This window comes from Vicugna pacos, chromosome 15, assembly GCF_048564905.1.
Source record: "Vicugna pacos chromosome 15, VicPac4, whole genome shotgun sequence".
NCBI classification, from domain to species: domain Eukaryota; kingdom Metazoa; phylum Chordata; class Mammalia; order Artiodactyla; family Camelidae; genus Vicugna; species Vicugna pacos.
This window is the reverse complement of record NC_133001.1, coordinates 25842339-25986517: the sequence shown is the minus strand read 5'-3', so window position 1 is coordinate 25986517 and position 144179 is coordinate 25842339. Positions and strand designations below refer to the sequence as shown.

General features: G+C 39.1%; 2 protein-coding genes across 3 annotated transcripts; one reads left to right on the top strand and one right to left on the bottom strand.

Moving 5' to 3' along the window:
- Positions 1 to 5856: 5856 nt before the first annotated feature.
- Positions 5857 to 51875, top strand: GTF2A1L (general transcription factor IIA subunit 1 like). Of its 2 annotated transcripts, none has more exons than XM_072937762.1 (9): positions 5857 to 6063; positions 13021 to 13122; positions 13318 to 13441; positions 20939 to 20994; positions 23028 to 23112; positions 24130 to 24719; positions 42694 to 42954; positions 43633 to 43722; positions 51643 to 51875. In XM_072937762.1, the coding sequence occupies exons 1-9, from the start codon at positions 6040 to 6042 to the stop codon at positions 51748 to 51750; spliced, it is 1440 nt and encodes a 479-aa protein (XP_072793863.1). In that variant the 5' UTR covers positions 5857 to 6039; the 3' UTR covers positions 51751 to 51875. The 2 variants fall into 2 exon arrangements, with proteins under 2 accessions (XP_072793863.1, XP_072793864.1); XM_072937763.1 differs by lacking the exon at positions 5857 to 6063 and adding an exon at positions 10591 to 10667.
- Positions 51876 to 60386: 8511 nt separating this feature from the next.
- Positions 60387 to 113413, bottom strand: LHCGR (luteinizing hormone/choriogonadotropin receptor). Its single transcript, XM_072938328.1, has 11 exons — positions 113232 to 113413; positions 95999 to 96070; positions 93978 to 94052; positions 90892 to 90966; positions 88821 to 88895; positions 88655 to 88732; positions 78156 to 78224; positions 73175 to 73249; positions 69389 to 69574; positions 66306 to 66386; positions 60387 to 61645 (listed from the first exon to the last, which is right to left on the bottom strand). Exons 1-11 carry the CDS (start codon positions 113411 to 113413, stop codon positions 60493 to 60495), a joined length of 2121 nt encoding a protein of 706 aa, XP_072794429.1. The 3' UTR covers positions 60387 to 60492.
- Positions 113414 to 144179: the final 30766 nt, after the last annotated feature.

Genomic DNA, 144179 nt, shown 5'->3' with positions numbered 1-144179 from the left:
TGCACGATGAAAAATACACCACTATTTACTTAATAGTTTTTATATTTACCTAACAGTTTGTACTTTGATTTTTTTTGTTACAGTCTGTTATAATAATAGTCTATGTAAACAGTTGTCCAGTGACTAATCAGTGAATTTTAATAAAATTAAAATATTTTCAAAAAGTACAATTTAAGCAACTCCTAATGTAATGTTTTATTTTCTTGATTTCTTCTTTAGTTTTGAAACAACTGGTGATTAAAATAGAACAATAAACATCAATTTTAAAGACACTGTTATTTAAATGCAATAAGTATTTAATGTGTAAAGTAACCAAACAAAACTTACCAAACAAAACTATTACATCTTGCCATTTGGACTCTATTTCACTCTTTTAAATTTAAAGTCACACGTAGCAATTCCAAATAGCGGGACAGAATCGAAAGAACTCAAGTTCTATTTCTTCTTCTTTACCCTCATTGTTTATTCTGAATCTATGCTTCCAATTCAGGAATACATAGTTCCAAATAGGATGGAGACAAGAATTCTGCCTGAAGCAAGTCTGAACGATTCTGGCCCATCATGAATTCCCAAAACAAACGTGCGTATTGAGTCCAGATATGTCCTGGGTCCAACAGTATCACTGGGAGTTTTCCAAATTAACTTCTATGTAGAATACAATGCTTATTATATGTTAAGGAATTAAAATGTGCCGATTTGAAGCTAACGTGTACATTACGAAAACTCAACAGTAATTGTAGCAATTCTTTAGAATGCTATGCCAATAAAAAAGTTGAAGAGGGAGGCATTTTCTCTCAGACATTGCTTAGAACAACCAGCACATGGTGATAATAGAGAGCAGACTTTTAGTCAATTTCCTTAACGTATTTAAGTTCTTTATAGAAGAACTGCCTACACGCAGGAATGACTGCCCTCTCTCCCATCCTTAGAATATCTCAGAGGGTCGATACCTCTGCATGCTGGCAGTGACCTAGTAGTGAAAGAAGAAGTGATGATGCAGAAGACAGAGAGGGAGAAAACTGCTAGGACCATATCTCTGAGTAGAGGCAAGGGGCTGGGATCTGAGGCGCCAGCAGAGGGCTGATTTAGATAAGGGTGTGAACAGTTCACCCACTGCAACAGGAGGCAAGGCAGAGTTTATGGGTACAGAGGCAGGCAGGCCTATATATCCAAGGTATTATTTCTTAGTTTCTTTTACAGAAATGGAATTGGATTCAGAGACCTTCCACCCTCCCACAGAGGGTGGGTGTCTATGAACTCCCTTTAAGCGTCCTTTATGACCGACTTTATTTTCTCAAGTACTTTGGTCATGTCCTTCAGTTTATGTACTCCTTACTGGTATTAACACTTGAACATCAACTATACTGACCCAAATGGGGACATTGTTATGATTTTGCACTGAGATTATGAATCTCCTCCAACAGAAGAGATATGTTCTGATTTGGGAAACCCAATTGTGAACACTGTAGAATTTAGTTTCTTCCTGCTTCTCGTCTCTGAGAGAGAGGCTGCAGATCCATGAGTGGCTGCGTGGGGCTGGGAGATGGCACCCCTTGTTCTTTTCTGTTGAGTTTTATTTTGATATTTTCACACGGCTCAAAGAGAATTCCACCCAAAGGTCCTCGAGTGCCATGAAAAGGACAAGGAAAGATCATCTTTGAACAGTGGCATTGTTAAATGCCAAGAGCCTGCCTCTCCAGTGGATTATTTTGAGACATTTGGAAACACTTTTCAAAGGCTTTGCTAAGTACTCATTGTGGAAAAGGACACATTCTATATTAAACTCACACTGGAACCAGAAGTGGCCTTGGATAAAATTCTGAACTAGATGATGTTTGTCGTCTTTTTACTGCCTTTTCCCCCTTCAGTGGATGCTCTGTCCCCTTCCCCCTAAAGTCTCTTGGGGTCTTTCCCCCTCTTCCTCTTTGCCTTGTACCACTGAGTGCCAGGCAAGGCCATACGTCAGTAACTTAGATCTCGTTCTTCCCCAAGGACATCACTTCTGCTGCAGCCTTTTCAAACAGAGCTGCTCATTCTTCCTTGCCCCACAGACCCCTAGCTGCTTCTCTGCTTCCGGTGTGGTCACCCTCCAATCTACTTCCATGCTGCAGTCAGTGGAGAAGGCTGGTCTGGTCCTTCCCTCCCCACCAGCCTCAGCTTTGCCACGGCTCTCCCTGTTCTTTATCCTCCGGCCAAATCGAACTCCCCTCATTTCCTCAAACCCACCATGTTCCCTCTCACACCAAGCTTGGCTTGTACAGTGCCCTCTCCCTGGAACACGCTTCCTTGCCACCTTTCTTTGTCCTTGACTCATTCCACAGATCTAAATTTAAGAGTCCTGCTCCAGGAAGCCCCCCCTGCCTCCTGGTATTCAGGTTAGTTGCTCCTTATAAATAATTTTTCGTACTAATTCCATTATATTGTAAATGCTTGTGTATTTTCTCCTTCTGGCTCTGCCTACAACGATTTCCTATTTTGAGGGAAGAGGCCCAAATACAGGGGTGGTGGTAGTTGATGTTAATATCAATGTCAATGCTATAGTGCTGATCCCTTAGTCAGAACTTATGATTTGTATGTTGGCTTAAAAATATTGAATGAATGAATGATAGGATGAATTTAGATCAATGCATTACTTCCCCTGAAGAGAGTTACATTTTAGTGACAAATTTTCCCCCACAAATAAGCTAGAAATTCCACTTTACAGTAGTTTAACAATAAATTCAAATCAATAGCATTAAATGAATGCTTTCCATATTGAAGGTACTATGCTATGAACTCAGGGGTCATACAAGGATGAATAATACACAGCCTTAGTTCTCAAGAAATTGAAAATCTATCACACTTATAATTACAAATATATTTTTTTCTTAATAAACACACCCATATGTCTTCAAGGGGTTGGAAAGCTTAAAATGTTTATTTTTAAAATTTGATTTAAATTTGTTAGTGAAAGCTGCTGAGAGTAAAGAGGAAGCACCTTTAGACCTTTTGCTCCTACTGTGTCCTCGGGAGCAGGTAATCTCATATAATACTCAGTAGCCGATAACGTGGGTGTTATTTCTGGTTATGAAATGAGAGTATCTGTCTTTTGTTAAAAGTATTTTGGAACCATTCTGTAGCTGCAGGAGTCTTTTCTTCCTGCACTTGAAACAATACCAGATGCTTAATTTCCTTGACCTGTCCACATAAGAATCAAACGCAACCTAAAATTAAAACGGGGAGTTGTTGTTTTCTGCATATAGAGTTTCACTTTAGCAAGATGAAAAGAATTCTGGAGATGGATGGTGGTGATGGTTGCACAACAATGTAAATGTACTTAATGTCAGTGAACTGGACACTTCAAAATGTTAAGATGACAAATTTTATGTTATGTGTATTTTACCACAATAAAAAAAAAATTAGATCCAACCTAAAGAAGAGAGCCTCCCCTGATACTTTTTAATACTCATTAAGGATTAATTTACATATCACAAAATTCACCTGTTTTAAGTGTTAAATTCAGTGGTTTTGGTATATTCACAGAATTATACCATTATCACCACAGTCAATTTTAGAACATTTCCATCTCCCCCAAAAGATCCCTCAAGCTCATTTTCAATCACTCCCTGTTCTCATCCCAGCCCCAGAAAACCGCTAACCTAATTTCTGTCTCCGTATATTTGCCTTTTCTGGATATTTCATATAAATAAGATTTTACAATACAGGCATTTTTGTCTCTGACTTCTTTCACTTAGTATAATGTTTTTGAGGTTCATCCACATTGTCCATTCAGGTTCATGCATGTATCAATACTTCATTCCTTTTTATTGTCAAATAGTATTCCATTGCATGGCTATGCCACATTTTATTCACACATTCATCCCTTGATGGACATTTGGGTTTTCTCCACTTTTTCACTATTATCAACAGCTCTGCTATGAACATTCGTGTATAAGTATTTGTGTCATTTCTCTTGGGTATGAGTGGAATTGTTGGGTCATATGGTAAATTTATATTTAACTTTTCAAGAAACTGCCAAACTGTTTTCTAAAGTAGCCGCACTATTTCATACTTTCTTCATATCCTTGCCAACACTGGTTTGTGCCTTTTGGTTTTCTATTTGTTCCCTCTGTTCTTTATTGCTCTTCTCTTTTTCCTGCCTTCCTGTTGGTTACATATACATTTTTTAAAATTTCATTTTGATTTATCTATAGTATTTTTGTGTATATTTATTTGTGTAGCTTTTTTTAGTGGTTGCTCTAGGTATTACATCATACATGTATAACCTACCATAGTCAACATTTTAACCAATTCCAGTGAAATGAAGAAATCTTATTTTCCTTAATCCTCCCCCATTGATAACAGAATTTGAGAACCACATGAGGCAATAGTACAATTTTTGTTTCAATGGTCAAACCCACTAGCAAACTCAAAAGGAGGAAAGTCTACTATATTTACCCATATTTTAATTTTCATTCTTTTTCTTTCCTTCCTAATATTCCTCCTTTTATGATTTCCTTTCTATTTCAAGAACTGCCTTGAGCTATTCTTTTAGGGTAGTTTTGCTGGTGATAAACAATCTTAGTTTTCTTTCTTCTGAGAATGTTTTGATTGTCCCTTTTTTTCCCTGAAGAATATCATCACTGACCATGGGATTCTGGGCTGGCAGTTCTTTTCTTTCAGCACTTTTTTTTTTTCCAGGCCACTTCTTTCTGGCCTCCATGGTTTCTGATAAGAAATCCACTTACATTTGAATTGACTATTTTCTCTTTGTTGTTCACATTGGGTATTTCTATTGTTCTGTCTTCAAGTTCACACTGATTCTGTCCTCTGTCATCTCCACTCTACTGTTGAGCCCTGTATTAGCATTGTAGGGCTGCCAAAACAAACTATCATGAACTGGGTAACTTCACAGAAGTTTATTATTCTTGGTTTGACGTTTGGCTCAAAGTTTGAAATCAAGGTGTTGATAGAGTCATACTACCTCTGACACTTGCAGGGGAGAATTTCTTCCTTGTCTCTTCTAGCTGCTGGTGTTTGCCAGGAATCCTTGGTGTCCCCAGGCTTGTGGATGTGTCATGCCAGTCTCTGCCTCTCTTGTCACACGGCTGTCTTCTTTCTGTGTATATTTGTCCTTTTCTTATAAGGGCAGCCATCATATTGGATTGGGGCCCATCCCATTCCAGTATGATCTCATCTTAACTAATTATATCTGCAATGACTCTATTTCCAAATAAGGTCACATTCTGAGGGACTTGGAGTTAGGACTTCGATACATCTTTTTTGGGGTGACATAATTCAACCCATAACAAGTCTATCCATTGAATGTTTTATTTTGGTTATTGTATTTTTCAGTTAAAATATATCCATTTGGTTCTTTATAGCTCTATTTCTTTGCTGAACCTTTCTATTTTTCCCTTTGTTTGAGGTGCTCATTAAGTTACTTGCTTAATTGCTCATCAAAGCATTTTTATAAAGGCTGCTTTTGGATCCTTGTCAGATAATTCCTACATCTTAGTCACTTCTGTGTTGGTGTCAATTGATTGTCTTTCTCATTCAAGTAGAGATTTTCCTGGTTCTTGGTATGACAAGTGATTTTCAATTATAACCTGGACATTTTGGTTATTATAAAACTCAGGATCTTGTTTAAGTCTTCAGTTTTAGCAGGTGTCCTCTGATTTGGGGCCAGTGGAGGAAGGTGGAAGTGCCATCTTGCTTTTGCAAGTGAAGGGGAAGGGCCAGGTTACCCGCTCAGCCTCTGCTGACAGCCCCAGGGGGAGGGGCTCCTCGTTACTGTTGGGGAGGGTGGGAGTTCCGTTCCCCCCGCCAGGCTTTCACTGACATCACACTGGCTGACACAGAGAAGGGAACCGTAGCTCCATCTCACAGGGCCTCGTCTGACACTGCAGGGGGAGGTCTCACTATCACCCAGCAGGGGTGGAAGTCTCGGTCTTCTCTGACACCACCCCAGTGGGTGCTGGGGATGACTCATTACACATCTGGGTGAGGCCGAGTCCAGTATCTGATGTTACCCCAGGTGGTCTCCAGTATGTCGTGGGGATGGTGGCACCTCATTACAGCTGGGTGAGAGTAGAATTCTAAACTCCCTCCTCTGCCTTTGCTCATGGGGTAGGGTGGGGCCAGGTTTTTTCTGTGGTATTTGGACTAAAGCAGTTACTGTCTTAAAGTTTTCTGTCTTGCTGCCCCTTTTCTGGTCCTTTGGCTAGAGAAAAAAAGGCTTTTCTTCTTTTTTGTCTGTGACTGTTGATGTTTCCCAGTTGCCAGCTCCACCTAGTTCAGGATACATGAGGAGAAAGAAAGAAAGAAAGAAAGAAAGAAAGAAAGAAAGAAAGAAAGAAAGAAAGAAAGAAAGAAAGAAAGGAAGGAAGGAAGGAAGGAAGGAATTTACTGTTAAGTCATTCTTTGGGTTGTGAGGTCCCTAACTGGTCTGTGCACTTCTCTCCACCTTTCAGAGTTTCCTTATATTTGTTTTATACATAATATCCAGAGTTTTTAAGCTGTACTTAGCAGAAGGAAAAGATTATCCTTGTCCTTGCCTCTCCTGATAGTGGAAGCACCTAAGATAATATAGAATATTCCAGATGCTTTCATTTACCTCTTATAAAATGAGACCAATAGACCAATTAGGAAAAGAGATCAATTAGGAAAGAAGAAAAGTAAAGTTATTGTAGAAACAAAGCTGGTCGGTTCTTTCCAGGTCATATAACCTTAAGTTCAATTTGTTGGTCTTTACCTCCATCTTCTCTAGGCAGAAATTTAGACTGGAAAATTGACTGGAGACAACAGACATTATTCTTGCTAATATTTCATGTTCATGTTTGATTATACACACTATGATTAAAGACATGAAAATGGAATCATCAGTTAGCTAGAAAATTACTGAATTCTTATCAAGACCCTGATGAGAATGTTGAAAAGTACCCATAGGGAAAATTGTGTTTGAAGTCATCCTTCATACTTTCTGAGTTAATTATATTTGTTAATTTTCATATGTACATAATGTATACATCTCTTTAATATTAAAACATTTAAAAATAGGTAGTAATGTGATCGGTAACGGTGTTTCACTGTGTGCTAAGGTCACCAGTTGGCTATAGGGTTGTGTCACATGGTCATTTTAACTGAAATCCTGTTGGGGTGGGGGGAGGTGGAGGGGTTCATCTAGGTGGAACTGTATCTGATGTTCAAATAATGTAATTTGATTTTAGTGTTGTATTAGAAAATGGAAAATGTTACAGAAGTGCAGAGTATAAATAAATCAGAACTACTAATGTTGCAACCATTTCAAAGTTACAGGGTGAGCCAGAGATTATATGGATCTTCATTTCCTGAAGGATGTGAACGATGAAACTGAGGCAGAAAAACACAATACTGCTGGGCTTACTGCATTGGTTGAAAAATGTTCAGAAACTAATTGTGAATATTTGCTGCCTTGAGCCATATGCTCATAGACCAACTTGTATTTTTCATTACTGATAAATATATTATTTAGAGTCTAGAGTTACTGAAATGCCCTGCATTTGACTGTAAAATTTAATATGTAAAAGATAATGAATGGTCTGTCTCTAAAGTACATTTTAAAAAACATTCTTATTCAAAGAGAGGACTTCATAGATATGGCCTTTTCTCACAATAAGCAAAGATAAATAGTTTCTTTACTTTTGTAATAGTGTTGCTGAAACCTCCAGGCAAAAATAATATGAACATACAGAATGCAGAGAAATTAATCTGGTTATTAAGATTTGCTTAAACATTGCAAAACTGGTGTTGATTACAAATGATACATTAAATATATATTATGGCCTCTAAACAAATCAGGAGAAAATGAAAATCTGGTGCTCTGAACTATGATGGGCAATTGGGGAAGAGCTTTATGCTTTGCCACAGGTGTAATTTCAAAGAACTGCATATTCAAAGAAGGACCAAAGCTCAGCATTCCTTTTTTATTCTCTATTTACTAACATAAAAAAAAAAGTCCCTTTAAAATTGCTTCACTGAGGCTTTGGAATCTTGAAATTTCAATTTTAGCATCAAAAGTTTTTAGTGTATGCCACACACTTCCCCTCTGAGTTTGAAAAATTGACAAAAGAAATGTGATCATTACATGACTACAACAATCTGCTTGTCTGATGATAACCTGGGGTCAACCCTATCAAATATCAGTCTATAAAGACTCTCTTACATACTTTTCAAATGCTTTTGTGTCTGATGAGGGTATTCAAGAAACTTTAAATGCTGAGATCACAATGACGAAAGAACAAGGTTCATTAGTCACAGTCCAGAGAATGCATCCTGTATTAGTTATCTCATTTTGTGTAACAAATTACCCCCAAACTTTACTGCCTAAAAGGACAAATATTTATTATCTCACATGGTTTCTGAGGATTGGGAATCTGGGAGATGCTTAGATGGTGGTTCAAGTTCTCTCAAATGGATACACACAAGCTATCAGTCAGGGCTGCCATCATCTGACAGCTCAGAAGGGGAGAGGATCAATTTCAAACCTTACTCATGTGACTATCTACAGGCTTCTGATCCTTTCTGGGTATGGGCTGGAGTCTTGGTTGCTTGCCACATGGGCCTCTCCATAGGCTACCTGTGTTTGTCTTCACAACATGACAGCTGTTTTCTCCTGAGTGAGTGATCCAAAGGAACCCCAGGGAAGAAAGCCACAGTTATTTATAACCTAATCTTGGAAGTGACACATCATTACTTCTGCTTTATTCTTTTGGTCGCTGGACAAACCACGGCATGATGTAGGAGGGGAGAACACAAGGTTATGAATACCTAGAGGTAAGGTAAGGCCATCTTGGAAGCCGGTTATCACAGGTCCAGAGCAGATTTGTACTTGTCTACTATTAGGAAGAAACTAATCTGGGCCTAATAGTGACTATCCAGACAGACCATAACGGGCAAATGGAAACTTACAGAAATTTCTCTGCCAAAGTCACATCATCTCTCTATGACCTGAGTCTACTATGTGTACTAAGAGATAATAATTCAACTTAGTCACACTTTTTATGGGTAACAAGGTCCAAATTTAATTTCAGAAGTATGTATGATCTAAGGTACAGCCCTGAGAAAGGTAAAATACATAATGAAGTAATATAAAACAGTATACTATCAGAAAAATTTAGGTGATTAACAATCCCATGCATTTAGGAATAAAGTTTTAAAACTTGGCTATGAGAAATATGGAAAACAAGAGACCTTTCAGCTTTCTTATTTCCCAGATTGAATAATTTAATTGGATTTTATGGTATCAGTAGGAATCAATGACTGCTTTTAGCTTTTCTATTTTGGGTGAAAGATAAGTCACTTTGAATACTTCTGGTAGTAAATTGCGAGGTAGAGATACAATCATTAAAAATTATTATATGAAATTCTTGCCTTTTTAGTAAAATAAATTCCAGATAGTTTTTTCAATTTAGGAGAGTCTTCCAAAGATCTTCATATAAATTAGCTTCTTGAAACTCACAAACTATAAGGTACCTGACCCAGGCAAAGCAAATACAAAGAGGGTGGGCATAAATAGCCCTAATGAACTTACATGCACAAATAAACAGCCAGCCAGCCAATCTTAAATCTGATAGGATTTTTAATCATTAAATAACTTTGCTGTCTGGTTAGGTCGGGACCTCTCTGCAGGCTAGAAAGGCTGTTTTAAAAGGCAGAGTAGTGACAGTAAATGACTTCTTTCCTTATCTAACCCTCCAGGTTATTAGTGCTTACATCTGCCCTCAGCCCTAGGCAAGGTATGCCCCTAGACGCTCTTCACCTCCGGGGAAGGAGGGGCTTATTACAGGTCAACAGACTGATTTCTGCCTGAGGAGGAAAAGGAGCCTGGGTGGTATTGGGCTGCTGACTTTACTTTAGCAGTGCTTCTCCACCTTGGCTGCACAACAGAATCAGATTATCTGTGTGAGACTCAGGTGCCAAATGCTTATTAAGCTCTCCAGATGATTTCAGTGTGCAGCCAAAGCTGAAAATCTTTGTCTTGGGACAGCGAGTCTCATGTAAGTGTCCATTAGCATTACCTGGAGAGCATGTTATAGCTACAGAAAGCTAGCCGCACCCCTGATTCAGTTAGGTCTGGATGGGACCCAATAATTTGCATTTTTATCAGGTTCTCAGAAGATGCTGATGTAGCTGTCCCACAATCTGAGAACCAATCTTAGAGGAGTTTGACTCTTGCTATATACTCAATTTCATCTGCGGGCGTGGTGTAAAGGGAGAAATGAAAATTGGTAGGAGAGGACAGATACCACTAACTCTCCTCTTCTCAAAGGTAAAGTGAAATGGGATCTATCACTGCACCGCTCATCCCCCATTTTCTTAGCCTTCATTTCACAGGTTGAGAAAATAAGGCCTCTTCAATGGTCATGTGAATTGCCCAAAGCTGGTGAGAATGGACTTAAGCATTCCGTTTCAGCTGGCCTCTTCGCTCTTAGAAGCTAACTCCTCCCCTGCCGCTGTTAACACTGATCGACTTATTAACGTTCCCCGCCTCCCCTGCCCCGCCCCCTGCGTCCTGACGTAGTCGCGCTGGGCAACGTGCATTGGCGTTCAAAGCGCGCCTGGAGCTGTCCTCCGTCACGCACCGCGTGCTGCGCAGGCGCGACGGGCGAGGCGCCGGAGCCGCCGGCATGGACTGCGTGAACCCGGTGGTAAGGACTTCCCGCCTGGCTTCTCGGCTTGCTCTCTGAGGAGAGGGAGTGCGGGTCCCAGGCTCCTGGCAGCAGAGCTCTGCGCACCCTTTTTACCCTCCCCTGGCGCCTCACAGACTTTCAGAAGCCCTCTCCCTTCAGGGTTCCAGGAGAAAGCCGACTGAGGCCAGTAGCTCAGCCGGAAGTTGGGCCTGGCCCCCACCGGGATAACAGATGTCCCTCCTCGTCTCCTCACTCCTCATCCAAACTGAGTTGTTTAGAGTGAGGAATGGAAAACATGCTTAGAGACGGAACTTACCTTAACCCTCCCAGTTTCTCATGTGTTTAGAAAATGACTGAGTTCAGTTGTCCTCTAATTTAGGATGGCCAGTGTTGATTCTAAGCTGTAGCATTTACCTGAGGTAACAGGTAATGTGATACTTCATGTTGCCCTCACCACATGTTTTTGGAGTTCTCCCCTATCCCTCCGTTTCCCCATTCTTAAGCATCTTAACGTTTAAGTGTACACTTGGTGTTGATAAACACAAACATTGTTCTCCTACCGTTAAGGGGTACCTAAGCCTTACGTGAGACTTGATAAGCTACACGGCACTTGTGAGACCCTCTATCAATCTTAAAAAGTTGAATTAGGGAAAAAAAATCAAGAGGTCACATTTATTTTCATTTCAACAGACTTCACATTTGGTGAACGGTAGTGTGTGCTTGTCCAGATCTGTTATTTTATAGGTTCCACCTATACATACACAGCATAAAAGGGTTAATTTCCAGAGACATTGTTGTTTTAATGTGTATCCATGTTATAATGTTAATGTGTTTTAAGATATGTGAAATACTTAATGCTTGAATATAAGCTTACCATGCATACCGTTTTATTTGATGGTGAACTCCAAAGTGGAGTGTGTGTGTGTGTTTCTTTTTGTAAATAGAGAAGAGATTAAGATGGACTTCCTGGACTATGCATAGTTCTAATAAAGATAACAGGGAAAGGATATAAAGTCTAACTGTAGTCCTAGAAGAGAAACTATGTTCACTACCGACTTTGCTGTAGAAAAATTGTGTTCTAATGGGTTATTTTTGATGGCTGCTCTTACACTCTGAGGGTAGATCTTAAAAGATGTTTTTAGCCCTAGGAGTTTTTTCCTCTAGCTTTAAATGTGATCACACTAGCTGGGACTAACACTGAAGCATCAATTTAATATGCCTCTATCAGGGTAAACTGTTTTAGAAGAAGCAGCTAATATGGGGCACTTAAAATCTTATTGGATATGCTTGTGAATAAAATATTATTTAAATATTACTGATTGGCTTGCTCATAGGCTTACCCTGGGTCTTTAGAAGGATTAGTTTAAAACCTAACTACTATTGACATGAACAGGAGTGTTTATAGAGTGTTTACTGGGTAGTATGAAAAAGCAGTCCTAGAATGACAGAATTTTCATTTTGGCCTGATTAAGCAATTTGAAATAAGAGTAATTCAACTAAATTCCTACTTGTTATTTCTTATCAGTGTAACTTCCACTAGGTCAGTATTGTTAGTACACTTAGCATTGCCATTTTGAACTGGGGTGGGAGTGGAGTACAATTTACATAAATTCGAAGGACTGAATTCATTTCACAGGGCTGTTTTTCTGTTGATATTGACCAGTGTTCAGTCTGGTAGAAATATGCTTAATATTATTGTCATGGCATGTTTTTATTTGGAAGCGTTATAGGATGTTGCTTAGTCTCTGTAATATTGTGAAAGGTTAGGGCTCATTTAGGTCCTCCTTAGTTTCTGTTAGGAAATCCTTTTTGGTGCAGTTGTACTTTTACTTGACCATGGTTCAGAATATCTTTTTGGACTACGTGGATTTTGAAAGTGGGACAGACTTTGGTGACTCTATTGTAGGTGCTTACCCCAAACTTATGGCTTGGAATTTATTTACATTTGTGGAAATAATACAGTGAACTCTAAAAAAGCTCTCTTGATCCCTCTGAAAAAAGGTAAATTGAAAACAGAAGGTTAATTTCCACCTGCCTTAAATTAATTTCCTTTCTGAAAAAGAGTGAGGAGGTTAAATACTGACACAAAAGCCAAGCATCATAACAGTAACTATACATCATGATGAGATTATTATATCATATTTTATTGTAGTACTGTGACTCAGTCTTATGGATAGGCTGAGATGATGGGTCGGAAGTAAACACAATTTATGGAAAGCTAAGGCTGTACTGGAAGTAGGATGCACTTAGTAAAAATCCTTATGGTGGTTTTTCTTTAAGTATAAGATTAGAAATTGTACACTGCATGTGTTTTAAGGCTGTATACCTTCAAACTTAAGAATTTAAAACTTTGACAATTGCTTTTATGTAGCCTAAACTCTACAGTTCTGTAATTGAAGATGTAATTGAAGGAGTGCGGGATCTCTTTGCTGAAGAAGGTGTAGAGGAACAAGTCTTAAAAGACTTGAAACAGGTTTGTAGATAATACAAATTTCTCTCTTTTGTTTTTTCAGCTTAAAAATTGATAAATTATAGTTCTAACCCCTCAATTATGGTTTAATGTTTACCCATCTTTTGTGCTATCAGTTGACAATTTAAAAGTAAAAAAAAAAATAGAAATAAATATCCTATTTTTTAAAAGCAATTTTTTTTTTTTCTTCCTCGGCAGCTCTGGGAAACAAAGGTTTTGCAATCTAAAGCCACAGAAGACTTCTTCAGAAATAGCGTCCATTCACCTCTGGTCACCTTTCAGTTGCCACACAGCTTGCACCAAACATTGCAATCATCAACAGGTTCGATATAGTTAGTAAATTAGTACTATTTGGATCTTCAGAACAAATCCTCATTCGGTGGTAGTTTTGAATTAGGGTGATGTTCTTAAGGTGAGAGGGCTTGGACTCAAAAAATCATTGCTGTTAAATGAGCACCAACTGGATAAATCATCACTGCTGTGTAATTATTGATAAGAAAATTAGGTTGTTTAAACGAGTTTTAAAAAATATTACACAAAGGTGGCAAAGTCTAACTTCAAAGAAACAAATTATATAGTTTGTGGACTATTGGAAGTGCCCATTGGTTATTTCAGAGAATTTGATTTGGTCTAGTCAAGGAGTAATCCAACCCTTGTTGCTGAAGAAGCAGAGGGAAAGATGGGTGCTTGCATGCTTGTGCATTCTTTCTTTTTCCTGCTAGCTCTACGTATTATTAATCTGTTGAAGTATTGGAAGCAAAGTGGAGCATTAACAAGAATATGAGGTTATTCAGATTGCTTCACAGTTTTGGATATAAAATGATGGCTAGAAATGGACCATATGCACATAGTCTTTACTCTTGGACTTACTGACTCTAGACCTCTGCTTTTAAGGGAAATATTTGTCCATATTATGTGTATCAATTTAAAGTGGAAAAGACTAACTGCTAAAAGATAAAACAATACTATTATATATTTCTAACCTTTATTCCTTTTTTTCTCCTCTGATTCTCATAATCTTTATACTCTCCTAATGTGTGTGTATATATACATCTACATATAGGTGCACAGAGATGCAGGCAGATACACAGAGACACACTGACAAACACAGAGGCACACAGGAGCAGACACACCCAGACACACGACAGGCGCACACACAAATAGATTTTATTGGATTTAGCTGAAATTCAACAGGTTAATGTCTGCAAGAGGTTAGGGTAGATTTTAGATTACATTGTCAGTAAAAACTAGGTTGTTTATGTTTCATACTTGGGAAAGTTCAGGTAAAATCTCATGGGCCAAGGTGAAGGGAAAATAGTAAATCTAGTACCTCCTCTATTACAAAATGAGAGAACTTAAGTATGGCAGCAATTATAAATTTAAAAAATGAAGTAAATTTACAATGACTTAAGTTACCAAACACAACTTCTGTCTAATGCTGTGCTTGTAGTGTATAACATTGCTCTTTAAGAATTAGCCATGGCAATTTTAATTACTAAGTCGACATATTAAAACAGTTTCCATCAATTCTTAGGTATTTGGCTATCCTTTTATTTTTAACTTTACTGTTTTATTAGGACATCTCTTTTATTTCTCTATTTAAATAACATTCTTTTGAATTTTTTTCTTCGTAAAGAACTTTAAAGATTTTCTTCCTTAGGATTGGCTTAGAGGGTGGTGAATGTGGAGGAGTTAAATACTTGTCTCTTATCAGAAGCATTGTTCCTGAAAAAAGAATGATTCTCAATTTTTTTTTTTTGGTCATTCAAAATTGCAATACTTGATTTTGCCGCAAGATGGTAATATTACCAGTGATTTAAATCACAAAATAGTCTTGCAACTAATATATCTAGCTGACTTTCACTCAGCACTTCATTCTAATTCTGTCTTAGAAGTTAGAATAATAGAAATAATTACATTTAAACAGGACAGTTTTTCTCCTTATTCTCTTCTACATCATTCATAATGAAGTGGTTTAAGAGGAAGCACAGGCATCCTGTAAAACTGCATTCTAGGCCTTGTTCCTATCCCTCTTCATTTCTAGGCCTGCTACAATAAGATTCTTGAAGTAAACAGCCTCATAAAATTGAAGTACTTTTCAATTATATCTTCTCATTGTATGCTTTTAAAAGCCTGATTAAAATAACTTAAACTGACTGACTTCTTCAATCTTCTATCTCTTGATAACAAGTTCAAATTAAATCTACAATGGAATAAGTCATTGGCTTTTGTCTGTTCCACCTTTAAAACTTGTTTGCCCTGTTGTATTTTCTTTGACTGTATTATTCATTTGTTTAATAATTGGTTGTATCTTCAGTTGTCAACTTTTTTTTGGGTCTCAGGACCCTTTTACACTTAAAAATTGAGAACCTCAGAGAGCTCCCTTTTATGTGGGTTGTAAGTATCTGTTTCCCATATTAGAAATTAAAGCTGAGATTTTAAATGCTGATTTATTAATTTAAAAAATTGATTGTATGTTAACATAATAATATATATTTGTTAAAAGAAACAGTTTTTAAGAACAAAAAATACTCAGTGAGAAGACTGGTGTTTTATTTTTCTGCAAATCTCGTTTATGTATGGCTTAATATAAGACAGCTGGATTCTCATATCCATTTCTAAATTTAAACTGTTGTGATTTGTAGTTTTGGCTAAAGTATATGAAGAAAATCTAGCTTTACAAAGATAATTGGAAAAGGAGGAGTATTTTAATAGCTTTTTCAGGTAATTTGATGAAATTCAACTAGTGGTAGTTTCTGAAGTTAGCTGCAAAGTGGAATCTGAAATCCTATCAGTGGACTTTTTGTGATACTAATGTTCACTGGTCTACCTAGCACTTTGAAAGACTCTGTAACCCATGTGTAATTTTGTAACATATGTTGGTTACTTAGAAAATACTGGTTCCCTGAGTTATGCAGTTGACACATTGTTCATTATACAGGATTAAAAAAATCATTAATATCACCACACATCTCATCAGAAAAGTGTTTAAGTATTGGGAAGGTGAAGCTCACTGTAGTGGATGTACAGTTTCCAAAATTCTAATTTTTGCTTGAAAGCTTGAATTTTATCATTGCCAAACAAATACTGTTAGCATGTTTTTTTTTTTTTTGAAGTGGTGGGAAAAAAAAAAAAAAACCTGCCAAATACCCACGTCTGAAGAACCATAGTTTCTGTCAGTTACTCTATCCAGTAAAATGAGTGTTTCTTGAAAAAATAAACTAGCTAGGTCAGCTCCCAACTTAAACAATAGCACCAGTGCATTGCCTTACACTTCCTGTACTTCTGTATGCTGCAGAGATGCTTTATGTGTTCTTTCCATTTCTTCATGCAGAATATTAAAAGGAAGTATACTTGAGGGGAGGGTTGAAATTTAGTAAAAACAGTTTTTTATAGTTATGTTAAGGAACTTCTTACATGAGACAGTTTTGTTTTTAAACTGTGAGTAAACAGCAGTGGAGAATAAATTTGATGAGCACTAGTAAGGTTTGGTACTACTGGCTTAATTTATGTGAAGATGCCTTCAGTTTTATTCATCATGGCTTTGTGCCTTCAGTGCAGATGTCAACAAAAAAAAACCCCAAAAGATAATTATTGAGAAATGAAAAAGGCATATATTATCTTGATATTATAAAAATAGTTTTGACCTTGTGAACACCCTGAAAGTGTCTTAGGGACCCACAGGGGTTTGTACGCTACACTTTGAGAACTGCTGTTCTATTTTTATACTTCTTCTGTTATATATAATCTATCATCCACTTTTTTAAAAAGACTTTTTTTTTTTAGAACATCTTTAAGTTCACAACAAATTTGAGATAGCATACAGAGATTTCCCATGTACTCCTTGCCCCACCTCAGACATAGCCTCTCCAGTTATCAACATCCCTCACCAGAGTGGTACATTTGTTACAATTGATGAACCTGCACTGACATATCATAAACACCTAAAGTCCATAGTTTACATTATCACACTTCGTGGTATACCTTCTGTAGGGCTGAGCACATTTGTAATGACTTGAATCGATCATTATAGTTTCATACAGAGTATTTTCACTGCCCCAATCTTTTGTGCTCCTCCTCTTCATCCCTTCACCTCAGCCCCTGGCAACCAGTGATCTTTTTACTATCTCCATGCTTTTGCCTTCTCCAGAATGTCATACAGTTGGAATCCTATAGTATATAACCTTTTCAGATTGATTCTTTCACTTAGTAATATGATTTTAAGGTTCTTCCATGTCTTTTCATGGCTTGATAGTGCCTTTATTTTCAGCAGTAAATAATATTCCATTGTCTGGATATTCCACAGTTTATTTATCCATTCACTTACTGAGGGATGTCTTGGTTGCTGCCAAGTTCTGGCAGTTACGAATGAAACTGCTGTAAACATCTGTGTGTAGGTTTTTGTGTGGAAATAAGTTTTTACCTCCTTTGGGTAAATACCAAGGAGTGTGATTGCTGGATTGTATGGTAGGAGTATGTTTGGTTTTGTAAACGGTCTTCCAAAGTGGCTGTTCCATTTTACATTCCCACCAGCAATGAATGAAAGTTCCTGTTGCTCCGCATCCTTGCCAGCATTTGGTTTTATCAGTGTTCTGAATTTTGTTCATTCTAGTAGCATGGTAGTGGTACTCCACTGTTGTTTTAATTTACATTTCCCTGATGACGTATGATGTGGAGCATCTTTTCATATGCTTATATGCCATATATATATCTTCTTTGGTGAAGAGTCTGTATAGGTTTGACCTATTTTTTAATGGGGTTATTTTCTTATTGTTGAGTTTTGAGAGTTCTTTGTGTATTTTGGATAACAGTCCCTTATCAGATGTGTCTTTTGCAAACATTTTCTCCCAAGCTGTGGTTTGTCTTCTCATTCTCCAGACATTGTCTTTAACAAAGCAGTGTTTAATTTTAATGAAGTCCAGCTTATCAGTTATTTCTTTCATGGATTGTGCCTTTGGTGTTGTATCTAAAAAGTCATTGCTATACTCATTATCTAGATTTTCTCCTGTGTTATTTTTTAGGAGTTTTACAGTTTTGCATTTTACATTTAAGTCTCTGATCCATTTTGAGTTAATTTTTGTGAAGGGTGGAAAGTCTGTGTCTAGGTTCTTTTTTTTTTTTTTTTTTTGCATTGTATGTTCAGTTGTTTCAGTACTATTTGTTGAAGAGGCTGTCTTCGCTCCACTGTATAGCCTATGCTCCTTTGTCAAAGATCAGTTGATTATATTTATGGGGGTCTATTTCTAGGCTCTCTTTTCTGTTCCATTGATCTATTTGTCTTTTCTTTTGCTATACTACACTTGATTACTTGATTACTGTAGCTTTATAGTTAGTCTTGAAGTTGAGCAGTGTCAGTAGTTCAGTTTTTTTCTCCTTGAATGTCATATTGGCTGTTCTGGGTCTTTTGCTTATAATCCACTTTTGAGAGAGAAATGGGATTCTATTAATAATAAACTCAGAATAACAGATGTAAACTAGGACTGTCCTGAACACAATGGGACATGTAGTCACTTTGTCTAAGAATGCCTTATTTTTAGGACAGTTCAAATCACCTTCTGGTATTTGGGCTTCATGTCACATAATTTTTTTTGATGAAGTCATCCAGTCATTGTAGGGGGTGGGGAACAGGGGACAACCCAGTAACATTGAGAGGTTTGTTGGGTTTCATCTTTGAGCATTAAAACTCCTAAAGTTTAGGTACAAACTATATGTTCACTTGTTCTTGAACCTAGATTTGTTGAAAATTTCAGCAATGCTGTTGTTTCTGCAGGTGATTTGAGTTAGAATATTCAGCTTGGTCATCAGGAGATGCCTATATGCTAAAGAGTAGTAACAGAAAAGAAGTTTATCAGTTTTTGCACCTCCTGCATAGTATGATGTGAATATTAAGATTTGAAATGGTTCAAAGTGGGACCAAGAACTGTTAACTTATTAACTGCCTTATGTATCAAAGACTTTGATGTGTAGGGAAAAATACACTTATAAATGTGAATGCGGTGCCATATTATCTTTTTACAAAATTTCTTAATATTTGTGGGATTGAATTCTTTCAATATTCTAAAGCCCATTGTTAGTGAAATTGACTACTTCTAAAATATATACCTGAAGACCAAAATTCTGACATTTTTGGTTTAAGTAAAAACATGTATTCAGTTAAAACTTAATTCATTATTGAAACTGTCTTGAATATTTTAAAAAGTATGTTTCAGGCACATGTAATGGTGTATATAATTTGTGAATGTATATGAGTGATACATATAACTTGTGAATTTAGTATCAGAATTAAGTTGGCACTGCATAAAACTTTACTATAAAATTCAGTTAATTCAGTTCTTTTATTTTGGTAGCTATAAAGAAACTCTTAAAACTCTCTTATAGCTCTGTTTGATTTATATGAGTATAGAGATTTATCCTTTGGGATTTATTGCAAGGTATTTAAAAGGGGAGAATTGTTGCTATTTTTCCTCAAGAAATTCATTTAATTGCTTTAGACAGTATGTTAACAGATTTTTTGTTTCCTCTCAGGCTATAGCTTAAGATGTACCAGCATAAGCTTTGCTCACTTCAGCTAATTAAGACTAATACCATTGTATTCCTGCCACTCCATTTCTTTCTAATTTAGCCTTTCCAAAAGAATGCCTGTTAATAAGCAAAGCCATAGACGACAGAGGATAAAAATAATTTCGTACTTCATTAAACATCAATCTCTGTAACCTCATTTCTGTTGTCTTAACATGGGAAGAATGGTTAGTTAAAAAAAATTTGCTCTTCTGAACTGTTTGTTGTATATGATGGAGCCATTCTAGCGTCAGAAATGGATTCTTGGGGGGCAGTTTTCCTTAATACAGTATGTGAAAAAAGGACTTGAAACATTACATTTAATACAAAAATGCTGCATAAATGCTAAAATTTTTTGTTTTGTAAAGAAAAGGCAAAGTGGTCTTCTAAACAGTCAAATTCGAATAGGTAAAATGAACCTTGAGGTAAGGTTTAAGGTTACATTGATCAACTGAGATCCTTGTATTACTGCTTATATTATTACTTGAGATCCTACATTACTATTTGTTCTTCAGACATTTTTAAATGATTACATTTACAACTACTTGGCCAACCTTTTAGATGTCCAATAAACAAAGGGATAGTTAGCACAGTAAATTGGTGATAATAAAGGAAAGATACATGAGATTGTAGGTTTAATGCAGGTTGAGTTGGTGTTCTACGAATTTATTCACTTGTATTTTTCTTAGCAGTTTACCTGTTTCATGAAACAACTTCAGGAGACATGTTCTCATCATTTATTTCTCAGACTGTGTAGCTGTGCTCTCTTACTTGGTCAAAGTACTGTAAATAACTTTTCATAAAATGAATGAATTGAAATTTCTTTTGAACCTATAAAGTTTAGAATGGTTTATGTTGGGTTACATTTTTCTGCTCAAGTGTAGTCACTTGGAATTGTGCCACTTTAACAAATAATACTTTTTCTTCTTTATGAAAAGTTGTAATGGAGATTTAGTGCTGCATTGATCTACTAAAGACAGCCTAGGTATTTCGTTATGGATTTCTGTAGTATAGTATATTTGATTACAATGAGATTTTCTTCTTGTACTTAAAGTAGGTTAGTTGTAAAGTCTCTATCTAAAATTGTTGGAAAAAGACGTAATTAAATACTTTTACCTCACTTAGAATCAGAAAGTTTAGAATTCATCATGGTTGAACATGTTAGTGATGGAAAACATTTAAAAAATATGCTATACTTAGCAATTTTATTATATTAGTAAATTCTAATAAATGTATAATGTTTATTTTGTTTTCTATGCAGCATCGTTAGTTATTCCTGCTGTTAGAACTCTTCCCAGTTTTACCACAGCAGAACTGGTATGTAGCTTGTTTAAGATATATTTTAAAAGAGATGTGCCCCATTTTTAGTGAATGGTGGCAGAAGGCTGGGCATAGATGTAATTTGTAATCCTCCTGTTGAATGGGAAAAGAGGTGGTGGGGAGACAGAAATAGCTGCTATAAAATAGGTGTTGCAAAAAATTAGGAGTTCCAGAATTGATATTTTCTTACCAACTTTTCCTATCTTCCAGAGCAGTTGTTAGCATCTGCCAAGACTGTACCTATAGGTTAGGAAATGTCTGAAGTTACATTGAATGGAGTTTTAATTCACTGTATAATGTTATATGCTTGGTGGATCCTAAATAGATATTTTGATATGGTATTTTTTCCGATTTTTTTTCCCTTCAGAGTTGAGGCACATCTTGTTTCTTTCTTTTATTTTAGTAGAATATTTTGGTTATTTTTTTACTTTTGTATAGTAGAGATTAGATTTTCCCCCCTAGGATTTGGGAGCAGAAAATAAAATTAAAGCTTATATGTAGAAAACTGAGTAGTTTTCAGGTGGGAGAAAATAGCACTTTTTATTACTTTTCTTTGAAGATAAAAGATGATACATAATCCACTTACTGTTTTTTGTTTTCTTTCAGTCCATGAGCTACCTTTCTAGGGTGAAGGGTTTTAGTGGGCCATTTATTTCCATTTCTTCATTAAAGAAACAAAAACCATATGCCTTACTAGGACTTTTGGGAAGAATGATGCTGCTTTTGATAGGAAGAAATATCTCTGCCTTTGAAATTCTTGGAAATACCTTTTCTCCTCAGTAAAGAAATAACATACTTCTAAAAAGTGAAAATAAATTTATAAAGCAAAAGCAAATTTATAAAGTAAAAAGTGAAAGACGCCTGCAAGATTACATCCTAAAGATTACTATTTTGACTGTATGATGTGTATCCATTTAGACTTCTTTCATGAAAGTTACATTAATTTTCAGGATAAAAGTAGGATCATTCTCTGTACTGTTTCTGTAATTTTTGTTTTTTAAACTTGGTAGTATAGGTGGACTCTTTTCAATACCAGTTAAATATTGATTAGCCTTAGTAGATATATCACAATTTAATTAACCAATCTTTTGTTTATGGACATTTAAATTATTTCTAGTATTTCTCTTAAAAAATTTTTTTAGGGGGTAGGTGATTAGGCTTGCTTGCTTGGTTATTTATTTATTTATTTATTTATTTATTTATTTAAATAGAGGTACCAGGGATTGAACCCTCGTGCATGCTAAGCACTGCACTCTACCACTGAGCTGTACCCTCCCTGTCCTAGTATTTTTCTAATATAGAATTCCATTGATTATACTTGTAGGTATGTCTGTATATTTGTGTGATAATCAGGTAATCAGGATAAATTCTTAGAAGTAGAATTTCTGGGTCAAGGATCATGCATGTTACCAATTTTGGTATATATAGCAAAGTTGTCCTCCAAAAGGATAGTACCATATACACTAATATAAACAATGGTTTGAGAGAACTGATTTTTATCACATCTTTACCAACATTGGATATTACTAATCAATCTTTTAAATGTTTGCAGGTCTAATAGGCAAAAATGTTTCTTTGTCTTTTGATTTAGTATTTAAAATTTTAAAACCTAAGGTTTAATTATTCCCAAATAAAAATTATACACTATTATGTTGTCTACTTTAAAATGCTATTTATGATCAACTTACAGACTAGAGGATTCTAGTAACTGTGGTTCTTATATTTGACATCTTGAGGATCAGTGTACCAGGCAGTGCCATGTAGTGGGCAAGTTTAATGAATCCATGCTCACATTGTTTATGAAGACTTACTGGCTTCATTGCTAATAGCCATAGAACAGAATTCCTTTTATTTTTAATGAGATGATCTAAATCAAATAATAAAAAGCTGTTTTATTCAGAGAACTCACCCTAATGTTGTGTTACCATTATATTGTTGATGTGAATCAAATTTTTTTTTACTCTATGAGATCAGGAAAAAAAGATTCAAGTAAAGCCCTTTTCTAACTAATATAAAATTTTCATGTCTAGGGCACCTCAAACTCCAGTGCACACTTTGCTTTTCCTGGTTATCCTATTCATGTACCAGCAGGTGTGACACTACAGACTGCATCCGGTAAGAGTATAGTCTAAAAATATTTTGTTTTTAGTATTGGTACTGACTTCTGGATGTTACCTTTCGTGATTTTAAATACCTGAATTTATTGAGGTTATAGGAACATTTCATAAAACTTACTTAAAAATAATAATAAATGGGCTATTGTTATGGAGGCAGTCTCCCACAAAAGACAGTAAGCCTGTCTGCTGTCGCAGGTACAAAGCCTGTTCTGTATTTCATTTCCAGTTCTCTTTTCCAACATTGTATAAGATACTTTAATGTAGGTTTTCTCTAGTTCAAGCCAGTTATCTGAATTTTGACGTATGTGTCCCTGCTGGCTGGAATCAAGAAAAACTAAAGATTAGATTAATCAACCATTGCCTTCTTATTGGAGAGTGTATAAAATATTTGAAAAATTTCAATATTAACTAATCTCTGCTTTTCAGAGAACTGTTTCTTGATTTGAAAGAGAGTCATACCTATTCTTTGGATTGTTGCAGAGTTTAAACAAAGCACCCGACTCAATGCTCAAAAAATAAATTTCTTCTTTCTTCCTTTAGTATTATTTTAAAGGAAAGAGGGGGAGAAATTTGGAAACTTTTCAAGTTATTGAACCCTTTTTTGGATAGTCTTGTCTTGTTGTTATATGGTATCTTATATCTTAAGTGTATGAAATACATTCTCCCTGATTAAATTTGTTTAAAATCTCAATTTGGGTTGGTAACACTGTAATTTATCAAACAATGGGAGATATTTATGGAGTAAATATTGGTTGCCTGTTTGTGTCTCAAAATGTGCCATATAAGCAATAGTGGGGAAAGAGCTAGAGTTAAAATAAAGCAAGACATATTTAATTTTTAAAAATAAAAGAACACATATTTATTATAGGAAACAAAACTGAAAAACAAAAGAAACTCCTAGAGATAACCACTGTTAACATATTGCTGTATTTCCTCCCAGCCTGTTGTGCATGAAATTTTTTTTTAAAGGAGATTTGGATTCTCTTATACTTAGTTTTGTTTTCTCCTTTTTAAGGTCACCTTTATAAAGTCAATGTACCAATTATGGTGACACAGACTTCTGGAGGAGCAAATATTCTTCAGCATCCAATTCAGCAAGTATTTCAGCAGCTTGGGCAGCCTTCAGTAATACAGACCAGTATTCCACAGTTGAACCCATGTTCTCTTCAAGCAACTACTGAAAAATCACAGAGAATGGAAACTGTGCTCCAACAGCCTACGGTTCTTCATTCTGGCACAGTGGAGAGGAAACGTGTAGAAAACACTACCAGTGATATACTTTTACATCCTGGAAATGAGCATAAACTCATGTCTGAAGCTTTACCGAGTCAGCTGAAAAACTCTCAGTATATTGGTCTTCCAGGTGTTGTATTTTCTCCACAGGTCTTTCAGGCAGATTCTCATGTGGAGCCAGTGCTCAGTGTTTTTGCTGGTATGACTCAAAATCTGCATGGTGAGCCCCTCTCCACAGGCCCTCAGGGGACTCAGCACCAGCACATGCCTGATGCTCAGCTTCATGTTCTCAAAAATAGGATGTGTGGATGTGATTCTGTAAAGCAGCCAAGAGATGCAGAGGAGCCCAGCAGTCTACCTGTCTCAGAGAAGGTAGTTCTATGTTCAACTTAATGGTATTAGTGAATAAACAGTGGCCAGTGATTAGATGTCCTGAATTGTTTTTTTAAAAAGTTGTAAGATTACTCGGAAGTATATGTTTTGTTTTTTTCTTTAAAAGATTCTTTCTTTGTTTTCTTTAATATAACTATCAGTTTTTAAAAGTATTCATGCTTAGCATTGCTAAACTTTTAGTTTCAAGTAATGAATTAGAGTATGTCTTTAAAGAAAATGCATTTGTTTTAAGGTAATGCAGTTTACCTTTCCCTTACACTGTGAAAATTGTTTTTTGTCTTTAGATTAAATTTAAAATATCCAGAAGTCCATCCTAGTAGTTAAATGAATATTTTGAGGTAATTCATTGTCATACTTAATATACAAAACAGGTCCAAAGTATTTTTTTCTTGCTCTACCTTATTTTCCTAAATTCCCATATGAAAAGTTTTCTCTACATGAGGAATTACCTTACTAGTAGATACTTTGTTTCTCCCTGCTTGCTAAAATACTAGTTAACTTAATTTCTTTTGGAATTCAAACCACTAAAAAATAGTTTCTAATTAACTTTCCATATTGAAAATTGGTTTCAATTATTAATTTCTAAGGAATTCATAGTGATTGCAGAAAGATTCATGGAGAATTTTAGATGGTAAAATTAAAAAATCTTGCATTATCTTTTTACAAATGTAAAATACGCCGTAGCGCTAACTCCATTTATACAATTTAGTGACATATGACAAATAATTAAAGGTTTGTGTCTCTAGCTAATGGCTTAGTGGTCCTTTAGAACTGCTGTACAAATCTGTAACACTATAAGTGGTAAAGTGTCACCTTAACTTCTTTCTAGGTGAAAGGGGAAGATAGAGGGTACAGTGAAGGATAACGAACTAAGAAAATGTCTGTCAGAAACCATTTGACCTGTTTTAGAATGTTTCAGATGTTTGATGAAGCCTGTTCAGAATCTTTTAGCAAGTCTGTCTGTTTTTAGTTCAGCTTTGGTATAATGTATTAAGATTAAAATGTTTTTTGAGTATTTTTCATTATCTTCTTCATATAATATATAAAATTTAAGAAATGTAGGATAAACTCATAATTATGAAACATTTGATTTTGAGGTAAATTAATTGTAAATTTAAAATAAGTGTTTTCATAACTGAAAACTTTTAGAGGCATTTTTCTCCTGGACTCTATATATGAACTTTGAAGATTTTTGGTGTGATGATTCAAGGACTTATTCTACTGTTACTTACTAGACGTCACCTTGTACTTTATTCTGATATGGGGAAGTAGATTAGTTAAGGGAGATTAATCAAGGATTGTTTAGGGGGTAGTGGTTAAAAGTTTAAGCTTTAAAGCCACAATAGGTTCAAATTCCAGATTTACCACTTACAAACAAGCTATGTAGTGTTACTCTTTGAAATTCAGTTATAGTCTGTAAACTGGGCTTAAAACCAACCTCATAATTTTTATAATTATCAGAGATAATGTATCTAGAGTTTTTAATAGCTTCTGTCGCCATAAGAAGCTTTACATTAGTGCAGTTATGCTTTATGGGTTTGTGATATATTGGATAACTTTTCATATAACTTGGTTGGTTTTAAAATAGATCTGTATTTAAAAGCATCCAAACATTCAAAAGTATTTATTTTATAATATTTTTTCAATTAATTTACTGTAGGATACCGTAAAATAGTAATCTGGTAAAATTTATGCTGATAATAATTTTCAAAACATTTTATAAATAGCTTTTTTATAAGTAGTTTATCAGAAATTCTTATTGCTTAAAGCAAATTACAGTTAGCCCTACTCATTTATTTTTCCTGTATAGACTGCCAGGGATCTTATGTTCTAAGAAACAGTAAGAATGTTAAACCTACATGAAAACTTACTCTTTTTTTTGAATTTTATTTTTTATTAAAGTATAGTTGATTTACAATATTAGTTTCAGATACAGCAAAGCAATTCAGTTATACGTATACATACATATATATTTTCTTTTCAGATTCTTTTCCATTATATGTTATTACAAGAAATTGAGTATAGTTCCCTGTGATATACATTAAGTCCTTGTTGCATAAAACATTCTTGACAATTTTTGATGTGCTCCTATTTTAAAATGAATATTACACACTATGTTAAGTTTTTCCTCAGTGTAGGAATTTGGTTTTCTAATCTTACATTGCTATAGAAGACTTGAAATTCAGGCCTTCATTGGAACTCCAAAAAGTAGGAGTAGAAGGAGAGAAATGGGTATGGTAGTGTATCTTCTTTAGCTCCTTTTTATCTCTTGCCTGCCCTCCCCACCATCTTCATTGTCCCACTCCCATATATTATCATTTCTGCTGCCTTTTCTTCTAATTATCTTTCTGACTGCTTTCTCTTTTCTCCTTTACGTGCTCCTCTTTATCTGCCCCTCCTGTTTCCTGAGGTTCTATCCTTAGTACATTTCTCTCCTTACTTCATGTTTTCTGTGGATTATCATGTTTTTAACTCATGCATCATCATGGTTTTAAATACAACTGGTTTGTTTGTTTTTGTAAAGTCCAGGATCAGAGAAAACAAGGTAGTGGCATCTTTAATATAATAATAAACTTGTAAATAATACTGTTAGGACCATAGGAGTGCATATATCTCTTCAAATTAGTGTTTTAATATTCTCTGGATAAATAGCCAAAAGTGGGATGACTGGATCATATGGTAGTTCTATTCTTAATTTTTTGAGGAACCTCCATGCCATTTTTCATAGTGGCTGCACCAATTTACATTGCCTCTAACAGTGCACAAGGATTCCCTTTACCCCACATCCTCACCAGCACTTGTTATTTCTTGCCTTGTTGATAATAGCCATTCCAACAGACATGCAGTGATATCATATTGTAGTTTTGATTTGCATTTCTTGCATAATTAGTGATGTTGAACATCTTGTCATGTCCCCAGTGGTCATTTTTATCTCTTCTTTGGAAAAAGCTCTAGCTAGCTCCTCCCGTTTCTTTTGTTTGTTTGCTTTTTGTTATTGTTGTCAAATGTTTTCTTTATTTTTAGTTTTTTATAACCACTTTTTAAAAATTGAAGTATAGTTAATATACAATGTTGTGTTAATTTCAGGTGTACAGCAGAGTGATTCAGTTATACATATATATCTCTATTCTTTTACAGATTCTTTTCCATTATAGGTTGTTACAAGATATTGAACATAGTTCCCTGTGCTATACAGTAGGTCCTTGTTGCTTATCTGTTTTATATATAGTGGTGTGTATATGTTAATCCCAAATTTCTAATTTTTCTGCCCACCCCCCCCCACTTTCCCCTTTGATAACCATAAGTTTGTTTTCTGTCTGTGAGTCTGTTTCTGTTTTGTAAATAAGTTTATTTGTATCATTTTTTTTAGATTCTATGTATAAATGATATCATATGATAATTGTCTTTCTCTGAGTTCACTTAATATGATAATCTCTAGGTCCATCCATGTTGCTGCAAATGGCATTATTCCATTCCTTTTAATGGCTGAGTAATATTCCACTGTGTATCTGTCTGTCTGTCTATCTATCTACCTACCTACCTACCATATCATTTTTATCCATTCATCTGTCAGTGGACATTTAGGTTGCTTCTGTGTCTTGGCTATTGTAAATAGTGCTGCTCTGAAGATTGGGGTGCATGTATCTTTTAGAATTAGTTTTCTCCAGGTATATGCCCAGGAGTGGGATTGCTGGATCATAGGATAAGTCTGTTTTTAGTTTTTTAAGGAAACTCCATACTGTTCTCTATAGAGGCTGCACCAATTTACATTCCCACCAACAGTGGAGGAGAGTTCTTTTTCCTTCACACTCTTGCCAGCATTTATTATTTGTAGATTTTCTAATGATGGCCATTCTGACCAGTGTGAGGTGATCACTCATTGTAGTTTTGATTTGCATTTCTCTAACAATTAGCAGTATTGAGCATCTTTTCATGTGCTTCTTGGCTACCTGCATGTCTTTTTAGAAAAGTGTCTATTTAGGTCTTCAGCCCATTTTTTGATTTTTTTTTTATATTGAGCTCTCTGAGCTGTTTGGAAATTTCAGAAATTAATCCCTTGTTGGTCTCATCGTTTGCAAATATTCTCTCCCATTTCGTAGGTTATCTTCATTTTGTTTATGATTTCCTTTGCTATGCAAAAGCTTTTAAGTTTAATTAGGTTTCATTTGCTTATTTTTGCCTTTATTTCTATTTCTGTAGGAAATGGATTGAAAAAAATGTTGCTATGATTTATGTCAAAGAGTGTTCTGCCTATGTGTTTCTCTAGGAGTTTTATAGTATCTGGTCTTACATTTATGTCTTTATAATCTGTTTTGAGTTTATTTTTGTATATGGTGTTAGAGAATGTTCTAATTTCATTCTTTTCATGTAGCTGTCCAGTTTTCCTAGCACTACTTACTAAAGAGACTATATCTTTTCTCCATTGTATATTCTTACCTTCTTTGTCATAGACATTTAGTTGGTCATAAGTCCGTGGGTTTATTTCTAGACTTTCTATCCTATTCCATTATTTTTGGACTTTCTATCCTGTTCCATTGATCTGTTTTTGTGCCAGTACCATACTGTTTTGATTGCTTTAGCTTTGTAGTATAGTCTGAAGTCAGGGAATGTGATTCCTCCAGCTCTGTTCTTCTTTCTTAAGATTGTATTGGCTATTCAGGGTCTTCTGTGTTTCCATACAAATTTAAAACTTTTTTGTTCCAGTTCTGTGAAAAATGTCATTGGTAATTTGATAGGGATTGCATTGAATTTGTACATTGCTTTGGGTAGTATGGTCATTTTAACAATATTGTTTCTTCCAATCCAAAAACATGGTATATCTGGTATATCTTTCCATTTTTTTGTGTCATCTTCAGTTTCTTTCATCATTGTCTTATAATTTTCTGACTACTGGTCTTTTGCCTTCTTAGGTAGGTTTATTTCTAGGTAGTTTATTGTTTTTGATGTGATGGTAAATGGAATTGTTTCCTTCATTTCTCTTTCTTATATTATGTTGTTAGTGTACAGAAATGCTACAGATTTTTGTATATTATTTTTGTATCCTGCAACTTTACTGAATTCACTGATGAACTCTGGAAGTTTTCTGGTAGCGTCTTTAGGATTTTCTACGTACAGTATCATGTCATCTGCAGACAGTGACAGTTTTACTTCTTTCTTTCCAATTGGGATTCCTTTTATTTCCTTTTCTTCTCTGATTGCTGTGACTAGGACTTGCAAAACTATGTTGAATTAAAGTGGTGAGAGTGGGCATCCTTGTCTTATTCCTGATCTTAGAGGAAATTCTTTCAGCTTTTCACCATTTAGTATGATTTTAGCTGTGAGTTTGTCATATATGGCTTTTTTTGTGTTGAGGTATGTTCTCTCTATGGCCACTTACTAAAGACTTTTTATCATAAATGGCTATTGAATTATATCAAAACTTTTTCAGCATCTATTGAGATAATCATATGGTTTTTATTCTTCAGTTTGTTAATGTGGTGTTTCACATTGATTGATGTGTGGATATTGAAAAAATCCTTGCATTTCTGGAGTAAATCCAACTTGATCATGGTGTATGATCCTTTTAATGCATTGTTGGAGTTGGTTTCCTAGTATTTTGTTGAGGTTTTTTGCATCTATATTCATAAGTGATACTGGCCTTAATTTTTTGTGTGACATCTTTGTCTGGTTTTGGTATCAGGGTAATGGTGGCCTCATAGAATGAGTTCTGAAGTGTTCCTTCCTCAGCAATTTTTTTGGAATAGTTTCAGAAGGATTGGTGTTAACTCTTCTCTAAATGTCTGGTAGAATTCACCTGTGAAGTCATCTGGTTCTGTAATATAATTATTTCCTAGTTTGTGGGTCACCCACCTAGAGGATATGTGATTTGATTATGAGTCTGTCTCTCCTACCTGTCTCACTGGTTCCTTATATATGTCCCTAGTTGTAGAAGATCTTCTCTGGAGGTTCCAGTCTTTTTCATCAATGGTTGTTCTGCAGTTAGTTGTGATCTTGGTGTGCTCATGAGAGGAGGTGAGTATAGGGTCCTTCCACTCTGCCATCCTGGCTGCTCTCCTCTGACCTATTTGTTGATGACTGGTTCATGAATAGTTCAAACCCTATTATTCCCTTGAGCTTCATTCTCATGTCTGTTTCCCTTGTAGGCAGCTCTCCCTAAATGAAACAATAGGTCATTGTTTACTCATCATAGACACTGCATGGTATCACTGCCCACTTGGTTTCCCAAGCTAAGGACTATAATGACTTTTTGACTCTTTCCCTCCTTGTTCTCCTTATATCATATGTTTTTAAAAAGTTTTTTTTTAAATTGTGGTAAAATATGTACAGTGTATCCCTGAACAGTGCAGGTCTTAGGGACACCAAGCCCCATACAGTCAAAAATCTGTGTATAACTTTAAAGTCAACCCTCCATATCTGTGGGTCTACATCCATGGGGTCAACCAACCACAGATCTTATAGTACATTTTATTGATAAAAATCCACATGTAAGTGGACCTGTGCATTTCAAACCCACATTGTTCAAGTGTCTATTTATAACATAAAATTTACCATTTTAACCATTTTTAGGTGTACACTTCAGTGGCATTAAGTATCTTCATGTTGATGTGCATTCATCACCATTATCCATCTCTAGAATTTTAAAATCATCCCAAACAGAAATTCTGTACCCATTAAACAGTAACTCCCCTTTACCCCTTCCATTCAGCTCCTGGTAACTTCTACTTTCTGTCTCTGTGAATTTGACTACTCCAATTACCTCATAAGTGGTATCGTACAGTATTTGTACTTTTCTGATTCATTTTACTTAGCATATTTTCAAGGATCATCCATGTTGTAGCATGTAAGAATTTCATTCCTTTTAAAGACTGGATCATACTATTTTTGAGAACTTTTATAACTAAGTATTTCTGGAATCTGTTCCATCTTCTCCATCCCTACTGCCATTGCCCTAATTGTCTCTCCTTTGGGATAATATAGTTTCTAACTAATTTTATTGACCTATAGTCTCTGCTGTTTTTCACTCCACTCCTCCCAGTCCATCCACCCTAGAGGTTAAAGGCTTCAGGGATCAGAGATATTTTGAATCCCTTCTCTATTATCCCTGAGTAACTCTGTGACTTGGGCAAATTACTGTTTCCTTATTTGTAAAATTAAGACAATAGTAAGTATCATAGGATCATAGTTGTGAGTTACTGACATAATCAATATGAAGTGCTGAGCAGCACACTGCCTAGCACATGGTAAGAGCTCATTGCACGTTAGTTGTGATCTTTGCTCCTCATGGCTACCACAGATTTACCACACATGTAGCCTGCTTAACATGTCACTGACTGCTGATCACCTGCAGGGTAAAATTTAAGCTCCTTTAAAAAAAAAAAATTAATAAACATAAACTTCAATTAAATAGAGTCAGTAGACCTGAAGAGGGTGCTCTCATTCCCTGTGACAACAGCAGAACCCAATTAGGAGAAGAAAGACCCCCTCTTCTTTCCTGGCAACAACTTAGTTGGTGAAAAGCTATGAACTCTTTGTTTACTGTAGCGCTCCCAACTTCCTTTTCCTCTCTCTATGAGCCTCCTTTCCTTGAGGGGACTTGTACGTGGTTTGCCATGGTTGCACACCCCAAATCTGCTGACCCTGAGTAAATCTATCTTTGCCTGAGAAATGTCTGGCGCTCTGTTTTAGGTCGGAGTTCTTAATGTGGCATGCAAGGATCTCCATGTTCTTTCTCTGCCAGAGTTTATTTACTCTTCCTTCATTTCATACCTGCTACTTCATTGGGAACCACCAACTGTGGGCAATTATCTATGTTAACTTTGTTGTTTCCTGCCTCTCTCTTTGATTGTTATCTCCTTTGCTTTGTGCCTGGATATTCTCCTACCATCCTTTTTTCTGGTTAATTCCTACTTACCCATTTATTACTTCCTTCAGGAATCTTACTTTAATATTTCTGTCTATTCTGTCTATTCCCTCTTCTTTCATTATTAAGTTGGATGTATCTTTACTGTGTTATCATAGCACCTTAAGCATGTGTCTGTCATAATGTAGTTAAAAGATACATTAAAATGTCCTGTATGCATTGAGAGGTACATTTCATTAATCTTTGTATACCCAACATTTAAGACTATATATATATATATACATACACACACAAACACACTAGAATGTAAACTTTTAAAGAACAGGATCTGTGATTAGTTTATTTGGCTCAATAGTTCTCAACTCTGGCTAAATATTAAAATTACTGGGGCAATAAAAAAATGTTCAGGTCTGCTTCAAGGGATTTGGATCTAATTGGTTTGGAGTGGGGTCCATTCATTAGTGTTCAAGAGTTTTCTGAAGTGATTGTAATTAAGATAAAGAACCAATGATCTAGCTCAAAATCAATGTATGAAAGAAAAATGGAGTGAGGGGAAAAGAGAATATATAACTTCAAGTTACAGTTTATATTTTTCAAATCTGTCCTGACATTCCTCTGAAAGATAAAATATATCAGTAGTTACTTGAATTCATGATTTGGTTAATTGAGTGAATATTTTTTGAGTCATTATATGCTACTTCTAAATTAATATCTCTAAATCAGATTTTTAAGCCAGATATATGATATTTTTACTTTTTATAGAAAAAAACAATTTAACAAAATACTTTTTTTTTGTATTTGTCAAAATATGTTGAGATATATTTTGTGCCAAATAACAGTAGAGTAGCATGGGATACTACTGTACATTGTTAGGTAATATATAATCATTATTGCCATTACGTTATGGTAGATACCTAGATTAAATTTCTCTTAAGAATTGAAGAACATGTGCCCTACCATTATGATTATAGGCAACTGAATTTCACATAGTTTGGTTTGACAATGTGAAAAGAAGGTATGTTATAGCTTAGGTTTCTCCTGTTTTTTGTTTATCCTCATGTTTGGGTACAAAGTTCTGTCAGTCCTTACCAGCCATTGGAAAACCTTTCATTAGAGGAAAGCTTAAAATGAAAAGATTGGAAGCTAGATTTGGCAAACAAAGCTTTATCTTGAAGTGTCCTATGCATTTGCTAATTAATTGTACTACTCAGACACAGAAGCCATATGCAATTGAAAAGACCTCGGTGAAGCTGAGAATCTTGGAAATCACGAGCTTTGTTTTAGAGCAGAGAAAGAAAACTGAAGCAGTGCCTCTGTCAGATGACGTCATCTGCACTAGAACTGTTGACATTTCTTTGTATTCAGCCAGCATGGAAGAGTCAGCAATGACTTTTCTTTTAACATTCAGCAGGATAAAAATAGTGCTTCTCAGGGCAGCCAGCATCTGATTTTAATCTTTATTTGCATGTTGGCACAATCAAAAAATTCCTAGGTTGTGACACCCTTTTTGGAAACTGGAAACTGACATCTTCGTAATAATGAATTTTTTTGCTTAACAAAATTTGGTACTCTGTATACTATTGGAGTTCCTGAGATTCTTGGCAACACGTGGTTTTGCTCCTTCAGTAGAGGGAGTATTGCTGTATCTATTTCAGCACCTGGCATACATTAGTGCTAAGACACAGCCAGTAATTCTAAAAGAAGTTTTGTTGGCTGCCATGAAACTCAAATACGTTAGAGTGAAGGTCTTTTCCAAGACTTTTGTTAAAAAGTGTGGAGAAAATGTTAAATTCTTCTTCAGATTTTTTTAATGGCTTTTCAAAGGACAGTACTTGAAGCCCTTGATTGATCCTTGGGAGAGATCTACTATTTTTGAGAAAGAATGAAAACCTCTCCATAACAGTTTAACTTGAAGGAGTTCACTGATAATATGTAGTGGATGTTTGGCCATAGGAAAAGCTTAAATCTTTCTATTCACGGGCCTGCAGTATCAATTATGGATGTTGGGGCAGTACTCCTGGCTATTTTAGTCAAACAACCACCTTAGAAAAGGAGATAGGAGTCAGATAATCATACTAACTTTCTGATGCTTGGTGGAAGTTCTTCTGAAGAAAGAAGCTGAGAATGACAAAACTCTTTTGTAGTTATTGATAGTAAATTTGAATTTGCAATCTTAACTCTGTTCTCAGAATAAAGAGGATCTCATTGATATAAGAAAAATAAGATGGTGCTACGTGAATTCATTTACAAGAGTCCTGGAATCTTTAATGATCCTTAATAAGCTTATACTAATCTGGTAAAGTACCATGGGAGCTCTGATTCATTTTGTAACAAAAAAAGATATTGCTGTTTAAGGCTTTCAGTACTTGTTGCTATTAAAATGAGAAGCCAATTCCAACATGTAATTTAGGCCCAGGACTAAACTGACCATAATTTGCTTTTCACAAAATCAGACTTATTGGGGGTAGAATTTTAATACAAAAAAATTCACTTTTTTTTTTAGGTATACAGTTTTTAGATGTGCAGTAAGAATTTTGACAAGATGCTGACAGTTATGTAACCATTACCACAGTTGAGATACAGAACATTTCCATCACACCAAAGAGGTCCCTCAGGCCTCTTTGTAGTCAATACCCTCCCTTTACCTCTGGTCCCTGGCAGTCACTCACTGATCTGTTTTCTTTTGTTATAGGCTTGCCTTTTTCAGAATGTTGAACAAATGGAATCATGCAATACATAACTTTAGCATGATATATTTGAGGTTGAACCATGTTTTGCACATATTAGTGTATTCCCATTGTACCACAATTTGTTTATGCAGTCACCATTTGGACATTTGGATTCTTCCATTTTGGGCATTTGTGAATAAAGCCCCTAAAAACATTCATGTGTGGGTTTGTGGGTTTTTTTGTTCTCCACTGTGGACTTCTATTTTCTTTTGAGTAAGTACTTAGGAGTGGGATATCTAGGTTATGTGATACCTGTATGTTCATAAGAAACTGCCAAATTCATTTCTAAAGTGGCTGTATTCCCAAGCAATGTTGGTGGAATGCAAACTTCTGCTAGTAGTTGGTAAGATTTGTAGTTTGTTCACATCCTTTGCTGTCTTTTGGAGAGAAGTTTGCCATTTTGATGAAGTCTAATTTACTTGGTTTTGTTTTTGATTTCTGCTTAATGTGTTTTACCTAAACAAAGGTTGTGAAGATCATCTCATGCTTCTAAAATTTTTATGGAATTTACATTTAGGACTGTTATCTATTTTGAGTTAATTTTTGTATGTAGTGCAAGGTTAGGATTTAGGGTTTTTTTTTGCGTATGGGTGTCCAGTTGATTTAACATTACTTGTTGGAAAGACTACCCCATCTCCAGTGAGCACACTGAGTGTCTGAAGCGTGTACACCTTTAATGAAAATCAGTGATCATATGTGTCTGTTTATTCCTGGACTTTTTTTGGGGGGGCCTGTTTTTGTTTGTTTATTTGGAGGGGGAGGTAATTAGGTTTATTTATTTATTATTATTATTTTTATTTAACTAGAGGTACTGGGGACTGAACCTAGGAACTCCTGCATGCTAAACATGCACTCTACCACTAAGCTACACCCTTCCCCACTTTTTTTTCAATGTACCTTATTTTTGTTTGTTTGTTTTGGAGGTGGGTAATTAGGTTTATTTATTTTTTTTAGTGGAGATACTGAGGATTGAACCCAGGACCTCATACATGCTAGGCATGAAATCTACCACTCAAATATACCCTTCCCCTTAAATTTTAAGCTGCTTGAGGAACTTTTTTTTAAAAATTCTTTTTTTTGTTTGTTTTATTTTGGGGAAGTGGGTATTAGGTTTATTTGTTTACTTATTTTTAATAGAGGTGCTGGAGGTTGAACCCAGGACCTCACGCATGCTAAGCACGTACTTTACAACTGAGCTATGCCTCCCCACCTGAGCTTTCACTCTGTTTCATTAATTCATGTGTCCTTTCACTAGCACTACACTGGTATAGTTTTGTAGTAAGTCTGAACATCAGAGAGTATGAGTAACATTCTAGTGTATATATATGCCATATTTTGTTCGTCTGTTCGTCTACCCATGAATCGTTGGGTTACTTATACCTTTTGACGATTGTGACTACTGCTACTATAAACTTGGGTGTATAAATATCTCTTTGAGTCCCTGCTTTCAATTATTTGGGGTATATAGCCAGATGTGGAATTGCTAGATCATATGGCGACTCTATTTTTAATTTTTAAAAAAACTGCCATACTGTTTCATAGCAGCTGCACCATTTTGCATTCCCACCAGGAGTGCAGTTTCTCTAGATTCTCGCCAGCACTTATTTTCTGTTGTTGTTTGTTTTTTCTAATTGCCATTCTAATGGGCACGAGTTGGTATCTTATTGTGGCTTTGATTTGCATTTCCCTAATGATTAGAGATATTGAACATCTTTTCACATGCTTTTTGCCATTTGTATATTTTCTTTGGAGAAATATCTGTTTCAGTCCTTTGTGCATTTTTAAATTAAGTTTTTAGTTTTGTTGTTACTGACTATAGGAGTTCTTTTTATATTCTGGATATTATCTTCTTATTGGGTAGAAGATTTGCGAAAGTTTTCTCCCATTTTGTGGATTGCCTTTTCACTTTGTTGATAGTGTACTTTGATGCACAAAGTTTTTAATTTTAATGAAGTCCATATTATCAGTTTTTTTTTTTGCCTATGTTTTTGGTATTGTATCTAAGAAATAATTCCCAAATTCAGTGTTGTTAAGATTCTCCCCTATGATTTTTTCTGAGTTTTATAGTTTTAGCTCTTATGTTTAAATTTGAATCCATTTTGAGTTAATTTTTATATATGGTATAAGGTAAGGGTCCACCATACCTAGTTTTCCCAGCAGCATTTGTTGAAAAGACTGTCCTTTCCCCATTGAATGGTCCTGTCATTCTTGTTGAAAGTCATTTGACCATATATGTGAGGATTTGTTTCCCTGCTTTCTATTCAATTCCAATGGTCTGTTGTCTGTTTTCATGCAAATACACTGTTTTAACTACTGTAGTTTTGTAGTAAGCTTTGAAATCAGAATGTGTGAGACCTCTAACTTGTATTTTCTTTTTCAAGATTGTTTTGGTTTTTCAGGGTCCCTTGAGATTCCATATGAATTTCAAGATTGGTCATTCTCTTTGCACCAAAAATGTCATTTGGGTTTTGATAGGGATTGTATTGAATCTTAGATGGCTTTGGGTAGTATCAACATCTTAACAGTGTTAACTCTTCTAATCCATCAACATGGAATGTCTTCACATTTGTGTCATTTTTAATTTCTTTCAGCAATGTTTTGTAGTTTTTCGTGAACAAGTCTTTTCCCTCATTGGTTATGCTTACTCCTAAGTATTTTATTCTATTTGATGGTATTGTAAATGGAATTGCTTTTTCAAAAAAATTATTTATTTATTTTGTATACATATATGTTTTTATTGAAGTATAGTCAGTTTGCAATGTTGTGTCAATTTCTGGTGTACAGCACAGTGCTTCAGTCATACAGGAACACACATAGATTCGTTTTCATATTCTTTTTCACTGTAAGTGATTACAAGATACCAAATATATTTCCCTGTGCTATGCAGCATGAACTTGTTTATCTGGAATTGCCTTTTGAACTTCCTTTTCAGGTTGTTAATTGTTAATGTATAGAAATGCAACTGATTTTTCAGCATTGATTTTTGTATTCTGTACCTTTTGCTGAAGTCATTAGTTCTGACATTTTTGTGTATGTGGAATTTTGGGGGGTTTTGTGCGTATAAGATTATGTCATCTGCAAACAGAACTAATTTTATTTCTTCCTTTTCAGTTTGGATGCCTTTTATTTCTTTATCCTGCCTGGTTACCTTAGATAGGATGTGTAGTACTATGTTCAATGGAAGTAGCAAGAGTGGTTATCCTTGCCTTGTCCCTGATTTTAGAGGAAGAGCTTTCAGTTTTCACCATTGAATATGATATTAGTTGTGGACTTTTCATATGTGGTCTTTATTAATGTTGAGGTAATTTTCCTCTATTCTTACTTTGAGTGGGTTTTTTTTTTCCCCGAATCATGAAACAGCATTGAATTTTGTCAAATGCTTTTTCTACATTAACTAAAGTGATTGTGTGTGGTATATTTCCTCTCTTCATCCTGTTAATGCGTTGTATTACATTGATTTTTCATATGTTGAACCACTCTTGCATTTCAGGAATAAATCTCGCTTAGTCATGGTGTATGATCCTTTTAAGGTACTGTTGAATTCTGTTAGTATTTTGTTGAGGATTTTTGAGGGTTGGTGTTAATTCCTCTTTTAATGTTTCACAGAATTCTCTAGTGAAGCCATCTGGTCCTGGTTATTTTTTTGTTGAGACGTTTTTGATGATGAATTCAATCTCCTTACGGGTTATAGGGGTATTAATATTTTCTCTTTCTTCATCATTCAGTCATGGTAGGTTATGTATTTTGGAAAATCAGTTCATTTCATCCAGGTTATCCAATTTGTTGGCATACAGTTATTCACACTATTCTCTTATGATTCTTTTTATTTCTGTAAAATCAGAAGCAAAATGTCTTTATTTCTGATTTTAGTTATTTGAGTCTTCTCTCTTTTTTCCTTCAGCAGTGGGCCAAAGGTTTATCATTTTGTTGATCTTTTAAAAGAACCAACGCTTAGTTTTTGTTGATTTTTCTCTTTTTCTTTTCTCTGCTTTATCTGTGCCCTAATTGTTATTATTTCCTTCCTTCTACTAGGTTTGGGCTTTATTTGTTCTTTTTCTAGTTCCTTTAGGTAAAATTTAGGTTGTTAATTTGAGATCTTTGTTTTTTAGTGTGAGCATTTACAGCTGTAAATTTGCCTCTTAGCACTTCTTTTGCTGCATCCCCTATGTTTTGGTATGTTATGTTTTCATTTTCATTTGTTCCAAGATATTTTTTATCTTTTGTAAAAGATTTTGGTATTTTTGATTTCTTTTTTGACCCATTAATTTTTTAATGAGACTGTTGTTTAACTTCCACATCTTATGGATTTTCCAGTTTTCCTTCTGCTGTTAATTTGTAGATTCATTCCATGGTAATCAGAAAACATGCTTTGTATGATTTCATTTAAAATTAGGATTATTATTGTTTGTTTTGTGGCCTAACTTACGGACTATCCTGAAGAATGTTCTGTGTGTTCTTGGGAAAAATGTGTATCGTACTATTGTTGGGTAGCATATTTTGTATATGTTAGGTACAGTTGGTGTATTGTGTTCAGGTTATTTATTTTCTTACTGGTATTCTGTCTGGTGCTTCTATTCACTATTGAAAGTAGAGTGTTGAAGTTTCTACCATTCTTGTACAGCTGTCTATTTCTCTCTTTTTGTTACATATATTTAGGAGTGTTGATGTTTGTTGCGTATACGTTTGTAATTATTATATCTTCTTGGTGAATTGATTCTTTTATCATTATATAATGTTTTTCTTTGTATCCTGTAACAGTGTTTGAGTTAAAGTCTGTTTTATCTAATAGCAGTATAGCTATTCCAACTCTTTTGGTTACTATTTGCATGGAATATCTTTTTTCCATCGTTTTACTTTCAATCTATTTGTGTCCTTAGATCTAAAGTGAGTCTATTATAGACAACATATAGTTGCATACTGTTTTTATTCATTCTGCCAATCTGTCTCTTTTGATTGGGGAGTTTAATCCATTTATATTTAAAGTAATTACTGATGGGGAGAAGTTACTCTTGCCATTTTGTTATTTTCTGTGTGTCTTTCAGCTTTTTTGTCCCTCATTTCCTCCCTTACTACTTTCTTTTGTGTTTAATTTTTTTGTAATGACATACTTTGATTCCTTTTTTCATTTCCTTTTGTGTGTACCCTCTAGATATTTTCTTTGTGGTTACAATGGAGATTACATATAGCATCTTAAAGTTTTAACAATCTATTTTGAACTGATACCAACTCAACTTTAACTTCATATAAAAACTGTTCCTTTTCAGCTCTGCCTTCCCCCACTTTATATTATTGATGTCCCAAATTACATCTTTATATATTGTGTACTCTTTAATATAGATTTATAACTATAATTTTTTATGCTTTTGACTCTTAAATCTCATAGAGGGATAAAAATTAAAGTTACAAACCAAGTTATGGTAATACTGGTTTTAATATTTGCCATTGTATTTACTTTTACTAGAGAACTTTGTTTTTATGTGGCTTCAGGTTACTGTCTAGCTTCTTTTCATGTCAATTTAAAGGACTCACTTTAGTATATATCACAGGGTAGATCTAGTGGTGATAAATTCCTTCAGCTTTTATTTGGAAATGCCTTACTTGCAGGACAGTTTTCCCAGATACCAAATTCTCAGTTCTGTCTTTTCTGTCAGTATTAAATATATTCATACCACTGCCTTTTGGCCTTCAAAGTTTCTGGTGAGAAATCTGCTTGTTATCTTATTGGGGATCCATTGTATGTGATGAGTTCCTTTTCTCTTGTTGCTTTAAATAGTACTGTTCTTATATTTCAGTTTCCAATTGTTAATTGCTACTATACAGCTATACAATTTTTGTAAATTGACTTTATTAGTATGAATGTTTATGTACCCCCTCAAATTTATGTTTAAATCCTAACCCCCAAAGGTGATAATTAGGAAGTGGGAAGTTTGGGAGGTGATTAGGTCATGAGGGTAGAGTCCTCATTAATGAGATTATTTGCCTTAAAAGGGAACCCAAAGGGCTGTCTAGCCCCTCTGCTATATGAGGACACAGTGAGAAGGCATCATTTATGAACCAGAAAGTGGTCTCTCATCAGATATCAAATCTGCTGGTGTCTTGATTTTGGACTTCCCAGCCTCCAGAACTGTGAAAAATAAATTTCTATTGTTAATAAGCTACCTAGTCTATGGTATTTTGTTATCAGCCCAAATGATCTAAGACAGTTTCCTTATCCTTTTAAAGTCTTTGGAATCTGTGGTGACACCTCTTCCTTAATTATTATTATTTGCTTCCCTTCTCTCTTTGGCAGTCTGGCTCAGTTGTTTTCATTTTTATTGATCTTTTCAAGGGATGAACTTTTGGTCTAATTGACTTTTTTTTTTCCTGTTCTCAGTTTTATGTATTTTTCTTTTTATCTTTTTTATTTCCTTGTTTGCTCTGAGCTTAATTTGGTTTTATCTTTCTAGTTTGTTAAGCTGGGATTTTAGGCCATTGATTTGAGACTTACTTCTTTTCTAGTATTATGAGAGAGTAAAAATTCCCCCTAGGCACTGCTTTAGCTTCATCTCAAGTTTTGAAATGTAATTTTTTTGCTTGCATTCAATTAAAATTATATTTTAATTTCCTTTGTGACTTATTCTTTGACCCATGGGTCAAAGAAATGTGTTGTTTAATTTGTAAATATTTGAGGTTTTTCCAGATATTTCTGGTTTAATTTCTGATTTCTGGTGTAATTCCTTTGTGCTCAGAGAACATACTTTGTGTGTGTTAAATTTGCCAAGTTTGGTTTTATGGCCTGGAATATGCTACACCTTGGTGAGCATTCTTTGTGCTCTTGAGAAGAATCTGCATTTGGCTTTTTCGGGGGAGGATATTCTAAAATGTCAATTAGGTTAAGTGGGTTGACTGTGTTGTTCACATTTTCTCTTTTCTTACTGGATTTCAGTCTTTATTGAGAGAGAAATGCTGTATTCTCCAACTATAACTGTAGATATGTCTGTTTCTCTTTTCAGTTCTATCAGTTTTGATTTATATTTGTCCTTTTGTGTTTGGCTTATTCTAGTTAGTACAGTCCTTTGTATTTTTTATTTATCCGTTAAGCATAATGTCACTTTTCCTTTCTACTGCATAGAATTATTGTTTGAAATATTTCAAACCTCACAGGTATCATACAAATTTAAGGTAGTGTATATAAAAACAGGTAAATATTATGTGAAAGCACTCAACTCATTTGCTTTCAAAATTAGGAAACATCATCTGACATGGAAGAAATATATTTTAAGTGGCCACTTGTGAAGTATTTAAGTAATTTTGTATTTCTGTGATTCAGTGTTTCATACACCTTGTTTGGCTTGAAAAACTGTATTGCATTTTTTTCTCTTAGGTTTCTAATTCTCAGATGGATTTGAGCATTCAAATAGCTGATGATGGTATTAATGAGATAATTCAAGTAGATGGAACTGGAGATACATCTTCCAATGATGAAATAGGAAGTACAAGAGATGTAGATGAGAACGAATTTCTAGGGACTATCGATGCAGGAGACCTGAAAGTACTTGAAGAAGAAGCTGACAGTATATCTAGTGGAGATTCGGCTGCCGACAGTAGTGATAATGAAGACTCTCAAATAGACCTTGTGGAAGAGGTGAGGATCACTTTTGAACTGAAACTTAAAAAAATTTATAACATTTGTACTTTATTATACTTTGGAACCAAGAGGAATAACAAGATTAACCCTGTCTTTTGTCTTTAAAATGAGACTTATTTGTATACTAGTATTTAAACTTTTAATCTTTAACTAATTTAAATCAGCATTAAGTATTTAGGAATCAGCTACTATATTTGTTGGTCTTAACTAAAGATAGTGGGAGATTTAAGGAATAGGAGTGGAGGTAAAGAAGGCAGCCAGAGCAGAAGCATATTGTATTTTCCCTAATCCTAATAAATGCAGTGAAATCTTTGTGGAATGTGATAATTAAGGAGCCTGTAAGTAGTATTAACTACCCTTTATGGCGGCCTTACATATGTGTCAGGTACTATACTAAATCTTACCTGCCTTATGTTATTTAACATTACCACTGCCCTATGAGTCTTATTACTATCTTCATTTTGCAAATGAGAAAACTGAGATGTGAGGAATTTTAGTAACTTGCCAAAAGTCAGTCTTGTGGATATTAAGTGACTAAGCTAAACTCCACCTGTTTGACTTTTAAATGCAATACTGATCTGTCTCTCCAAATTCCTTTATTTCTATATGTCCCTCTATCTTTAAAAAATTCAAAGCATCATGGCATTCCTTAATATGACTATTTTTCATCTTTAGGACCCTTTAAATTCTGGAGATGATGTTAGTGAGCAGGATGTGCCAGACCTGTTTGACACGGATAATGTAATTGTCTGTCAGTATGACAAGGTACTGTATTCACCTTTTGACTTTGGGTTTATTAATTGCATTTATAGTAGAAAGATGAGCAAAATGATGGTGAGTTACTGTTTAGTTGAATTAATCTCAAAATAGCTAATTAATTATGTAAATTTTGGGTATGTATTTTGGGTCTAACACTGTGCTATGTGGGTTCTCAGTGATAGCAGAAAGTGATAGTTCTTGTCTTAAGTAGTGACAATCTTTTATTGAAGCAAAATGTTTTTCTGTATGGAATAATAGAATGGCATACAATAAGATGGTAGGTAAATCAAAAGCTAAAATATGTGACAGGTAAATCAAATTCTAAAATACATGGCATATAAATCAAATGCTAAGATGAGTGGCATGTAGATCAAATGCTGAGATATGTGGCACAGACAGTAAGTCCTAAAATTGGCTAGGAAATGCAAGAAATCATTTGTAGTTGGAGTTCTCCACAAATCCTTCATGGTTGAGGTGGGACTTTGAAATACATCTTGAATGATTTGTAGGATAAAGAGAAGTGTAAAGAGTAGACATTCAGAGTAGAATAGCCTGATAAAAGGCAGGGGAATGAATGCATGTAGAATGTATAAGGGACAGTAAAGAGACAGCCCTGCCTTATGTTTTCCTTTTGAATATATTAGTGAGTGAGGCTGGGTTGGGGACAGAAGTGGGAGCAGATTGGAAAATCCAGAATCCTTGTAGGAGAAATTCAAATGTGATTTGATGGACCTTCTGAGGATGATATTGAGAAAGTTGTAATTGGGTTTAAAAACTGGCTTTATTTGCTAATTTGGCAAATAGAAGAACAGGGATAGTACAGGAAGTAACCAGAGCCCAAACTGAGGATGGCAATGTAGAACATGGAAGAGTTGCAGATGATGATGGAAGAATCACTGGGACTTGGTTCTAGTTGGACATTAGGGAATAATTGACAGGGGGAGTTGAAGGTGTCTCTGAGGTTTCAAGCCTAGAAATTAAGTTAGTACCAACTAAACTTTAGCAACTAAACTTTTAGTAATTACTGTATGGCTTTGCTTTAAAAATATTTTAAACACTATTATTGTGATTTATAGTAGAATGGTCAGTTTTTTGTCAATAACTCCTTCATATTTACATTTTTAGCAGCTTTGAGATATAATTCACATACTATGCAGTTCACCTATTTAAAGTGTACAGTTCAATGGTTGTTAGTATACCTATGGATATGTGCAACCATTAACACATCCAATTTTAAAAGGTTTTCATCACCTCTAAAAGAAAGCCTATACCCTTTAGTTTTCACTCCCATATTGCCCCATTTCCTCCCATGCCCATTCCCAATAGTAAAGAACTACTAATGCATTTCCTGTCATTTTAGATTTTCCTATTCTGAAGTTTCATATGAAAGGAATCATATAATATGTGGTCTTTTATGACTGATTTCTTTTACTTCACACAGTATTTCAAGATTCATCCATATCATAGCTTGTGACAGTTATTCATTCGTTTTATTGATGAATACCAGCCCATTGAATGGATCTCCCACATTTTGTTTATCCAGTCATCTGTTGAGGGATATTTGAGTTGTTTCGACCTTTTGGCTATTATAAAGAATGTTGCTATAAATATTTAAGTATAAGTTTCTTTTATGAGCGTGTGTTTTCATTTTTCTTAGTGTATATCTAGGAGTGGAATTCCTGGGTCTTATGGTAATAATTTGAGGCACTACCAGACTGTTTTCCAAAGTGGCTGTACCATTTTTAATTCGCGTCAGAGTGTATGAGGGCGTAGATTGCTCCACATTCTCACTAACTCTTGTTACCTGAGTTTTTGATTCTAGCCATCCTAGTGGGTGTGAGGTGGTATCATGGTTTTGATTTGCATTTCCCTGATGACTAATGCATATTAACATTTTTCCACATTTTTTCAGTAACAATTTCATTATCGTTGAGGTTGACAGAGGATGGTATTTTGAATTGCTATAAAAATAAATCCTTCTTTCTAAAAATAAGATCATTTTCTCTCCTATAGAAAAATGGCAATTTAGATGCTGGTAAACATAAGCATAAGAAGGAATAGGTAATAGGAAAAGGACTAGTCTTAGTTTAAAACAATTTAGTTTATTATAAACAGTACATTGCTTTCTATTAGCAGTGTATTTGCACTATAAGGCACTAAATAATATATGCATTTCATAGAGTCACATAGAATTTTGTTGACTATTATGAATATAGTATCCTTTGTTGTACTGCATTGTGGGAAATAGCTTGTAATTAATTACATAGTGCTTTAAATTTTTCAAAGTATTTTCTAATACATTGTCTTTTGCTTGTTAAAACAACCTGTAGGGTAGATAGAAGGAGTGATAATAGATGTGTAGTGTTAACAAATCTAGTTGTCTGGGGGCACTCTAATTAGTGAATATTTTAAGAACAATGCTAAAAATTTGAATGGAAACTAAGGCATTGGGGAACCACAAAAAGTTATTGAAAGAAAGTAATGAAGTCAGAAGATAGTTAGCAAAGAGAAAGTGTCTGTAACCAAAGTGGAGTGGGAGGGACAGTGGGAGGGACCACTGTTACAGTAAATCTTTATAAAAGCGTAACTTCCCAGTTCTGGTTACTAGTTGGCTTGTTTCAAAAAATATTGAATATAACCAAACTCAAGTAAATTGAAAGACTTCAGTGGTGTAGTCTTTTAAGTGCTTTGCTACTTAGTGTGTTTTGAAGACCAGTGGCATTAGTTTCCCTGGGAGAGTGTTTAAAAATGAAGATTTTGAATCTTACCTGTACTGGATCAGAATGTGCATTTTAGTAGTACCCCTAGGTGATTTGCTTGCTCATTAAACCTCAAGAAGAGCTATTTTATCTGTTTGGTTTTTGTTTTGGTTTATTTGTTGTTCTTTTAAGTATGTTTTTTTCTGGCTTTGATTACTGTATGGAATTTACCTTTAAAATTTGTAAGTTGACAGTTGGGGAAAAGTTGTGAGAAGATTAAGATATGCATGGAAAAGGGTTAAACCAAGGTCACTGATCAACATGCTGAGTGAGAATTAGTTTAAGTGTATGGACATGTTATTTCAGAGGTGTACAGGATGTCTAAGATTAATATAAAGTTTAAAGTAATAAAGCTATTATACAGAAGGTTAATGGTGAAATGAAACTTTTTACTACAGATGGGAGTGTTCTGTGCTATAAATAGGACACTACTTATAGTAGAATGTAAAACTATTTAAATATGTTGCATTTTCTTTAATAATTTAGCTGGCTTTGTCCGTTAGATGCTAATAATTACTAAGTGTGTAGTACAGTATCTCTTTCTCTCTCTATATGTATGTTTTGTTTTTTGAATAAGTACTGCATACACATTGTTAAAAAATCTAAAAACTCTAAAAGGTATACCATGAAAAAAGTCTGTTGCCCGCTCCTTCACCATTTTGCTTTTCCTCCCAGTGGCTCCCTGTCATTGCCTTTAATGTAAATAAGTAACCAGTTATGTTACTTTCTTAATATTTAGAGTCTCACTCAAGCAAAGCCCTAAAGGGTAGAATAGACAACACTGTATTTTTCACCTTGTCTTTTTAAGAGATTAACAATATATCTTGGAGATCTTGGTGCTAGTATTTTTATAACTATAATATTCCATTGTAGAATTATTAAAATTTATTTAACTGATTCTCTACTGATGAATATTTGAATTATTTTTTAGTTGTTTGCTATTGAATGACCATGTACACAGAACATTTCATATATGGGCAGTTTTATCTAAATAAATCCCCAGAAATGGGATTACTGGGTCAAAGGGCAGATGTATTTGATTAGATATTGTCAGAATGCTCTCCTAGAGGATATTCCAGTATATACGCCTATTACAGTGTTTGAGAGTGCTTCTTTCCTACACACTTGTCAATAGAGTATAATAAAATGTTTGAATCTTTTCTATTATGAAAAGTTAAAAATGGTATCTTGGTGAAATTTTTAACTTTTTGTGTGTTTAAAAGCCACTTCAATTTACTTTTATGTGAACTGCTTGTTGATAACTTTTGTCTGTGTTTTAAAAAGTTGTATTACTGGTCAATTTATTTATTTCTAAGAGCTCTGTATTATTTAAGGGGAAGATTAGCCCTTGGTATGTACGTGCAGAAATACTTTTTCCACAGTTGTTTGCTTTCAATGCTTTTTCTTTCTTTCATGCAGATGTTGAATTTGCCAACCTTTATTTTATGGCTTCTAAATTTTGAGTCATGAATAGAAAGTTCTTTCTTACCTCAGAATTTTAAAGGGATTCACACATGTTTTCTTCTAGTATTTCTTTGTTTTTTTTTTTTTCAATTGTAAGTCTTAATTGATTGGGGTGTTTATTTTGGTACATAATGTGACACATGATTCCACCTTTTTATCCACAGTGGCTACCCAATTTTCTTAACATTGCTTGTTGAAAAGTCTATTTTGTCTCCACTAATAAGAGAATGATTCCTTTATTATCCTCTAAATTTCTATATGTATTTGAGTGTACTTCTTGATTTTCTGTTTTGTTCCATTAGCCTGTGCTACATTGATTTAATTACTGAGGTTTTAAATATCTGGTAGGGTTAGTGCTTCCACCATACTCTTTTCCAATGTTTTCCTGGATATTCTTGTTTATTGCTCTGTATTGACTTTGGAATCGCCTTGTTGGTTCAAAACCAACCCTTTTGGATTTTCATTGAAGTCACATTAAATTAATAGAATTTGGTAATGATGTTAAGGAGTAGGCTGCAATTTTAATGCAATGTCCAAGGGAGACCTTACTGAGACTGTGATAGGATAAAGATTGAAAGGAGGTAAGAGAATGAACCATGAGGATACTTGGATGTAATCATTTTAGACAGTAAATACATACGTCCTGAGGTAGAAGAATACTTGTGTGTTTGGGGAACAGTGAAGAAACCAGAGCACTTAGTGAGGGGAGGAGCAGGATCTTATAGTCCATTCTAAGGACTTTATTTTTGAAAGTCATTGGAGAAGTTTGAGCTTAGAAATGATAATCTAGTCTATGTTTTTAACAGGGCCACTCTGGCTACATGTTTCGAGTAGACTACAGGGGGAAAAGGGTAAAAATAGAGAAACTAGTCATGGGCATATTAATCCAGGCAAGATGAGATGGTGGCTTAGATAAGAGTATTGATAGTGGAGATGATAGAAGTGGTTGGAATATGAATATGCTTTGTAGGTAGAACTAATCTTTGCTAATGGATCTGGATATGAGGTGTGAGTAGGAGGTATAAAGATTGTCTCAAGGTTTTTGGTCTGGATGAGTGACCATTCCCCACTGAGATGGGGAAGACTGTGAAGTTTGGGGGAGAGTATATCAGTGTCTTAGGTTTAAACTTGATTGAGATGTTTATTGGACTTTCAGAAAGAGGTGCTGAAGCAGTGGATGAGAATCTGGAGTCTAAGGATGAGGTGTGAGCTAGAGATGTAAATTTGGGGAGTCATTAGCATATAGATGATTAAAGTCATGAGATCAGATAAGATCACCAAGAGAATGAATATAAACAGAAAGAAGAGTCCTGGTACACTTTAAAGTTGAGAGGTGAAAGAGTAGGAGGAATCAGTAAAGAAAATTAAGGAGTGGCCAGAGTCATGTGGAAAGCCAGGAGTATTAAAGAAGCCCAGTGAGGAAAATGTTTCAAAGAAAAGAGTGTACTGAATGGTGCCAATAGATCAAGTATTTTTAAAATGTATCCTTAGCTATGTTATCTCTTATGTTGTTATGGTAAAGGGCTCTTCCTTTATATCTTCTAACTGTTGCTTGCATATATGAAGGCTATGAACTTCTGTATATTGATTTTTCTATCAATACTGAATTCTTAGTCATTTATAGTTGATTATCTTAGGTTTTTCAGTCATCTAATCGTTGCATCTGCAAATTTATTTCATCTTTTCCAGTTTTTATATCTTGAGGTCTTTCTTCTTGTCTAATTGTGTTGGCTAGTATTTCTAGAGTGAAAAGTTGGATAATAGTGGGTATTCTTGTCTATATCCTGACTTTAGTGGAAATACTTTGAGGATTTTCCCCACTAAGCAATAAGTCATGGCTTTTTGGCTGAGGTAGGGGTATCTGTATGTTTGTGGATATGGTCTTTCTTATTTTGAGTTAAAAAAAAAACTAAAATGCATGAGTTTCCTTAAATGCTTTTTCAGCATCATTGGAGATGATTATATGATTTATCTCCTTGGGTCTAGTAATACAGTTTTTATACTAGTAAATTCCTAGTATTGAACCATCATTGTTACATTTGTAGAATAAATGTAGTTACTTGATAAAGATACTAGGGTGAGTTATTGTTGCTTCTGCTATTAATATTCCTCTAATTCTGGTCAAATTTTATCATCTGTGTTGAGTTAAGGATTCTGTCATCACTGTCGTGTTTCCCAGGCAACATGGATAGACCTGGAAATTGTCATTCTAAGTGAAGTAAGCCAGAAAAGTAAAAGAAAAATACCATATGATATCACTTATATATGGAATCTTAAAAAACGAAAAAAGGCAAACTTATTTACAAAGCAGACAGAGACTCACAGACACAGAAAACAAACATGGTTACAGTGGGGGAAGGGAGTGGGAAGGGATAAATTGGGAGTTCAAGATTTGCAGATGCTAAATATATAAAACAGATGAAAACAAGTTCATACTGTATAGCACAGGGAACTATATTCAATATCTTATAGTAATCTGTGGTGAAAAAGAATATGAAAACAAATATATGTATGTCCACATATGACTGAAGCATTATGCTATGTGTCAGAAATTGACACAACATTGTAAACTGACTATATGTCAATTAAGAAAAAAATATATACACACACACACACAAAAAGGTATGTGCAAGTGAAAATTTGGGAGTCAAACTAACAAATTTTCCATTATTAGGACTTTTTTCCCCCCACAAAAATAGGGGGTTTATCTTTTGTATTTTCTTATGCTTCAGAAATGCATCTGAATACTGGTCACAGGATTTTCGTCCTTGTTGACTATTTGCAGTCAACAATTTTAGGTTTAATTTTTATGTTTGACTTCAAATCATACATTTCTAAGGTTTTTAAATAGTCACTTGTGGGTTACCCAGAAGTAACAATGATTGTGTGATTTCTTACCTTTTAAGGTAGTAGGATTTTCTAGTTTTTATTTTGTCTGTATCAGGCTGATTTATTGACTCCAAAGAATAGCCAATAGAGTCTGATAGATTATAAGGTGTATTTTCTGACCTTGCTCAGTGTATTATGACTTTCTTCTTCACAATGAAAGACCACTCTTTTTTTTTTTTATCCCTGATAATATTAACTACAGCCTCTCTATTTATTCCTTTGCAGACATCCTGAACTCTTTGCTGTTCTTGAGCAATCCAGGCATGCCCTTCGTCAGGACTTCTGTTCCCTTATCTGGAATGCTCTGTAGTCAATGTCTTCTTGGCTTTACCCCTCATATTTTTAAAGTCTTTACTCAAATGTTACCTCAGAAGTCAGGCTCACCCTCACTCTTCTATTTAAAATTGTAAACCTTTGTGTTTGTGATCTTCCTTTTCCTGATCTATTTTCCATAACATTTACTGCCTTTTAATATTTTGTGTAGTTTATATATTTATTAGGTCTGTTTCTCCCATCCTTACTAAAATGTCAACTTTTCAGAGACTGAAATTTTTTCCTTTCTAAAAAAATTACACATATATATATATTTCTCTTTCCTTTTTAAAAAAACTAGTAGATATCCAGTGCCTAAAATAATATCTGACACATAGGAGTGCAAATATTTGCTGAATGAATGAACAGACTATCTTGAGGAGGTCTTATTTTTAAAGAACTCCCATTTAGGATCACAGCAATCCCATGGGATATGCAAAGAAACGTAGATAATCCTTTACCTTCTAAATTTAATTAATTTCAGCTGTTTTTCTACTTACAGATTCATCGAAGCAAGAACAAATGGAAATTCTATTTGAAAGATGGTGTTATTTGTTTTGGAGGGAGAGACTATGTATTTGCAAAAGCCATTGGTGATGCAGAGTGGTAAAACTTATGAGCTCAAACACCATAAATATCAGTGGGACTATATCACATTATTTACTGTATGGAATTTAATAAAATTATAATTCAGATGCAGATACAAATATATAATTTTACATTTCTTCCATTTTACATTTCAGACTATTTTAACAGGTTTTTATTTTTTAATCCTCATTGTCTATTTTAATCCTCATTAACAAAGCGTAGATGTATCGGGTGTGATTTACAATGAAGAAATAATATTTATTTAATTTCGAAGTGAAATTTAAATCAGACCCAATTGCCCTTCATCGTAAAGTCACTATCAGTTATTATTGGGGCTGGTGTTCCTCCCACCTCTCACCAAACCATGTTACAAAAGATCCTGGAGCGTCTTACAAGTGGTAGGATTATTGAAGAAGGCTTCTTTGGATCTTCATTCTACACTCATCACTGGCAGGAGGCTGGTTTTGCAGGCTCTGATGGTTCCTTGGAGGGAGGTGCCTCTGTTGACCCTGTATAATACTTGAACATGAAAATCTTTCCTGAGGCCTGGATCCCTGGAGCTAAGGATCAGCCTCTCTGGGTCTGTCACGTGGCCAGGCCATTCTTCTTTGTATCTTGTTATTTTCCTGGGGGAATTCTGTAGAATAGGTTATGTTCCCATTCTAATTCTTGAAACTTCATACTTCTGTCTTCTTCCCCCTCTCTCTAATCCCCCTGCCCCCTATTTTTCCTACAGTGGAAGATCCCTTTGCAAACTCTTTACCCCTTGAAGATACCATCTTTCTTTTTCCTAACTGAGAATTCCCCCATTGGGTTTAGGTTTCCTAAAACAAAAGCCAAGAAGAGATGTTCTCTTCAGTAATCTTCTGCTTTGGTGAAGCAATCTCATTTGAAAACAGAAGACCTAGATAACGGTCTTTAAAATCATGGAGGGGAAACAAAATGTGAAACACAAATAGCTCCCGTTTTCCTACACCGATAAAAACAAAGCAAATTAATATCTCAGTAAAGGATTCTGTAATATTCTCTTCCTTAATAGATTCAAATTCCTCAAAGGAACATTTTCCTCATTATTCTGCTTCTCTTAGTGGGTGGAGTATACATGGTTTCTAAATCTAGGATTCCTCATTTTGGCCCTGAATGTTCTCCGGGAGAGTAAATCTCTCACAGAAAGCGGTTCTGGGTTTGAGTGGGTTATGGTCTGTGAAAGCCCTTTAAAGATTAGATATCTGGATCCAGCTGGTCACAGGGTGAATTCCCTATTTCTTTTTCAGACGCAACCTCACTTGGAGAGCTTAATTTATTCCAACACTTGTTCTGTTCTACCCTTTTCTACCTAAGGACTATTGGACCTTTCCAAAATCTGGATAAATCTCTTCTGGGCCATGAACAACATGAGTGGGACACTATCTTTGGCCTAAAGTTGGCAGCTGCTTGAGGATCCAGTTAGTAACTAGTGAGTGGGCTGGTCCCCTATCCAGATTCTCCAATTGTGCCTTATTCATCCTCCGAGTGATTGCCCTGTTCACTACCACCACTGCTATTACAGATTCTTCTTTGGCTTTTGAGAGCTCCCAGGAGCTCCCATGGGTTCTCTGCATGGATTTTGCCTACTGTTCATCTTTCTACATGGAAGGCAAAAAGAGGGCACTTATTCTTTGTGCCTGCCCCTTAAATGTACCCCCTCCAGTGTTGAGGACTATACTTTCTAGTTGTCTTCCTGCTTTCTTTTAACCAAGCTCACCCTGTCACTCTGTATTTGCCCTAGGCAAACTTACTGCACACTAATTGCTGAATTTAGTGACAAGGTGCATTCACTTGGAAGTTGGGGTTTAATGTGTTGGTTTAAGTGTTTGGAAGAGACAATAATAGTTGTTTCTAAAATTCCTTTCCTCTTTTCTACTGTGAACTTTAAATTCTCACTTTGCTTCAATGATTTTTTTTAATTTTCCATGTTACAAATACTGTTATTATATTGACACTCTTTATTTATGTGGTACATTTTATCAGAGGAAAAAGTCATTGTTCCATTTGTGTCTCTGAGTGCCTTTTTGCCCCTGGTCTTTTAAAAATGTAAAAGCATCCATTTAAAATAAGTTTACCACAAAATAAAACAAAGCCCAAAATAATTATCTTCGCATGCTAATATAAATGATGATTATTTTGGTGCTGACTGCATGGAGAATTAAGAGATTTCTCAAATTATTTTGGACCTAGTGCCCTTTTATTCATCTCAAATAGTGCTAGAAAAGAATCCTAGTTCTTGAAAAGCTGTCTAAACTAGTGGTTTTCAATTCTTTTGGCCAGGTGCCACACTAAAAAAAAATAGTTTAACAACCAATGTATGTTTGCATAGATACATATAACACAAATTAAACAAAATATCAGAAAAAAATGCTTGGCCTCCTATATTTTCTATTTGATTCTTTTCTGTTGCATTAAAATTTTTTTTGGTGGTGTTGGCCCACTAAATTGATTTTACTACCTATTGTTGGGTCATAACTCATAGTTAAAAAATTATTTTTAACCCATATACTAAAGATAGAGTGAGACAAATCTTAATCCATTTTGAAAGAGAGATTATTCTTTAAGCCCTGGAAGTTGATGAAGTTTATCTGAGACTTGGCTTTAATGTATTACTTTTGCATTCAGGAACCTTTTAATCATTTCCAAGCTAAACATTTCTTGTTGTATATTATAATAAAATATCATAAAGTTAAGTTCTAAGTTCTTATAAATGCAGTAACTTGCAAATGTCATCCTATACCATTTTATTGGTGGAGAATGTGTCTCCATTATAGAGCTTGCAGTTTGTTGTGTTAAATTAAATTTATGTGAGTATCATGTATAGTAATTCTGAATTCAAACTTTTTCTTCATGTATGCATCCTACAGTGTTTTTTTTTTTTTTAACACACTTTCCACTTCTCCCCGTCTGCTAAGAAGGTCTTGCTGAGTTTGCAGTTAGTCTCTTTGGGGCTGGCCAACTGACCTTGCCTGGATTACCTGCTTTACTTACGTGTTCAGTGTGCTATAATATGTATGAAAAGTCGTCTGTACAGCTCAGACTTCGTAGGGCAATGTGACTCCAGTTCTGGCTGAGGTACTCAACTGAAGTCTTTTAAGTTGTGTAGCAAAACTAATAACTTCAGAATGATTAACAGTTAACTGGGGTGGTGAGCAGGGGAATTTAGTGGGGAATTTTCTGTTGACTCATGTTAGTAGGTTAATATTTTTCTGTTTTTCATGTAAGTATACTCACAGCTAGGTGGGAACTTTGTAATTTAAAACTAGAAAGCTAAATTATAAATAGGAAGCCCATGGTAATAACTCTTAGGAAGAAACTTGATATTAATAAAAATATTGCACATTGTGAAGAAAAGATTATTTCCAGTGCTGAACACATTTATTGAAGACCTTGTGACATAAAGATTCTTAATTTACTTATGGACTTAGCACATTTTTGAGGAAACCAAAAGCAGCCCATTTATAGCAAATGTTATAACATTTGAACAAAATACCTTTTAAAAATATTTTGTAAGTTTAGATGAGTTATTCCAAATTGGTTAACCCCTTTTAGTAATTCTGCAATCTACCAGTGATATCATCCAATATGGTAAAAAAAAAAATAACAAAATGGAAATATAAATTTTTTGAGCATTTGATGTTTTTATGGTTTGTGTATAAGAAATTATTTAGACTAGGAACACACACACTTTCTATGAGACCATCTCATAAGGAAAATTCTTAACAAGGATTGTTTTATATTTCAGTTATAAAAGTGCATCAGCTAAAATTATTAATCACTTACATGTGCAACTAGGATAGATACAGTGGGAGAAACAAAGCAGATGAGTGTATCACTAAAGGAATTTATAATGTAGGTGAAATAAATGATGTACATGTACGATAATAATATCCAGTAGTGTAGAACAAAAGACAGATGAGTGATACAGATGCCAAGTGCCTAAAGAAGTCTAAGAGAGAAACCCTTGTGGATTATTTGTTATTTATGCCCTGCCTTATTCCAAGTAGAGGAGGTGTCTTGACTATAGTGGATTAGGGAGGGAGTGGATTAAGAAGAGTTTGAGAAGATAAACTTGTAGCTGGGGTCTTAAAGGATCCCAGAGGAGGACAGGTGCTCCATTTGGTAAGAGTGGCACAGGCACCAGCATGGAGATGCGCAGGGCACAACGAGGGGAAAGTAATTGGAACACTTTGTTTCATGTAGAAAAATAGGATATAAAGTAAGAAAATTTGAGGATAGATTCTGGAGCTCTTTGAATGTTAGGCTAGGAACTAAAACTTAAATTTATAGCTACTGATAAGCTGCTCAGGACTTTTGGCAGGTATGTAACAAGATGAGATGGGAATTTAGGAAGTCAGTGGTGATAGGTATGAGAGTGTGGACATGGGAAAGATTGGATATGAATAAAAATGAGGGAGGCATAGTAGTACTTCAGAGGTAAGGGGAAATGGCCTGAGATGTGGGTGTGGCAGTAGAAATGCAAAATAAAGAACTGATGCAGAAGACAGTTGAGAGGAATAACTAATGAATAAAAGGATCTGAGAATGAGGAAGACAGGACACTATGACTCTGTACATTAAAACTTAAATTATAATGTAGAAAATAAAGACCAGTATTTGTGGAAAAGTCTGTGAAAGTTGTTTTCAGAGTATGTGAACAAATACCTTGGGCTCAAACGATAATTAAGAGTACATAATTTAAAGTTTCTCCAATAGGATGTATTTTAATTTTTCCTTTGTTTTACTTTCTGCTGTTTTGCTTGCTTAGTTGTTTTGGTTCTGTGATTTACTGTGAATCAAAAAGTTAATTATGTATGTATATATAACATGACTAATTAGTATTCTCTCATCACTGAGACAAATTCTAGAATACTTGTTTACAAGAGAGAGGACTGCATCTGAGTGAAGATAAGTAACTAGTTACAGAGGAGAAAAGTCAGAAATATGAAAAAAACATTCCAGAGAAGAGATACTTTATAATAAAGTTTATAATTTTTAATAAACTATTTTGAATTATTTTACAAAATGTTATCAAGACCGAAAGCAGACTAAATGTGTAGAAAATCCAGTTATGACTATACATTTATTTATTATTTTACTTTATTTTTTAATTGAAGTACTGTCAGTTACAATGTGTCAATTTCTGGTATACAGCACAATGTCCCAGTCATGCATATACATACATATATTCATTTTCATATTTTCTATTAAAGGTTATTACAAGATATTGAACATAATTCCCTGTGCTATACAACAGAAACTTTTTTGAAATCTATTTTTATATATAGTGGCCAACATTTATAAATCTCAAACTCCCAAATGTATCCCTTCCCACCCCCTTTCTCTGGTAACCATGAGATTGTTTACTATGTCTGTGAGTCTGTTTCTGTTTTGTAGATGAGTTCATAGTGTCTTTTTTTCTTTTTTTCTCTTTTTGGGGAGGGGTCCACATATGAGTGACATCATATGGTATTTTTCTTTCTCTTTCTGGTTTACTTCACTTAGAATGACCATCTCTAAGTCCATCCATGTTGCTGCAAATGGCATTATTTTATTCTTTTTTAAGGCTGGGTAGTATTCCACTTTATAAATAGACCACAACTTCTTTATCCTGTCATCTGTTAATGGACGTTTGCTTCCATGTCTTGGCTATTGCATATAGTGCTGTATGAACATTAGAGTGCGTGTATCTTTTCAAATTAGAGTTCCCTCTGGATATATACCCAGAAGTGGGATGGCTGGATCATGTGGTAAGTCTATTTTTAGTTTTTTGAGGAATCTCCATACTGTTTTCCATAATGGCTGCACCAAGCTACATTCCCACCAGCATTGTAGGAGGATTCCCTTATCTCCATACCCTCTCCAGCATTTATTGTTCATGGACTTTTGAATGATGGCCATTCTGACTGATGTGAGGTGATACTTCATTGTAGTTTTGATTTGCAGTTCTGATAAATAGTGATGTTGACCATTTTTTCATGTGCGTATTGACCATTTGTATGTCTTCATTGGAGAATTGCTTGTTTAGGTCTTCTGCACATTTTTGGATGGGGTTGTTTGTTTTTTTGATGTTAAGTTGTATAAACTGTTTATATATTTGGGAAATTAAGCCTTTGTCACTTGCATCATTTGCAGATATTTTCTCCCATTCTGTAGCTGGTTGTTTTCTTTTCTTATGGTTTCCTTTGCTGTGCAAAAGCTTATAAGTTTAATTAGGCCCCTTTTGTTTATTATTGCTCTTATTTCTATTGCCTTGATTGACTGCCTAGGAGAACATTGCTCAGATTTATGTCAGACAATGTTTTACCTATGTTTTCTTCTAGGAGATTTATCATGTCTTGTCTTATATTTAAGTCTTCAAGCCATTTTGAGTTTATTTTTGTGTATGGAGTGAGGGAGTGCTCTAACTTCATTGATTTACATGCTGCTACCCAGTTTTCTAAACACCACTTGCTGAAGAGACTGTCTTTTTTCCATTGTATGTTCTTGTCTCCTTCACCAAAGATTAATTGATCATAGGTCTGTGGGTTTATTTCTGGGCTCTCTGTTCTGTTCCATTGATCCATATGTCTGTTTTTATGCCAATACCATGCTGATTTGGTTACTTTAGCTCTGTAGTATTGTCTGAAGTCTGGGAAAGTTATTCCTCCAGCTTCATTCTTTCTCTTAAATGCCAAAGGGGAAGTAAAAACTGGAAATAGCCCAGATACCCATTGATAGGAAAATGGAAAACAGTGCTATAGTCATACAATGGAATACTACTCAGTAATGAAAAGGAATGAACTACTGATTCAAGTAGCAGCATGGATGAATAGCAAAAACATTGTGTTGAGTCAAGAAGCCTTACACAAAAGAATATATATTGTGTGATTCCATTTATATAAAGTTCTAGAACAGCCAACACTAATCTATGGGGAAAAAAATCATAACCATTGTTAGCTCTGTGAGATGGAGGTGAGGGATTAATTAGGAAGGGGCATGAGGAAACTTTCTGAGGATGAGTGTTCTCTATCTTCATGAAGGTTTTGGGTATGTGGGTGTGTATGTTCCTCAAAACACATTAAATGGTATGCTTAGGACTTATCCATTTCATTATACATAAATTTTACCTTTAAAATGTAAACAAATATTAAACTTTCGTTAATGATAAGCATGCTGAAGTGTTTAGGGCTGACAAGTACTGATGTCTGCAACTTACATGAAAATGCATCAGAGATGATAGATGGATAATTATATAGATATATTATAAAACCAATATAGTAAAATGTTGAATCTAAGTATATGGGTGTGCAATTTACCATTACTTCAGCTTTTCTGAATGATTGAAAACATTCACAAAATGTTGGGGGAAATTGAGAGAACTTTGGACACGTACTAAACCTTTGGGTGACTATGATTTACCAGTATGGGAGGCAGAAGAACACAGTGGGTTAAAACGCTGGGGTCCTGAATCAGAACTTTGAGTTTGAATCCTATTAACTGAAAATTTTTATTAGTTCTTTGAGAACTTGGGCAAGTGGTAATAGGTGTTCCTCTACTATAAAATGTGAATATGATCATCATCACAGACTTTTATGAAGGTTAAGTGGGTTAAATTATATAAAATACTTATCAAGATGTTTGGCATAGAATAGGCTTTCAATAAGTTATTTTAGAAAGGCAAAGGAACCTACAAAAAAAACTGCAATTAAAACCATATTGACTTCCTGTAAGAGTCAATTCTGATAAATAAAAATACTTTCTAGCAAATATTGAATATATTTTTCTATACCTTCAAAGATAGAAATAATGAAAGTTAAATATTTAAATATTTTCTTTAAATTTACATAAAAGATAGGGCCTTTGAAAGAAAAAAAATATTTTCTCCTTCTAGATTTTATAACTTCAGCATAATTCAGCACATTTGTTGCATACTATTGCCAAGATCCTGAGCTAGGAGACAGGGAAACAAATTGAGACAGGGTTCCTGCCCACAAGGAGTTAACAATCTACTCTTTGATGTTTCATTGCTCTTTAGAGACTAAGCACCAAGCCAATAGGCTGAAATGTGCTTTTAGATGCTTATTTTACATTAAATTTTAAATAGTAGAACCTAGATGGGGGATAGATAAAAGTCTTTAGAACACCACTATCCAGTGGAACTTTCTGTAGTGATGAAAATGTTCTCTATATATGCAGTCCAGTATGGTAACCACTGGTCATGTGTGGCTATTGAGCATTTGAAATGTGGCTAGTGCAACTGAAAAACTACATTTTTAATTTAGTTTAATTTTAATTTAGCTACATGTGGCTAGTGGCTACCAGATCGTACAATGTGTCTCTGGATTGTGTTTCTCAAACTATCTGAGGAAAAGGACCAGTTATTTTAAATTTCAAATCTGTTATGAATTAATATTTTTGTAGAATGCAATAAAAATTACAGGGGTGAAATGAGAAAAAATATCGAAGACATGTAAAACATTGCCTTATTTTAAAAATGTTAGATTCAACAGACATAAAATTACTGTCAAAGTTTCTGTTAAAGTTTCTAAACAGTCTTAACTTTTGTATTGTATGTTACCATGTGCCAGTGACAAATAGGTTTTAGGCTGACAGTGATCATGGACTACACTTTGAGCTTGGTATAGGTCTCTTTTTGCCCAATGTACCTAACACATAATTTCCTGAAATCAACAGTCTGCTAAAATTACTGGTATGGATAATTTTTTTTAACATATTTAAGTATAGTTATATAACAGTTAACACTCTTTATAGCAAGTCTTGTCCAGCACACCTGAATATTGACATTGTAATGTGGTCAACTTCAGGATGGACTGGGAGGGCTTATTTGATCCAGTGAAGCCATTTTTACAGTTGGAGGTATAAGCTGAAAAATCCTTCCTTCTATAAAGTTCAGCTCGATGTTTACAGCAGCCAAATTTGCTCAGCAACAGAAAGAAATCCCTTCGGAATGCCTTTGTGAAAATTGCATACAGAAACGGATTGGCACAAGAATTGACAGGGTAAAAAAGAACCAGTAACACCTTAGAGTTGGTTACTGTAATAAGGGGCACTTTGAAGGCAGCTGAGATGGCAAAGAAGGAGATTGGTGCCATGCAGGTGAAATCAGTGAAGATGAGGACTGCCATTTTCTTAGCAATCTTTGTATCTTTGTTGGTAGCCATCAGCTCTGGATTTTGAACGGCAAAATAAATTTTGATGTAGCAAGCACAAATGATGATGAAGGCCACCACATTGAGTATCAGGATGGTTAGTATGTAGACTTGTGAGAGAGTGGTTTCCACATCCATCGGGAGGCAAATACTGACCTTCATGTAATTGCTGACACCCACAAGAGGCAACATGGCAATTAGAGTAGAAAACAGCCATCCTCCAAGCATAACTGGAACGGCATGTCTTAGTCGTAGCTTTTGGTCCAGCTGAATAGCGTAGGTGATGGTGTGCCATCTTTCTAGTGTGATGACTGTGAGAGTGTAGACAGAAAGTTCACTTGCAAATACGGTGAAAAAGCCGGCAGCGCTACACCCATTCCCTGTCTGCCAATCTATGGCATGGTTATAATACTGGCCTTTGGTTTGGGCGTCAACTGAGGCAATGAGTAGCAGATAGAGCCCCATGCAGAAGTCTGCAAAGGAGAGATTGCACATGAGGAAGCGGGGCACTGTCAGTTTATAGCGACTGGTCAGGAGAACAAAGAGGACAGTCACATTTCCCATGATGGCTAGAATATTAATCAGCCAAATCAGGACTCTGAGGAAGTCATAGCCCATAATATCTTCACAGGGATTAAAAGCATCTGGTTCAGGAGCACATTGGAGTGTCTTGGGTGAGCAGAAACCATAGTCATAATCCCAGCCACTCAGTTCACTCTCAGCAAAGATGGCAGAATAACTGTAAGAAGAATATTTTAGGCTCATTGTAAACTTAAGAGATTTTCTGTGATTCCAGGTATTTAAAAATTTGAAAATCATCTGTAGTGGTTTTTCTTTTTAAGGCCTAAGAAACGAAAGAAAGCCACAACAGCCTTAGTCTTACATTTATTTGTTATCTGAGAACTCGGAATTGATGTAGGAATTCCTTAAGAAGGGAATGAAAAGTAGATTTTTTTTTATATGTAGATTTTACACAATGATGCAAAGACTGAATGAAGCTGTTTACAGAGGATGATTTTCTTTGGAAAACAAATTTAGAGACATAATCTATGCTTGCTCAATCTAAAAGAATCCTTTCTTGACATTTTCTTAGCTATTTATCTCCTTTAGTTGTGAACCAGACTGCTATTAAGCTGTTTTTCTGTAGTAGAACACAAGTGGAATTGGAAGGCTCACATTGCTGAAGATCATCAGCTCCTGGAGGTCACGCTTGCATGCTTGCATGTAAGCTCATCAAATAGCCCAGGTGGGAAGTGGAAAGCAAGGATAGGTTACTAGATAGAAATTAAGGAGCTGAGGAAGAATATGTCATGAACCACAAGAAGAAATAGTGAAAATAGATACTTCTTAGGGTATGAGTCAAATCCAGAGAGTGGACTGAAGATGGACTCTGTCCCTCATGAAGGAAAGCCCCACCTGTGCCATTCCCTTTCTCCCAACACCACTGCTACTGCTTGAGTTCAGATTTTCATTTTCTCTTATGGGACAATTACATTAGTTTTCTTCCTGACATCCTTCCTCCAATTTTAGCCCTCTCCTAGTTCCATTTGTATATTCCCTCTGTACTGGCCTTTCTTAAGCACAAATGTATTAAGTCAAAGATTTCCTAGATTCTCAGTGCCTATGGGATAAACTTCAGACTCCTTGTGATGACCTCTGAGTCCCTCCTTGTTCTGGATTCTGCCTCCTTCTCCAGTCTCACTCTAAGAAGCAGTAGTGCCGCGCAATTCAGAGCACTGGCTCTAGTACGGGACTGCCTGAGTTCCAGTCTTTATAGGCTGTGTAAACCTAGGAGACATACTTAACATCTCTGCACCTCAGATTCTGCATTCGCCCAATAGGGATTATAATCATACCTCCTTTATTATGGTTGTGCTGAGGATTAAATGCAATAACACATGCAGAATGTTTAGCATAATGCCTGACACCTGTTAAGTGCTCGGTGCATGTTAGAGATTCTTATAATTCTCTTTTGCAAATCCCCTGTGCAACCCAACCCTTTGGTTACATGAAATGAGTTGTGGCTCTCAGAATAAGTTCTGCTGTTTCATCCCTTTGTCTTTGGATATGCTGTTTCTTCTTCCCTTTCTTTTCTCATTTCTCTGGTGAATTCCTCCTTGTCCTTAAAAACAAGCTTCTCTACAAAGCCTTTCTTGATTCTGCACCTCCAAGGAGTTTATCAGCCCTTCTCTCTGCCATGGCTATGCTTATGTACTATTGTAATTCTCAAACCATATTGCCATTATGTGATGATGCATGTCTTCTTTGATAGTCTTCTAGGCTATTCTTTAATAGCCTTGAAGGCAGGGGACTAGGTCTTACTTATTTCTGAAATCTCAGTGCCTCACACAGTTTTGGCTTGGAGTATCCATTCAATAAATGCTTGTGGAATGAATAGACCAGGCTGATTCTGGCTCTGAAAGGAGTGGAGTGGCTATGGGGCAATGAATGTTACAGTATGATGCATGCAGGCTCAGCGCATTTTCTCTTTGCCCACAGTCTGCTAATATAATCTTGGGAGGTGGATAAATGGGCCCCATCTTTCTGTCAGGGCCATTACAAATATGTATTTCACCTTAGGGTTCCTCACGCACTAAAAGGGTATTTTTCTCTGCTCTCAAAACTTAGCTTCTCATGTTCTGTAGAAGGAAGTGTGTACCTAATACAGTGAGTGGGTAAAATGATATATTTGAGCAACACGACTACCTAAGGGAAATAACACAGATTAAAAAAAAAAAAGAAGAGAAAGAAATCTATGACCTGGGACTCAAAAAAAGGTGCTAGAATATCATAGAAACCAAACTGGAAGTAGAGAAGCACTGGTGCCTTGCACAGAGGGCTGAATAGGAACCCCTCCTGCTTTATTATTAAATATAAGTAGCATGTTTGTTTGTCCTCATCTTATGCACATCAGTATAATTACCTAATTTTTAAACTTTTAAAGACATATTGTGGTTATAAGAACAGTGAAAGAAAATAGGTTATTTCTTACCATTGGAAAGGTCCTTAAAGACCAATTCATTGAACCCTTCATTTTATTGGTAAGGAAACCAAGGTTAAAGGAGGGAAGTGACTTGCCTGAAGTCCCTAAGCACTAGATACTGGTGGCAGTGTGAGGTCTCCATAGTCATGGTCCAGGGGCCTTTCTTCTACTTCACTATCTCTCTGTTTTTCTGAGTGTAGCCCTTGGATCACTTTCACCAGAATCATCAGAGTGTTTGTTACAATGCAGATGCCTGGCTTTACTTCAGGCCCTGAATCAAACTCTCCAGGCAGAGCCCAGGAATCTACATTTTAAGCAAGTTCCCTGGATGATTCCTACAAAATAATAGGCTTTAATAAATCAGGTGAACACTTTCCAACTGTTGTTGCCTTAATTTCCCTTACTGCTTTCCCCTTATCAAAGCTACTTCAGCTGCTAGAAGCACTAATACAAAGCGTCCAAAAATTCTGCTGTGATTTCTGAATAAATTTATATCATTAAGAGGTCAAACATGTTCCTTTTCCTTCTCCTCTGGTCCCTTGCTCTTTCTTTTTTTGCCCTACTGAGCATATATCCAGCAGTTTTTCTCCTTGGTGATTTTTCTTTGGACCGAATACCTACCTGCTGCTACTAACATTTGGGTCCTCGGATGGCTCCTGAGGTCAGCAGCATGCTTATTGACAAAATCCAGCACAGAGCTGTCTTTAGCACTGAAGGCTGTGCAGGGAATGTGAATGGACTTGGATGGGCTTAGCAATGTTGAGTTAGAGGAAGGAGAACCAGTAGCTCCATTGCTTCAGTCACAATGAGCACAGGAGAAAAGATGGGCATTTTAGGAGGACAGTGGGGCCAGCCATAGCAGAAAGGACACCATGATATCTTGGGGAAAGCAGATAAGATTTGGTGGCTGGCTCTAGAATTTCTAAACTCTGAGTACTCAGGAATAGCAATCTGGTGGGAAGAAGAGGAAGGAGATTTGTCATTTAAAATGTTTTCACAGGGAGCACACGTTTTACTTAGATTCTGTGTTATTAGGTAGTTTTGGGGATGCTGAAGATTAGGGGCGCCTTTTAAAAAGTGTTAGCATAGCAAACTCAAGATTGTATGCTCATTTTGAAAGGTTTGGGGTGGCAGGGGCTAATGATGATTGAGACTGAGCTAAAGTCTCCCCTCCTCCCAAGCCACCCCTTGATGCTACTATGATTGACTGTATCCAGCAGTTGTCTCCTATTGATGAGAAAAAAGCTGTATGGTTGCAAAAGGGTTCTGCAAAAGGTGGTTGATGGAGAGAGTGTTGAGAGAAGAGTGGGAAAGGTGAGGAAAGGGAACACTGGAAGATAAATGGTGTCAGGCCTGAATGGAAGAAACAAGGAAAAGAGGATACAGACTATCATATAAGGTGCCCTAGATGCTGTCACCATCGTTAACAACTCCCTTCACTCCTGTAGTTCTGAAAGCCAAATGATATTTCTGCTGAACTTTACAGTTGAGAAAAAAGTCTCAAGAAAGTTAACTATTGTCCAAGGATAACTAGTGTTACAGAAACCTTAGTGCCAAGAATTCATATCCAACTCCGAGAAGCCCCAAGGCGCAGGGTCCTTCCATTATACCACCCTGCTGCCTCTATATAACTTGCAGATTGATAGGAAAAAAGAGAAAAGAAATGGTGCAGAAGAAGAAGGGAGATTGGCAAGGTATTTTAGACGGGCATCTGGTTTTGTGGCCTGAAGGACATGAGGGAGGGGCTGGGGGGTAGGGTGGGAAATAGTGAAACTCCTAAATCGCAGTAAATGTGGCATGGGGACAGTGGGATCATCTCTGGAGGCTCTTTTACATTTGAAGGTATGGGAAATGCCAAGGCAGCAGAAAAATGTTAAAAAAAAAATCAGTCAGTAGAATAGAAATGGAGCTCCCATAAATGTATGTTGGTGACAGTATTAAATTTGAATAATTTTAAGCTCCAGAGTATAATGGCCAAGGTGGCCTAAGTCTCTTTGAAGGGAAGTGGCTACTTCTAGGAGCCATAACTGCAATCAGTTACTCTTTGTGGAGTGCTGGCCACGAGACTAGTGAAAAGTCCATACAAATGAAGCTATCATTTGAATAAGCCCTTAGTGACATCAAAATACTTGCAAATAAAGTTTTAATTGCTGAAGAGAATTTAATGTAATTGTAGACTGAACAGGTAGATGTGTTTTTTAAAAAAATTTTTTTTAAACTGGTTGAAAGAGATAACTGATCAACTGGATGCCACTTGCAAAGAAAAAAATCCCCATTTTAAAGCTACTAAAAAATGCTTTGCAAACATCCCCCCAACCAAGACTTTTATCAAAAGAAAATTGTTGGCACTGATAATAATAAGGTGTACGCAGAATGAGATATGCCTTCCCGAGTTTCTTTGCATGCAAATACTTACAGTGTTTCATTATTTGGTCTCCTTGCTGTGCTTTCACATTGTTTGGAAAAGTTTTTAAAAATGGAAAATGAAAAATTCTGCCTGAAAGAGAAGAGGTAAAAAAAAAAAAAAGACCACCACAGTTGAGCTTTTGGTCTTTAAACTAAAACCTGATCATGTCTATTTATGCTTTGTTTGTCCAAATTCTTTACCTATTACACCAGCGTAGTGTTCTGCACCATTGTCCTAACTGAACCGTTTCCTGGGGAGAGAGTAAAGGCTCTGAATTGTCATCAGAATGCTTCCAGCTTAGATAAAATGCTTCTGAATGCTAAGTGTTTTGTGTGGGCTCTAGAGATGAAAAAACTTAAATTGTCACATCGAATCATGGATTTTTCAATGCTCATTAAAAGCAACCTTTATGGTGTATTTAAGGTTTGCTGCTCACCACTCTCCCCACCATGCTGGCCTTGATGAACAAATAACCATTCAGAGCTCCTGGCTTTGAACTGTAACTGGGAATCTCTTTTGTAAGGGTTTGAAGATCCTGGGCCTGACATTATGATGTGAATTTTCTGCTTATGTACAGAACTTTAATGTGGTTGCTCTGCAGTCCTCCCTCTTTTCCTCTAAGAATTTTAGCCTATGGAAAGGGGGAAATGTCAAGAAATTGAAAGGTCCACTGTACTTATATCCTGAAGATGAAACCAAAGGGAGGCACAAAGGAAAAGTGGATGAAGAAATGGAGAAGAGGAGAGCAGGCTGTGAAAACCTCAACCTTTCCTGAGGAGGAGGGAGAAATGAGACAACCAGAATCGACATTTCTGTCTGTGTGTTGGTCTTCCCCAGTGTTAGCAGGACAGTTCCTTGTAGGAATGACCTTGTATAAGAGCAGGAAGGTGGAGAATGTTTCAGAACTATTTGACCTATTGGACACACTTTTCACCAAAAGTAATCGGTTTGTTGTTTGTGTGTGTGTGAGTGAGAGAGAGAGAGACAGAGATACTGTGTGTGTGTTTGATCCTGGCTCTCTGTATCTGATACTTAGAAATACTGTGTGTGAATCAATCTGTAGCTAACAGGAAATGTGGTTGTTCTTGGCCTTCAGATAATAGCACTGGGTTCTGTCTACTCTATCTTTTCTGAAGTTTTAATCATAGATACCGAGGAGGTTTTGGGGGCCATCTGCCTCGGCAGCTGTGTTTGCCCTCCAGGCGCAGCAGCTGCAGGGCAGAGGGGTGACCCAGAGCTGGCACATACGGTCCACTGGCCTGGCTTCAGGCCCTCCATCCTCATAGCTCCTGAGGTCTTTCTTTCACCAGCTCTGCTCACTTCCAGCCCATCCTCCACCCTGCTGCCAGAATGATATTTTACAGAAACAAATCTGAGTAATTTTGTTTCAAATTCTTCAATATCTTCAGTTTTGAATTTTCCCAACCTCTAAACCACTTGGCCTGGCACTCAGAGACCACCATAATGCACCTCTCCCTGGTTTCTTCTCCTCACTCACGCTCCTCCCTGTAAACTGTAAGTCTTGTGCTGGTTTTTCTGAATGACTGTCATCCCACTGTCTCTCACCTCTGTGCCCTCACACAAGCTATTCTATCTTTCTGGCATGCTTTTCCCCCACCCCTGTCCAGCTAATTCCTACCTGGTCTTCAAGGCTCAGCAGAAGTCACTTCCTCAGGAAGCTTTTCATAAGCCCCACTGCCATTTAGAAACTCTTCCTCTGTTCTCCCGGAGTACTCTGTTCTGTTCTCAGCTCTGCCCAAGATTTGCTCTATTGGACCTAAATTTTGGCTGTCTGTCTTGTGTGTTGTCCCCAACAGTTAGTTGCCTGTGACTCTGTTGGTTAGGATGAGCTCTTACTCATCTTTTGTAGCTTCAGGCTTTTGCACAGTGTTTGGAACCTGCTGAGTGCTCAGTTAATGTTCTTTGAAGCTCAGTTAATGGTGCAGAGTTCTCCAAGCACAGCGAGTGGTTTGTCTTCTTGGTTACCTCAGAAGCCTTAGGTAGAACCACACCCACCTCTGCAGGGCAGAGAGTAGGTGCACGATAATAAATGCTGGTTGATTCGTTATAAATGGGTTGATTCCAGAAAAAGACAGTGGCATCCTAGTGTCACGCTCTTAGCGTCTCATCTAATTCATTGATTGAGAATATCTTCTTAAGCTGTATAATATCCCTTTAGGGCAGTGTTTCTCCAACTGTAAGTTGTGACCCATTCACGGGTCATGAAAACGGTAGAGTGAATCAAGACTAGCATTAAAAACAGACAGACATGAAATAAAATAAAGTAGATAAGATATTATCAGTGTACCCCACGTAAAAAAGTTTAGTGCTTTGTTTTACTTCAGTTACATATGTGTCATGTACTGGGTTACAATGTAAAAACGGTATTTCTTGGTGTGCATCACACTCAAAAAAATCTGGAAAACAATGCTTTAAGGAAAGAATGAAATCCTGCACTCTCTGCCACTCCATTCTGGATTGGCATTAATTAGTTGAATCAATAAGGTGCCCCACACTGGACACAAACCAGCCAGGAGCCTCTGCCTTTTCTGTTTCCACACTAAGCTAATCCTTAGGGAGGTAGGATTCTGTTCTGTGACAGAAGATAGTCTTCAGCTGGGAGAGAAATAGCTTAAAGAAACAAATCCTTCTATAGTGTTTTGTGTCCATTAAAAAAAAAAACCTAAGGATTAAGACATTAGGTGAAATTTACTCTATTGAACCTACTGCTCCCACTTCTCTGATAAGGATTAGAGCTAGTTGGTCTTTGAGTTGCCAGTTTTGTACTCCATTTTGCAGCTGCAATTATAGCCTTATTTAAGGCTGTAATTCAATTAGCTCAGAATAAGCTACAAAGGTCTTCTAGCTGCAGGGTGAATTGACTATTTGGAATCAGGTTTCAAGAGGAAACAGGACAGTTCATTTTCTTCTTGTCTATCAGAACGTGACCCCAGGACTATGGAGTTGGTCTCGAAGGCAGGGAGTGAAGGGGCAGGGAGCCATCGACCAGTTGAGTATTTTGAAATCTGAGTTGTGTTTGTTTTTTTTTTTTGCCGTAGCTTGGCAAGCTCTGCCTTTGTTTTTTCACTTACTCTTTTGTTGGCAAGTTTCTGAAAGCACAGCAGTGGCTGGGGTACGTCAATGTGGCATCCAGGAGATTGGTAAATTTTTCTCTAGATGGCAGTTTTTTCAGAGAATAGGATGCTGTGGCAATTAGCGTCTGAATGGATTCCAACCCATAGCTAGGCAGGGCCTGCAGTTTAGTGGAAGAAATATCCCTGAAAAATAAAAGGGAGAAAGGCTTATTAATTTGTTTATTTATTTAATAAATTTGATTCATAGACGGAAACTTCCTCTCAATGACAGTGTCATTCTGGGTTCTGAGGAATCTTTTCTCCATCTCGCCTTCCCCTTAATTCTGTGTCAGTTACTCTCATTAAGATCTACATTCAAAAAAGCTGTGTTGTGTTGTTTTCTCATGTGCTCCCCAGTATTCTTTTCAAGGCTGGGTGTTGCTCCTTGCACCTGACACGCGTTCGTTCCATTCGCATTCTCTCTCCCCTCTCCTGATTCCTTTCTCCTGCTCTCTTCCCTCCCCCTCCCTCTCTCCATGTAGCAGAAGTGAAACAACCACTTGCTTTCTGAGACCGCAGGCACAGGCAGTTATATCAGCTTTTGTGCTCTGCCCCAGGGGGAAATATTTAGGGCCTCAGATGCCTCGGTCTTTGATTGATCACGTCCAGCAGGGAAGGGTTTCATGAAGCACAGGCTGGCTATGCTATTAAGAGCCACTGTGTGGCATTAGCCATCATCTGCCTTCTCTAAAGGCAAGCTGGATTCATCTGTCCAAAGCAAACAGGCTCCTGGCCGCGCAAGCAGAACTATGTGGAAAGCCCAGGCCTTGCAGACAAGGTCCTGGACCCCTCAGCTTTTGTAGACATGAAGCAGTGTCCAAGAAAGCCCCCAAACAAGTTAAATGTGAGGAGAAAGAGTCTTGGGGAATTTAAAAATACTGCCATCTTAGGGCTGCTGCTGATCCCCCATGAAACTGTACAGCTGTACAGCCTACCCACCCCCAGCAAACCGCCCCAATACTCAGCGCCCAGCACATTGTGGGGGGTGGTCAGCAGGTGATTGATGGACAGATGGACTCGACAACATGGAGTGATGACAAGTGTAAGCCCTTGGTGGAATAATCAAGGTGGCAGAATTTGCCTCGGTGACTGCAGACGTACTGCTTTTGTGTCCTTACTGTTTTAGGAAACCACTGTTCTCATTCTACTTTACAGAGTTATTATCCTAGATGTGTTAGGGATTGAGCACATGATTCTTTGCAGGCCTGGTGATTTTTTTGTTTCTGTTTCTATTTTTATTTTTTTTGGGGGGGTAATATATATTAAATTAGGGTTCTAGAAATGGCCAGGTTTCATTACAAAGGAGTGAATATCTGGTGATAGATTTTCAGTTTCACTGAGAGAACAGAGGGTGAGCTATTTTGGGGGTGTGGGTGGAAGGAACACTTACAGACACCACTTAAACTGTAAAGGTACGGTGAGAATAGTTACTTGAGAGGTAAGAGACTTAGGTCTGGTCCCACTGTTTTGGACAAGACAGTGTGGATGCCCACAGTGCTCACAGTCTTTTCTCAGCAGGTAGACCAAACAGCTTTTCAGGAAAGACTGTCGTGCGGGGTGTCTTACAACCACACTAACTCGTTCTTGTGTCTGACCAAAGGCAATTCTCTTTAGCTACTAAGTGCCCAAGTTGGTGGCCTGTGTGCTGTAAGAAGTCTGCCTACAGAGTGTGCTATCTGTAATACTCTGAGTCTGATGTACTTTGAATATGAGACATAGAGACAGGGACCCCCACTCCTAGGGTCAGGTGGCAGAAGGTGAGAGACAGCAGAGAAAGCAATGGGCAGGAGCCATGAGGTTGTGGGAGCCATGAGAAAGTAGCTGTCCTGCAGCTGAGTGGAGACGAGAGAAGAGTTAGAGTTGATAAGGACAGGAGTTAGAAAGTGGAGAGGGTCAGGAGTTTGAGCGGCCGGGTTGATGGCGGCAGGGAATGAGTAGACAGAATCAGAATGGATGGTGACAGGAGCTCGGAAGTAGACGAAGTCAGGAGTTGATGGGGCAGAGGCAGGAAGTAGACAGACTTTGGGGTTTATAATGGTGGGAGATAGAAAGTAGACAGAATCGTGAGTTGATACTCGCAGGAGTGAAGACATAAAGAGTGGGTCAGTTCATTCTTTCCCCTGATCAAAGCGCTAAAGCCTCCTCCTTTTGCTCAGAGAACAGGTGATGTCCTTACAGTAGCCACGAGGCCTCCTGACCTGCCTCTGGCCCCCCTGTGTCCTTCTGTTCTAGGGCCCTCATCTTGGCTCACTCTGCCATACTGGCCTCCTTTTTGTTCTGCCAACACGGCAAGTTCCCACTCAGTTCCCTCCACCCGGAATGCTCTTTCTGCTGATACATGTAACTCGCTCCCTCACTCCTTTCAGGTATTTGCCTAAATAACACTTTTCCAGGACAGTCTTCCCTGACCATCTCCTCGAAGTGGTAACGCCCCCTCCCTAGAACCCTGTTTGCCCAGCCACCTGCGTTTTCCTCCCGCACGGCCAGCACCATCTGGCCTTCTGCATGTTTTCTTCACTCCTTTGATCCTGGTCTGTCTCCCTGACACTGCGAAGGCACGGGCATTTGTCTTCTCTTACTCTCTGCTGTTTCTCTGATGCCTAATCTAGTGCCTGCCACATAGTGTGGACTTACAGTTATTGGACAAATCAATGAAAGAGTGAGTAAACCAACAAATGAACTGGGCAACACTGCTCACCATCTTTCTAGTACTTTTCTCACTTACAAATCACATGCCTGTGGATTACTTTCCTGATTAGTGTTGTTTCCCCTACGTGATTGTTATCTCTTTATGGGCGGGGACCGGTCTCTCCAACTTGGGGCCTGGTCAGCAGGCCTGTTCAGTCAGTGCTGGCTGAGGGCACTAGTACTAGTGCAGCAGAGCAGGGAGGGATGGGCCAGCACCTCTGTGGAGAGGGCGACGAGGCTGGGGCTGTGGAGTGTCTGGAGCCCTGTCCCATTTCCCCCTGAAGCCTGACTGCAGCTGTGGTTGTTTCCTGGAGGATGTTTCCGGCTTCCCAAGGCGTTGTGAGGAAACCACTGATTCCATTTCCTGTCCGTCTTAATTTTCCCACGTGTCCTTACACAAAACTCCCCTTAACTGAGGGAACGTGGCCCCGCTTCTTTCACCCTCAGTGAGCCTGACCATAGCACCACACACAGCTGTACCCACGAGTAGGTGCCGGGGGGGACACCCACCCACCCTGCCAGCACGTGAGGGGGCCCTCCATGTTTGATGCTGGTTGAACCATGTCTCCCCAAAATTCGTACGTTGAAGTTCTAACCCCTACTACCACAAAATGTGACTTTATTTGGAAACAGGATCTTTACAGAGTAATCAAGTTAAAATGAGATCATTGGGATGGACCTGTATCCTTATAAAAAGGAGGAAATTTGGAGATGGACAGACACACACACAGAATGCCATGTGAGGACTGGAGTTGTGCTGCCACAACCAGGAGCAACGAGCAAGGCCTGGAACGGATACATCCCTCACAGCCCTCAGAAGGGACCAACCTTGCCGATGCCCTTATTTCAGACTTCTAGCCTCTGGAACTACGAGACAATAAATTTGCTGTCCCCGCCCCCCCATCCCCCCCATTTGGTGGTGGGTAACCCTTTCACATGCAGAGGCTAATTCCCCACAAACCAGACTGGGGACGATGTGGCTGGAAACCCTAAGCAGGGCTGTTGGGGCGCTCTGGGCAGGGAGGCGGGGAGGAGAGGCAGCACCCCTGTACTCACAAGATGCTAGGCCCTGTGGCCCCCCGGAAGGCTTCATTATGCATCTTCTCCAGGTGTGCATTTTCCTTCAGCTCCCTGTGGGGAAGGACAGTGTCCTTAGTGGAGTTTGCAGCTCATGAGTCAACAACTATAGCTGTGCACGTACACTTTTGGAGCAGCTCATGTGCATGGCGCTCAGGGATTGAGGGGACAAGGTGGGAGGCTGTGGGTAAAATGCAGAAAAGGCATTTCTTGTCCTTGGTAAAACTGTGAAATCTCTGGTGTGTTTGGCTCCACCTTTTCTCTGCAATTTTAGCCTCACTCAGTGGAACGCTCTGTCCTACAAGGGAAAGTCCTTCCCACTCCCATCATGGAGTTTTGCACGTTTACTACCGGGCAGCTGGGTGGGAAAGAAAATGCTGCTCCAGTGTTCAAGGCTGAAGGGTGGAAGTGCAGCCCGCTCGGTGTCAGGCTCTCAGCCTCTGTGACCTTGGTGATCTCAGTGTTTGTTAATAGTAATACACTGAAGTTTGCAAATTCTTTTCTTAAAAAGAAAAGTAGGGTCCATTCAAAGCTGTCTCTTTCATCCTTAATGGGACTCTTTCTTTCAGCAGGGGAGGAAGGACATCCTGTATAGAAACCTGCCCCAGAACCCGGGTGCCCCACAGGTCTGTGCCATGTGCTTGATCATCACCAGGTGTGCATGTCGTAGAAACAAAAAGGTAGAGGGCCAGCCACTGATCTTAAGGCTGTGGAAGCCAAAAGCTGCTATGGCAGCTTCTGTTCCCTTTAATTCAAGACAGCTTAGGGTGAACTGCTCAGGACCAGCTCAGCCTGGCCCTGTTGAGCAGTGTCTGGGTCCTGGCACTGGTGTCTCCAAGCACAGGCCTTTCTCTGGGTGGACAAGGGAGCTGGGAGAGGAGTCCCTGGGCTCAGACTTGCCAGCTTACTGTTGATCACTTTCTTCCTACAAGGGAAGGGCAACATCTCAAAGAAAACCCTGTCCAGGAAAAGCCTGGACAGTGGGCACAGTGGACACCCACCGTGCGACATGATTCTTCTGCACCACCACATGCAGAGTAAAACCACCTGCACCCGCTCCCCTATCCCTGGCAGGATCCTTGGTAATTACCTGGCTCATCTCATGGCTTTACATCTTCCTCATCGTCTTTTTTCTGCAAGTCTCCACATCACGCCTGCCATTTAAAAACTGCCAAGATCCCTAATCTTAGTCCCTTGGTGGCTGTTTTCCACATGCTAAGCGTTTTCCTTGGGAAGCCTCAGCCCTTTCATCACAATGCACCCGTCAGTCTCACATCATCCCATCCCCTGGGTGTATTTCCACTTTCAAAGACATGAGGTTCTCAGAGTCAATTGCTATTGAAAATCTGAATCAAAAGAAAATTCCTTCCCAAACCTCCATGGCTCTTCTTCCTGATTTGGTTAATTTTAATTATGTTCAGTTATGGTCATAAATCATTAAAACCAGGTTCTGTGGGCAAATAATCCTCATGTCAGCCAGGTCAAATTAATTGTTCAAATTTTATGACAGCAATTCACATGTTTTATTAAAACTCGGATCTTTCTGTATAATGATAACTCTGCATTATGTAACTTGGTCAAAAATAGCTCAGATTAATCTACCACACTTTTCTGGGGGTCGCTTTTCAGATATTTCTCAAGGGACATGGCCTTCTAGGTATGAGATGCAAAGGCAGGATGGCCTTTGAAGTGCAGTGGGAGAATCCCCAAACTCCAGCCAAGGCTGGGAATGGTAGGGACGGACTCTCAGACTCCCTGGAGGTGTCTGAGGGTAACCACCCTATCCTGCCTTAGTAAGTAGTGTATTTGAGGACTTTGTAGGGCTTTGGTGTCATTGTTCTGAACAGCTTGTATCAGGAAGGTGTCAGAAACAGGACTGGACTGTATAGTTTGAAAATACTTCTTAACAGTTTTGAAACTAATCTGCCTGCCCTGCTCAGACCCTTCAGAGGGTCTTACTGCCCGAAAAAGAGAATTCAGACTCCTTCCCAGTTCAGAACTCTGTCCTGCTCAACTTGCTCCTGCTACATCATCCAGTCTTCCTCTGGCCTCGTCTCAATTCCTGGAGCTTAATGACTTCTTTTCTTTCCCAATTCTGGTCCTTCGCACATGCTGCTCCCTCTTCCTGTAATGCGCTTTCTCTCGTGATTGCCGGTGCCGACTCCTTGTCGTCTTCTAGGCTCAGCCTAACATCATACCCTTAGTGATGACGTTCCTGAGCACCTGACCTAGAGTCAGTCACCCCCTGTACTCTCAGACCTCATTGATGGGTTATTTCCTTCCTAGTATGTCTTACTACCTGTACTTTTCTTTTTGTCTGTCTCATCTGCTAGAATGGAAACTTCACGAGGGCAGGGACTGTTTCCACTGTATCATTGCAGACCCTGCACTTAATACAGTGCCTGATATGTTGGTGATGCTCAATAAATGTTTGTTGAATGAATAAATGAATGAAACTGATTTGTGTTCTTGGTTTCCTCTTTCTTGCAACAATGAGGGGTGGAGAATACAGAATCTTGACTAATGGGACTTTTCTAAGTCTACATCATCCATTTTGGTGTCTCTAAGGCAGTTGGGACCCTGCTGACTGAGGACCTCCCTCCTTCTGCCCTGCTTTCACTGACCTCCCAAAGATGTACTATGCTGCTCATCCCCTCACCTCTGCTTCTGCTCTGGCTTCTTTGTCTTGTGTCTTATTTCCCCCCAATTTTATATTTAGTCCTCTTATTTTTCCTCCTTGTCCACGTGATGTCAGCCACAAAGGACTTCAGCTGCCCCTCTCTTCACATAATTCTGACTTCCACGCATCTATCTCTGACTGCCGCTTCTGACCCTCTGTCCTCCCTGTTAACCCATGAACCAACCTTCTTTAAGCACCCCTCTCACATTTCCAATCCAGAACTAACAGCTCATTCTCTACAGGGGAGTTCCAAATTCTTTACTCTAGCATCAAATTCTTCCTGCTTTGTCCCTAATCCACATCTAAAACTTTTTACAATGTACTATTTGCTGGTCTGTGAACACATCTCCTGGTTCCTCCTCTGGGCTGTTCTTGTCCTCTGCCTGGAATGCATTTTCCTTCCATCTTTTGCTTGTCCAAGTTAGGCCCAGCTCAAAGCCTATCTCTCTCATGAGGCTTCTCTAATTTCCTTCTCGTCTGCCTTTGAAATCCTAGAGGACTTTATCTCTCTCACAGCGGACATCATGCTTTGCCTTCTGTTTCAGCAACTATTGAGTGTATAGTTTATCTACCATATGGAGATGTTTCTTCCTAGGCTGTAAGCTTCTGCAGGGCAAACACCAGGGCTTATTCATCTTCATTTCTCCTCAAAAGATAGCATGTTCCTTCAAACACAGCTTAGGCCTGGCAAACCTTGTTGAGTGAATAACAGAATGAGGCATCTGAGAGTACTGGGCCGGGAGAGGATAAGCCTCTGGTTTTAATTTGGCAGGAACAGATTCAATTGGACAGAGTGAGCCCTGCCTTACATTCAAGTCAAGAAAATGAGGGAAAATCCACTCCATGAAGGACAAGTTGTTAAAAAGCTATCATTTCTTGAGCACTTAGTATGTGTCAGACCTGTGCTAAGTGGATAAAAATCAAGCCTTATTTAATTATTCATTCATTCATGATGACTTAACTAGGTAATAGGATAAATAATTAATAATTGGCACCTATTCTATGCCAGGCAGTATGCTAAATACTGAGGACAGAAAACATACCATTGCATTTGGTGGGGGGATCGTCAACACAAGCCTATTAGTGGCTCCATTTTATGGATGGAAACACTGTGGCCTAGACAGGTTAAGTAACTTACTCAAGGTCAAGTCAATAAATCGTGGGATTGGAGTTTGGGTCCCAGTTAGTGACTGTTAGAGCTGTTCTCTAAGCCTCCACGCTATATAATATGGTATCAATATAACAGGAGCTATGGTTAGTATCTACAGGTAAAATGAATAGTATATTGTATAGACTTAGCTGTTCAACTTCAGACTGGCAGCATCGGCATCTCCTGGGAGCTTGTTAGATTTCAAATTCTCAGGCCCTCCCCTAGACCTACTGAATTACAATGTTTGGTGGTGGGGCCCGGGACTCTGTGTTTTAACAATCTCTGTGTTATTATTATGAGTGTTAAAGAAGCACTGCTGTAGGCCCTGGTTCATACATATGACTTATTTACTTCAAAAGCCTTTTCATTTGTTTGTTTTCCTTAACTCTGGCTTTAGTTGAGCCTTCTACCTGCTCTTAGTTTTTATTCGGCACAACTGTAGGATGACCATCACCTTACCTGTACCCCTTATGATTCCAACAGCCACAGCCCTGCAAGCTTTGTGAATGAGCCACTGTTTTAGAAAAGGAGCCATGGAAACAAAGAGAGGTTGAGAACCATGAAGGAGACAGTAGGGATGCTTTCCTAGGGTGGAAGGCTATTAACACTTGGGGCTAGGGTAGGGACTGGTGAAAATGCAAAGCTCTCTCACCTTGTGGAAAGTGAACCCCTTACCCATCCTCCCTAGCACCCTCTCCAGCAGCAGGGAGACAGGATTTTATGTGGGCCCACTGAGGCTGATTAGGCTAGTAAATGGCATTACCCAATTTCTCTGCACTGGGGCCAGGAGAAAGAATTGTTTCCTGAAATTGTGCTGCCTCTAACACACCATCGACCTGAGCACGGGGACTAGAGAGGGAGGCTGTGAGATGAAGGAGCCTAAAGTAGGGTGTTGAATATTTCAGCAAACTGTCAACTTCAATGTATCTAGGCTGCATCTGTCTTTGAAATCAGGGTGCTCTGGGGTTTCCAGCCAGCCAGTTGCTTAGTAACATGCATGAAACGCTGAGGACCAGCCACTTGAAAGTTTATTTTTGTCCTAAGTTAGTTGCTGAAGATTGAATGTGATCTGGTAGCCAGAGTAATATTTCATTTTTATTCATGAGCTGGGGAAAGAAACACATACTTACAGGGAAATCAGCGTCGTCCCATTGAACGCATGGCTTTGTATTTCTTCAAATCCATTTCCATATAGTTTGCTGAAGAGGGAGGAGAGAAGGTTCAGGAGCGAAGGAAACATAATTTGAATCACATTCTTCCTTCTGTGACATTTATTACTAAGATAATTACTGGCATTTACAATGTTTCTCTAACATTTTAGATTCCAAGGGCCTGGTAAGATGAGACTGTTTTCTAGCTGTAGTTTGCTTGCACCGCCACTGCCAGGACCGCCGCTGATTCGTTAAGTGTTTGTTAAGTGCCAGATGTTGATCAGCCATCCTACATATATTTTATGATTTAATCTTCACCTTCATTTCCATTATACCTAAGCCTTAGTGTGGTTGTGTAGCTTGCTTGAGGTCAAAGAAGACCGGTAGAACCGGAATTTGAGGGTAATGCTCAAGTCTTGCCTCTGGTTCCACAGGCCTGTGTGGGTGGACGGGCTCCCCGCATTGCTGAAAGCTGAGGGCGGAGGAAGGCTCCAGTACTGAGGTAGCATTTCTTTTGCTTGGATGAATATGTGGTTGTGCTGATGTCATGTTTTGTTCCACAACCAAGAAGATTCCAATGTCTGTAAACAGTTATTCAAGATCCATTATGTGGATAGTCAAATCAATTTAGTTGGATACAGTCAGCAATTTAAAAAAAAAACGAGATGAAACAGAATAGAGCAAAATGGAAAATATTAGAGTATGTTGCAGGTAGTCAGGCTAGTACTGTTTATGAAGTTTTGTTCCACCATTTTTGTATGTTATATACATGTGAGTGTATATACATATATGTCTGTCCAGAATAAGTCATAAGACACTCCTTAGAACACAGATGCTGGGAGATGTTAGAGCCAGAAAAGAGCTTGGAGAGGCTCAAGTGGCACCCCTTCATTTTGCAAAGAAGGAAATAGGCTCAGAGAAGAAAGTGACTTGTCTAAAGTCCCCAGCAGGCAGAAGTGAGACCAGAGCACTCTTCGTCTGGGGCTGTTTCTAGCACATCAGTTTTGCTGCTTGGTTTTACTTTTCTGCCCTGCCATATCCACATGGCCCCTCTTCCTCCCCCTGTAGAGTTATGTTCAATGTCATGTTCTCGGTGTGGCCTTTCCTGGCTGCCCTATTTAATCTACCATCCCAGCATTCCGCATTCTCTGTCTCTCTCCTCTGATTTCCTTTATCACCATCTGAACCGTATATTGTCTACCTCCCCCAGCAGAATGGACACTTCATGAGAGCAAGGATTTCAAACCGTTCTGTTCATTACAAAATCCTCTGCATCTAGAATACTGCCTGACACCTGGGAGGATTATAATAAATCTGTTTTAAATGAATTACATGAACAAATTGAGATATATATATATATTATATATAAAATGAATTTCTTACTGTAAATCATGGTCAAGCAAATTTGAAAGCTACTGTCTCAAATAGAAATATTTCTGTAAGTTCTGCATGAACAATGATACAAGACTCAGGTGAGAATGGGCTGTGGTATGATATAAAATTAAGCTTCTACATCTGCCAAGATGCTGGCTTCCCTTTACAGGGTTGCTGACAGCTGCATGGCCGTGTCAGGAACAGGCTGGGGGCTGTGACTTGAGAAGCAGTTTAGACACTGTCTCCACCTGCTCCTCCTCCATGTGGCTGCTGTCCACACGGGTTCTGTAGCCTTTGTTAAATAGAACAAGCAGGGGATTAAATTTCGTCATATGTCTATGTGTGTAATATGTGTGTATGTAGTATGTGTGTGTGTGTGTGTGTGTGTGTGTGTGTGTCGGGGGGGCATCTCTTTCCATAAATGCACACCTGAGACAAACCAATGTAAACAGAAACATAAGTGAGACTCAGTGTTGAAGCATGAGACTGGAACCCTGAAATTCAGGAAATATAGAGATTATAAAATAGCTTCTAAGTCTCCTTATTAGACTGAGTTCAGAGAGAGCAGGGAGCATATTTAATTCATCTTATAAAGCTCCGGATCTCTCACGATGCTTACTGTCTAGCACGAGCTCAGTCCGCAGGCTGGGGAGCCAAGGCCTTGCCCTTCCAGTGGAGGAAGAACCTTCTCTGGCTGCCCCTGTTCTCCTGTGCTTCCTTCTGTAATTCTTCTGGGTTTACAGCAACACACATGAGCTCTTAACTGTATCCTGTGACAGATTAGTGGACGCCACTTTTCAGTAGTTTACTTTCCTCGTTTATATTGTAGAATCTGGAGGGGAAGGCACTTGGTTTATCTCTGTTGTCTGTGGAATTACATACAACATTTTTGCCTTCTTAGCACACTCCCACTGGAATTCTCTTTTTATTTTACACTTAGAATATTATTCTTTGGCAGTCTCTTGTCATTTGGGAGGTTTGCAGTCCTTTATAGTAATCTCTTTTAGATGAAGAAATCACACTGGTCTTTCCTCTAAACCTCTTTGAAGGTCGATTTCTTAGAGTCTAGGCCAGTGTTTGTGAAATCATTCTTCTCCATCCACTGAATCAGAATCTTCTGGAGCTGCTGGCCAAAAACGCAGACCCAGGCCTACTAACCACATGCACTGCAGACCTACAGAACCAGAATCTGGCTGTGATACTGAGGAATATACACTGTTATGACAAGCTCTCCCAGTGAGCTTCGGGCATGCCACTTTGGGATCCCTCACCCTAGCATGTATCATAGGATGATGCGGCTCTCATCATTTCCACAGTGCAAGTCAGATGGTCTGCTGGGCAGAACTGAGTCCAGATTCTGGTCCTCTTACTGCTTTCTCTACCTTCTAAGTGGTGGAACTACATGTATAGGAAAAGTAGCTCCCACTCTGCTGCCAGTACTTGTCTGGATGCCCTTTCCCCATCACTGTTATGAGATACCCTGATCCTACTTTTGGTGCATATTAGGATTTTATACTTTTTCTGTGGGGCTTACAATGCCATTGCTCTAATTGCAGCCTCATGGTGAAGTCTACAAGTCCTGAGTCCAACTGCCTAGCCTTGAATCCCAGCTCCTCTACTTATGAGCTGAGTTACTTTCCGCAAGCTATTTAACTTCTCTGTGTCTCAATTCCCTAATCTGAAAACAGGGATGATAACAGTCTTGCCCTCAAAAGGCTGTTTGTTGTAGGATTAAAATAGTACATATACACTAAACACTTAGAAATAGGTTCCGGAACAAAGTGAATGTTAAATGTGTTGCTCCTGTGATTATTATTATGGTTAACAGTGGCTTCCAGCTCTCTGGCCAGAACAGAGGGAAAGATCTCCCTTTCCATGCTTTGGACGGATGCCCATGAAATGCAGTGACCTGTTTAACTGAACTGTCATTCTCCTCTACTGAGGTGGGGGCCTTTCTTCTCCTGGGTGGAGCAGGTCAGTAGGCCTGGGCTGCCCCAAACATACTCCATTTTCAGGTATTCTCAGCCACCTTTGGTTTATTCTGGTGCCATCGACATTTCTGCCTTTGGATATTTTTCATGTCTTTTTTTTTTTTTTTAATAACCTAGGTCCTGCTTGTCCCAACTTTCCAAAGAATGCGGCTTACTGATTCCTTTTCAGCTGCTGCTCTTCGGCTCTGTTCTTAACAGTCACACACAATAGAATGTGCTGCCTTGTTTTGATTAAAAAGAGTGGCTTTCTTACTTTGGAGAAATTACAGATGTGAGTGGGAGACTTCCTGCTGTCGGGCCTGCACAATGCTTTAAATGCCCTTCAGAACATCTGGAGAGTCACTTCAGATGGCTTTTCCCCAAAGCACTGTGGTGTCATAATTAAATGAAGAGGGCTTCCTTGCCTTGAGGATGCTGTCACAGGCGTAGAAATGAATTTTTCCCTCACCTCTATTACAATAGCTGTTTGTTACTTTAAAGCATTGTCTATTCAATGTTAGACAATTGTGACTCAGACAGAAAGAATGGCACCTTTTTATTCAAAATAAGATTCAGGCTTTAGAACTTAATCACAGATGACACTCTAATTCTGAATGCTGCCTTATAACAAACTCCAAATATTCCTGGGGGTCTGAAAGCTCTTCTGGGGTTATATTAGCAGTATTAGACATTCTGCCAGAGTTCCCTCTTGGATCATGTAGGCACGTTGTTTTTGGATGATTTCAAAGAAGAAAGCCTAATTTAGGTTTACAGATTCTCAGGGTCTCAAAAAATGGCCCATGGAGTGGGGAGGTGCTGCTCGCCTTAGGATTTGGGGTCTTCCCAAGTCTTTATTGAGGACACAAAAGACGTACAAGATCTTTGTTCTTGAGAGACTCATAATCTCACTGGGTGAAAACATGAAAGAATGAAAGAATAACACAAGTCATTAGACAGTCACTGTGAGTGTGTGGTACATGGAAATGAGAAGTCTTGGAGAAGTCCTCTTGGGCTGGAGAAGTCAGAGGAGGCTGCATGGTGGAGCTGAGACTTGAGTTAGACCTTGCAGAGCTAGTAACATTTGTTACCGAAGGGGAAAGCATCCTATTTTAGAAAATATGCCCAGTGGTACTATATCTGTAAGCAAATTTTTATCAAATGACTCTACCAACATCATCCCAAAGAAGAGGGATCCTAAAATCACCACTTTCTTCTCCATGCAGTACTTTGCTGAGGTCCTTTTGTATCTGAACAATACCTCATGTCTGAAGACAGTTCTTTACGGGTAGCTGTCACTGCCATATGCTGCCATGACCCTAGGATGTTGGTTAGAAGTCGCCCGTTGCTGTGGGGCTCCCAGTCTCTACAGCCCAAGATCCCTCTCCCTGATACGAGCATGCCTCTTGCCTTTCAGCAGTACTGAGTTTTTATGTTTCCCTCCACCACAGCCAATTTCATGTCAACTTACCACATGCAATAATAAAGAGGTGACAGGCATCCAAAAGAATAATGATAGCAATGGAGTATAATATATTGAATATAATTTTTAAAAACTCTGTATTTCATAGTGATATTTAAAAAGAGAGAGACAGCAAGAGAGAAAGAAAGGAAATGGGGAAAAAAGGAAACCTCATTTTTACAGAAGAGTGCTGGCTGATAAATGTAGAGGGAATGATACATTTAAAACTACCATTTTGGAACTCTCTGTAGTAACTGAATAATGAACGGATGCGGAAACTACTGGAGGAAAGGTCGTTGGCCAACTAGGTTCACATGAACTCAAAGTATTCCACCATGGTTTCTTATTTATGACAAAGCAAAAAATGTGCCCTTATAGTGAAGAGGTGTGGCAGTCATCACCTTAACCAAATGGCCAAGGAGTGGCACAGCATGGCATGATGTGCCTCCTGGTTTGATGCATATAACTTCCCCTTTGTAGTGTTCTTGTGGAAATGTTGACCTGAATCTAATCATGACAGTACAGTCAGATGAGTCCAGACAACTGATCTGGGCCCTTCAAAGGAATTAGTGTCATATAGAACAGAGGAAGGCAGGGGGCCAGTTCTCAGTGGGTGGGGTTGGGAGGTGGGGTTGGGAGAACTAAAGGACGTAACAGCAAAAATGCAAAGTATAAACTTTGGTTGAATTCTGAGTTAAAAAAAAAATCTATAAAAGACCTCAATTTCACTTGGATATAGACTGTAGGTTGGATGATATCATTAAATTCATGATTTTTTTTAGGTTAATGGTGTTGTAGTTATGTAGAAAGTTTCTGTTTTAGGGAGATGCATGCTGAAGTATGGAGGTATGAAGTATCATGATGCCTATGAACTTCTTTTGGATGGTTTGGCAAGAAGGAACTGAGCTGTATATACCGACACATATAGAGATGGTGGTGAAGGGTGGTGGTAGGCTGTTAATAGTAGGTAAAACTAGTTCAAGTGTATAGGAGTGTTCATAGTGCTGTTCCTACCATTTGTCTGTGGAAAGACAAATGGAAAGTAATTCCATTTGTCAGTTGAAAATTTAAAAAATAGAAAATATTTAAAAACAGATGATGTGGGATTTCAAAATTGTAGAATAGATAAACAAGATTACACTGTATAGCACAGGGAAATATACACAAAATGTTATGATAAATCACAGAGAAAAAAATGTGACAATGAGTGTGTATATGTCCATGAATGACTGAAAAATTGTGCTGAACACTGGAATTTGACACAACATTGTAAAATGATTATAAATCAATAAAAAATGTTAAAAAAAAAACAGATGATGAGCAGGGTGGGTATAGCTCAGTGGTAGAGCACATGCTTGGCATGCACGAGGTCCTGGATTCAACCCCCAGTACCTCCATTAAAAAAAAAAAAGATGATGAGACAGGATGTTTTGGGGATAGTCTAAAACAACTGGCTTGCTGAATATTATTAGTTTTTAATTGTGGTGGTACAGTGTAGTTGACACTATATAACTGAATTGAATTTGCACAAGGAGGTATTAATAATCCCATTGGATAGACAGAGATAGAGACATGTTGAGGTTGGGGGACTGGACTAAGCCCGGTTAGACTCAGAGCCAGGACTAGAACCCAGGTTTTCTACATAAGTGCCCAGCAGTCTCTCTACTATGGCTCATCACAGGTACAGCCTGGATGCTTGTCATCCTTTGCCAGGCATCCCTTCTCTGAAGGGTCTGGGAGAATTAATTGCTGTGACCTTTCCTTCTGTGTATGTAGTTCAGATGGGAATCAGGTTGTCTCCCTTTTGAGACTGGTATGACCAGTCATCTAGAATATTTTAAAGGTGGTGCAGCCAAATCCTGCACACTCAAGGGGCACATTTCAAGGTAGCCTCTTGAACCTGCACCCCAGTGTTCATAGCAGCACTATTTACAATAGCCAAGACATGGAAACAGCCTAAATGTCCATCAACAGATGACTGGATAAAGAAGATGTGGTATGTTTATACAATGGAATACTATTCAGCCATAAAAATGACAACATAACGCCATTTGCAGCAACATGGATGTCCCTGGAGAATGTCATTCTAAGTGAAGTAAGCCAGAAAGAGAAAGAAAAATACCATATGAGATCACTCATATGTGGAATCTAATAAATAAATAAATAAATAAATAAATAAATAAATAAATAAATAAATAAATAAATACAAAACAGAAACAGACTCATAGACATAGAATACAAACTTGTGGTTGCCAAGGGGGTGGGGGGTGAGATGGGACAGACTGGGAGTTTGAAATATGTAGATACTGACAGGCATATGTAGACTAGATAAACAAGGTTATACTGTATAGCACAGGGAAATATATACAAGATCTTGTGGTAGCTCACAGTGAAAAAGAATGTGACAATGAATATATGTAGTTCATGTATAACTGAAAAATTGTGCTCTATACTGGAATTTGATACAACATTGTGAACTGACTATTACTCAAAAAAAAATGTTAAAAAAAAACAAACGATAGCCTCTTGAGGAGATTTAATGAAAAGCCAAAGTGGCTATAAAGAGACATAAGAGCATAATGCATAGTTTTAGCATTAGCCCCACTGAGCTTCTCCAGCATCAAGTCAAGTGTTTTGTTTTCATTAAATGAGCTCACAGTTGGTAAAGGTCTGGGTGGGGGGAGGGCAGGAAAGGTTCCACAAAAGCAAAATCTCAAGCACTGCTAATAATGAGAAAAGGAGGCTTGCTTTCATTATTTTCTAATTAAAGAGTGGAACTTTATAGCTGAGGAAATAAGGCTTTCCTCTTTAAATGTAATACCCTCCTCCAGCGGGGCACTCCTTCACTCCCAGAAGGGCCCATTCAGCTGAGAACAAGGGCCAAGCAAATGACTAATCACTCTTCTCCAGAGGAAGAGCCGTGAGTGGGGAGGGGGATGGACACATAACGCCCCCACAGGCTCTCTAGGAGCAATGGAGCTGCACTTTTCATTAACTTCAGCGGTGGGGCAAGTCCACCCTGCTGGTAGGCACTATTCTTCTTAAAACTATAACTAATGCAAGTTAATGGCCCCTAATAGAAACAGTGTGCAGTGCTTGTGTACAGATGCTAAAACATGATATGTAAGAACAAATCTTTGGTTGCTCCTTGGGTTTGGTGAGGTGGCCCCCTCTTATGAGCTCATATCCCACAGTGGGTTATCTCAACTTTCATTTGCCTATTGATCTTCTTCCACATTGTCTGCTCATTCAGTCCTGTTCCACTCCACTCCCATCACAGTCCATTTACCTGGGAGGGGTACCTATTGGTTCCTGATTATTGTTAGATTTAGGTCAAAATTGAAGGGAGTCTTGGGTATTTGTGATCTCTGAATAAAGACTACTCTACTGAGTGGTTTTTCTTTAATACTTTTTTTGAGTTACTTCTAAGCCTTTATCCCCTTTTCCCTGCATTCAAGACCCTCTGCAATCTCCTCCCCCTTGTCATTTATCTAAACGTATTTCTCATTTTTTAAGCAAGATGTTTACTCCCAATGCATATGCCTCATCCTGTTTTCCTCCTTCCCACAGCCATGCTTTCTCTTATGTTCACTTGGAATACTTAGTCCCCTTTTCTCAGTATGTGATACCACATGATGGTTAAGACCATGACTCTGGAGCGAAGACCATCTGGGTCTAAATCTTGACCTTGAGTAAATTACTTAACTTCTCAGTGCCTTGGTTTCCTCATCTAAAAATGGAGCTGATGGTCCCTACCTCATCAGGTTGCTGTGAGACTTAAATGAGTTAAAAAAAAAAAGTACTGAAAAGCAGCAGAGGCATTTAATAAGGGCTGTATAAATATTTGCTGCCATTATCACCTTTACCCATACAAATGTTACTGATCTCCAAGGTCTAACTCAAGTCTCAGCTCCTCCATCCAGCCTCTTTGACTTCTTTAGCCCAAGAGGACTTCTCCAAGACTTCTCATTTCTGTGCACCACACACTCTCACGGTGAATGTCTATTGGCTTGTATTATTCTTTCATTATGTCATGTTTTCTCCCATTGAGATTACAAGCTTCTAAAAGACATGGATCTTTTATGTCTTTTGTGTCCTCAATAAAGACATGGAAACACCACAAATCCTAAGGTGTGCAGTACCTCCCCACTCAGTGCTTGCTCTATAAATGCCCTGTTTCTGACAGGGGACATGATGAGTGAGTACTTCCAAATCCATATGCAATGGTGAGTCAGAAACACTTTATAAACAGCTGGAAGAGCTACAGTACGTGACAGAAGTGGAGGAGTTGAAAGACTTGGGTATTCAAGAAGGTTTTCTAGATCAAGTATCCTTTCTGGTGTTCAAGATTTGCAAGTTAAGAATACGAGTTATTTTGAAGTTATTTTTGTTGCTGCTCTATATTCTTTTGATTGTAATGCTCTGAATCAGGGCTGCATTGGCCACAACTTTGTCACATGACAATTATATGTATTGAATTACACGTCCACAAAAGTACTGTGCAAATGCAGTTTACCATTGATACCAATTTCTAGAATCCATTATATAAAAGAAGTCCTCTGTGAGCTGGTCTCTTCTTTTGCTTTATGACCACTTCCTCATTTCAGGGTCATCTAATGCATGTTCTCTCTTTTGTTGAGGGCATTTAAGCTCATTTATTGCCTCATCACAATCCTGCCATGGGCTGTAACCAAAGCAGAACAAGGTAGAGGGATGTGGATGTGGGGAGCAGAATTGAAGATGAGTCACTGAGCTTTGGATATAAATGAGACATGGTACCCAGGACGTTGCCTCTGAATGATGGGGCAAAGGAGGGTGCCCCATGTGAAGATGGCAGGGATCCCAGAAGGAAGGAAGTCAAGCAGGTGGACAGTGAAGAGAATGAGTTGGGTTATCTTAATATGATGTCCCTTGAACTTTAATGGGCATGTGATTGCTTGGAATCTTATGAAAATGCAGATTCTAAGTTGGTGGGTCTGGGATGAGCCTGAGAGTCTGTATTTCTGACCAACTCTCAGAAGATGCTGTAAAAGCTTGTCCAGGGACCATACTTTACATAACAAGTCCTTAGGAAAGGGCATGAAAGGGATAGGCCTGTGAGCCTGGTAACCTGATGTGTAATTGGCAGATAAAGAGACATTATTTTCAAGTGTTAAAGGATTTAGGGAATGGGCATAGATGACGTTGCTTCAGAAATAAAGTGAGCAGGTTCCAAGGGGAAGGTGAAAAATGAGAGAAAGCAAGAGAGTGAGCAGGGTCCGTTGACCGACTACTCTACCTACTTGGAGAATATCCTCCCAAATTCTTTTCAGTTGAAACTTGAAATTTCTGTGCTCTCTCTTAACCAAGACAGCCACCCCCTCCAGGCTGTCTCTTCTCAGCTTCAAAGCAGTCCACGGATGTAGTGAACAATTTCATCAGTTGGAAATTCGGTCACTGTAAATCCTCAGGGCCCATTTGATTAATTTGAAACTTAATGGGTTGGCTGGCTGTCATATGAACATATGACCCAGCGGCTGTCCCACACAACTCCTTTAACCCTTGGTATTTTAGGTCAAAAAGGATGTCGCTGGCGAGTTAGGAACATGGTAAAAGACGAGAAAGGGCTCACCTCAAGCTAGAAGTGAGAATAGCAGGCGCTGTATGGCAGAGCCTGAATATGCAGGCTTACTCACAGTGTTACGGACTCGTTATTCATCCCTTGAAAAGCATTTCCTGGTACGGTGGTGATGTGTAAGTTATCACAAATTTCCCTTGAGGAATGAAACGAGAAATATTTACTTTCCAAATTTTAGCTGCAAATAGGAAAGTGTTATGCATAGCAATCAGTCTGGTACTTACAGAATGAAATTAAATTCCGAGGAGAAGATCTTCGTAACATCTGGAAGCTTTCGGATGCCTGTGTTACAGATGCTTCTGCGATTTGGGGCAGTGTGGCGATGTAGGCACAGTGAGTAAAAGTGATCGTTAGTAAGGCATAAAATAAATTAAAAAAAAAACAGAAAAGCACTTTGCCAATATTCTTTTCACATTAAATTCAAAACCCTGGAGTTTGGCTTTATCAGTAACACTTTTAGCTGTTGAAGATCATCAGAATTTCAAAGCACCTAACACTGTGGGAGAAGTTGCTCTAATGACTCCTATTTAGAGATCGAGGGGCTGAGACCAAACTTTTAGGCTTTTTCCATTTATGTTTCTATTTCCAGCCTGCCTTTTCCTATTGCATCAATTGCTTTTTCCTGTTGTACTGCATTCCATTTCCTTTGGTAGTTGATCCCATGCTCTTGATGGTTCTCGAAAGCATCCCTCTACTTTAGAACAGGTTTGAACTCCAACACTTCAGGAGGATTAATCTCTGTATGAGAAATCCCTATCCTTCGTGATTAAAAATCTCCCTTTACTTAGCTTCCTCGCAATTCAGGGAGTTCTCCCTTGTATCTCACTGAGATCAACATTCTTTTGGTTATCAAGACACCTCTTCCTTTCCTCCCATCTTTTATTTAGCCTTCAAAAAAGAGAGAGGCTTCAGTGATAGAGTAAATGAAAGGATATTTTATTACAGAAAAACGAGACTCCTTGAGCAGGGTCCAGACATCTGGATCTCCCCTGACCAAATTTTAAATTCACCAGTCATGGACTCTGGACAACTGAAATGAACTGCCTGGCACTCTGGTAACAACGAAAAGAAGCCAGGTTTCTCTTTTGGCTCTCTCTAGCCTCCTCCTTACCTGATACTCCAGATCTCACAGGATCCTTGCCCTGTCTGTGGCGGGTAAAGGCCGTGTGGGCTTGGGTTGCAGTGTGTACTGGGGTCGGAGAAATACCACTTTTCTGGAGTGAAAATGCTATTCAATAAAGATGATGATTCTTAGATAACAAGGGGCCACAGTGGTCAAATTTGATTTCTGGGTTTTTCCAAAGTGGTTGATGCTGTAGATGCTTATGTGTCCTGTAGACCCCTTGGAGGTCAAGAAAAGCAGAATACCTGGGTTAGGAATCATTCTCCAGCATCAAAGCAGCTGAAGGAGCTACACCAGTGCCCCAGGCAGGACTGCTTACATGATGTGGAACACTGGGGAGATGTCTGCCCCTACTTACTTTTTAACTTTTTTTAAATGGTGGTAGGAATTGTGGACTTTGCATCCTCTGGAGATTTTCTGGAATTTAATTCATCAAGAAGAAGAGAGAAAGGACATCTATGTTAGAGGGTTCAATGCTAATTTTTTTCTGGGTTGGTAAGTGGTTACTTGATATGTGAGAAGGTCCATAGGGATAAATGTATAGGTTGTATCAAGTTTCAGAAATTCTGGTTTTGTTGGCAAGGCAGTGAATCTGCTGGGCTACAGTGGTACTCAACATATAATTCTGACTAGTGGACTTAATAAGGTTTAATGGGAAATAGAAAATAATGATTTCATTTGTATGGCATAGCGCCTACCTCAAAATACTTAAAAAGTTTTTACTTGATGAGTAAATGAACACATGAAAGAAAGGAGATGAGTAATTCTCAACCAGAGATAGGGGTCAGATCAGAATTGCTTCTCTAACTTTCACCTGTGCTCAGTCTACATCACCACCTCACCTTAGAGATTTCGATTTACCCTTATTCGAGTGTCCTGACCTCCCCACCCCATTACCACCATCACTTTGAAAATCACTGTACAGGGGTGATAGTCTTTTTGGATGTTCGGGACAGAGAAGGCATTGGGAACCACTTAAGTGTATTCGAAAGTACCCAGCATGGTGGCTAATAAGAAATGCTGATTAAGTTTTAATCAGAAGGCTGAAGACAGACATGCAAATAAGGCTAAGTATACGGTTTAGAAATTCTTCCCAACCTTCTAATTATTTAGGTTTTCATCAGATGCCCACATTCTCCTCCCCAGTTGCTTAAAAAAGGAAAATTCCTCACAAGTATTTTAACCGGGGGAGATTTGTAAATGCTCCAGGCTCAATGTATACCAAGTTTTTGGTATTCTGGATCAGTCTGCAAAGAGAAATGGAAAAAAACAGGCAGCTGTTTAATAGATATGTTTTGTTTGGAATTCAGAAGACTATGGTTACCAGAAGATGCTGGCTGAAAATGGCATCAGCAAAATCAAGTGATTTTCCTGTGCTTGAGAGTCACTCCTGAGACCCTGGGGATGGAAACAGAATGATGAGAGACAGTTGGTTATTGCCAGGTTCTGCTCTCAACTTCTTGTTGAGACAGGTGAAAGCATCATAGCTGGGGGCCTGTTCCAAACTCCTTTGTACCCCTAGAAGAAGCACCAACATCCAGGGCTCCTGGCCAGGTAGGTCTCTACCCGCCATGGAGCAGCACCCTGAGGGTGATGGGAGATCCCACTCCCAGGAGAAATGAGCAAATTAGCTTCTTTTCCTTGTAGGCAAACTCGTCTTCATATTGAGCTGGCAGCCATACTGACCAGTTATCCAGATGGGCACTCAGTCTTTGGAAACTCCCAGGCCAGAGTCCAAGGGCTTGGATTTGGGGGATTTTATGCCCATGCTATAGATAATTTGTTGTGTGATGAGGCCTCACCTCCTAACATCTCTGAGCTAGTGTTCCCTTCTGTAAAACTGGCATAATAATAACCCTCTTCCTACTTCACAGGTTGGTAGGTAGTGAGTAATAGAATAGGTTGGGATAATGTACAAGGCAAGGCTTTGCGAAGTATGGACTTACATCCATGGTACTGCAGTGGTGTTACTGCTCTTCTCCCGAGTTCCCCAGTGACTTCGATCCCCTGAGAAGCAGCCACATTTGCAGGTCCTGTCTACTTTGGAGTTAACAAAAGGCCAGTAAATGCCTTTGGCTTTTGTAAAGCCATGTAACAACCACCCAAGGAAATGATAATTAGTCTTGTTCTGTAGAGAAAATACAGTGTATTGGTTAGGTGGACAGGCTCTGGAATCAGTTTGGTTTTACATGCTGATTGTACTAACTGTATGACCTTGGATACGTCACTTAAAGCATGGTCTCCTCATAGGACAGTTTTTGAGGAGTAAATGTGCCTGTCTGGTTCACAGTAAAGCCTCCACCAGTGTTAACAATGATTATTAGAGTTGATGAAATCAGGAAGTTGGGTGATCTGTCTTGGAGTCACAGAGCTAAGAAGTAGAGGAACTTGGAGGTGAACCCAGTTTTTCTGATTCCACGTCTGGTGGATGTTCCGCCTTACTCTAGTTACCCACCATTGGTACCTATTTCCATCTTTTTTGTCCCTTTGATTCTTTAGAGGTGAATGACATTTTGTTGTAATTATTTTTACACAATTACAAGCAATCACAGACTGTGTAAGGCATTATGTAGATAGGATGAAAGGAACTTTTACTTCTTAGGAATCCTTGTGGGTCTGGCCTTAGACCACGCATCCATCCATTCGTTCATTCAACATTTACTGAGCACCTGTGTGTGTCAGGCATTGTTCCAGGTGCTGAGGATACCGCTGTGAACAAAGCAAAGAGAGCTTGTGGGGAGCAAACATTCTAGTCTCAGGGCCTTCCTTGGGTAAAGTCCATAAACTTTCCCTTGGAGCACTTCATTTTTCTTTCTGTATCAATAAATTGTTACTTTATCTATTAATCAATGTTGCTTTGCATCCTGAGCAGTTTTATTTATCTTAAGCTGTTCTGTTTCAACTTCTCTTGGGAAATCTGTTAAAACTGTAGGTTTGCAGATTTCCAGGTCTGGGATAGGACTGTCATCTATAGTGATAATGACCTTCCCATCACTCCCCACCCCCATGAAATTCTACATCACAGCCAAGTCCAGACTATACCTTTTGCACTTAAATACTCATTATTTTGGATTTCCCATAATTGGTGAGTTAGTCTTACCTCCCTGGCTACACTGTCATGTCTTGGGGGAGATTTATATTTTCCCTCCTCTGTGTTTCAGTAGCACTTGACCGTTGGGTGGACATGTGTGCCCACATACTTATGAATTAATTATTCTCTTTAGATAATTGCCAACTGAACCATTCATAGGGAGGCCTTGTGGTACAGTGGAAAATGCATAAGCTTTGAAGGAAGACTGGCCGGGGTTGAATTCCAGCCCTACCATTGTCCAAGATGCCACTTCGGTCAAATTACTGACCACCCTGAGCCTCCATTCCTTCCCCTGAACAAAAGGGATAATTACCCCACTTTGCAGGGCAGCTGTGAGGATTAAATGGCACAACCTGGAGGAAATAAAGACCAAACACAAGTGCTCAAAATCTATTTGTTGCTAACATCCTTCCCCCTTCCTTAACTTTCCAAACTCCCATGCAGATGAAGTTTGTGGAAGCTCAGGTTGGGGCCAAGCAAGGCAACAGTAAGAAACCTGGTTTAGGAGTCCTGTGACCTGACTTCTAGTCCCAACTCTGGCACTAACTTGTTTTGTGACATCAGGCAAGTCAGTTAACCGCTTTGGGCCACAGGTTCATCATCTGAAAACTAAATAGAGCCAGTCTTCTCCCATTTTTTTTTTTTGTAAATTAGAGGAAAATGATAATTTGGAAAGAGTTATTTTTAAGAATTAGTTCTAAAACATCACAATACCAGCAACAAATCCAACATACACATGCCAAACTCTTTTACATGGCAGGTTTCCAAGAACCATTTACTAAATAGATGAATATGCCCAAGCAGTCACCAGTGAATTCATGATTTCTAAGCTCCTTTCCAAATTTTCCCACTACCCCAAGTACTCTATACCTTCCCTTCCATAAAGTAGGAGCTACCTGGCAGGACTCCACAATGTCAATTTTAATTTCCAACTTTGTGTTGTGATGTTTCAGAGTTTATACAGCTCCCAGGGAGAAGCAGTTGTCACCATGGCAACCTTCAGGCCACTGCAGTGAGAGAAATTAGTGCCTGCCCAGACCTAGTAATTGCTGTAGTCTTTTCCTCTTGGATTTCTAGCAGTGGATGCTTGAATACAAATACTGAGTGGACTCCAGCCAGCGAGGGTAATAGTGTATAGCAATAAACTGTCTGTTAGCTGATGCTTACATTTCAGATAAATTGAGGAGGCTGTCAAAGGCATTAGCTTCTATCTTTTCCAGGGAATCACTCTGAGAGATTTCACTAGGGGAGAGAGGGGAAAAAAAAAGAAAAAGAAGAAACATGAAAGAAATGACTGTGTCCGCATGATAATAAGCTGTGTGCATGACCCAACAACTGGGGATTCCAGCGTGTCCTTTTAAAAAAGGATAGGAATGCCTTAAGTTGTCCTCACATTATAAAGTGTTCACACCCCCTGCTTTAGGAGCACTTTTGGGCACATGCAACCCAGATGCAGTTGAAATGCAAGTTTCAGTATTCCTTGGTGATGTGACAGGATTCTTCCTTATCTATGACTCAGAGTCACCGATTGTTAGATGGGCATGCCCTTTGGGAAAAATCTTGTCAGATGCCCTAGTTTTCCAGCTTTGGAAATTAAAGCTCTAAGAGAGGCAAATAGTGCTTACAGGAAGATTCAGAACTAGGATCAGAATGTCTGTGTTCCCGGTGCCATCCCTCTAGTGAGGTTTTAATTTGGGTTAGAACTCATTATTTCTTAACTCTTTACCCCTTTCCCCAAATCCAGTTCTGAGGTAGTTGTGAAGTGGTCGACTCCTGCATGCAGTGTCCTTCTTGGTTTGTAACTGTCTATTTATCTGACCGTTTTCCTAACTGTGTTAACAAACTGAGGACCAGGAGTAGATCCTGTTCATTTCTGAATCTCTGGTGGCTTCATATAGCCTGGCACAGAGGGTATGGATGAATGAATAGATAAATGAGTGAATAGATTTTTTTTTTCAAAAGGACACAAAAGTAAAGGAACCAGCTTTGCCATATACCACCCTCAAGCATGTAGGTAATGTCAGTGTTACCTTAAAATCCCAACATAAGCTACCATTTGCTGCCAGCTGAGAAAAAAAGCCTTGAATTCTAAGGTTAACATTCACTGAAGGCTTCAGACTTGATGAGAGCTTTAGCCCATAGAAAGGCTGAGCCGAAGGCAGTTAAAGTCTTTTATGAGTAACACAGTGATGGATAAGTTCCTGGGCTGATTCATCTTATTCCTGCCTAATGGTTTGCTGATTTAACTGTGGCTGTACTTCTCTCTAAGAAGTCTTAATGCATTGTAAGTTATCAAAACTCAACATTTAAACTTGAGAGAAGAGTAGGGGTTAGGCTCAAGCAAACTGAAATTTCTGTAACCTGCAGTGAATTTCCTATAATATGTACTTATTCTTAAGGAATTATTTTTAATATCCTCATTGCTCGACAGCACCCTAAAGAGCAATCACATATTCCCCAAGGGGCTAGGACTGATGGGGTAGCATCTTCTGTAGAGATGCAGATCTGCTTCCAAAGCCCAGAGGATTACTAAGATCAGAGATACTCTCTGGGAACTAAATGGCCTCTGAGGTCCTTTGAGCCAGACTAACATTGGGGAAGATGCTGGAATATTGGACTCCTTCAAAAGTTCTCTTTCCGTGTATGGGATCTTGTGCCCTAGAAGCCAACCCAGGGACACAGGATTGAAGTTACATCCAACACAAATATGAGATCACATTGCAATTCTCAGGCCGCTTTTGATAAATGCCTTTTATCAATACGGCTATAAATACTGTGTTTTTGTCATATACATATTTTAGATACAAAGATAATCTTCTGATGCACAATAAACTTTCAACACATTTTCTTCTATGTGGGTGTTATCTAAAAATGTGACATGAGGGAATCTCTGCTCTAGCAGAGGGAGAATTTTTATGATTGGAATCTGTCTTCTTTTCTACTTGAGTAGTTTATCATCATCTATCAAAATGCATTCAGTTCACTGAAGCAAGGTTAATTATCTGGATTTTAATGACTCTTGAAAATCATACCTTTCTTCAAAGGTCCCTGGATATTATTCGTAAAGATAAAAAATATAAGGGTTTTCTAAACACAGTTTCTCTCCTAGAAAACTTATCTATATGTTCTCTGAGAAAAAAAATTTATTCCAATTATAAATGTCTTTTGATATGCAGTATCTTACTTACATTTTTATGACCTCATTGAGTCCTCTGAAAGCTTGAGATGGGATTACTTTGATAGGGAGATAGGTGAGTGATCTAGAAAAGAAAAATGGAAAGCCAAGAATTTAAGATTTAAGATTGGGTGCCTTTTAAGTTCATGAATAAAATTGTGTGTGTGTGTGTGTGTGACTACAGAATACCCAACAACTGGATTCAAGTTGAAAATTCTAACTTGTATCAATAGAGAGATGTGGCATGACTTATTCTTGGTCTTTAGCGAAGAATGTGTAATTTTGTAGTTAAGACTGTGAACTTTGGGATCAGACACACCCAGGTTCAAACCCCCACTTTCCCACTACTTGGCTGTAGGACCCTGAGTGTGTTATTTAAGCCCTCTGTTTCAGTTTCTTCACCTATAAAATTGAAATAATACTTCCTGTTTCACAGGGTTGTTATGATGATTAATCAAAATAACCTGTATAGATAATAGGGCTTGGCACCAAGTTAACAGTTAAGGCATAGTTCTAGGCTGGCCTTATAGGCTTGTTTGGGAGGACAGAAAGAAGCTATCTTGGGTAGAGTGGAGAAATGGATGGTGAAAATACAATTGAAAACCAGGCAGGCAGGAGAAGGGAAGATTCACTAAGAACACGCTCCCACTTTGGCCTAGTCCATCTTCCCCAGGCAGCCTATTTTAATATTATCCCAACTAGACCACTTTGTTCCTGTGGTTAAATCAAATGTGCATCTCCTGCCATTTTGGGGGAACATCTATAGAGATTCCTTCAGGCACTCACTTATATCCAGAGGAACAATCTAAGTGTTCTCAAATTTTGCATTACATAAAAGGTGAGAAAAGAGTGCTTACTCAGCAATAGCAAAACCACAACAGGATGACGTGTGAGTGCCGAAGGAACCTAGGGTTAAGATAACTCAGGAGAAAGCATCTGCAAGGCAGAGATGAACCATCAACCAATATTCATCAAGCATCTGCAGTGACTGGAGGATTTGGCCCATGGACTGGAAGAGAGGAGGGCAGGGGAGCAGGACATCTCAGGAGGGAAGCGACCGTCAGGAACATGGAGAAGAGCGGTGGGAGGTGCTACCTTCTTTTCATGTGTGTGTGCTGTACAGCCTGCCTTAGCTGCTAGGAGAGGACATCTCCGCCATGACGAGCAGATCCCAGGCAGTGAGGTGTCTTGCAGTCCCAGGAGGGACTTGCCACTGGTGTAACGTGCTTTGTGAATTATGCCACCCCACTATACCCTTATTTTATCCACTCAACAATGGTGTGAGGTGGGGATTTCTCTTTCATAGCGGAAGAAACTGGACCACAAGAGATTCAGTCACCAGAACAAGGTAACATGACCCAGCAGGCGGAATCCAGATATTCTTCCTGCTGTGCAACATTGGGCTAAAATCTGTGATTCCCAACCCGCTTTCTCCTTTTTCTTTTTTCTCTGACTTTATTGAGGGATAATTGACAGGATCTACTCAGCAATTTTCAAATGTGCAATACTGTATTCTTAACTATAGTCATCAGGCTGTACGTTCGATACTTAGAACTTATTCTTCTTACAACTGAAGGTTTGTACCCTTTGACCTATATTTCCCCATTTCCCCCTTCCCCCCAAGCCCCTGGCAACCACCATTTTATTCTCTATTTCTATGAAATTGGCTTTCTTTTTTTCTTCTACATTCCACATATAAATGTGATACTATTAGTATTTGTTTTTCTCTGTCTGGCTTATTTCACTTAGCATAATGCCCTTCAGTTTCATCCATGTTGTTGAAAATGGCAAGATTTCCTTCTTTTTATGTCTGAAAAATATTCCATTGTGTATATATCCACCACATTTTCTTTATCCATTCATCTGTCAAGGGACATTTAGGTTGTTTCCATATCCTGGCTATTATGAATAATGCTGCAGTGAACACAGGATGCAGATATCTGTTAGAGATAGTGATTTCATTTCCTTTGGATATATACCAGGTCACCCACTCTCTCTCAGTGAGCAAGGTGAAAGGACAGGCATTGGGACCTTGCTTCGCTTGAGAGGAGGCATGTCACACTCTCACTATTCCTTCTGCAAAGAAGCTTCCCCGCGGTTCCTCTCTAGGGGCTAATGCAAAGAAATTTCATTTCAGAATAATGCTTTCACCCTCAATAGTCTCTTAGAGATGGTACAACCTAGAACAAGTAATCCAAACTTGGTCCTCTGATTTTATTTTTTAATAAAGTCCTACCAAGCACAGTGTTCAACACCCAAACTTATTTAATGGAGCATCCGAGAAGAACAGGGACAGTAGGGGGAGAAATCTTCTTCCGATGGCATGTTTGCTTCCTATATTTCTTCTGGAATCATGTCTGCTTGGCTTACTGATTAAAAACACAGTTTTATTGCCCTCTGCACTGCCAAGTCAATAAATTTTCGGAAGAGAAAGCTGTATTCTACTATACCCCATGCAACATCAATAAAACTGACAGCCAAATTCTGATTCCCGAATCTTTATTGCTGGGGCTAATGCAGTGCAGAACATATTTTGGAGAGTGTTTACATAAAAGCTTCCACTGAACCCTTCAGAGCTGTTTATTCATGCAAATGGAGCCCAGAAGCTGGAGCCTCTCATCAGGCAGTCTCCTCCCCCAAAAGGGAGCTCATTGTGGCTCCCAGGAGAGCAGTTTGGCTCAGATTTGACCAGGGAAGTTGCCTGCGTTTTTTATTGATGTAGGGATGAGGGATGAGGAGCAAAGTTTGGATAGAAGTGAGAGGAGCCGTAGATCATGCCCTGGCCATCTCCCGTGACTGCAGATCAGCCCTGGTGCAAGATGAAATTTTGCAGAGTTGATGTTGAGGCCACAGCACAGGAAAGGCAGCGGTGATGAGAGTGAAGATAGAGTCCCCACCATAAAAGAGCCATTGAGCGAACAGGAGGCTGCTATGTGGATGTGACTGGGACAAGGAAGAGGGGCTGGTGGGGGTGGTCAGAGAATGGGGAGTGAGGTGAGGTGAGGTGAGGCAGGCGCCCCGAGCTTTTCTCAACAGAAATATTCTCATGAAATGATATGGAGAATGTGGTTCTTTGAATCCCAACCTGTTTTTCCCACTGACTTATATTTTTAGAGATGTCATGTCTTCCTTTTTGATTCAGCTTCAATTGGCAGCAGCTCCTAAGTGTTCAAATGTCTGTTTCCTGTATTTAAATGTTTGTTCATTTGGCCCATGATTTGTTGATAACTATTTGACTTTACTCCCTTGGATGGTAATCCCTTCTCTGATGGATGCTTCTATGATTTTTGCCATGAAGCCAGAAACTTTTAGCATTGTGAACCGTTGTCTCAATAACCCTGCAATTCTACTCCTGTATACATCTCAGAGGATTCTCACACTGATACTTAAGGGGACTTGCACAAGGATTTTCTTCACAGTATTATGGCATCAGGGGGTGTTGGAGTGGACCTGAGTGTCCACTAGTGAGTGAGGGAGTGGTAAAATGTGGACAGTGCACACTTGCCTAATAGATCAACAGTTAGAAGCAAGAGTCTAAGGCATGCAGAGCAACATGTGTGGATCTTAGAATCTTAGATCTAAGAGAAACAAGTAAGAAATTAATGATATATATACAATACTATTTGTAGAATTTAAATACATGCATACCAAACATTAGACATTAGAAAACTGTAAATATACATCAGGATGGTGGCCTATGATGAGCTGAAGAAAGTTGGAGAAGGGGATAAAATAAATAACTAAAACCAGAGAGGACTTTGAATGGCTTAATGATAATGTTACCTGAAGGAAGACATGATCAACTTAACTCTCTGTACCTCAGAAACAAGTGGAAAAGAAAAAGGTTTTATTTTGATGTATTGAGTTCCTCTTGCCTTCCCTTCTCTCCATCCTTCCTTTTCTTCCTTCCTTTCTTCTTTTTTTATAAAAAGTTAGGACTACAATGTATTCCTAGAATTTTGTGAACTTCAGGATTCTTATGGAAAGGTCTAGTCAGTATCATTTAATAACGAGCAGAAGCCAAGGGGGACTGGGGGAAAGGGAGCCAAAGGCAAGGACAGTCCAGCAGCTCTGCTGTCCAGGGTCAACAAAGGGAATGAAAGCTATGCATGAAGCAAAGAAAACTCAAAGAGGGGCAGAGCCTGTCCTGTCTCAGCCCGAGAGGGTGGCACCACCTAACGATGCATCTCAGATGGGTGATAAAGAACCAAGGTTACTGGGCAAATGTGAAGTTGAACTTGCAGGGTGGAGAGTTCTCTCTGCCTCTTGAATAGTGAGCAAGATGGCTGTGGAAGTACACGATGCAGAACCATGCAGCTGCTTATATTTATTACATTTTACAGAACTTTATACAGTTTTAAACTTTGATTTTTAAATTAATGTATGATACAACACAAGTGATACCTGAATTATGGCCATGTTCCACCTTACCCAGGTGCCTTTGCCAGAGATGTTCAAACAAACACTTGGACTGGATGACAAAGGCTGCCCTAGTTTCACCACTTCTAGAAACTCCCATCAACTCATGAATCCCATCTGCAAATCCCCTAGACCTTCTGCTTATGGCTTAAAGTTGACGTAGAAGCAGTCTCTACTCCTTAGGATTGGAAGTAAGGACTCACCCTAGTTCTGGGATCTTGTGATTGGTCATGACCTGGTGAAGTCCTGTGTCTTTCTGCATTGTCTCCACTAAACTCAACAATAATCAGAGGGTAGGAATGCACCTGCAGTACCTTGAATTACATGCCCCCCCATATATTGGTACTCAGTTTTGCCTTGATTCCTTATCCTGTAGCCTGCCTGGTCTCCCCAGAGTCCATGTAGGAGGGGAGCCCCTGCCCTCCCTTCTTGTTGTCAATCACCAGATCCTGACCCCTGTATTTTTGCCTCTTAGAAGACACTGCTGACCCAGAACAGTTCCTAGTTGCTATCTGGTTAGGATCAATGCAGTGTCTCTCAACTGCTGGGTTCTGACTTTCAAACTGGGCCCCCAGCACAGATAGGGGCCCTGTGTTGGGGCTACCCAGTGTAGTTGGGTTAGTTCCTCTAGTGGATGCTGTTGTGGGCTGCCAAAATCATGATTTAGGTCTGGGGTACTCATTCCTCTGGCTACTGGGAGAGTTGGCAACTGAAGCTCTCAGCTGAGTTGCTCTCCTGGAATTATCCTCAGTCTAAGATTGCCACCTTGCTCAACATCAGGTCTTCTCCCCTGGGCAGCTGGCATCCAATTACTGGTCAGTGCGTAGAATAAAGGCCTAACCTTTTGCCTCAAGGTAGGACTAACCAGAAAGGCTATCCCGCTTTCAGAGCACTTCCCATCAACCCTTTCACCTGGGCCCCTGACTCAGTCCCCTTCTCTGCCAACTCCTGTTGCCAGCCATGAGCTCACCTTCTGTCAGAGCCCAGCCACAGATAAGCAGATAGCATTCAGATAAACTCAGTCACCTTGAAGAAGATGATATGCTGCATTATCAGGTCCTCCTTCATTGTTTCTAATGTCTCTTGAGTCTCAAGGTTGGGGCTTGGGCCCCTCTTCTTTTTTTTCTTCTTCTAAGTTTAATAACACAGGTGACCCTAGGAGAAGCCAGTTTGTCTAGCTTACTGGGTTGCTAATGTACCCTCAAAATAATGTTAGCTGGAGAGTTTCCAGGTCAGGAGGGCTCTGTGTTCCCCTTCAAGGAAACCCAAGGTTTAGAAATCCTTGCTTGTAAAACCTATCCATTGGGAGATATTTGCGTTATCAAACAGTTCTTTGTTCTACAGGAGGATTTGATGAAAGGTTCCTTTAAATAGCAAACTCCCTAGGTGAATGGAAAATACAGTTTGACACATTCTACTTTTAAAGACAGGTATCGCAGAAGCCAATTACAACTGTAGGTTCCCCTACCTCACCTTGGGTTTTTAGAGCTTGGTGTGCACAGATGGTTTCCAAGCAGGACCACCTTCTGAAGCCCACAGGCTGAGCACGGCTGGAAGAAAAAAGCCAGGGAAGAAATACAGCACCAGTCTGGAGTCCTCAAAGCCTGGGTGGGATCTTTGCTTACCTTGCCTTTACCTCTCCTGCCCAGCATGGCAGAGTGAAATATTTTTATTCACTTCCCTTTAATTGTTTAGAAAAGCCATCCATATTATCGGTTTAAGAAAGCTACAAACATCCATCCATCTTTCACAGATGGTTTGTTTGTTGCTAAAGCTACACACCCTGAATTTTAAAGCACTACAAAATCAGAGGGAGGGAAAAAGACAGAAGCCAGGGATGGTCAAAGATTTTCTACCTAATGAATTCGTAGAAGTGGGAGGGGGAAACATCATTTAAATTTATTTAATTTTAAAAGAATGTTATTTAAATTATTTAAATTTAAAAGAATGTTAATTTTTTTCATCCTTACATAAGACCTTATTCTTTATTGAACAGAGACTTAAGAATTCCTGTGTTTTTTTCCCAAAGCAGCTCAGTAATTATAATAAAATAAATATAATATTCCATTCATCTTGGAATGAAATAAAAATATCTTTCCCCTTTACAAGTGATTTTAAATCTTTGTGCTTTCAAATGCATTGATTTATGTGATAACTTCATTATTGGATATGTCTTCATTTCTTGGCCTCTTGTCTTCAGCATTTACCTAGAGGGAGCTGAAATGTCAATGTTAACTGAAATATGAAGTCAGTATAGATGGAGATCCAATATGTAAAGTACATTTTGGAGCATTCCTTAAGAATACAGCCAGGTGGTTTTGATTGATGTTTGACTACTCCTTTAAGCACTTACTGTATTAGACTCAAGGAATCAGAGTGAAAGGGCTGCTTGCAAGTGGTTTGGTCCAACCCCTCACTTTACAGACGAAGAATCTTAAGTTAGGAAAAGTGAAATGACTTTCCTGAAACCACGCGGCATTTAAGCAGCAGATCTGGACTAGAACACAGGTCACTTCATTCCTGGTACAGGTCTATGTCCTACATTAGTCCGCGTCAGTAGTGTTCCTTTGGAGGTTTGCTGTTACACCCTACTACACAATCCTCTGGTTCTCCTGTGAAAATCTCGCCTTCTGATAGAGCCATCAGCTTCTTGGGGGCGTATGCTTACAGTCTTTAACTTCAAAGATGTACCTTAAATTCCTGTTCTCCCACGAAGCTTCAGAGCCTACCAGAGTGCTTCTTCTTTCTCTCCTCAGCACTCATGATTACCTAGTTTTTTTCTGCACTATCTTTTGAGAATTTACCAAGTACCTTGTATAAATGTTTCCTCTGTTCCACCGTTGAACTCCCAGTCTCCGGTGGATTCTGCCTTCACACTCTCTCTTGTTTCCAAGCCCTTTATTCCGTTTCCACTGCCACCTGGCCATTCTTGTCTCCACCTCAACCACTTCATATTCTCCAAATTGGTTTCCTCTCACCCTGTTCTGGACTTCCTCTGCCCAGTCTAGATTAATCTTCCTGACAATTCCCACCACATCATTCTTCTACTCAGATTTCTGCTGTGCCTCCTCTTGGCCTGTCTACTTATCTACAAATGTCTGAGCCTTGTATTCCAGGCCCCCCAAATAAAGGCTCAAGCTTCATTTGCCAGTCCTGTTACCTCTCTTCCCTTCGTGTAACCAATATGCTAAACTTGTGCTGTCCAAAAAGATAGCCACTAGCCACATATGGCCATTGAGTGCTTGAAATATGTCCAGTGCAGATTGAGATGCATTGTAAGTGTAAAATACACACATGGCCCATCCACCCTTCTCTGCTGGTCAGATTCTCCCCTTGATTAAAAGTCTGGCTCAGGTGCTATATACTGTACAGAGTGTGTCTTCACCACCAATTAATTGCATGTGCTTTCTCTCTGGAGGCAACAGAGTGGGACAGTGAAGAGTACATACTCTGGAGCCAGATTCCACGTATGTATAGTGATGATGGTACCAACCACCACAGAGATTTTTAAGATTAAATAAGAAAATGTGTACGTATTATTAATACAGCATCTAGCACAAGATTTGAGCTCATTAGGTACTTCTAATTCACAGCTGCTTCACGGGAAGGATTTGAGCTACCCCAGCTACGCCTAATGACAAATCTACTTCCTGGGGTGGTAGTTTGGGGAATGGGGTAGGGTGGATTCAGTACTTTGGAATGGACTCTTCTGTGTGTCAAGGTAACCCTTAAAATGCCTGTGCCTTCTCCAACTCTTGACTCTCTGCTAATTATACGTAGGACAACTGAGAGGGAGCATTCCCACTTGGTACCTTTCTTTGGGGTTCAGCACCTCTTACAGACCTTGCCTGATAGCCTTTTAAGGAAATGATAAAGAACAACCTTCCATTAAATATTTCAACTCTATTGAGCCACTCTTCAGAGTTATCATTTGCTTACTGATTTAAAAAAATTCAGTCCTCTGGAACTCTCCCATTGGAAAGTGCAATTTGAGTGACTCTTCTCCAAGACAGCCTTTCTGGAACCCCCAAGAAGGTTTGAGGAGCTTATGAATTATAATGTGAACCAAGATTTTCAAGAAGATTCCCTGGATAATGGATTTTAGTTGTTTATGCAGCAACTAAATTAAAAATATAAAGCCTCAGAGGAAAATGGTAAACATATCCAAGCCCTTACTCAAAACCCATTTAAAGTTTTCTAAAGACACGAAGCAAAGTAACCCAGTCTTTACCCCCTAAACTAGAATTCTTCTTCTAGCAGTAAGATTACATGACAAAAATGACTCTGGTAAATAAAACTACATTTTGAATTCTCCCCAGGGAATGTCTGTATCAGCTATAATGATTTCTTAAAAATATTTTTTAGAAGCAGAGAATATTATGTTGTCAGGGAGGTGACATTGCAGATATGCTTCAGGAAGCTCTTTCATTATAAGCTTCTGTTTCCAGACACTTTTTAAAAAAAGTAAGCCTGTTACAGCTGATTGCAACTGATATACCACATACTTTTAATTAATTTGATGGAATGAGTTTGAAGTGCCTGAAATTACTGGCATGTGTGCCTTCACTTTTCGCTAACTCTTCAGCTCTGGTAGACACCAATTGATGTGGTTGCCTTGTTCAAAAATGCCCCTTCTCTGGAGGCATCTCATTGCTGGTTGCAGCTGGGTGGAAGCATCTCATTGACTGGGCCCCTGTGTTCCTGTGTCGGGGTGGAGTGTGGGGCCATCAGATTCTGCCTCTTGGGAATTTAAAACTTACAACAGACAGTAGTCTTTGGAGCTGACTGATTATAAAGGTGGAATCTAGAGGGCCCCTGACCTCTTGCTGCTAAAATGCCAAATTCTCTCTGGTTCTTGCTCTCATTCTTCTACCTCTATTCTTCTATTAAGTTAATCTTGTATGATTCAATTTGTCTGAATTGCTTTCTTGTGCTTGCAAAATGAGAAAAGCCTTAATCAGAGTCCCACCCGAGGTTTCTAGGGGGAAGTATCTCACTGTTACATTGAGGATCCATAAGGCAAACAGCGCATGTGCCTGGTGGTCAGGGAGAGAGCAGAAGGCTTTGAATAGTGATTCCCTGGTAGCTGGTGTCAAAGGCCAGGACTGAGCTTATGGGGTAACCATGTTAGCCTGCCTGCCCCTGTATAAAGTGAGGCTTAAAGAACTATGGCTCAAATAATCCCTCCACCAAAGTATCTTGCTTACTCTGGCTCGAAGGGACAGCTCCCTCCTTTAAACAGTGGACTTTGCTTATAACCTTCATATGGCTTTTATCACTGTCTGTATTTCCCTGCATAACCTTCATATGGCTTTTATCACTGTCTGTATTTCCCTGCCGCCATCTGAGAACTAGTTCTCTCCTCCTGTGGCTGGAAGGCTGTAAGCTCTTGGAGGGCATGGGCGGTGTCTTTGGATCCTGCACGTTGTCCTGTACATTTCAGTGTATAGTTCCTGAGTGGTCAGCAAGTCTGACCTGAAGGTTTTCTATGTGTCCAGCCAGAGGCTTAGGGATGGGGAATGGGGAAAGGACCCAGAATAGGCTTGATGCTCTACCTGGGCAGACAGGGCTGACTCAATTGAATGATAGGGAGCAGCGTATTATCAGCTGTTAGGTGGTGTGTTTGGGAGGCAGCTCAGCCTGGGACATCACACTCCAGGCAGTAACGAGCTGTGCTGCTTTGGGGTTCTAACTTCTTTACCTTCCAGGTTGAAAAGACCTAGTGGGTCATTTTCTCTAATTAACATTTTCCAGAAACAAAACTATTCCATGAGGCTTGCCCCTTGGTTGATGGATATTTAATGTTCAACCTCATATATGGGCTGTGGGTTTTTCAGTCTTCTCTGCATCATCAGATTGTAACAATAATACTTGGTAGTTACGTGAAACCTTTCATGTCTGAGTACTTTTGGCTCTGCTGTCTCATTTATCTTCTCCACAGTCAGCCCTACTCAAGGGCAAGAATCATCACACCCCTTTAACAGACAGCACGGAGGTTTATCCCTGTCCTGAGCCCACAGTGCACATTAGGGAAAGGAGACTTGGTGCTAGGACTCAAGTATGCCTAGTTTTTGTCCTGTTGATCAAGTCAGATAATTTGGAGGCTGTGTTGGGCCCCCAGCCCTGTCATACTAGTCATACCTGTCATCCCCACCTCTGTGGGCTCAGAAATGCTATTTGCCACTGCTCATGAGGTGGAATTATGAACCGAGGAGTCACCTCATTTTATCAGAGTCAAGGACAAATTTAACAGCAGCAAGGGATAAAATCTTCATTCTGAAAGTTGAGTTTTACTTGTAAATTGGGCATTTTTGCATTTGGTGACATTAAAGAGCTGGAGGTCAGGGCCACACAGAGAGCAGCTGTGAGTGGTTTGCTGGCTAGGAGTGGGTGGCATCTCCCAGCGAGGCAGGAGCTGGCAGTAAATGAGGACCATGGAGAGAAGCTGCTAGAAGCTGCCCACTGAGTCAGGGAGCCCACCTGCCTGGTGGGTGGGGTTATTTTAATTTCCTTCTTAAAAAAATAGCTGGTGCAAGATTTGCTAAAATCTGCATTTTTCGCACACGACGGGGAGCTTCCAGAACAGAATACATATGCTCCTGTGGAGCCAGCCCTCTTGGGTCTGGAAGTGAGCAGCAGGGCCTCTCTTCACTGCCGTGACTCACTGGCTTTAAAATTCCATGTGTAAGATCAAAGTTACACACGGCCAAGACACCGTCTGGTGCAGCCAACCTGGGAGATATTATTCTGAAAAGAAAGCTTTCATGCCTCATTTCAAGACATGAAAAGATGCCAGACTGAGAGGCTTGGGAAGATGATGGAAGTGGGTCTAGAAGCAGAAGTGGAGCCCTGAATTAATCTCACTTACTGCTTTTGAAATAAAAAAAGAATAAGACAGAAAAAAACCCAAAGAACTATTGCTCTCCAAGGGCAGAGCTGGGTCCAATGCCAAAGGGATCTGTGTGTGAAGCTTTTGGGCTCCACACTTCCACCCAGATTTTGGGAACTCTGTTACCGTTGCTTGCTTTTTAGTGTCCTACTAGGGGCCATCATGCACTTTCCCCAAAAGGATGATTTTTAAACTAATAAAATCTGGCCCTTGCAAAGCTTCCCCCAGGGAGTCTGTTTATAAGCACAGCCAGGTTTAAGAATTGCCTTGAAGGTAATAGAGAGCTGAGTCAGAACTGATGTTCAAGATCAGCCTCCACCTTGTGTCTTCATATTGTTTTGTGGAGGTAGGGTAGGGAGGGGGGGACGGGAGCTTTCCGAATTCCAGAATTTGGGGGGGGGGTTGGTTCAGCTGCAGGGAAGCCGAAGGTAGGAGCCGAGCTGTCCTACTTGTAAGAGTTTGGTAGGCTTCCCACTGTCCTGGGGACTCCTACCTGGTATCCTGGCCCAGGAACCAATAAGTCTCAATTTAGGCTGCCTTGGTGGTTGTTTTGTTTTATTTTAGTGGTTCTGGGCCCAGGGATTGATTTTTCTCTAATGAGCGAGTTGAAACAAACAAACAGCAAATATTAGGACAGTCTGGGTGGGATCTGCTGATGTAGGTAAGCTTCCAGTCTTGCTGCTCTGAAGCTGGTCTGTTTATTCTAGATGGCCCTTTCAGTGGACAGACTGGGGGGGTTTGCAAAATCTGGGACCTGGATGTCGACACAACACAGAGACCTCCCTCCACTACCCACAGCATTTCCTCGCCTTCACATCCTCTGGGATGGAGATTTTTAAAATGACATTTAGATGTGGTACATGCTAACTAACATACACACTTCCTTTTTGCATTGGTTCATGTCTCCTATTCAGCCATCTACTCAGTTTGATCATCATGTAGCTCAGTAGACATTTTAATCACACCACCTGTGAAACTTCGGGAATTCTGAGTTGAATAAGACCTCTTCAAGTGGTTCTCACTATAGCACAGTGATTCAAAGCCAAGGTGGGATGGGGTGGGGATTTTGCCCCCTCTCCCCTTCCCCACCAGGGGCATTTGGCAAATGTCTAGAGACATTTTTTGGTTTATAATTAGGGAGGATAGTGCTACTGGCACATAGTGGATGGAGGCCAGGGATGCTGCTAAACATCCTACAGTGTACAAAACAGCCCATTACAATGAATGATCATCTGACCCCAAATGACAATTGACCTGAGGTTGAGAAACCCTGCTGTAGCAGAGAAGATACACAGGGAATAAAGAGTTATATTATGGTGGAGTATGTGCAAAGGTAGATGTAAGTACCAGGTATCAAAGTATGTGTGTGAGGGACAGAGGGGACACTGGGAAGGCTTGTTGGGAAGTGACTCCAAATCATGATTTTTACTTAATGCCTTTATAATCGACTGACCAAGAATGATTGTGAAGGTTTGCTAGTTGAGAGCTACATCTTGGGAATTTTTTTTTCTTTTTGCATAATTCTCTGGGTAATTTAATCAAATATTCATGATGACTTTATATTTTCCCTTACAAAAAAATTCTCCCCAAAAACCAGGGGAGAGGCATAAAAGGGGAAGAAACCATTCAACATTATTATTTGCTTCTCAGCAAGGAGATCTCTAGTCTACTCTCACCTGCTTTTTTCTTCCACCTGGAATCTTCTTCCCTTCTCTCTTTCAAAGTTCAGCTTATAACCCTTGGTCCATGAAGCCTTCCCTTGGAGATTTTAGTCTGTAGTGATTGATCTATTCCCTGAATTCCTAGTGCCTTGTTGCCTCTCTCCCTCCCTACACCAGTCTCTTGGGTGTCTTTCCACCTAGATTGTGGGCTCCTCAAGGACAGGGACCATGCCCTCCGCTGGTACATCCCTCTACTGCACTGAACACCGTTCTGGACCCTGATTTCCGCTCAATGTAGGAGAAAGAGAAAGACATTCAGGAAAGATGTCAGGAGACTAACATCTTCCTGTGACACTAGACTGATGGATACAGCACATATTATCCTTCCAAAGTCTCTAGATTGTGTCTTATAATAAAGTCTAAAAGTTTAATCTGTGTTCAGTAGGCACAACATGCAAAAAATAAGTTACCATTATTATTATTAGCATTTTCTTACTAACAGATTTTTCAGAAGCTGTTTCCATATCAAGCCGATCAACCTTTCTGTTGTCATGGAGACAAAGATCTTTATATAACCATGGGCAAGGTAGACTTTTTTTTCCCTCTCTGTCCCTCCTTCCACTTGCCTGGAACTAATAAGAAAAGGAAAAATTTTAAATCAATTTTTTTCTTTTACTTTTTTTCCCTCCAATTAAAATAGTGAACATGTGGGAGGCTAATTTTTGTTGTCACATTTTAGATTTTAAATACCCAAGTCTTTAGTAAAACATGGAAGGGGTGGAAGGATCTGAACAATTGATGATGCCATTTTCAAAATTTGTGAGCAGTGGGCTTATCAATGATAAGCAATTATGACTCACTTTTTTTTTTTTTAACCAAATAGTGGTCTTTAGATGGAAGTCTTATAAGGAAGACTACCAAGGCCTGAATGATTAAAACATAGTCTAACATCTACTGAGGAGCCAGTGATGAATCCTAAGGTGCTCTGTGGTACTTGCCTCCTCCAGCCCCCAGAACTGAGAGAGCTCCCTTCTCTCTGCAGAGTCAAATCCTGTGGATAACTTAGTGCAAGACCACGTCTCTCTTCTTCTGGTAGTCTTAGCTCACAATTTCAGCTCTCTTCTTTTTATGAACTCGCAATAACTTGTCATTCATGGTATTTTCTATCTTGTAATTACTATTTACCACTTCATTCATGGTCAAGAAGGGAGGATTTCAACATGAACCCATTCAATTTCTCTTTCCTTTGCCCATCTGTCTTCTTCTCCCAGGACTCAGAAGGATCCCTCTTTTTCTAAGATTAACCCTTCGCCTCTGATCTGACACTTATCTTTCTTTCCATTCCCTTTGAGGTCTTACTCCATCATACATTGTGCCTCCCATCTATCCTTCTCCATGGATTCCTTCCTCTACCTCTCTTTGAAGACAAGACAAAGCAAACAAAAAACTTTTCTTAATCTTGTTTATTGTCCACATTGTCTCAGAGTTTGAGGTTTTAATCTAATCACATCTGCCTTTTGCAATAAATAGGTATTGTATATGTGTGTGTTGGGGGGTGGGGTGGTGTGGGGAAGAGAATTATATGGAAGAAAGAAGTTTAAAACATCTTCTTACTTTCCTGAAGATTATATCCTCCATGGAGAGCAATACCTTGATTCTCAAACTTTAGCATGCATCAGAATTATCTGGGGAACTTGTTAAAACACAGATTGCTGGACCACACCCTCAGAGTTTCTGATGCAGCAGATTGGGGCTTGGGACTGAGAATATACATTTCTTTTATTTCCCAGGTGGTACTTATGCTGCTGGTCTGAGGCAAGTTGCCTTAAATTAACTACCCTCCTATTCCTTCTTATGCATCTCTTTTGTCATATGGATGTTGAAGTCACCTTATTGTGCTGAAAAACTTATCCTGTTTTGGGCTTCATAGGCTCTACCTCCATAGGGTTCTTACCTGAAGGATGAGGTCACCTCTCAATGATCTGATCCTCAGGGAGCCTGACCTTGTGAGGGTCAGTGAGCTTGCTGACCTAAGGGGTTTCAGTGTCTGGGAGAAGATGCTCCTGGTGTGCATGCCATGATAGTGCATGTGAAGGGAGGAAGTCAAGGATTCTCTGGAATCCCACCTGGATGGCGAAGGGCTTCAGAGCCTGAACAACTGGCTCATTCTTGGGAGCGGGACTAGACAGCCTCAGCAGGCTCGCAGTACGCATATCCTGCCTGCTTCCCACCTACGTCCCCAAACCTAGTCAATCCTATAAAATCTTTTTGAGGGGTTCTGGGCTTCTCTAAACTGCGCTGTGAGGCAGTGAAAGAATTTATTTAGTTTTATTCTTTTCACTTTGGCTTTCTCCAGCAAAGAGGTACTGCTCTCCTGAGGCCAGCATGGGTGTGGCAGCAGGAACTGCTGGGACATCTCAGGGGAAACCTGAATCAGAATGGAACTGGGACTTGGCTCACCCAGGCCTGCCTCCCACCAGGGGTTCTTCATTCAGTTCCAGTTTGGAGAAGCTGGGAATTTTTTTTTTTTTAAGAAAGGGGTAATTTTTCATACAAAGACAAGCAAATATTTTTGCATCTTTGGTATTTTATATCTTTTTAGACAGCAGATGAAGTCCTGTCTTTGCTACTCAATAGCTGTGTGGCCCTTGAGCAGGTTATCCCATCTCTTTGAATCAGGTTCTTATAACCTGTATGATAAATTTCTTATAACCTGTAAGAGAATCATCCATAAGGCGAGTGAGAAAGGCACAGTGGTAGTGGCACAGTCATTGATAAGAGCAAGATGGGAGGCTTGTTGGGGAAGGACAGAGGCTGAGACTCTGAAGGCCACTTCCATGGATTTACTTATTGATTGAAACTAATTCTGTCAGCATGGTCCACACCTTCAGGGACTTGAGCCGACAAGATAATTAATGGAAACTAATTAATATAAATCCCTCAACCTTTAAACTGTTATCTCTCAACCACAAATATTCCCCAGAGGCCACTAACTCTTCCAGAGGAGAAGCTCAGCCCCTCAGGAGGGTGGGAGAATCCCCTTCATGAAATGGGCTCCTGACAGATTGCTGGGAGCCCAAGGAAGTGTTGGGCGTGGGGCTCTCTTTCCTCCCCAGCATGAAACTCCGTCGCCTCTAAGGATTAGAACATAACCAAGACCTCCACTGGCTGGGTGCCTTTTGGATAATTTTATAGTCCTCTTCTTTTTTTTTTCTCTTTAAATGACTTTATCAAGCTTTAATTCATATACCATGAAATTCTCCCATTTTAAGTGTGATTTTCAGTGTATTCATGGAGTTGTGCAACCTGCCCAAGGTCCCAGTATCTAATTTTAGACAATTTTTGCCACCCCAAATGCAACACCCTTTAGCAGTCACTGGGCCTTCACCCCAACATGATAGCTACTAATCTCCTGTCTATCTGGACATGTCATATAAATAGAACCATATTATGTGTGGTACTTTTTTTCTGAATTGAAGAAAGGGGGCTGGATGACACTTGGATACGCTAGTACCAAAGGCCTCCCTCTCCTTTTCACCGCTTCTCTGTAGTGAACAACTTCTGCAACTGCTTGCTGATGTAGGCAGTTCCCCTAGCCACCTCTGTGAATGTAGAGGGGTGGTGGGGTGCCCGAGGTGGGACTCAAGGCCTCTCATTGATCAGGCAACCAGACTGAAATGCAGGTACATCTGATCAGACCACCAGGTTGAAATGCAAGTACACTTGGGGCTGGTGTGTAAGCTTGTAAGGTCACTAAGCTGTTGGTGGGCACTGGTTGGGGGAGGTGCTGGCCAGCAGCCCCCACTGAGTGAGCAGGTCACCCCTGGCCACAGGGCCTGGGCACCCCATTCCTAGGGGACCGCAAGGTGCCAGAGCTAACAAGGCTCAAAGACCACATAAGACTTCTCCAGGCAGAGACAGCTGCTGACCAAGGAGCATGACACCCTGACCGCTTCCAGCAGCACAGGGAGCGAGGCATTCCCTTGTGGTTTCTGGGCAGTTCATGCCCCTGACAGTGGCCCAAACCAGGGGGAAAGAATGGGCCTGGGGTCTCCAGAGGCTGAAGGGTGCGCCAGCAGACAGAGCCCCAACCCAAGGCGCGGCAGGGGACAGCAAAGACAGCTCCCAAGCTTTAGCTTCTCATCACCCTGAGAGGTGGTGGGGTTTGACAGGGCGAATCGCCTTTCTCTGAGCATCCAGGTAAACGGGGCCAAAGGGCAGGCCGGGAAGGTGGCCGCAGCAAGCGAGGGTCCCGGGCGGGGGCGCCGCGTACTCACAGTCGGCTGAGGCCGGCCCGTGGGCCGGGGCAGCGCAGGGCGCCGTCGGGCGGGCAGCTGCAGGGCTCGGGGCAGGGCTCCCCGCGCAGCGCCCGGGGCGGCGGCGGCGGCGGCGGCGGCGGCGGCAGCAGCAGCAGCAGCAGTGCCAGGAGCGGCCGCAGCGCCGGGGACCGCCGTCCCATGACCGGGAGCCTGAGCGCGGGTTGTGCGGCTGGGCTGGGACCCAGGACAGCCCCGGAGTGCGGCCCGCGCCCCTCTCCCCGCCCCACGCCTGCCCTCCCACTCCTCCCGCGCCGGCCCGCCCCTGCCCTTCCCCTCCACCCCCAACCCTCGACGGCCAGCCCCGCTGAGTATCCGCTCTGCCTCGACCCGGGCCAGTGGCCAGAGGGACCTCCATCACCTTTTTTCTGAGTTCCCTGCTCTGGCCTCGCCTCTCCATCTACAGATGGCCCTAGTTATAGGAGGTAGTATGGTCATGGTGAATGCTTTGGATGAGGGATGGGGAGCTCTGAATTCCCTTCCTGGCTCTGCTGTAATTATGAGTATGCAGTTTAGTGAGTTGTGTCCCCTCCCCGAAACTGTTATTTCTTCTGTGAGAGGGAAAGACTGATACCCACCCTATCCACTTTGGAAGGGGTGAGCGTGCTCAGCTCAGACGCTCCTCCTCGTCACCTTCATTCTCAGCCCCAAATCCTTACCCCTTCTCTCCCATGAGCTCGCTCACATCACTGTCCTCCCAACATCCCCAGTAACGTCTCTGCATTTCTCTCTGTACTAATCACTTTTCTCTTTAGGCTATAGCGACTTGAATCTATTTTTTGTCTTCACTATAGATTGTGAAGTCCTAGAGAGCAAAGTCCAGTTCAGATTTATTTTTGTATTTCTGGCTCCTATGTGGGAAGTCCTCAATAAAGATTTGTTGAATGAACATAACTGCTATGATAATGTACAGCAGCTGCCCTGCCCTAATGGGAGGCCCAGTGTAGGCGAGACCCTGTGAAGGTTCTCTCCCTCACATCATGTCTAAGTTTCACCATAAACTAGCAGGGAGTTTGCAATGAGAAAAATGATGTCCTGAGAGGTCCTGTGACTACTCCAAAGTCACACAGCTCTTAAGTAGTAGAAACTTGTTTGTACTCATGCCTGTCACCCACTTTGTCTTACCAATAAAAAAAGATTAATGTGTGATCTGCACACCAAGGTACTGGAAAGGAGGCAAGTTTTATGGTTAACCATGGGGTTGCAAAGTTTCCCCTATTTAATTTCATTGTTGAAAAAGTTCTCTTCCAAGGACTCTGGACTATGGAAAGAGGTGGACTTTGAGAGCTGGGAAGGTGTCTAAGACTCTACAGACAGGAAGCAAAAGAACAGATTTCTTTCTTTCTGGTTTGAAGGTAACTCTGGAGGTCAGACCAGCTCAGTCACCAGTCTGTAGTCTCTTGTGAGTCTCTTGCCCAAGGAAGGTAGGTTTTTTTTTTTTTTTTGGATTAAAAAAACCATTTGGCTTTGCCTGCATTGTGCTAGGTGGCATGAAAAACAAAGTTTATGTCTATAATGTTGTCTTTCTTCTCTGGATCCCTCTCCTCAACTGCCTACCTGATCTCCTCACCCTTCCATACCTCTGTATATGCCATTCACTTACCTGAAATGATTTTCTCTTTCTTTCTCATATTCCGTCAAATTTCTGGTTGTCCTTCAAAACTCAGCCCAATGTCATTTCCACTGTAACATCTTCTCGGACCCAAACTAGCTGAGTAGTTGTGCCCACTGCTCCTGACTCAACAGCCTGTAATACTACACTCTGTAATTACTGCTTTAGTTTTGCTTCCCCCTGACTCTTCACCTTGATATGCCCGGACATATCTTAATTTCTGGCTCTTAGTAGGTGCTCAGTGTGTATCTGTTGTATAACAGAATGAATAAATGAAACCCAGGCACATACCTATAATAGATGCGTAGTAAGTCATCTGAGCAGAACTTAACAAACTTGCTTGATTAATTCTCAACCACTCTGGATCTATCTGGATAGGTATCAAGTAATTACTCATGACTCCTTTGAGGTCACATTTTCTTTCCCTTCTTAATTTGTTAGATTTTGGTAGGGGAGTTGGGTAGCTCTGGGCTTTTCAAACATTTCCACCGTGTAGCCTGAATTGCAGGAAAGAAGGAGTGAATAATTCAAAGTTGCCAAGTGGCATTTATTTCAAGTCTTATGTTTTATATGACTTTTTCTTTTTACTTCATAGCATATCTGTTATTTAAAAAGAATGATTGTTCTCACCCCTGAAGAACCATTGATTCTGTGCTTGGGTATCCTTGGGGGCTACTTATACTCTGGTAGGAGAAGTTTTGGGCAGTCAGGATATCCTGACTGTCATCAGTAGTGTGACTTGGTCTTCAGTTTCCTTATCCCTAAGAGAAGTTCACAATCCTTAAGGGTCTTATAGCTCTAAAGTGCAAGGACTTTGTGGTCAACACTTTTGTGGTCAGCTCCTGTTTGTGGAAGGAGTTGGATTGTGTATGTTGACTTATTATTTCTTGTCGTGGATTGGAAATAAAATCTTGTTTATGAAGAGGTAAAGTTGTTTCTTTGGAAGAAAATTCACAACTGTAATGAGCTTTCATAAGTTTTTCTATGTTTAATTTCAGTTGGATCTTAATCATTATGTCAGTTCTTGCAATGTACCTGTTATAACAAAATCACATTGAATTGTTTGCTATAATCACCAAAGTTTGCTACAATGGAATTTACCTATTCTACTCATTAATATGTGACCTATTTAGAGTGAATATTTTTAAATCTGAAGGACTTCTGTGTCATATAACTATGCTCATAGTTACTTTTGTCACAGAACTTCAATAGAGCATGACCCACAAGGATTGCTAATTATATTTTGCTGACAAACTGAAGTTCATGGAATTCATAAGAAGTTTATTCTATCTTAGAGATATAAAAATACCTGACACTACAACTCAGAAATCCTAATAAAGCTCTCCAAAATTATAGAACAGATCTGCTCATATTGTAGGGTGCAGAAGTAGCATTTGGGAAAACTTTAAAAACAAAGATTCCTGGGACAGTCTTTCCAAAGAGATTTTGATTCAGTTGGTACAGAGTGGGGCCCAGAAGTCTGCAGTTTAACAAGCTCCCCAAGTAATTTTAATGCCTAAGTTTCCCAGAACACAATTTGTGAAACACTAAAATGGAAATTCTAGAATTAAATTGGTTTTGGAAAGACGAAGCTCAAGAATCTTTACCAAGAACTCTGAATGAAGCTTAAGAATTGTGATTCATTGTTTAAGAAACCTGGTGTATGTGCATACAAATAGTATTGTGTGTGTGTGTGAGTATGTGTGCAAAATTGCTCAACTGGTTGTAATGCTGAAGTTTTTTTCTTTTAAGTAGCAATCAGTTTACTTATTTGAAGGTTTTTTGGGGTGGGGGTGCAGGGGAAGTGAGCAATTTTACAAGATCATAGATCCTATTTTTCTTCATGTCTTACTAGGTCAAAACTCAACAACACTAAGGCACTGGAGTTGGAGGAAGTCAGCAAAGTAATTAAAAAATCTCAAGTAGAATAGGAAAGATTTTCTGGTTCTTGAACACATACCCTATTAGTATCATAGCTGCTACTTCTTCCTCTTAAAAGCAGTGGTTTTACTGTTCCCTCAGAAGAAAGGTGAATGTAAGGGCAGAGGAAGAAAAAATGTGTAAGAAAAATATAGAGTTATGCCTGGGAGTTGTCCATCTTGCCACTTGGAACAAGAAACAAAACAAAACAAAAAAAGATGATCCCTGAAAGTTATACTCTGAAATTTCATGCAACCTCTCTATTGCTTGCTTAGAAATTTCATCCTCCATTTCATTGTCCACATGGTGTGAAATCAAAGGTGTGATCAGTTGTGCCACCCCCAGAGCTGCCCTGGGGTTCCTGTGGGCCTTGGGGGGAGCTCAAAGCTACAGGCCGATGGGCACCTGGGCCCTGGTCCTGGACATGGGTCGGGGAATGGAGGGTAAAGGCTGGTCTGGGGCATGAGAATCCTTCTCCCAGGCTGACAGAGGGAGAGCAGGAGAAAGGGCCTTGCCTTTTTGGTTATGTTGCTGGAAGGCCGTGAATGAACTGAGGTCTGCTGTCCTCCTTGTCTCCTGGGAAAAGCCTGTCTGTTCTGGCTGTGACTTAAGACTACAGAGAGAAAAACCGAGAAGAGAGACAGATGGGGCAAACAGAATCTGAGGCCAGCCAGCACCTCCCTTGGACTTGCCAATGTAATGAGCCAATACATCCCTTTTTTTGCTTATAAGCTAATTAGAATTGAGTCTCACTCATTTGCAACCAAAATTCCTAATCTTCACTATTCAGCCTTGCCGTGACCTTTATTTGAACTGCCTACTTCCCCCACCCCTTCTCAGCTGGGAGAGAAATGGAACTTTTCTATTCTTATATCTGTCATAGGACTCGTCACAAACATGGTGAATCTTTCCCCTTTGCATTGGCAGGATTTATCACAGTGCTTCTGGGAATAAGCAAGTCGAGTGAGTGAGCAAACAAATGAAGGAACGATGGATGAGTGAACAAAGAGGTAGTGACATCAAACCCCGTTATTCCTTCTAGAGAGGTTGTATTTTGCTAAAGAATTCACAAGGCATTCTTTGAATTTTAGGCAAGGCCTCCTAGCAAACTGCGACCTTGGTTTAGAAATTTCAAGCTAAAGTATTAGGTAGAGCCAATACAAAGAAAGAGAGGACTTTCTAAATGATGAAATATATCCACAAAAACTAGAGGATTTGATTTTTTAAAAACAGATGTAGAATTAATCAAAGTATGTACCACAGATACTGGTGGCCTGCCTTGGTAATTGGCAGTATTTAGGGAAAAGGTGTCAAAGCTCAAGAAATTTCGGAAAAATTGGGTTAAAAAAGTTAAATAAGTTTCTTTGCTAGACAATTTATCAGAACTTTTTTTAAAGCTTTTTTTTAACTTAAAAAATTGAAGTATAGTTGATTTACAATGTTGCATTAGTTTCTGGTGTACAGCAAAGTGATTCAGTTATACATATATTTTCTTTTTCACATTCTTTTTCATTACAGATTGCTAGAAGCCATTGAATATAGTTCCCTGTGCTATACAGTAGGACTTTGCTATTTATCTATTCAGTTTCTCAGAACTTTTAACATGCATTCTGAATCTCCAGGAGGGCCATAATATATGGCCCCAGGACTCTGGGACCCATTTTGAGAACACTGATTTGGGACAACATGTTGAGAAAACAGATTTATTCACAAATGTTCAGGCACCTGACTTCTATGTCAAAGAACCCCTTCACTGAGCTAGAATCCAGGGCTGCCCTTAGCATGGACATAGCCCACCAATGTGTAGCTTTGGTGGTGACAGGAGGGTTGCCTGGATCCCTCTTCTTCTCTCTCCACCTTTGATGTGGACACTCAACGTCTAGAAACCCTGAATGTTATCAATATTTTTTTTAGGTTCAGCATAGCCTTCCCAAGTTTCCCTTTTTAAATAGAAGTTACAGCATTGGGTGGAATTAATAATTTTCAGAATAATTTTTGAAGGCCATGCAGATGTAGAATTTAGAAGATGAATGAACCTCACCAGCAGAGAGGGAAGAGTTCACAGGAAGCTTCCTCCCATCGGAGCTGTCAGGTGTGACTGTGATTCGCCTTCAGATGCATTTAAAGCAGAGATTAGGGCCTCTGTTTTCCTTCTGGCTGCTTTGTGTGGGGGCTGTGGCCCTCTTCTCTCACCATTCTGCTCTCATCCTGTCCTAGGCGGGCTAGGGACAGGCCGTCAAGCCCGCCGAGAGATCCACTTGCTAGGGTGCAGCTCTATTAGAGACAGCGGGAGAGCCATAGCTTTGCCTGCCTGCCGCTGATAATATCTGCCACATTGAACTGTGCTTTCTGGACGTGGTGTGGCACGCAGACAAACAGAAAGGCCAGTCGTTACCCCAGGTCCTGCAAAGCCTTTATCAAGAGGGAACTCTCCAAAGAACAGTTTGGAAATAGCTGTCAGTACTGAATTGTGCATGTGGGGCCCATGGACTGGAGGAAAGGGAGTCCTGCTTTCATCAAGAAGAAATGTAGCAGGAGCTGATTTGCAGCAGTGCTGAGGGTGCCCGTGGGAGAGGGGCAGTACTGGAAGATGAGGAGCGCTATTAGGAAGTGTGGAGCCTGAGGTGACATTACGCTGGAGAGACCCGCAAGGCGGCTGAACCACACTGATGCAGAGCAATGGAAACACTGAAATGGGATAGACAAATTGGGTGATCCTACATCAGTGGTTGTCAAACTCTTAGAATCACTTGGAAGTTGTTGAAGAGGCAGATCTAGGGGGTCCACGTTGGGAGATTCTGCTTCTGGACATTTTGGCATCAGGATAGGAAAGGTGCATTTTAGAAGTGTCTCAGGTGACTTTTTTTGGAGAGAGGACCCCATTCTACCCTCTGAGAAACACTGCTCCAGGGAGATAGATGAAAGCCCGGGAGAGATTTCTGGGAGAAGAGATGTGGTCTCAGGACAGGATGGCAGGATACCTAACAGGGAGGGAGAGGAATCAAAGGAGCTGTCAGAGAGCCATCTGGCTGTGCAGCAAAGAACAGACTATCCATGCAAGATACAAGACAAGTGATAGGCAAACACAAAGGAAAAGTTTATTCTACTTTGAAATTAAAGATACAAAAATTAAAGAAAATCTAAATTGACACAACACTGTAAACTGACTATACTTCAATAAAAAATATATATATATAAAAAAAAAGAAAATTAAAGAGAATCCTATGTATGAATTTACTTCTACTAAGTTAGCCAAACGAAAGGTCAGTTAAAGGAAGCACCCAGTGGTAGAGAAATAACTGTAAAACAAATACACTCATGCATTTAAAATGGTTTGAGCCTTTTGGAAAACAAATATAGTAGTTCCTGTCTAGAGCTAGACATAGGTTTACACTCCTCGATCCAGTGATTCTAGAACTGAGAATTTTCCAGAGAAAATAATTGAACAATAAAATACTATGAGAATGAAGATGTTCATGATAATAGAGTCTACCTGACAAATTTGAGATAACCTGAATATTCAGCAAGATTACAGTGATTTAAAGAGATTAGCTTTGTTTAATCAACGGAGAATGCAGTAACTTAAAATAATTTGACTAATTGATGGGGGAAGGATATAGCTCAAGTGGTAGAGCGCATGCTTAGCATGCACAGGGTCCTGGGTTCAATCCCCAGTTACTCCTCTAGAAATAAATAAATAAACCGAATTACTGCCCACCCCCTACACACACGCAAAAAGTAAAAAATAAAATAAAATAACTTAACTAATTGAGAGACATAGAAAGTTGGATATTTAAATTAAAAAATCAGAATGCTTTGTAAAGCTAATAATATAAATCTGTTCCTTTGAGGAGAAGAAAAATAGAAAGTTATTTTCTGTCCCAATCCTACATCTCTGAGTCAGCTCAATACATCATGTTCTCTGTGTCTGGTAACCTATAAAGTGAACACAGATGCCAGTTGGTGTTATATGGTTCTCAGATGGCCAGGATAGCTCTGTAAACATCCTACCCTCACCCCTATGCTCTAGCTTCACCATTGGTTTGATTTCCAACTCTTCCTTCCAAGTCTTGCCTCTTTATCAAGTTTAGGATGTCACTTCCCACCCTCTGCACTTTATATTAACACCTGGTTTCCCTTATTCCTGACTTTCATCTTCCCCTCAGACCCTGCTGTGACTGGCTCTTCCAGTTTCAGACCATCTCAGGTATTAACACACACTTCAACAGTCTTATAATGTGTTTAAGTTTTTACTTAAAAAAATTGCATCAAAGTAATGTTCCTGCTGAAACTACCCAAATGGCTTTAAACAACTAACATTGAAAGATATAATACTTTCTCATATTCCTCCCCCTTTACAGCCCTGGCATTTGCTTCCTTTCTAAATAATTGCTCTATGTTTTAATTGTCTATTGTTTTGTAACAGATTACCATGAACTAAGCAGCTGAAAACAACTCATATTTTTTTTTCATTTTCCTCATATATATATATAATTATTATTATTATTTACTGAAGTACAGTCAATTACAATGTGTCAATCTCTGGGGTATAGCACAATGTCCCAGTCATGCATATACATACATATATTCATTTTCATATTTTTTCCATTAAAGGTTATTACAAGATATTGAAAATAGTTCCCTGTGCTATACAAAAGAAACTTTTAAAAATCTGTTTTTATATATAGTGGTTAACATTTATAAATCTCAAACTCCCAAATTATTCCCTCCCACCCCCTTTCCCCAGTAACCATAGGATTATTTACCATAAGTCTGCAAGTCTGTTTCTGTTTTGTAGATAAGTTTAGTGTCCTTTTTTTTTTTTTGATTCCACATATGAGCGATATCATATAGTATTTTTCTTTCTCTTTCTGGCTTACTTCACTTAGAATGATGGTGGTCCACCCATGTTGCTGCAAATGGCATTATTTTATTCTTTTTATGGCAGAGTAGTATTCCATTGTATAAATACATCACAACTTCTTTATCCAGTCATCTGTCGATGGACATTTAGGTTGGTTCCATGTCTTGGCTATTGTATATAGTGCTGCTATATTTGTTATATTTGTTTTTGCGCAGTTTCTGTGGGTCAGGGGATTGGGTGTGGCTTTGCTTGTGGAGGGTGGGTGGGGTCAGGGAGAGGATATGGTGGCCTAATCTCTCTGGATACAGACCTTCAATGGATAGAGCTGTTTTTAGCTCTGCATTGTACTCCCCTCACGTTCTGCAATAAGTTTCATCTCCAAGTTCTGAGACTTTCTGTATCTGCTTGTGGAATTGGTTTTCCAAGGAATAAATATTACTCACACAGATCCTTAAAATAAAAAAGACTTTTCTATTTCAGTGAAAAACAATGTGAATGACCAAACTGTGATGATTTGTTTAAATAATCTGGTATGTTAACAAACTGAATATCACATTACTTTAAAAAATATATATAAATGAGGTAGGGACAGGAAAAAAGTCTAGATACTGTAATGTTAAGTAAAATAAAACCGTAAAACAATATGGGTACATTGATAGCAATTATAAAAAATTGTATCTGTACAATACTAAAGCAAGGAGAGACCATTATGTCTTGAGACTAGGTTTTATGGTGAAGAGGGCTGAGATTTTTCTTTTTTCTTTTTTTCTCCCAGTTTTATTGACATACATCACTGTATAAGTTTAAGGTGTATAGCCAAATGGTTTAACTTACATACATGATGAAATGATCACCACAATAAATTTAGTTAACATCCATCATCTCATATAGATACAATAAAAAGCAAAAGCAAAAAAAAAAAACCCACAATTTTTTAATGGTGAGAACTCTTAGGATTTACTCTCTAACAACTTTCATATATATCATACATCACTGTTAACTATAGTCATCACTTTGTACATTTCATCCCTGTTTATCTTATAACTGGAAGTTTGTACTGTTTGACCATCTTCCTCCAATCTGCCCTCCACCACCCTTCTACCCCCTGCCTCTGGTAACCACAAATCTGATCTCTTTTTCTGAGTTTTTTTCTTTTTTTAAGATTCCACATATAAATGAGATATACGATATTTGTCTTTTCCTGTGTAACTTATTTCACTTAGCGTAATGTCCTCAAGTTTCATTCATGTTGTTGAAAATGGCAGGATTTCCTTGTTTTTTTATGGCTGAATAATTTTTCATTATATATATATGTATATTATAAATATAAATATATAAATGTGATATATATATATCACATTTTCTTTATCCATTCATCCATCAGTGGACACTTAGGTTGTTTGCATGTCTTAGCTATTGTAAATAGTGCTGCTATGAACATGGAGATGCAGATATCTCTTTAAGTTAGTGTTTTCATTTCATTTGGCTATAAGGCTCGCAGAAGTGAAATTGCTAGATCATATGGTAGTTCTATTTTTAGAACTGTTCCATACTGGCTGTACCAGTTTACAATCCCACCGACAGTGTACAAGACTTCCCTTTTCTCTGCATTCTCTCCAGCATTTTTTATCTCATCTTTTTGATGATGGCTGTTCTAACAGATGTGAGATGGTACCTCATTACGGTTTTGGGATTTGCATTTCTCTAATGACTAGTGATGTTGAGTATCTTTTAATCTACCTGTTGGCCATTTGTATATCTTCCTTGGGAAAATGTCTATTTAAGTTGTTTGCCCATTTTTAATTGTATTATTTATTTTTTTGTTATTGAGTTGTATGAGTTCTTTATATATTTTGGAATATTAACTCCTTATCAGACAGATGGTTTACAAATATTTTTTTCCCCATTCTGTAAGTTGTCTTTTCACTTTGTTGATTGTTTCTTTTGCTGTGTGGATTTTTCTTCTTTGATGATTCTGTTTATATTTTACTATAAAGTTGTTAATTTATTATTAAAAAATGAAAGCACCCATATGAAATATTCCTTGAGCACCCCCTAGAAGAAAGACACTCTAAAAATGTAAACATGGTCATCAAAATCTTATCATATAAATGCACATGCAAGGATAGCCATTAATTCTGGTAACTGGCTAGGTTCCAATTGGAATGCTAGTGTGACTGAGTCTCTGTGGATTTTCTTGCAGTGGTCAGCTTGCAGTTGGGTTTCTTGGGGCCGGGGGATGGTGGACTATGTACTGTTATGTATGTGATGTCTGAAGGCCTCCCCCCCAAATCTTTCTCTACCTCCTGCACAGGTCTGCATTTCTTTTTTTGGAGGAGAGTAATGTTTTCCTTTGTTGCAGGAGAGACATTGTGACTTTTACACTGGATGTCAGTGACTATGTCTTTCTAAAGGAGGCGTTTCAATATCTGTGAAAGGAAACACATGAAAGGGAAGACTGGGTACATGGAAATCTAGCCCCTTCCTAAACATGCTGAATCTAGATCCCAATTCATGACCTTCAGTCTCTTACTCCCCCAAGTCCTCTCTCCTCCTTTGACTGCTTCAGAGAATCGCAGGGTGGAAGGGCTGGGCATGGCCCTCTAATTAATCCTCCTGCCCTCTATCAGCAACTTGAAATCATCCCAGTGAAGTACATTTCTCTATTTGTAAACACCAGAAGATGTTCCTCAGCATCCCTCAGTCATACATTCTTTGTCTGGCAAGACTCACCCCAGAATTGCTTCCTTAAGCTAAAATTCCTAAACTAAATTCCTCACCTACAATTTTACAGCCTGTTTCTTGTTGGATCACCATCAGAGATTAAGAATCCTTAATCATAGCCCTTCAGGATTCTTATCTGGAAGCTCTAACTAGGTGACAGTTTATCTAACCCTCCTTTACTCACACTGTGCTCTGAGATCAGGAACTCGGGGAGCTGATGAACACTCTTTCTAGCTGTTAGTTTCTGCCTCTGAAAAACAAGGACAGCAATATTCGCCCCTTTCCTCCTCGCATGAATGCTGTAAGGACCCAGTAAAATGAATAAAAGCCCTCCGGGAAATAGAAACAAATTCAGGGTGTTATTTAAATCCTTCTCACTGTCCCCTTGGGCCTGACTTTGACATTGTTAGGCCTTCTCTGTTCCTGCAGCATTTCATGGCCTTCCTGCCAGGAGCCTCAGAGCCCTCCGGCCACCCCCTGCCACCTAGCTTGCAGCTCTGTTCTGTCCAAAACGCAGATTATTAGGTCTGGATGAATTCCCTGGTCCTCACAGACTCAGGCTAGTCTCTTCTTTTTCCTCCTTTATAACCCGCTAAATCCCTATAGACATGTCGTTCTCAGCGGGGGTGATTCTCTCTCCTTTCCGCCTTCTCACAAGAGGACCTGTGGCAATGTCTGGAGTTCTTTTTGCTTATCACTGCTGATGGGGCGGTTAATGATTCTGATCACCAGTTACAGTGTGTAAGTTGTTTTCCTCCACACCAAACCATACTCTTGACACCAGCTGGGTGTCCTGTCATTCAGCTCGATTCTGATACTATCTACCCAGAGGTAATATCAGATTCTGTAGGGCAAGTTCTCCATCCCACAAGACTTCCCTCCACTTCAGACCAATTTCAGGCCCAGGTTGTTACTTGCGCTTTTGACCAACTGGCTATAAATCAGAGGTTCCCACAACCCCCTCTTTGGGTTTGATTAATTTGCTAGAGTGGCTCACAGAAGTCAGGAACCTGTTTACTCACTAGATTACCACTTAATTACAAAGGATATTAAAGGATATGAATCAACAGTCAGATGAAGAGATACACAGAGTGAGCTCCCAAACAAAGGAGCTACTGTCTTCCTGGAGTTTGGGGCCTAGCACAGTGGCAGGTGGAAATGTTCTGGTTCCCCAGTCTGGAAGCTCTCCAAAGCCATTCTGTGGGTTTTTATGGAGGCTTCATTGCATAGGTGTAGTTGATTAAATCACTGGCCATTGGTGATTGATTCAACCTCCAACCCCTGTCCTCTCCCGGGAGGTGAGGGTGCAGACTGAAAGTTCCAACCCTCCAATCACATGGTTGGGTCCCCTGGCAACCAGCCCCCATCCTTAGGTTGCCTAGATGCTTTCCAAAAATCACTTTGTTAACATAACAATAGATACCCTGGCCATTCTCATCATTAAGGAAATTCTAAGGATTTTAGGAGCTGTGGGACGGGAAGACTGGATGGAGATCAAATCTATATTTCTTATTATAAATCACAGTATCACAAGGTGCTACTGGTATGTAGTGGATAGAGGCCAAGGATGCCACCAAACATCCTGCAATGCACAGAACAGCCTCTCCAGCAAAGAGCTAGCTGGCCCCAAATGTCATTAATGCTGAGACTGAGAAACTGTGCTGTAGATCAAAGCTCCATGAATGACATATTCTTTTATTTTAAGCAGACTTCTCAAGGTATAATTGATATACAATAACATGTAAAATTTTAATGTGTATAATTTGATGAGTTTGGGCATCACCACATGTAAAACCATCACAACAATCAGGAGAATGAGCATATCCATCACCCCTCAAGGTTTCCCCCGTCCTTTTATAGTTCAGCCCTCCTCTTGCACCCATCCCAACAGCCCTATCCTCAGTTAACCACTAATTTGCTTTCTATCACTGCAGAGTTGTTTGCATATTCTAGAATTTTATATAAATGGAATCATACAGCTTAAACTCTTTTTGGCCTGGTCTCTTTCATTCAGCATGATTATTTTGAGATTCACCCACGTTGTTGCTGAACTCCTTATTCCTGAGAAAGAGAGATAAGCTGCTGGTTGAGAACAAGAGGATGTGACCTCTAGGCCTTGGGTCACTAGTAGACACTTCTTTGATGAGTTTACTTCCTAAATGGGAGTCCTTGCTTAGCTGTTCCCTGTTTTTTTTGTTTTTGCTCTGCTTTCACAGCTACTTTCCTTATCATGGTCCTCAGTCCCTGGCCAGTGAACTACCTTGGTGGTCTCTGCTCTCAGGTTTAGTCTCTGTTCCCTTTAATTCACGGAACCCCATTCTTTCTTTTTCCCCTCAAGAAAAATCTTAAAGAGCTAATTTGTACAATACCAGTTTGAGAAATTTTGCCTTGATATAGCTTTTTTTGTTTTTTAAATGCTACATTTCAGGCTTTATGCTCATGCAGTGCTCACACAGAGAAATAATTCTTGAGATGCCATGTGGTACTTGGTACTGCATACCTGCTTTTGCCCTCGTTGAGCTCAGAATCTTCTCTGGAATGATACCCAGTCGAGATATCAATATTTAATAATAACAGGATGGATTCTTTAAGTAGGAACTTTGTGAAGACCATGAAGAAATTAGCTGACAGTAAGTGAACTCACACATAATTATGAGAATTGTGTGTATTTCATTACATAGGTAGCCTAGACATTTTCATTCATCCTTTCTTTTGTTCTACATACTTTTTTTTTAATCATCAATTTTTAAATATTTAAGTATAGTCAGTGACAATGTGTCAATTTCTGGTATACAGCATTATGTCCCAGGCATGCATATATATACATATATTTATTTTCATATTCTTTTTCATTAAAGATTATTACAAGATATTGAATATAGTTCCCTATGCTATACAGAAGAAATTTGGTTTTTTTAATCTATTTTTATATATAGTGCTTATCATTTGCAAATCTTGAACTCCCAATTTATCCCTTCTCACCCCCTTTCCCCCGGTAACCGTAAGATTGTTTACTATGTCTGTGAGTCTGTCTCCGTTTTGTAGATGAGTTCATTAGTGTCCTCTTTTTTTCTTCTATTCTTTTTAGATTCCACATATGAGTGATATCATATGGTATTTTTCTTTCTCTTTCTGGCTTATTTCACTTAGAATGACAATCCCCAGGTCCATCCATGTTGCTGCAAGTGGCACTGTTTTATTCTTTTTTAATCTCTGAGTAGTATTCTGTTGTATAAATGACATACTTTCATCCAGAAATGACATATGGTTTTGGAGTAAGATTCTTGAATAAATCTTAAGTTGCTTCTTTCAAAACAGTTAATCAAATCTTTATTCCTAAGAAACCAGTCCTCCTTTTGGTCTGCTTCGTGCTTTTCTTCTCTAAGTGTTTCCAAATATCCTGACCCTGTAGGATGTGGCTTTTTCTTTTCTCTCCCCACACAGTCTACTCTGGGGTTGATCATTTTCTTTTTCCTTTTATTCTAGGGGGTGTGGGGGAGGGAGATAATTAGGTTTATTTATTTGTTTGTTTATTGTTATTATTTTTTATTGGAGATATCAGGGATTGAACCCAGGACCTTGTGAATGTTAAGCACTGCACTCTACCACTGAGCTATACCCTTTCCCACATATCACTTTCTTATATTAATGCTTATATACTTTTTCTTCAGCCAGCTCTTAGTTTTTATATCTGCAAATGTTCCAAGTTCACTTAAGTATCAAGTGTCATCAATATTGATGAGTATGTTTTACTCTTCTCCACATGCAATGCTATGTCCCTGGCTACTTGTTACTTGGAAAGGCTCTCTTCTATGATGATGGGCACTAGTCATTTTGCCTACTTAGTCTTCCCTCCACTTGGTTGCAGCAGTCTGCTCTTCTTTTATGAGGAGTCTCTGTCCCCTCTTCAGTGTGTTTGGTTAACCTATTGATATCAGTGCTTCATGGCCTCCAACTCTCTTACTCAAGAGGTGGCAAGCACATGACCTGGGTTAGGCCCATCAGACTCTCTCCTGGGAATTTAGTCTGCAGTGGAGTGACTTGACAGCAGAAATGGTCAGTGCTGAATCATTCTTCTTGCATCTCTGAAATTTGGACTGAAATTCTTGGCACTGCTCTTTTCCTGGCTTTCTTGAGGACTGCTTGTTCAGATCTTCCTTCGGTTCTAGGACATAACCCAATGTTCTGTCGTCCCAATAAATTATTGTTATTATTTTGTCTATATTTTTTCAGAAGTGGTTTCAGTTCCTTACAAGCAAAGAACCCAATAGTACACAGTGTCTCTCTTCATTCTACACGTGGTCTTTTCTATTCCTGGCTCCATTGCTCCAAAGTGACAAGGACTTCTTCCTACTCCTTCCAGCAAGCAGGCTGACTTCCTTACTGCAGTCTGAGTAACAGTCCACCCTGCCGGGCCTTGATGACCTCACTGAAGAGGCTCTGATGGCTGACAGGGGCCAATAAGAGCAGCAAGAGGAGTGGGAGTGTGATTTCCCTCAGACTTTAATAAGCACCAGGACCGAGGAGGAGGCAGTGAAAACGCTTGGCAAGGACTTGGGTCTGCAATGTGAGAGCTCCTTGCCCAAAGGGAGGGGCGAATGATAAACCTAGGGACCCTGGCCTCAGGCCTCTTTGCTCACAGTGGCAAAAAATTCCTTTTCTTCTGGCTGAGCATGGAAATGGAGAGATATCAGACTTCAAGAGTTCACTGTAGGAGACAGTGAAGATGTTAGTGGTGACAATGATGGTCAAGATGATTGAGGCCCTTACTCTGATATTCTACACACCATAGAAGCCTACTGGATTCTGGAAAGACCCTGAGGATGAAGGAAACACCAGCAATTCCTGAGACTGCAATTTTTGCAAATTTGGGAGGATGAGCACTTAAAATTGAAATTAAATTGATTTAATGAAAATGAAGATACCGATTTTTTTTGCATGTCTCAGTTTATAGATTGAGATTCATAATGGCTCTCACCCTTTAAAAATTCTTATCCACAGATTTATGAGTGTATTGAGTGCCAACTCTTTCCTAAACATTAGCCAGACTCTGGGCAAAGCAGAGGCATATAGGGCTCTGCCTCAGTTGGAAAGAGAAGGCTTAAATAGTTAGGAGAAAGTTACATACTCTTACAAGAGGTAATAATCAACTTCTGACAATTCAAGAGCTCTCGCTTGTGCTTAATTGGCAAATGAGCGACCTGATCAACAAGCAGTATGACTTCAGTGGCTGTAACATTAAAGCAAAGCGGGAGGAAAAGAAAAAAAATAATGCTTTTTGTTCTAGTAAAGGTGAATTTGCAGGAGTGCTTGTTCTAAGAAAAGGAGCAGTTTGTTTTTGCAGCTCAGCATTTCCCAGGGAGCCCATGCTTTGCCGGCCTGTGGTCTCAAGGGTCCCTCCTCTGGAGGTGGGTGTCAGGCTGACTAGAGCAGCCTGCAGAGATCAAGCAAGCTGATAATGTGCTTAAAGATGTTTTCTGCTTGTCCTTTTCCCCTGTCTTCCCAAGTGCATGGCACTTGTCCAGGTCAGTGTCAGAGGAGCTTATGTTCCTTTTAAGAAATAAGACCCAGAAGGCAGGGAATTGCTTAGGGATTAGGGAAACCCAGAGTGGCTTTGTGTGTCAGGGAGATGGGCCTCTTCTTTGCCAGAATCCTGCACAAAGTTGTTTGAAAGCCTTGCTTAAAAAAACCTGAAACTGTGGCCAGCTTGGAGCTCTGGGCTCTCATGTAGGCAAGGTGAAGAGATCAGATGAAGTTCCTTGGAGACCCGGGCCATGAGGTTGGGTGGTTGGGGAAGGGATCTGAGAGTCACAGTTGTGTTGAGTTTGTCCCAGGGTGTTCTTGGACAAGACAGGACTCCCTTTTGGAGCTTCATTTACTATCTGTAAAATGATCACAAGATACAGGTAAAGCTATAATCAAAACCAATCGAAAACATCTAAATATTCTATCTTAATACATTAAGGAGTAGTCATTCACTTTACAAGAAGGATTATCCCCTTTATAAGAATTCACTGTAAAATCCATTTACAGGGCAGCAACTTTTCATTTAAAAGTGGAATTTTGTTTGCAAAATGTGGTTGCATTTGCAGCTTCAAATGAAAATATCAGTTGCATAAAGGGAGTTCTGAATGTCGTCTTGCTTTATTCCTTCTTCAGCCCTCTGCTTGTATTCTCCTTTCCCCATGAAAATTATGAAGATGTTTGTATGGTGCTTAACAGGTGTTTAAGATTCAAGCTGAAAAATTCAAACCAATGATGGATTCATCAGCAAAGATAAACTGGGGTTCATCCTCCAGTAGTTCCTGGCAGTGGACAGACCTGGGTTCTTATTCAGGCTTTGCCTATAAATAGCTGGGTTCCTTTTGACAAGTCTTAGAATTGTAGAGCCCTTGTGTTGGAATGGAATTAGAGGTCATATAGCCCAACCTTCTTTTGGCAAAGGCATTTCATCTACAATATTCCTGCCTGATGAGTATCTAGTCTGTTTTCTAGGCCTCAGTGTGTCCATCTTTGTGATTGGGGCAGTTGATCTTCAGTTTGAATCAGGGCCAGGGGTGAGAGTGTTTGGAAAGTAGGCACCAGGACTCTGAAGTCTAAATGTAGTCACATTACAGTCTAGCAGAGGCCAAGCTCTAGATCAAGGGTATGAATAAGAACCCTTGGGGAATTAAACTCTATTCATTCCCTCCCTCTTCAGTGGTCTGGCCAATAGGGAGGGAAAGTTCTGAGACCCTGAGATACTTGGAGTTTGACCTGGGTGGGCAGGTACCTCAACATTTTTAAAGGAAGATGAAATCAGGATGTCAAGTGAGCTCTCTTTGTACTTGACCTGAGTATTATTCCAAGGTTGAGCAGCCTCGCTGGCCTCTTCCTTGCTTCAGGCTTTCTCTTCATCTCCCTCCTTCCCCCTCCTCACTACCCCCCCCCCTTTTTTTTCTTTCAAACAACATGCAGATTTCAAGGGCATGCAGTTAGGTCTGGTTAAAATCAGCTGAGTGTTTACAGGGTTTATCCAAAGAAGAGCCCTTGGGTCATTGTCATGGTAATTCAGATAATCCTGAAAGGGTGCAGATGTGGTTGTCCAGGGCAATCCAAGAGTGCCTCCCACTCTCCAGCCTCAGTTACTGCTTGAGGCAAATGGGATTTGCTTATCTTTTGTTTGTTTGTTTGTTTGTTCAGTGTATATGTGGAAAAAAAAGAGTTCTCAAAATTTTAGTTATAAAAACTCTGGATCAAAAAAAATTATCAAAAACTTCATCTGGAGTCAGAAAAAGACTCTGCAAGGGCTGGATAAGTCATTAATGGGACTGGACAAATAGGCCATTTCTGTGTGGCTATGTTGCTTCTTCATTCTCTGTTAATGTGTCTATTCAGCCTCCCCAGTCCCACTGCCCACTACTGTACTCAGATACATCAAATGAATGCCTTAAGGCCAGGACTCTTTTCCAGTTCATCTCTTGATGTCTCCAATGCCTAGCACTGTGCCTGGGCACTTAATAAGAATTAAATAATGTTTGCTGGATGAAGGAAGAGGTGAGCTTAAGAAGGAGGAGGGATGTGTAAGGCAACTCCTGGTAGATAGATATTGGATGAAGTTAGGAATGAGTGGTATGAAGAGACAGAGGCTTTCAGTGCAGTTGCCAGGGTGAAGTATAGAAAGGAGTGAAGCTGGTAGGGCATAGTGAGGATGCCACACCTTGAGGGCAAGACCTTGGCCAAAGCTCTTGAGCATGGAGTCGGTACCATGAAGATCAAAGCCAAGAAAAGTAAACCTAGTGTCAGAATGTGTGGAGAACTAGAGTTGGAAAGAGCTTGGAGGCAGGGAGACCAGCAAAGAATGAATGTGCCCTGTCTCTTTGAAAATGCACAGAGTTGAGAAAGCAGAGCTCGGGGAGCCTAGAAAACCTGTTATTGCATGTCTGACTACCTGGCCAGGAGCACAGCCAGGGCAGAGATTCAAAAGCCAATACAGTTGGGCATCAACTTGAACATGAATGTTCATAGAATTATTCATAATAGCAAAAAAGTGGGAACAACCCAAATCTCTATCAACTGATGGATGGATGAACAGGATGTGGTATATCTATATAATGGAATATCATTTGGCAATAAAAAGGAATGAAGTACTAAAACATGCTATAGCTTGAATCTTGAAACCATTGTCCTAAGTGAGAGAACCCAGTCACAAAATGTCATATATTGAATTATTCTATGTAGATAAAATGTTCAGAATAGGTAAATCCATAGAGACAGAAAGTAGGTTAGTAGTTGCTTGGGACTGGCAGTGAGAGGAATGGTGATTGATTGCCAGTGTATACAAGGTTTCTTTTCAAGGTGATGAAAATGTTCTAAAATTGAATAGTGGTGATGGTTGTATATATGAATATACTAAAACCCATCCAGTTATACACTTTGAAAGGCTAAATTGTATGCTATGTGAATTATGCCTCAATAGAGCTATTATTAAAAAATGAAAGAGCCAACCATCCAACCTAAGGGTTTAAGTGTCTCCTGGGCTCAGGAGGAGAGGATGCAGAAAATAAGAATTAGCCAACAAGACCCTTAAAGCAGGTTGTTCATGTCAGTAGTTAATGTGTATGTGCAAACCAATTCACAAGTCTGAGATGGCTGTCTCCCTTTTCTTTCCATTTATTCCAAGTGTGGGCTGGTGCAAATGCAGCTTGGGTGGGGCGGGGACCTGTGCAGGGTGCTCAAGTCCCCACAGTCTGCTAGCTAGGAGCTGCTAGGAACCGGAGGGCTCCCCTGGGCTCTTGCTTTTTGTGGCTCAGAGATCTTTATGAAGCATCTCTTTCAGGTTTTACCTGCTCTTATGACAGCCCCTCTTTCTCTAGGACTTAGTTTCTGCTGGAGGACAATTTTAAAGGATAGACATTGTTTTGTCTTCAAGACGGCCCCTCCCTTAGGTTCTGACCCATGGTCCTTAAACCAAATTGTGAGCCACGATATCATTAGAATGTGAATCTTCCCTGGAAGCTGCCAGTGCTGTGCCCATCAACCAGCTCTCCAGAAAAGAGGTTAAGGGTTAAGTAATTAGCGAATGTCAGAGCCAGGACTGGAGCCTCTGTCACACAGACTCCAAAGCAGGTGTTTTAATCGCTGAACTGCCGCACTCACTCCTAAAGCACTCATGTGAGTTCACAAGATCCCTAGCTGTAAGGTCTTCAGAAAGGAAATGGCCCAAGTAAAGAGCATCTTGGACTAAGTAAGCCAAGAGAATGGGTCTCATTCTAAAACTCCACAATGGCTGATTTCAAACTACCAACGTGATGTCACTGAACAAACAGTAGGGCAAGGAGGTGCAGGATTGGCTTTTTTTTTCTTTTCATTTTTCAGTTTTATTAGGTAGAATTTTTGCTATTTGGCTGAAAATATAAGAGGCACAGGATTGGCTCTTGAGAAGGGGATCGAGCCTGCTCCAGCACACCTTGCGCTCAGGTCTTCAGGCAAGTACACCCTGGTGGCTCTTTCACCAGCTCTTCAGACACATTCAGGTGGGTTTATCCTGGGATATTCAGAACACATGAAAGGCTTCCACTTTTTTTCCCCCCATATTTACTTATTTAATACTTGTGTAGGCACACAAGACAGGGATGAATTATTAATGAGGAAATGATATACAGGTTTGATGTGAACAAATTCCACAGCAAACTACAGATAGAGATAAGATTAGATTCCAGATTCTTGATGGGCCCCAAGTAGGTTTGCTGTCCTGTCAATTTTGCAAAGCATATGATTATGTAGGTGGGATCCATATAAATTTATATGGGACTTAAGTGTAAAATGATGGACCTCATTTTACATATTCTATATAGTTCCTCGTCTTTCTGGTGGAGAAACCTAAATTTTGGCATGTCATCATCCATTACTTTTCTTAGGTTTCCAAACTCACTTTTGCATTTTTCTTAAATTAGATACTTTAAAAAACCATCATCACAGTCTAACTTTAGAGCATTTTCAACAATCCCCAGAAGAAACACCATACACATTAACAGTCATTCTTTATTCTCACTCCCTCCCCACACTGTCCTGACTCATTTCCAGGCACTAATCTACTCTCTATTTCTATGGATTTCCTTATTCTGGACATATGAATGGAATCACATCCCTTGTGTTTTTAGTGTGTCTTGCTTCTTTCATTTGGCATAATATTGTCAAGTTTCTTCTGTGTCATAACATCCATCTGCACTACATTTCTTTTCATTGTCAAGTCATATTATGTGGTACCACATTTTGTTCATCTGTTTATAACTTGATGGCTATTTATAAACCAGGAAGTGGGCCCTCAGTAGACATTGAATCTGTAGTGCTGTGAACTTCCCAGCTTTCAGAACTGTGAGAACTCAATATTTGTTGTTTAAACCATCTGGTCTATTACCTTTTTGTTACAGCAGCCAAAGGGACCAAGACAGGGAGCAATGAGATGGACAGTTGTCTTATCCAAGGGATCAGGAGTGGAGCTAATGGGGCCAGATCTAGTGCATGGTCAAAGGTGTTAGGCTAGGGAATCATAAATGGCTTGAGGCTCATGGCTGGACATGAGTGGGATTCCACAGGCAGGTGCCCAGAGCTGCATCTTGGGCAGGGACCACAGTGGAAAGGTGAACAGGCAGACTGGAGTGGTGGATTTGATGAGGCAGGAAAAGATAGAAGCTGAGGCAGTGGTGTTGTATAGCTTCCCTACCACCTCACCTGGGACTGATCATCCCTTTAAGCTTTTAACATATTGGGGTCCCAGTGTCTTATCTAGAGTGACACCGGACTTCTCTCAACACCCTGCTCCTGGCCACCAGGGCTTTCTCAACCCCTGAGCACTCCCTGCTGCTATCTTTGGGCCACTGGGCTGGTTTGTGGCTCAATCAAGGACTGAGTGGGTGGAAGCTACTTCTGACCTCAGGGTTTTGGTTTTTTTTTAATTGAAGTATAGTCAGTTTACAATTCAGTCATACATATACATAATAGTTCAGTCATACATATACATACATATATTCATTTTCATATTCCTTTTCATTATAGGTTACTACAAGGTACTGAATATAGGTCCCTGTGCTATACAGTACAACCTTGCCATTTATGTATTTTATATACAGTAGTTAGTGACCTTGGGTTGCTGCTGTCAGAGCCCTCAGGGTCTCAGGAGCTGGTCCTTTTACCTGGTACTCAACATGACTATGGATGGATTCAGAATGGCATCCACTTTCTTAATCTAATTTAGTCTAAGATGGCTCTTGACCTGGGACAGTTCCTTTCTGAAAGTCTTATAGCCAGGGCTCTTGTGACCTAATGTGAATGATTTATAAGTGAGTGGGGCAGGACAGTGATCCGGAGCATCATCTTTGGAGGCAGAGAGATAAGAGCTCTGCCACTTGCTACTTACTTGATCTCTCTCGGTCTCAGTTTCCTTATCTGCCAAACGGAAATACTCTGAGTACGTAACTCTTAAGTTTTATCTGAGATATATATGGGGTTTGTAAACAGCCCGAGCCATGAGTGTTCAACAGCAACAGCAGCTGTTGCTACAATTAATGATAATTATGATGGCCCAAGTGCTCTGGCCCCTGCACTCCCCATGATGATTATCTGACATAGGATCTAGTACATTTTGAAGGCTATAGTAAGTGGCTTTTGAACCTGGAGGTAAAAGTGGAACAGCAAGAAAAGAAGAGGGAAATTTATTGGCAAGCTTGTGTGGATATGCATTGAAAAATGAGCCCTTGCATTTGCATTTTGTTTCGTTTCTCTGGTGGAAAAATGCTAATGAGTATGATTAAACGGCTGTGCTTGATCCTGTAACTTAAGAGGGAAAAGAAGTCATTAGCAAATTGATTATTATTATTAATACACAAGGTAATCAGGCTTATTTGTAGAGGCTGATTAAAAGTGAATGTCCAAATGAACACACTGTGTTTAAATTAATGAAAGTTGGAGCCCCAAGTATTTAAGACAATAATTTGTGGTACCACAATAAGATTCAAGTTATTAAGTTATTGGCAATATTTGCACAGGAATGTGTTTATTTTGTCTTTGTCCTCTAAATAAAACGGGGAGTGGCAATTTCCAAGTCTGATCCTTTAATAAAACCTTTTTTATATCCTTTAATAAAACCTTTTCTCATTCAGATAGTAGTAGTATATTCAGTAACTTTTGTTCCCTCTCTGACAATCACATGGACTTTTACAAATTCTGACAAGACCTGATAGAAATGCCTTAGTGAAGATGTTTTTGAATCAGCTCACCATTAGTCATTCTTTATCGACTTGCACTTTTACATGAAATTAAACACCAACTTAAGCATTAGATAGCAGATCCTGGCAGGATACTAGGGTTATTGACAGAAGAATGTTGCTGAATTTTTGGCCATGCTGCCCTTCAGTCACCTGCTAAGACAACAAACCATTTAGTGCTGGCATACCTTACTTTAGGAAATATGTGTTTTTCAGAAAATAAAATGTTTGTAAGTTAAATTCTACGTTAAGCATTGTAAGGTAGCCTTCTCCTTACATTATCTGGTGGATCTTTTAGAGAAAGCTGTCAGGTGTCCTCTACTTCTTATGTCTTCACTTGTTCTCTTTCTCCTACTTCTTTTCTGACGGGGAAGGTGCTCAGATGACTCCAGTATCCAAAAGTCCCTCCCCTCAGCCCCTGATAACCACCAATCAACACTCCGTTTCTATGAGTTCAGTTTTTCTTAAATTCCGTATACATATAACTGAGATCATACAGTGTTTGTCTTTCTCTGTCTGCCTTAGTTCACTTAGCATAAAGCCCTCAAGTTCCATCCATGTTATTGCAATGGCAAGATCTCCTTCTTTTTAAGGCTGAAAAATATTCCATGTATATGAATACATATATATGTATATTTATATATTCTCACTTTTTCTTTGTCCATTCATCTGTTGATAGACACTTAGTTGTTTCCACATCTTGGCTACTGTAAACGATGCTACAGTGAATGTGGGGGTGCAGATATCTCTTTGAGATAGTTATTTCATTTCCTTCGGATATATACTCAGAAGTGGAATTGCTGGATAAAATGTAGTTCTAGTTTTAATTTTTTGAGGCACCTCCATGCTGCTTTCCATAATGATTGTACCAAGTTACATTCCCACCAACAGTGGAGAAGGGGTTCCTTTTTTTTCACATCCTTTCTAGCACTTGTTGTGTCTTGCTTTTTGATAATAGCCATTTTAACAGGTGTGAGGTGACAGCTCATGGTGGTTTTGATTTTCATTTCTTTGATAATTAATGACGTGAGTACCTTTACATGCACCTATTGGACTGTTGGTATGTCTTCTTTGGACAAATGTCTACGCAGTTCCTCTGCCCATATTTTATTTGGATTATTTGGGTTTTTTGCTATGAGTTACATAGATCCTTGTGTATTCTGGATATAATGCCATATCAGATATATGATTTGCAAATATTTTCTCCCATTCAGTAGGTTGCCTTTGCATTTTGTTGATTGTTCCTTTTGCTGTGCAGAAACCTTGTAGTCTGATGTCATCCCACTTGTTTATTTTCACTTTTGTTGCTTGTGCTTTTGGTGATATTTCCAAATATTGCCAAGATCAGTATCAAGGAGTCTTTTCCCTGTGTTATCTTCTAGAAGTTTTTATGATCTGTCTTAGATTTAAGTTTCTAATTTATTTGGAGTTAATTTTTGTGACTGGTGTAAGTAGGGGCCCAGGCCATTGTCCTTCTCAGTGTTTCCTTGCTACACTTTCTCCAAGCTCTAGTACCCTCTTAACTTTTCCCATTTCTACCTACTTTGTTACTCAAGGCAAGTCATGTAAACTTTCTCAGCCTCATCTCAAATGTATAATGAGCATTAGTTTAATGATCTCTTGGGTAATTGTGAGAACTAAATATATTAATCATACATAAATATATGTATAACATATCTAGCATGGCACTAAACATATATAGTACACACCCAACAATTGTATATTTCCCTCCTATTTTTGTTCTCTGCAGAAACCTGCTTTCAAACCAAGGCATTAAAGACTAATAAGACTGTTTAATGAGTTATCATTCTTTGTAGTATTTGCATTTTATTCTAGATAATTAGCTCAATCATTCATTCCTCTATTCCATATCAATGGATATTTTGGGGGGGAGGGCAGGTATGTATTCCAGAAACTATGTTAACTTTAAAAGTTAAAAATTAAGCAACAAAATATTAGGGATCTAATGTTCCTAAAATTTAGGGTTTGAACATAAACACACAGACCTGGTAAGATACTTAAGTTATGTTAACAGTATGTTACAGCTCACATTGTCAGGGTATCTCTCCTGTCTGAAAATTTCACTATCAGTGGAATGCCTAAAAATGGTCACCAGAGTTGAGAACTTTATCATCACTGAAGACAAGGACAGAAAGAAAGAGACACAGGAAAGGCAGCACACCAAAACCAGTCTTCCCAAATGCTGCTGTTGTGTCTTAACAGGCCTCTGTTTTTGCAGCAAACCTATCTGACAGAGGTGCGTTCAGCATCATTCTCTGAGGACCTAGACCTCCCGATAAAATGATTTAGAATATCCTACAGTGAGCAGCACTGTGATGAGTCAGAGATTTCCTTGGGGCTCCTTTAGCCATAACAGAGATAGGACCATATGCAAACCAGGGGAATTCAGGAGACAAGACATTGAAGGACTGGGATTACAGGAAGGGTATGGATGATTAAAGCAGGGAAAAAGTCCTCCTGTATGTATTTAATCCAAAGAGCAAAAGCAGCCTTTCAACTAACCTGTGAAGAGAAGAACTGGCATAATTTCCACCCACTTTACAGGTGAGGAACTGAGAAGCATAGAGAGATTCAAGGCATCTGTCACCTGGCTCCAGTTTACCTGTTCTTCTTTATCTTCAATACCTTAGTATCATCTTCTGCAGCAGTCAGATTTTTAAAAAATCATTTCCCCTCTCTGAACTCTGGTGCAGAAGAAGGAGGTGTACTGATCCCAACTTAGAGATGAAAAAACAGGAGCTCAGAAAGCTTCAATGACTTGCCCAAGTTCACCTGGTTAGTCATGGCAAAGTGGGACAAATTTAGACCTCCTGACTGACAGTCCATTTCCTTGATCTCCCTGCCGTTCAAAACTTAGGGAAGTAGAGGTCCTAGGAAGCCCCCTCTGTGATGCTGAATCTCTCCTCCCAGGACCACAGGCAGAGCAGGTGGAGGAAGACAGGAAGCATTATGTATCCATCCAGCTCCATTTACTCCTTATCCCTGAGGAGTCTCCTTCTGGCAACTCAACCACTTTCCAAAGTCAGCACTTAGTGATGGTTGTAAAACCACAAACAATTTAGCACATAACACTCTGAACTGTAAACTCCAGTAAATAGGATCAGGGGAAGATTTAAGTGGAAGGGACAACTGCTATAAAGACTTAACAGGAATTCATTAGGCTCTGTGGATAAAGCAGATAAAGGATCCATAACCACATGCAGAAAGGAAAATCCTGAATCATTAAGATGGAATGAGGTCCTGCCACATCTCATTAATCAGATCATCCTCAGGGGCTCTGGCTCAAGTGTTCAAAGGACCCGAGAGCAAGAAGGCTTCTATGCCTGCCTTTGAGATGAGAGCAGGGTCTTACTGCCAGGCATGGTTGTGTCAGAGATTTAATGTCATCTGCCCCATACTACCGTTTCTCCTCTGATCATTTCTTTCTGACTCTATATGTTGTTATTTGCTTCTTGCTCTTTCACCCTTTGTTCCTTTCATTTCTCCTGCTTTACCCCTTCCCTTTCTTTTTAAAAAAGTATCCCTGTTCGTTTTCTTCTTTCTTCACCCTCCTCTGCCTTTCCCTGCTCTTCTCCACCTTCTCTCCCTATTTTTTAATTTCCCACCCTCCTCAGATTCTCAGGGGACTCGCCCTCCACCTCTTGCTCATCCTCCTCTCCTGCTGCCCCGCATCCTCTCCCTGGAGGGTTCAGCGATTTCCCCTGCCTGCTGGGTGCAGGCCAGGGGTGGGGCGGATTTCTGTGTCTTCCTCATTAGCATTTCTTCCAGCACTTTAGTGTGACTGAGAGGAGAAGGGGGAGGGGGAGTAGAGAATAATATAACCAATTAATTTGTTCCTAAATTGTTTGCTTTTATCATTAAATCCGATGTCCTCAGATTTCTCTGTAAAAACCAAAGTAGGCTGAAAAATATCTCACTGTGTCTTTGGAAATTTAAAGGGACACGATTGAAAAACATAACTGTTATGAAACGTGAAGTGCCTGTTTCTCACCCCATGCTTATTAGCACAGATTTTTCTGGAGAATGTGGTGTGGCTTTTCATTCTCCTATTCTCCAACCTTCCCTTGGAAGAGATATAACAGATTCTCAAGAACTAAGCAGTATTTTACTGCAATTTTTATACAGTTTTGAAGTAATTGCTTGTAAATGGAAACGCAGAACTAAAGAACTTTGGAACAACACTGTGTCACTTTCAATCAATCGAAAAGGAGGGAGAGTAGATGGTGTTAAGGGACAGTGTTGGGGTGAGGAACTGCTCAGAGAACAAATTGTGTGTGTGTGTGTGTATTTCTGCAGTATCTTTAGGATCCATCTGGTCTCATGAGTTTTCTGAGTTGCTGCGAGACTGCGGTGTGACGGATACCTGTGTTCCTGATCCCAGTAAGGCTCTGGGTGCGCCCTTCACACATTCGGTCACAGTAAAAAGCAATTTCCCATGCACCAGGGGGCTGCAGTTTGGGCACTGTAATGATTAGTTATTTCATCCAGCTCTAGTTGACCCCCTGCTCATTTATATATATTAAATGTTGAAAAGGAAAGGGAGAAAACTTTAGAGTGCTGCTTGATTGGTATTCCAAGGAGAACTTTCCTGTAGATAAAACATTGAGAAAATCCGGGGTGTTGGGAATTCAGAGTGAAAGAGAGAGAGAAATAGAGAAAGGAAAAGAGGATAATTATAACAGAAAGCTTATTTTAAAAGTCTTCCTGATCATGAATGATGTTCATATACTTTAAAGGCTGTTTGGTGCATTGGTTTCATATTCAGTGGGTTTCCACCTCCTTCTCTGCTCCGGGTTCCCTACTCTTACTTCTTCTCCCTCTTACTTTCCCCACCTGCTCCACTTTCTCCTTTCCTCTCCTTTCCCTCTTTTCCTCCAGAAAGAAGCAGTACAATGCCTTACAAAGAGGCAGACTCTGTAATGTTGGCTGGTTGTCATGGAAACACACAGACTCCAAGACCTTGAGTCTTGCCAGAGTAATGCGGGATCAGACCCTGCTTGGATCGGAGGCCAAGGCTGTCCTTGGGATTTCTGAATAAGGGAAACAAGGAGATACAAGATCATTTTAGGTGTAGGTCAGTATCCAACAGAGAAAAGCTAGAAAAATGGTACCTAAATAGTTATTTCCTCTCTTTCACATTATCCATAATTACGCTTGCTGTAATAGAGATGAATGTGGTGGTGAATGTAAGGGGTTGAAAAATAAAGAATAATTGCAGTATTTTTCTGGTGATTTTCGTATTTGTAAAATGATGTGGTTCATGTCTCTGAGGACCGTTTAAAGAAAGTTTGCCCACTCTTTCATATCAAACCTGGTACAAAGAGTTGCTATTTTAGTACGATAAAAAAAATTTGGTTTTCTAGATGCCAAAGTTGCCTTTGTTTCCCCAAATCAATACCATCATATTTTCCAAAGCACATCAAATTTTAGTGAGATTATGTAATTCTGATTAATTATTTTAACTTAGGTAACAAAGGTGTCACCTCTGTCTCAGACCAGGTTTCCAGAATGCTGTTTTCCTCTCTCTCCCATCTAAACACAGGTATGGGGGCTTTTGCTCCACTGTCCTGTACAGTGATGAGGGTCCCTCCTCTCTTGGAGGTTATGTACCATCCTGGATGGGGGCAGAATTCATGGGCTAATTAAATGGTGAAGAGTGAGCAAAATTCACTAAATTCTGATCTCTATGAGTTTGGGGAAAATCATCTTTCTTTCTGTTTTTCTTGGAGATGCTCCTCTTTCCTTTTCCTGTTCTACTTCTACTGCCCTCAAACCAGTCCTCCTGCTGTCCATTCACAATAGACTCCAATGACCCCAGGAGCCCGGAGCCCAGAAACTGGTTCTTTTTCCATAAAGACAAGAGAATTTGCTCTTCAAACCACCCCAGAAGAAGTATTTATATTCCACCCTTTAGAAAAATAGCAATGAAAAAAATGCAGTCAAGTTTGCAATTAAAACAGATTATCAGTCTTTTGACCATATAATCTATCTAAAAACACTCTTTCCTCCAACTTGTTCACTAAGCAGATTGACTGATAAATACATAAGTGGTAAGTGATTGATGAATGCTCTTGTCAACTGACGTATTTTACTTGGTAGCCATTTTTGAGGCATGATGGTTTTGTAAGGAAGGGAAGGGAGTCACCCATCCTAGTCTGTATCATCTGGACAAGGGCTTTACCCAGGCTGTCTTTAACACATCCACCATGGCCTGGCTCAGGTAGACACAGCTCTCTACCAGCTATCCTCCACTCAGCTTTGTCAAACTCCAAATCTACACAGATTCTTTTCACTGAGCTGTTAAGCATGCTCAAGTCTTCCCTATTCTTAAAAAAAGGGAAGAAAAAAAGGAAGAAGGACACCAACCAAATATCATGTCTCCCTTTATCCACCATTCAGTACCTTTCCTTCCCTCCCTAGCCAAACTTTTTCCAACAGTATTTATTTCTTTATTGTGATAAAATATATTTAACATAAAATTTACCATTTTAACCATTTTCAAGTGCACTGTTAGCAGCATTCAGTATTCAGTACATTTCCATTGTTGTGCAACCATCACCACCATCCATCTCTAGAACTTTTTCATCTTCCCAAACTGAAACTCTGTACCTATTAAACAATAACTGTCTATCATCGCCAACCCCACCCCAGCTCCTGGTAACCATTATTCTACTTTGTGTCTCTAGATAACATCCTAAGTAGAATCATGTAATATTTTTCCTCTTCTGTCTGGCAATTTCACTTAGCATAATGTCTTCAAAATTCATCCATGTTGTAGCATGTGACAGAATTTCATTCCTTTTTAAGGTTGAATAATATTCCACTCTATGTATATCTCACATTTTGCTTATCCACTCATCTGTTAATGAACATTTGAGTTGTTCCACCTTTGGCTATTGTGCGTAATGCTGCTCTGAACATTGATGTATCTGCTTGCATCCCTGCTCTTGATTCTTTTGGTATATATCCAGACATGGAATTTCTGGTATAGTTGATATAGTCTATTTCTGTTTTGTAAATAAGTTCATTTGTGTACCACGTATAAGTGATATCATATGATATTTGTCTTTCTCTGTCTGACTTACTTCCCATAGTTTGATTAATCTCCAGGTCCATCCATGTTGCTGCAAATGGCATTATTTCCTTCTTTTTTAAGGCTAAGTCATATTCCATTGTAGATACATATGCATGTGAGTTTTTTTTTTTTTTTTATATCTACTCTAAGATTCAGTCAGGTCAGAACTGAACTCATCTTTAGCAACTCTGCGTGCTGTCTCTTCTCTGTCTTGGGGAATGGTCCTACCAAATTTCAAGGAAGCCCAGCCATCATTGACACCCTTCTTCCTCATCCACCAGTCCAAGTCCTATTTATTCTACTTCCTTAATGAATATCACATTTACCCGCTACTCTGTCCCCATTACTTCTGCCCTCACTTGAGCCATCGCCATATCCTTCCTGTGTTATGGCAATGCCCTCTCCACTTGTATCTCTATTTCTGGGTGATCACAATCTAAGATTTTCC

What these genes read in the sequence shown, in the direction of transcription:
- LHCGR (XM_072938328.1), bottom strand. Translation starts at nt 113,413, where the DNA reads ATGGGACGGCGGTCCCCGGCGCTGCGGCCGCTCCTGGCACTGCTGCTG. An exon ending in CTCAATGAGGTCATAAAAAT is followed by an intron (nt 94,053 to 95,998) that starts GTAAGTAAGATA and finishes TCTCTCCCCTAG; the next exon opens with TGAAATCTCTCAGAGTGATT. An exon ending in CTCCTCAATTTATCTGAAAT is followed by an intron (nt 90,967 to 93,977) that starts GTAAGCATCAGC and finishes TTCTCTTTGCAG; the next exon opens with ACTGATCCAGAATACCAAAA.
- GTF2A1L (XM_072937762.1), top strand. Translation starts at nt 6,040, where the DNA reads ATGGTGGCACCTCATTACAGCTGG. An exon ending in TGGCACCTCATTACAGCTGG is followed by an intron (nt 6,064 to 13,020) that starts GTGAGAGTAGAA and finishes GCTTTTATGTAG; the next exon opens with CCTAAACTCTACAGTTCTGT. An exon ending in TCTTAAAAGACTTGAAACAG is followed by an intron (nt 13,123 to 13,317) that starts GTTTGTAGATAA and finishes CTTCCTCGGCAG; the next exon opens with CTCTGGGAAACAAAGGTTTT.